The sequence below is a fragment of the Mauremys mutica genome, chromosome 23 (genome assembly GCF_020497125.1).
Source record: "Mauremys mutica isolate MM-2020 ecotype Southern chromosome 23, ASM2049712v1, whole genome shotgun sequence".
Classification (NCBI taxonomy): domain Eukaryota; kingdom Metazoa; phylum Chordata; order Testudines; family Geoemydidae; genus Mauremys; species Mauremys mutica.
In genome coordinates this window covers 6,574,254-6,696,149 of record NC_059094.1, presented here as the reverse complement: position 1 = coordinate 6,696,149, position 121,896 = coordinate 6,574,254, and the positions used below count along the sequence as shown (strand labels likewise).

The 121,896-nt window shown below is 53.3% G+C and overlaps 1 long non-coding RNA gene across 2 annotated transcripts; it reads right to left on the bottom strand.

The window, feature by feature from the left end:
- Positions 1 to 9,150: 9,150 nt before the first annotated feature.
- Positions 9,151 to 71,426, bottom strand: LOC123355469. 2 transcript variants are annotated; one of them, XR_006575108.1, is made up of 4 exons: positions 71,278 to 71,426; positions 15,924 to 16,125; positions 13,748 to 13,899; positions 9,151 to 12,840 (listed from the first exon to the last, which is right to left on the bottom strand). It is a non-coding gene; the product is annotated as an uncharacterized LOC123355469 (long non-coding RNA). The 2 variants fall into 2 exon arrangements; XR_006575109.1 differs by lacking the exon at positions 71,278 to 71,426 and adding an exon at positions 28,215 to 29,710.
- Positions 71,427 to 121,896: the final 50,470 nt, after the last annotated feature.

Genomic DNA, 121,896 nt, shown 5'->3' with positions numbered 1-121,896 from the left:
ACCAGGACGTCCTGCCGCCCGCCCAGCCACAGGCCTGGGGGCCGGAGGAACAGCACAGGACCATGGCAGCCTGCCCTGGGAGCACGGGAGAGGAGAGGTGCTGAGAGCTGGCCTGGAGCCCTCCGCTCTCCCCCGTCTCTCCTGGCGCTGCCCTCTCCGTTCGGTGGGGCTGGGCGCTGCACGTCTATGCTGAGGATCCTGGTGGGTTGCCGCTGCACACTGGGGTGTTTCCTGGGGCAGGAGCTGGCTGGTGGCTGTAGCAGGCCCGGTGGGTGCTGCATGTGTATTTGCCCAGGCCCAGAGGGGTCTGGGAGTCTTGGCCCCCAACCTCGGTGCAAATAGGACCTAGGGGCGTCCTTCCGAAACGTGGATCTCAGACCCTACGAGCCAGTGGGAGCTGTGGGTGCTCAGGCTCCTGCTTTCCCGGGGGCTAGTCGCAGGGCCCCATGTTTGAAAGGGCTGGGCTCACTGCCACGGGGTAGTGCCAGGCTTGGGCCAGGCGGACCCATGGCGAGCCAGTCAGCGCGCTCCCTCAGCCCTGCCCAGAGCACTCTGGGACACGCCCTGCAGCCTTTACCCTGCGGGCTTTGCTCGGGTCGCAGAGCCGCCCCGACCCGCTGAGTAACTGATCCGTCCCCGGGCGTGGCAGAGCTGCTGCTGCGGGTGTTGTTAGGAAACTGACCCACCCATCCCCCCAGGGGCCGGCCAGCAGGGCCCAGCGCTCGGGAAAGGCAGAGCAGGAGCTGTTTAAAATATCAGCTCACGTGTGTCACCAGCTCACAGGAAAATCCATCCCCAACCTCTCCTCTCCTCTCCTCTCCACTGGGCTCTTGTTCCAGTGCGATCAGGTGATAGAGCAGGGCCAGAGGGAGCCTGCCCCGCCCCGCACAGATCCGCGGGTGGGACGGAGCGAGGCGTGGGAGTGGGGCCGTGGAGTAGGTCTGCCCTGCAGTCAGGGGTGCGGCTGCAGCACGTCTGGACACATCCGAGCTGGCTTTGGTCTAACTCCAGAACCAGAGAGCAGCACGGACCATCCACGCCTGCCTGGGACTCAACGGGCTCGCCCTGCGGCCACGCCTGCACTGCTACGGCCATGGAGCTAGCGAGAGCAGAGCCAGCTCGGGGACGTCTGGCCACACCTCTGATTGCAGGGCAGACTCACCCGCTGGTTATAACATTTGCACCAATAGAGGTGGGTGCAATACCTGCACTCACGTGCCCCTCACGTGCTAGATAAGCTGCCAGCTCGGCATTCATGTCTGGGGGTGGGGGGTAGCCTTCGGGGGAAAGCCTTGGCCAGCTGGGTACCGTGGTGGCCAGGTGTCGGACGCTGCCCCATCTCACTCCCATTTGCGCTCTGACCCCAGGGCACGCTAACCTGTCACTGTGTTGCAAGCAGCTGAGAGAATTGCTGGTCCCAGCACCCAGTGCCAAGAGATAAGGGCAGGAGGCCGATCCCGGTGCAGAGCTGGGAGAGAGTCCAGCACGTCCCTTGCGTCTGCGCCCAGCCTGCAGGTCTCTGGGATCCAGGTCGTGCTGCCCAGAGCCAGGCCTGTGAGACTTCAGCTGCAGGTCCCAGTGTCGCCGCCCCCTGGAGCTGCCCTGGTGCCAGGGTGACCCCCCCACCAGGAGCAGAGCAGTGCCCTACTTGTTGCCACCCCATGTTCAGCCGGAAGGTTTGGATAAAAGTGTCAGACACACAGGGCCCGATTCTCCCCTGGGGGACTCCAGAGACTCCTGATTTACTCCACCGGGGGGCGCTGGAAACCGCAGCCAGTGTAATTACCACGGGCCCCACCACTGCCCACAGCCCCATCTAGTGCTCCTTCCCCCCACCCACCCTGAGCCCAGCCCAGCTTATGGAGCCGTCAGGCTAGAAGCAGAGTTTGGCGTCTAAGAACAGAACAGTGACCCTCCCGCCCTCGCCCTTAGTCAAGCGCCCGGCGTAGGCAGCTTGTGGCACTTCACATGGCTTTGCAGAGGGGCCAGGGTTGTAAGTGTCCAGTTTTTGCCCGGAAGGCCCAGTCGAAAAGGGACCCGGGTGGCTCCGGTCAGCACTGCCGACCAGGCTGTTAAAAGTCCAGTCGGCAGCGCAGCGAGGCTAAGGCTCCCTACCTGTTGTGTCTCTCCACGGCTCCCAGAAGCAGCGGCATGTCCCCCTTTCAGCTCCTATGCGTAGGGGCAGCCAGAGGGCTCCGCGTGTTGCCCCCATCCCAAGCACTGGCTTCACAGCTCCCATTGGCTGGGAACCACAGCCAATGGGAGCTGCGGGGGCAGCGCCTGCAGACAGAGCAGCGCGCAGAGCCACTTGGCCATGCCTTCGCATAGGAGCCGAAGGGGGGGACATGCCGCTGCTTCCAGGTGCTGTTTGAGATAAGTGCTGCCCGGAGCCTGCACCCCTGACCCCTCCCACACCCCAACCCCCTGCCCCAATCCTGATTCCCAACCCCCTGCCCCAGCCCTGATCCCCCTCCCACACTTGGAAACTCTCAGTCCCAGCCTGGAGCACTATCCTACATCCCAAACCCCTCAGCCCTGACCCCACACCAGAGCCTGCACCCCCAGCCAGAGTCCCCACCCCCAGCCCAGAGCCCCCTCCCGCACTCCAAACCCTTCAGCCCCAGCTCAGAGACACCTCTCGCACCCCAAATCCCTCATCCCCGGCCCCACACCAGACTTTGGGGCTGTTCATGACAGCTGTTCAACAGCTGCCCAGGAGCTGAAGATGTTCATTGAAGGCAAATGCTATACCCATCTGGAAAGACAAGAATTAGGTAACACTTAGATTTGTTCTGTGTTTGTACAGCTCCTAGCACCGCAATGGGGTTCTGGCACATGGCTGGAGCTTTTAGGAGCTATCACACTACAAATATACTGCAGCGATGGATGCTATAGAAAACCCTTAGGTAGTGAGATAGGCAGAAGTTACTACGCCCTCTAGTGGCTAGATCACATACAGAGGTTTGTGGGTCTCCTGCCTGATGTTTTAGCAGAAGCGCGTGTTTGACCCAGAGGCCCCACGTTCAGTCCTCCTGGGTGACTCCTCCAGCAGTGGCATTACACAGATCGTTAATTACCATAAATAGCCAGGACTGGGGTTTAGCTCCCCTCTGCACCCCCCTGGACTGAGGCGGGACGAAAGACAGCCCGCGTTACAGCACAGCTGTTCTGTGCAGCTCTTCCAGCTACGGCCCCAGCCAAACGCTGCTTCACTTGCAAGGACTAATAAGCTCACAGCACAGGGCTGTGTGGCTGCATCTTCACCTGTGGCATGTGAGTGAAGGGCAGGAAACAAAGTCCTCTCATACAGCCGGAGCCTGCTGCCCACGGGCATTACAAGCACAGAGCCAAGCTAAGGCCCCGTCCTGCAATCAGATCTGACCTCACCAATGGGGCAACTGCAGTGCAGAGCAAATGAGCAGATTTGCACTGGACCCAGCAGCCCTGTCAGATCTCAGCATTAGCCCACATCCAGGAACACCAGGCCCTGATAAATCCTGGGAGTTGAACAATAATCATCCGATCAGACTCCTGCACAAGGGGGTGGCTTTACAGTTTTAACACTAGAGCACCACCTGTTGGGCAAAAGATATCACTGCAGCCCTAGCTTCTTGTATAAGAGCAGGAGCCATCCTTAAAAAATTAAAACTCTGGGTCCTTTAAAATCATAATAAATCACCCACATTTAAAGATCCATGCGCAATTTGTTCCAAGTTGCAATTCTGTAGCAAATGTGATGGGCGCTAGCTTCCCCAGTTCCTTTGTCCAAGAGCCCTTTGACCGTCCCTGTGTGACAGCTGCAGATCACAAGGCAGGAGTTCAAGTCCCCCAGCGACCCGCGTGTTTAGGGGCAGGAAAGGGCCACCTCAGTGTTTCTCCAACTAGTGTTTCCCTCCAGGTCAATTGTGGGATGAGTTGGTGGGCAGGTGCTCAGCCCAGCTCCTAACAGACAGGTGACCGTGTCACACAATAGGCTCACCTCGGCTGGCACTAACTGGCCCCTTCAGCAGAGATGCCAAGGGCTGGATGGGCCATGGAGACCGAACCGCCCTCTCACCTCGAAAGGTGGCTCCCATAGAGCAGGGTCTGCTGGCAGGGGCCGTGGGCGAAGCTTGCCCCGCTGCCCAGAGCGAGACGGCCGCCCTCCAAGGCTGTCACACTTTCATGGCATAGTTTTCATTGGACCTAAATTAATTGTAAAGTTTAAATGACAGCCCCACCCCCACCCCCTGCCATGAAGAGAATCTGCTTCACTTATGGCAAGCGAGGCTGAGGCTGGGCCTGGTGCTTCATAAAGGCCGGTCTGTAACACTGGCGCATCAGCAGCCTTCTCCAAGGGGCTACCTTGTCGTTACTCGGCGCGCTGCCTCAGGTGCCAGGACTCATTTCCAGGAGTGCTGGGTCCTGTCTGCAGGGCACACGTGGCTGGGCCTGTTCCACCAGCGCCGTGCATGCCAACGGCAAAGAACAACCCGAGGGACTGCACGGCGCCTGGCCGGGGTGCTCTCTGAATCAGCGACCGAGGAGACAACGCCGGGTTTGGGTCTGGAGAAGTGGTCAGGCTCTGTAAAACTGGGCTGGGACCACGTCCCTCGGGTGCCTCATCACTGCCGGTCCCAAGCAATGAGGAATGACGGACGGGTAGCACCGGGTCAGGGGTCATTCATGCTATTCTGGGGGGGCTGCGGGGAGGTGGGGGCGGAGAGGTTGCTGGGCTCTCATCTCACCAGCCCTAATGACTCCTGGCAGCAGCTTGCATTGCCCCACCCCCACCCTCAACCAGGACAGGAAATAAGGGCCCAATGCCGAGCCCCAAATTGCCACTGAACCCCGCAGGCGCCTAAGCTCACTTGGCCCCTAAGTTTTCAGGGTAAAAGTGTCTGTTTCGGCCTCTGGCCATGTGCACAGCTCCCTCGCGCCAGGTGTCTGGACGCCCACCTGAGCCCCAGAGCAATCCATGAACTGTGGGGCGGGGGGCAGATCGGGGCTCACCCATCTAACTAGGGTTGCCAGGTGTCCAGTTTTCGACCAGAACGCCTGGTCAAAAAGGGACCCTGGCAGCTCCGTTAAAAGTCCAGTTGGCAGCGCAGCGGGATTGAGGCAGGCGCCCTGCCTGCCATGGCTCTGTGCAGCTCCCGGAAACAGCAGCATGTCCCTCTCCTGCTCCTATGCGTAGGGGCAGCCAGGGGGCTCCGCACACTGTCCCTGCCTCAAGCGCCAGCTCTGCATCCCCCATTGGCTGGGAACCATGGCCAATGGGAACTGCGGGGGCAGCACCTGCAGACAGGGCAGCACACAGAGCCGTCTGGCCGTGCCTCTGCATAGGAGCCAGAGGGGGGACATGCCGCTGCTTCCAGGAGATGCTTGAGGTAAGTGCCACTCAGTTCCTGCACCCCGACCCCCTCCTGCATCCCACCCCTCGCCCCAGCCCTCATCCCCTTCCTGCCCTCCGAACCCCTTGATCCCAGCCCAGAACACCCTTCTGCACCCCAAACCCCTCATCCCCAGACCCACCCCAGAGCCCACACCCATAGCCGGAGCCCTCACCACCCTGTGCCCCAGCCCTCATCCTCAACCCACCCGCCAAACCCCTCAGTCCCAGCCCAGAGCACCGTCCTACACCCCAAACCCCTCATCCCCAGCCCCAACCCAGAGCCTGCATCCTCAGCCAGAGACCTCACACCCCTCTGCACTGCAACTCCCTGCCCCAACCCAAAGCCCCCTCCTACACTGCAAATCCCTCATCCCTGGCCCCACACCAGAGCATGCACCCCCAGTTGGAGCCTTCAGCCCCCCCCCCCCCCGGACCCCAACCTCCTGCCCCAGCCCAGTGAAAATGAGCGAGTAAGTGAGAGTGGGGAGCGCAACCGACAGAGGGAGGGGGGACGGAGTGAGCAGAGGGCGGGGCATTGGAGAAGGGGTGGGGCAGGGGGCAGGGCAAGGGTGTTCGTTTTTGTGGAAGTAGAAAGTTGGCACCCCTATAAGTCACGTGCAGGCCTGACCCAGAAGGTGTGCTCGGAGGCCACCACCAGATTGGGTCTGTGATGGGGTGTACTGGGCCCTACCAGAGACCACCACAGATAAGGAGCAGCAAAGGTGGGTCCTCCAGGCCTGCCTAGAAAGGCTGCAGGGAAGCAGCCAATCAGAGCCCAGCAGGCTCAGTTAAAAGGAGCTGCAGGGACTGAGCAGGGGACCAGAGGAGCAGGGCAGGTGCTCCTTGCTGGAGTTTAAGGGGGAGCCGGAAGAGGGTTTTGGTGACATTGTCATTCCATGAGGAAGGAGAGGAGAACTTCAGCCCTAAAGGAAGGGGGAAGAGGAAGGGGCTACGGGGGAAGCAGACCAGGGTATAGCAGCAGCAACTATTACAGAAAGCAGGGCCGGCTCCAGGCACCAGCCGACCAAGCATGTGCTTGGGGCAGCACCTTGGGGTGGGGCAGCGCTTGGGGGGGCGGGGACTTGGGCAGCGTGGTGCTCGGGGGACTTGGGCAGCGCAGCCCTCGAGAGGGCGGGGGGCTTTGGCAGCGTGACGCTTAGGGGGGCATGGACTCGGGTGGTGCGGCGTGTCCCCCGGGCGATTTAAAATGGCCGCGGGGCCCCCACCCACCAACTGCAGCACAGCGGAGCTTATTGGCTTCTGCCTGCTCATTCCATGTGGCTGCCGGCCCCTCCCTGCAGCCCCTGGGCGGGGTGGGTTGGGTCTGTGTCCTCGAGCACTGCTCCTGCCCCAAGTGCCCCTGCGGCCAATAGGAAGCTGCGGGGGCAGTGCCTGGGGGTAGCAGTGCGTGGACACCCCCCAGCCTGCCCTGCCTAGGAGCCCCAGGTAAGTGCCGCAACCCCCCCTCGCTCCCAGAGCCTGCACCCCCACCCCTTTTCCACACACCCCCTCCTGCCCCTAACTCCCTCCCAGAGCCTGCACCCCCTCCCTCCACACCACCTCCCATCCTCAAACGACCTCCCAGAGCCTGCACCCCCACCCCAGCCCAGAGCCTGCACCCAAACTCCTTCCCAGGTCCTGCACCCCTCAACCCCTCCTCCTGCACCCCCTGCCCCAGCCCGGAGCCTGCACTCGGCATCCAAACTCCCTCCCAGAGCCTGCACTCCATTCCCCTGCCCCAGCCCAGGGCCTGCACCCCAGACCTTCTCCCCCCACCCAAACTCCCTCAAAGAGCCTTAGGCAGGTGGGGGTGGAGTTTGTGGGGGTGAGCTCTGGGCATTCTGGGCACCACCAAAATTTCTACAAACCTGTCGCCCCTGCTTATTGAGTCTCCAGGGAGAAAGCCCGGGGGCCACTGCGCTACACCAGGGCAGACACGGACTTAAAGGTAGCCCAGAGCCAGGGCTGAAGACATTACTGAGGGCACAGGGACTGGCCCACTTGGACTGGAAGTTACTAGATCGCAGGCCCTGGTTCTCATGGGAGACTTTAATCACCCCGATATCCGCTGGGAGAACAATACAGCAGTGCACAGACAATCCAGGAAGTTTTTGGAAAGTGTAGGGGACAATTTCCTGGTGCAAGTGCTGGAGGAACCAACTAAGGGCAGAGCTCTTCTTGACCTGCTGCTCACAAACCGGGAAGAATTAGTAGGGGAAGCAAAAGTGGATGGGAACCTGGGAGGCAGTGACCATGAGATGGTCGAGTTCAGGATCCTGACACAAGGAAGAAAGGAGAGCAGCAGAATATGGTCCCCGGACTTCAGAAAAGCAGACTTTGACTCCCTCAGGGAACTGATGGGCAGGATCCCCTGGGAAAATAACATGAGGGGGAAAGGCATCCAGGAGAGCTGGCTGTATTTTAAAGAATCCTTATTGAGGTTGCAGGAAAAAACCATCCCGATGTGCAGAAAGAATAGTAAATATGGCAGGCGACCAGCTTGGCTTAACAGTGAAATCCTTGCTGATCTTAAACGCAAAAAAGAAGCTTACAAGAAGTGGAAGATTGGACAAATGACCAGGGAGGAGTATAAAAATATTGCTCAGGCATGCAGGAGTGAAATCAGGAAGGCCAAATCACACTAGAAGTTGCAGCTAGCAACAGATGTTAAGAGTAACAAGAAGGGTTTCTTCAGGTATGTTAGCAACAAGAAGAAAGTCAAGGATGGATCTAGGCTGTTCTCAGTGGTACCAGATGACAGAACAGAGTAATGGTCTCAAGTTGCAGTGGGGGAGGTCTAGGTTGGATATTAGGAAAAACTATTTCACTAGGAGGGTGGTGAAGCACTGGAATGGGTTGCTTAGGGAGGTGGTGGAATCTCCTTCCTTAGAGGTTTTTACGGTCCAGCTTGACAAAGCCCTGGCTGGGATGATTTCGTTGGGGATTGGTCCTTCTTTGAGCAGGGGGCTGGACTAGATACCTCCTGAGGTCTCTTCCAACCCTGATATTCTATGACCTTTGACCTCGGAAGGGGTTCGTTCCTGCATTTGACTGTGACTTAGCTGGAGGGCTGAGCCACCAAAGACCCACCTGATGCAGTTCACAGCCGACAGGGGGCGCTCACAAGAGGTGTGTCCCCCACCACAGGGTCCCATTCGGAATCTGAGCCCTGAGCCCTCACCCAGATGATGGCCAGACCCCTTGCCGTGTACTCTGGTCAGAACCCCACTGATTCAGGGGAAAACCAGAGAAGGCTGCCCCTCCTTCAAGCCTCTGTGACGTCACTGTCTCACCCCTGTATCTTGACCGAATTGGCACTCGGTGGGCCTGGTGCTAATGGAAACCAGGCTTTTGGGGGTTTCAGATTGTCACCAAAATGCAGAGAAATGCCATTGAGTTCAGTGTACGTCCTCACCCCACACTCTGCATGGCCAATTGTGCGAACTCCGGCTATTTTTGATAGCCATATACATGTCCAATCCCTTTTTGAATGGCTCTCCCCTAATGAGCTACCTGCTTCTCTCGCTAATATCACTTCCTTACCCCCACCCCGATGATCATCTGCTAGCCCTGGAGATCTTCACCCCACAATCCTCCCAGCTTGCAACACCTTCCCCTACACAAACATACACACCCTGCATGCAGTTCAGCTCCCTATGTCCCTCTGTTTGCAAACCAGAGAGAGATTTCATTTGGGAAGCCCCGCTCTCTCCTGGACGGCCCTCCCACCGTGGCTACACTCCCTCTGACCAAAGAAACCACACGCTGCACGGGGGTTCACAGGAAAATACTCACAATTTATTACCCACACAAGTCCCCAGGTGGGAGCAGCTCGGGACTCTCCCAGAGACGCACGCTGCTCCCTTAAAAAAAGAACTCCCGTGTTCACTGCACTCGCCGCCCCATCTCAATTCCTGACAGCAACCAAGTCAAAACCAATGAGATCTGAGGGTTTGGGCGCTGGGGGCATGTGCCCATCTGAAATTTCCCTTTGGAAATCCCAGTCCTCAGACCTTCCTCCCAGCCCCAATCCCTGGTCGCAAGTGTCCACCACAAACTAGTCTCCACATTCACTCTGTTCCCAGCTGTGCTCAGATGCTCCAGGAAGCAGCATGTACACACTATACACATCCGACACACACCCACACATACACATTACACAGACATTAAATCCAGGAAACCTCTTGTTTATGTGTTAGGAATGATGCTAAATCCAGTATCCTTTTACAAGCATTATTTAGCCGTGGGGGGCCAGAGTCTGGTCTCATTTCCACTGGTGTAAAATTGGAATAACTCCATTCACTGCAATGGATTTACTCTAGATTTATCCTGGTAGTCACTGAGATCAGAATCTAGGCCTGAGCCTTCCAGCAATATCTTGGCAGATGGACGTTTTGCAAATTCAGCATAGGATCAGTGCTTAGAAAAATCATATTGGTCCTGAAACCATTTGTATTGGTCCCATCAACAAAGCACGTTTGTAACGGTCATTCCAGTGTGATTTTAGCAGCTGGTATTTCAAGTTAGAGGTTGACGCTTTATCCCCTTGGAAATCTGAGATTCCCAAGCTTCCACTCCAGAGGCCAGGCAGCATCAGTTTCTGTCTCAAGTAGTTCTTGAGATGGCAGCTACCAAAACACATTGGAATTCAAGTGTGCGGAAAGGGGAGTGGGAAGCAAGGTGGTAATCGGAGTGATGAGATTTTAAAAGAGCTGATAAAATGGCCTTTGATGATTAGCAATTAGTGCTTTATACCCCTGGAAAGCTGAGAATACCAGCTTTTTTAATGGCAGGAAGTGTCTGTTTTGTCCCCTAGGTAGTTTGTGAGAAATGAATTTCTTAAGTCTCTGTCAAGCCTTTCGGAGTTGTTCTGTGTATCAATGGAGCTGTAATGTTTTGGTTTTTGTTTTTTAAATGCCCAACACTGGGTGTAGCAAGTATCTTGGACCAGTGATATATTCATTCCCATCTGTAACCAGGGTCGGGTTGTATTTTTGGGTGCATGTGATCTTTTTGTGTAGGACTTTGAGATCCTCCAATGGAAGGTGCTGGAGAATGGCAAAGGGCCGGTATTACTGTGCAGCACAAAGTCCTTCCAGGTTTATTAGAAGCATCTTGTTCCTCGCGACACCGATGTGCTTCTGCATCCCAGCTGTATTGTGATGACCCCAGTCCTGCCTGGGCACAGAGCTCTACCCTGATTCCACAGCTGGGAGACCAGAGCCCCTGCACGGCTCAGTCCTCTCCCAGCAGGAACTTCCCAGTGCCAAGGCAGGAGATACCATGCTGGAGACCTGGCCTTAGAGTGACAGATGAGGAAGGAGTGTCCTGCACATCAGTTTGCTGGGTCTGGTAGCCCAGGAGGTTCAATAAGAAACCTGGGCAGCAGTTCTGCATTCTCAGAGACTGGGGTCAGCCTCAGACTCCTTGGCCTTTGCACTGGCAGAAGGTGAAAGGCCAGCAAAGGCGATGCTCCCAGCCCCCAGGGAAAGGACAACAATCCAAAAGGGCATCTCTCGTCCCCTGAGCACCCAAACCAGAGATCATGGCTGGAGGCAACCGTGGAGGGGCTGGCAGCACAGGCACAGGGTGCCCACTTAAAGGAGGAGTTAGGGAGCCCAGGGACACAAGTGGGAGGGGAAAGCCTGAATCTAAACTAATTCCTTCGAGGGAATCATTGCAGAGCCCTCCCATGCCTATGGCTATTCTCCTGGCTCCTGTGTGCCCAAGGCCGGACGCGAGGCCAGTGGCAGTGAGTCCTCATGGATGCATAGTGCTTGTCTCCCTCCAGCGAGCCAGGTGGCCACAGGCAGTGCTGGGGCGAAAGCCAGCATGAGCCCTCCTGCAGCCTGGGGCACGGCCCATTGCACACCCGATCTTCAGGACTGGGAGTGTCTCCGCTGTGTCTGCACAGTGCCCAGCCCAGTGGGGCCTGGGCCCATGACAGGGGCTTCTAGGCACCACTGCAATACAAACAACAGGAACAGTAAGAGAGAGGCCATGTGGAGCAGGACACCAGGGCTCTCTGTCCCAGAGCTCCCCTCTGGAGGGGACCATTGCAAGAGGGCAGGAGGGAGCCCTCTATCAATCCAGAACCCTGCCCCATGTGGCCACGGCAGCACTCACTGAAGTGCCACAGTATATCTGAGCCAAACCACTAGGTTTCCTCCTCTCGGGGGCAGGGAGGATCCAGGCACGGTGGGGGGGTCCCTCTATGCCTGTAGTGAAAAGCAAACATTAAATCCCCCCTAAAACCTGAGTAGCGCCTTGTACCGCCTGCAGATCATTCCCTGCCATCCTGGCCGCTAAGGGATGGGAATTTGGGCCTGTGTAACGCACCAATCTCCCTGCAGAGGGCAGTGTGCTGCCAGTTAGACAACGCCTGTGGTTAGGCAGCAAAATCCTAGGCCTGAGGTTCTCTGCTGTGGTGTAGGGCGGCCCCCTCTGGGGTTTGCTGTGAAACCCACTGACGCCCCTTCTCAGTTCTTCGTCCCGAGGGCTGGATGCTCCTGATTAGCTCAGGCGGCAGCCATGGCTGGGGGCTCCTGAAGGCCAGTGGTGGGGGAGGTAGCTGTGCACAGTATGCCCACAACTGGGGCAGGGGTGCTGCTGGGGGGGGGTGGTCCAGGCAAGCCCGGGGGGCTAAGCTCCGTGGATTGGCGTCACTTACGCCCCGGTTTGGGCTGCTGGCTGCTTTGAGACTTTGGTGAAACTGCCAAACGTCCTCCCCTTTGGTTGGCGAGCTCCTAAAGGGAGCCAGGGCTCCAGGTACCTTTATCCCGCAAGTCGCAGGGGTCACACTGGGTCCCGGCATAAGCAGGACCCAGCCTGGGAAGGGATTCGCTTCTGTTTGCCAGACAAGGGCTTCACCTTTGGGTGCCAGAGAGGAGAATATGCTACGGCCCCCACTGCGCCATTTGCCCCAGACTTGTCAGAAGGCCTGAATAAGGATACTGGATCACCTATCACAAAAGAAAAGACAAGGAAATTGTGCCCCAGAACATCACAGTGAACAAACGTACTCAGCTAAGAACAACCCTTGGTTGCTCGTCACGATCCTAGCACGGAGACATCGCGGGCGGCTGTTCGGGTGTGAAGATGAGGAAATACCCCCAAACAAACACCCTTGGTTCCTAAGTCGTGTCCTTAAATGCCACCAAAGAAACGTTTCCCCGCAGGGGTTTTCCCCAGCTTTGCCAAACGCGTGGTTGCTTATTCCCCCTTGGAGGTTCCTCTACGCCCCCGCTCCAAGGAACACAAGATGTTCTTGCTGCATAGCACCAAGGAAAACCCAGCAAACTCCAGGCCCCACCAGTCAAGCGGGGTTGATGCTCAACAGTCTCTCCTTTCCCTGCTGGTCAGAAGTGCATCCCAGGGGAGGTGTTAAGACGTATCCTTCAGCTCTGGGCTTTGGGGCTGCTGCGGGGGCACCTCTGTGGAGGGGGACTGCATTTCTTGGGATCTGTCTGTGGAGAGAGCAAGGGAGGCAAGTGCAGTGAAAAGCCCTGGAAAGCACAATTCTCAGTCCACAAACGGGTACAGCACCGTCCTCCCCGCTCCCTGCAGCCCCCAGCCAGCCCCACTCCCAGCCCCAGCGAGACCCATTCCCTCCAGCCCCCAGCCAGCCCCACTACTGCCAGCCAGTGCCACTCCCCCAGCACTTCTGCCCACAGACAGCCCCATTCCCTCCAGATCTCCTGTCCCTGGGTGGCCCCCCAGCCCATAGACAGCCCCAGCACTCCTGCGGTATCCTTGTCCCGGGCCAGCCCCCGGGTTGCTCAGCCCTTGCCCAGAAGGGACTAGCTCCTTGGCTTATTCAGAGACTGCCAAGGATGCCCAACGTGTTGTTCAAGGCAGCCATGTCGTAGTGACCACAGCCGCGAAGGAACTAGCTTTCAGGCAAGGCTCCCCTGGCGCTGGAGCAGGGCGAGGCGTGCTAGGCAAAGGCTGGCTGTGTGCTCTGGCAGGGCACCCGCGTGCCATGGCGCTGCTCAGCGTGTCAGCTCTTTAGGACAGGGAGCATGTGTCCGTTCTGCATCTGTACAGCGCCTAGCGCCATGTGGCCTGGTCTGTGACTAGGGCTCCCAAGCACTATGGTACCACAAGCGATAAATAACGATACTCACACTAGAGAGATGCCTATCACAATAATAACACATAACAATCCCCATTGTTCCAGATGGGGAATTAGAGGTGCTGAGAGGAAGTGACGAGTCAGGTCCCTGCTGTGACCACTAGTCCATGCTCCTAGGCAGTGTGACCCTTCTGCAGGGCACATCTCCCCTCTGTCTCCAGTGGCCACAGGACCAGATTCCCTGGGGGACACAGGGCAGGGCCCATCAGGCAGGGCCAGACCTGCTGTCTGGTACATACCTGAGCTTAGAGACATTTCAGCTAATTTCAGAGGCAGGTCGGAGGGGCTGACGCCGGCCGGCGAGCCCAGGATGTCAGGGAGGGCGTTCCTGCGGCCAGTCCTCCCAGAGGATGCAAAGTCCAGCACAGGCTCCACCTCAGTCATGCTTCCCCTAGAAGGCACACCCAGGTCAGGCTAGACTCTCCTGCTTCCCCATCCCACCCCAGGGGCCTGAGTGCGGAGCTCAGACCCTTTGGATCAGAGCACATGGGGGGAGAAGGACTCAAACCAAGATGGAGGCAGAGAAATCCTCTGTCTTCGCCACACCCCCATGCCTAGGGTGGCCACCTGGCTGGGTTTGGTATGGCCTAGCTGGTTGCCAAGGAAAAGCTGTAACGTGCCGGCTTTTGTCCCTCCCAGTGAGATGTGCACACAGCACTTTGTAACTGCCACGCACGTCACGTCTGCGAGTGCGGCCGGACTAGACCCTGTGCCCATTGGCCCCATTCTGTGCTACACTGAACCTGGGTTGTGAGCCTCTTGGGGGCAGGGAACATACGGTTACTTTAATCTGCACCACCACGGCCTCGGCTTCTGTAGAAATCCTGTGCATCGGGGTGGGGTTTTAAACACCCGGGTCCTCTCGGGGCTGCTGCGAGGGGGGAGGAGCAGGGTGGGGCAGGCAGGGGCTCCTGGGAGGGGACAGTACGGGGCGTCCTTCAGCTGGCAATTCCCCCAGCACCAGGCCTTGGCCCATTGTCTGTGACACTCACTCGCTGGCCTGGGAATGACTCCGGGAAGCGGGAGCTGGAGGGCAGGGGCAGTGGGAGGCAGTGACAGCAGCCATGGGGGCTGGCATCAGGGGAGCTCCAGAGGCAGGAGCCGGGGTATCTATACCTTGAACTAAAGAGCCTGGCTCTGTAGCTGGGGCGACAACAGGTTCACCTCCTCCATGACTCAGTACAGGAGGGGGACCGGCCTGGACGGTGGGTAACCTGGGCTTCTCATCTCTCCTGGTGGGGTACAGACTTGGGTTTCTCCCTACACCATTTCCTGTCCTCAGGCACTTCACGGGACTTTGGTGCTAGTAGGGCTGCCACCCGGCTGGTTTTTCTTGTGATTTGCCCGTTTCCCGTCACAACAAAGTAACATGCCAGTGTTTTTGCTGGGTGATCTTAGCTACCGGCCACACACGACCACAGGTGCTGGAACTAGGGGTGCTGGAGGTGCTGCCACACTCCCTGGCCTGAAGTGGTTTCCAGGGTTTCCAGTTTGGTTCAATGGCTCTCAGCACGTGCCAGCCCTGCTACGCACGGCATGGCTGGGAGTGTGCTGCAGCCGTCCCACTGGCACCCAGGTCCTGCTCTGCTGCCTGCAGCAGCCATCAGCTGTTCAGGAACCCGAGCCCTAGTCCTGCCCCAAATCCCCCCAAGTCTCATGTAGCCCCTCCCCATGGTTCCCCCCAGACCTGGGACCTGGCCCCACCCACAGACCAACCCTGCTCCCCTGGGTCCCGGACCTGCCTCCCCTGGGATGTGGCCCCTCCCTCCTGGGCCTGGCCCCACCCACAGAGCGGCTGTTTTTTCTGTGCCTCGGAGGTGACAGCCCTAGGACTCGGGGGGTGTGTGGGTGCTCTGGGGGCAGGGAGCAGTCCAAGCTTCCCCCATGTGCCCTGCCCAAGTGTCTCACCCTGGTAGGGGAAGAGGGCAGTTCAGTCTCCTTGGCCCAGCCACTCCGCGGCCTCTCTGCTCAGCTGCCCAACAAGGGGCCCAGCGAGTGCCCGTGGGAGCTGGTTTCTCTGACGGGGCCTCCTGCCCACAAGGAACTGGGCCGGCCCAGCTTGGCCTGGGACTTAGCTGTTTGGGTTTGGTGGGGCTGAAGGTTCTCGTGGGGCACGCAGGGCCGCCAGGTGGGGAGTGGCCGGGGCAGGGTTTACCAGGGCTCCTGGGCACCATGTGTGCACGCAGTCAGCTGCAGAGCAACCTTGTCTGCGCTGTTGAAAAGGGCAATGGGAACAGGCTTCGTCTCCCCTCTGGTTCTGCACCCTGCAGGTTTCCCTTGTGGGGAATCACAGCCTCTGGCTGACCGTCTCCAGGGACCTGCCCTCGCCAGCAGCCCTGGCTCTGTCCTAGCACATTGTAAGTGGGTGACACTCAGCCAAGCCCAGAGGGAACAGGAGCAGAGGTGCAGCCTTACCTGCAGCCTTCCAAAAGGGGCTGGCTCTGGCTCTCCGAGTTCCCAGGGGCTCCACTTGCCTGGGGTAGGCTCCCTGGGGTGGGGTCTCCCCCTCCAGACGTCCTCCAGCCTGGGGAGCGATTTCACCAAGAGAATCGGGGGCTCAGACTGGGGCTCGGTCCCAGCGTGACTGGCCTTTGCCCACAGAGCGACGCAGCACGGCCTGTGCAAAGAGACAGCGAACCCCTCAGAGCCGTCCTGGGGATGCCCACATGCAGCCCAGCGGCCGCTCCCAGACAGAGCTGCCCCAATGTCCTCCACAATGAACTCCCCCGGCTCCCGCAGCCTGGCCTCTCTCCACCACGCTCCACATTCAGGGGGCGAGAGAAGACTATTTCCTAGCAGCGAACAGAGAATCCCTTTCTGTCTTGTCCCACTGCCCCTCTCCTCTCCCACTCAGGAGCAGGGCTCTCTGGGAGAGGCACGGGAGGCTGCGAACACTCTGTGTCGGGGAGAGACAGGTGCTGGCTTGGGCCGAGTACTGGCAGTCAGAACGGGTTCAGACAAGGTGGACCTCCTATCGCCCCCTGCTGGGGAGAGGGGCTGCATCTTCGTTGCTCTGCTCCTTGAGTGGTCACCGACGCCAGCGCAAAGTGCGTGTAAAAGGCTGCCAGCTGGGAACGGTGCTGTTTTTGCACAGTGTAAATGACACACAAGGTGCAGGGTGATGGAGACGCCAGGCCTGAGTGGGGTGTGCGGGATGCCAAGCACCCCACTTCACATGCCATATAAGAGCCTAGTAGTGATCCCTGCAATTTAAACTCTACTCCCCCCGCCCAGCCCTTTGGCAAGCATGAAGTGGGCTCTGCCCAAATGGGCACTGGGTGCTAGCCACAGTGGGTTGATTTCTGTTCCCCGCAGGGGCGGTGCTGAGGGGGGACCCTGCAGCCACCCCTCCCAGCGCACAGTTCAAACGTTAGGCATTATTAAGGGTGGCTTGGTACGGCATCACCACCCTCACGTCTGTGCTGCTGCGGGCGGTGGAGCTGCCTTCAGAGCCGGGTGGCTGGAGATGGGCGGCTGCGGGCTCGGTTCCCAGCTCTGAAGGCAGCGCTGCCGCCAGCAGCAGCACATCAGTAAGGGAGGCAGGTCGAGCACAGGAAGGGGTGGGAATAACAACAAACAAGGGAGGAAGCATGCAGGGAGCGAGATGGCGGGGGGGGAGTGTGCATAAGGAAGGGGATCACAGATGGGGCAGGGGGACTCACTGATGGGGAGGGGGGGAGCATGCATGGGAGAGGAGGATCACAGATGGGGAGGTGGGGCTTGGTTGGGGCGGGGGTCACAGAACAAGGGAAGAGGAACATGCATGGGGAAGGGATCTCAGTGGGGGGGCGGACGCATTGGGGAGGGGGGATCCCCGAGGGGAGCATGGCTAGAGGAAGGGGGCGTGGATGAGGGGCACAGAGCCCCGAACAGAGGAACTGTAGGTGCGGGAGGAGTCCCAGACCGTGCGAGGAGGGGACTGACACACGGTGGAGCTGTAATGTGCAGCCTGGTGTGGGGCACTGCACGCCGTGGGGGTGGCACAGGGACGGGGACCCGCAGCCAAGTTGGGAGCACAGGGGGTGCTGCTGCTGTGAGCGAGGCAGGCAGGCCCCAGAGGACCCTGCAAAGGGTCTGGCTGTCCGAGGGCTGCTAGCGGTGGGCTCGCCAGGCACTGAGCTGAGCTAGGCTGCGGGGTGGCGGGCAATGTGAGGGGTGCGGGGGTGACCTCAAGCCGCAGGCCGGAGCCCAGGTGGCTCCAGGGCCCTTCCCACAAAGAGGCAGTGAGGGGTCAGAGCCCTCCTGCCTGTGGGGGCAGGCGAGCCTCAGTGCTCCTGTATGTGCCCACAAGATGTATAGTGCAGCCCCCACCCAATTTTCTCTCTAGCCCACCTCAGCCCCCCGCCGGGAAGAGTCTGGCACCACCCCTGGTTCCCCATCCCCTAAATCCATTCAGAACCGCAGCAACCCAGACACTGATCACGGCACAGTTTTACCGCGACAGCCTCATGCATGGGCACAGGCTGGGCCAGCGAGCCCCGAACTCACAGTGCCCCAGCACCCTGGGTGTTAAATGAAATCCAGAGGGAGGCTCCTCCTGGGAGCGCGTTGAGGCCAGGAGCGTTGTTTCCGTATGTGGGTGTGGTGTCTAGCACAACGGGCCCTGATCCCTACCGGGGGCATCTCGACACCCCACCAGGCAAATAACAACGTGGGGCTCAAAACTCCCCAAGACAAAGCTAATCGCAGGGAGCTGCACCACCCACCAGCTAACTGCCTCCCTTCACAGCCTCCCGCCATGGCCTCAGCAGTAGCTCAGCTAACCTAACAGGGGGCGGGTCCACAGGCAGCATCTAGACCCTATTCCTGCAATATGCTGAGCGCATGAGACACTAACCACAGGATCAGGCCTTTGCAGGATCAGGCCCTTACTGAACTAGTAACTTCAAAACCCTGGGAGAACCAGAGAGTGACAGCAAGGGCCAGCGAGGGATGGGACAGACGGAGAACTCGAGGCAGCTGGAAGGACAGAAAAAACGACGGCTAATGCCCCGGGAGGAAGGGTGGTGCAGATACGAGTGTGCGGCTCCTATTGCAATCATGGGCATAAATGCAGCGGCTTTGGAACCCCTAGGAAGGCAGGGGTGCGGGGGGTGGGTGGGACAGACAGACAGACGCGCCCGGCCTCGCTGGAGGCAGAGCTTTTCGATCAATTGCCCGTCACTCTAATGTGCCAAAACTTCCCCTTCAGCGCCTGGGAGACAGTCAAAGAGCATGAGGCTGCTAATTCACTGAGTGCTTTCTGGGCAGCGGGCGCTGGCCGCTGCTCCCCCGGCCGGGGATGGAAATATCACCATGGGCGTTTCTGCACGACAGCATTAATCTGCCCAGCTGCAAGCGCCCCGAGCAATACGGCGCAGCAGGACAGGCCTTTCTGTCGTAGGCCCAGTGTCTAGGGAAAGGAGAGACGGGTCTGAGTTATTCCGGCTCCCCGCACCAGTAATGGTAACAGTGCTAATCAGAGCCAGCCCGACGCACTGCTCTGCCAGCTCTTGCCTTGCCCGCCCCTTTCTCCAGGCAGGCGCCTGAGGGTACGTCTACACTGCGGCTGGCCCGGGCTGATTCAGGCTCACAGGTCTTCAGGCTCAGGCTGCAGTCCGAGCGCTGGGGCCCTCCCCACTCAGGGTCCTAGAGCCAAGGCTCCAGCCCAAGCACGTCTACCCCACAATTAACCAGCCCCTTGGCCGGAGTCAGCTGGCCCGGGCCAGCCGTGAGTGTCTAATCTCAGTGTCGATCAGGGGTTGGCAACCTCTGGCACGTGGCTCGCTAGGGGAAGCAACCTGGCGGGCCGGACCAGTTTGTTTACGGCCAATCGCGGCTCCCAGTGGTTGCGGTTCACAGTCCCAGGCCAATGGGGGCGGCGGGAAGCAGCGCGGGCAAGGGATGTGCTGGCTGCGGCTTCCTGCCTCCCCCGTTGGCCTGGGTGAGCGAACCGTGGCCAGTGGGAGCTGCGATCGGCCGAACCTGCCGACGCGGCAGATAAACAAACTGGCCTGGCCCACCAGGGTGCTTACCCTGGCGAGCCACGTGCTAGAGGTTGCCGATCCCCAGTGTAGATGTACCCAGAGAGTCACGCAGTTTAATCCCCGAAGGGCACCAGATCGTCCAGCCGTACCTCCTGTATATCACCGGCCACCACCACACTGTACCCAACAACCGAAACCAGACCAAAGCGCCTTTCCTCTCCTGTTCTGATTGCAGGCCATGCCGCTGTCTGGCTCCCGCCTGGAACGCAGGTCATGACCCAGCCAGTGGGCATGCTGACGGGACAGCAAGGCAGGGCCATGTCGCCTGGTGGCTACCAGAGAGTGCAGGGAGCCAGCCTTCACCCAGACCCCAAATTGTAAAGTCAGAGGCTCTTGAGCACAGACGACTACTTGGGAGAGTGGGGGGAGATTTCTCAATGTGACCTGGACCATTCAGAGCTGGTGGTGCATAAGAAAGGTATCCAGGCCCCTCCAGCACCTCCCATCTGAAGGTCTCAAAGCACCACGTAAACATTCCTGAATGAGAGTCTCCCAGCACCGCCACAAGGTGAGGCAGGGCTCCTCTCCCCGTGTTACAGCAGCGGAGTCTGAGGGCAAGATCCACTCACCTGCCTGTCCAGGTACATCTGTAGGAAATAACACAGCCCCAGGCCTGTACGGGATAGCAGCAGCCCACACGGGCCAAACCCACTCTCAGTTTCACAGCATTGGACCCTTTGTGTGGTTGCTGCTCGGAAGCTGGCTCTGATCGGGTATTGGGTGCCGGACCCTGACAATGGAGGGGAGTCTGCAACCACCTCATGCCAAGCACCTTTGCTTTCCTCCAAATCCCTCCTCTTAGCAGCCCCTGTAGCAGCAGGGAGATTGCGACAGGGCAGAGGATGAGGCTGACGGCAAACAATGTTCAAACTTTCCATCTCCGTGCTATGAAGTGCTATATTTAGAACTACCGCTAGACTCACATGGGGCCAAATGTTTCTCTGAGGCTAGGTCGACACTACGAGCTAGGCATGTGCCTCCCAGCTCACGCAGACACGCGCGTGAGCAGCCATGCTAAAAATAGCAGACCAGCGACAGCAGCAGTGGCATGGACTAGCTGGCCCAAGTACATACCCATGGGGTGCAGGCAGCTTCGTACTCCCAGCAGCTTGCAGCTGTGCAGCTGTCTGTGCTACTGCAGAACCTTCCCCACGTCCTCGGGTCCTGCTACCGGACCTTGGGACACAACACGGCTGCCAGCGGGCGAGTCACAGCCCCAATCCATGGGGACGAAAGCTGTGAACACCAACTTGGGTCCCTGAAGCGCTGCCTCTGGACACGCACGGAGGGCAGCTCTGCTGAGTGAGAAGGGGCCAGTGCAGCTCACTGTTCCTTCTCCGTTGTCTTTAAAAACCATTGCAAGGAGGTGGTTTGTTTGGGGCATCCAAGAGACTGTTGGAAAGTGTCTTTCCTGGTACCATCAGTCCCCCAAGTTCCCAAATCATACGCCAGGCCCCACAAGCATGAGATTGGATTACAAAGTAATTGTGGGGTTCTTTTTCTTTGCTGTCTGGTTTTGGAGCTTTGAGGACACACTCACATCATGTTTTCAAGCTTTTCTCCACCAACGTGGGGGCTAGAAACTTCCTTTTTTAAAAAACAAAAGTTGAGCTTCTTGTATAATCACATGACTCCAGGAGCTGGGGCTTTAAGAAATAAACCAGATATCATAAGACTTGTGATAGCATCAGGTGAATTGGCAACACTACTTCCCGTGCCCCAGCAGAACTTATGGGACACGGCACAACAGCCTAATATAAATGGACTGTCTTTAATTCCCCAGTCTCTGCAAGGCTCTTGTGGCATTTCCCTCAAGGTACCTAGGTGTCTCCAGGGGAACATGGCCAACTCCATCCCTCCATCCCGGTCGTCGGTGACATTAACTGATAACTGCTCTGTCCTGAAGAGTGCGGGGACATCTCTGCATGCATGAGTGCAGGAACAAAGATTCATGCAATATCCTGCTGGCCCCACATCCAGCCCCCAAGGTGCCTCCTTCTCCAGTGCCCATGCAATGAGCCCGTGGGGGCAAGGAACTGGAACCGACCCCACGGGCTCCTTTGCAGACTGTCTGGAGAGGATGCTCACTTCATTAGGATAAGGGGCACCATCAGCGCCATGCTGGTAATTACCCAGCGGAAGCATGAAAGAAAACGAGCCCTCTTAGAGCAGAACAGATGGTGAAATGGATAAAGGTGGCAGACTCGTTAATTTCCCATCCCCAGCCCTGCTGCCCCAGCTGCTGCTGGCACCGGGATGCCCAGCGACGCGGAAGGTTTGTAGTCAGGGTGATCCTAGTTCCACACTTCCACGGGCAGTGAAAGTGCTGCAGCCCCTGCTGTTATTGTAGGGTTCCTTGTGAGCGCTGGCCTGGGCACACTGCTTTGCTACACAGGCAGTGGGCTGCCTGCTGCTTTGTGACTGCAGGGCCGTCCGTGGGCCCTGGGCTCAGACCACTGGCTGGCTGGGTCGCTCAGCAGCTTTGTGCCGCTAACGCTGAGCTGAAATTGTGCAATGAATCAGTCGACTGTCCCCGCCCAGAGCCAGGCTCACTCCTCTACTGTGGGGCCTGGGGAGGTGGGACGAGGAAGTGGATGAGCAGCGGCTGACCAGGGGCATTGGTAGTTGGACTCAGGGCATAGGAGGGGACAAGGCTGTTATCTGAGGGGATGCTGGCAGGGTGTGTGAATGAGCAGCTCCGACAATGGCCTGTTTGCTGTCTGTCACTGGGTGCCTTCCACTCTTCTAGGACAAGAAGAAATCGGCTGGGTTTGCACCAAGGGAGATTTCGATTGGAGGTTAGGAAAAATGATCTAACTTTGAGGCTAGTTCAGCAGAGGAGCGTGTGTGTGTGTGTGTGTGTGCACGCGCGCCCCCCAGCACAATGGGGACCCACGTCTGGGCAGGGCAGGGCAGGCCGGCTGGCCCCCCCAGACGCATCGCTCACTCCAGACAGGCTGCCCGCAGTGCTCCCGAAGCACCCTGCCAGCCTGCTGTCACTGTGCCATCAGATGAGGAGTGGAGCAGAGAAGCAGCAGAGCCATGGACTCGCTCACCTGGACCTGGTCGGGATGGGGCTGTGCACTGGGGCTTGGGCCTGCTCGACCTAGGTACATTGCTCAGGGCTGTGAAAAATGTAGACCAGCCCTGAGCCCCAGCGCACAGCCCCATCCCGTCCAGGTTCCTCAAAGTGGAGACACAGTTGGGCTGGCAGAAGAATTCTTCTGTGGACCTGGCTACTGCCTCTCGAGGGGGTGGATTTACTTCAGCGACAGGGAAAACCCCTTCTCTGTAGTAAGTGTCTACACCACAGCGGAATAGCCTCAGTGGAGCACCTGGAGTGTAGACAAACCCTCGGTCTCTTCCCAGAACTGCCTTTACACAGTCAACACGGCCGAAGAAACTCCCCAGGCCACAGCATTTGGGAAACGAAACCTTCTGCTTTACAAGCGGACGTAAGCCTCTCAGTTTCCCCAGGGCCGCCCAGAGGTTTCAGGGGGCCTGGGGTCTTCGGCGGCGGGGGGCCTCCGCTTTGGCGGTAATTCGGCGGCGGCGGGTGCTTCCGCTCCAGGACCCGCCGCCGAAGTGCCCTGAAGACCTGCTGCAGGGGCCCTTTTCTCTACATAGAACCTGCTCAGGACTGGTTATTGCTCCGTTTCTGGTATAAAATGACTTGATCCTAACTGAAGACTGGCACCACATGACACTCATAGACAGACACAATAGCCAGGAGACACTTGGATGCCATTCTTCTCCATTACTCCTAGCTGTACTGGCAGAGTCAGGTAACTCAGTGTGCAGACAGGGACAATCCTGTGGTTAAGGTGCTGAACTGGGACTCAGCAATGCTGAGTTCAGGTCCTGGTGCTGCCACTGACTCCTTCCTCACCCTTGTGTGACCTTGGCCAAGTCACTTAATCTCGGCCTCAGTTCCCTATGGGGATAATAATTCTGCCTTGTCTATTTAGACTGTAAACTCTGTGGGGCAGGGATTGGCACTCGCTAGGTGTATTACAGACCTAGTGCAGTGGGCCCTCTAGCTGTTACTGTCATGAACATAACCACTTGGGGGTGGCAGTCGGCTTTGATGCAGCCTCTGTAACTTGCTAGCTCAAACTATGGCCCTTTGTGAAATGTATCTCTGTTTCCCAAGACATCTTCTCTGCTACTGGGGGCAAGGTATGGGTTCTGCATGCCCACAGCAGGTGATGCCAAAACCGCCTGCTTTTATTGTAGAGAAACAATGGCAATGAAAAGCCCCAGCCGTTTCAAACACCAGACTCCGACCTTGAAAACCTGAGCGTGTCTTCCCAGGCACATCCCTTGCCCTTCCGAAGGCAGGAAGCCAGTCCCCATGCACACAGTCCCCTCCATACAGCCTGGTCACTCCCTACTGACCCTCGTCCCTGCAGCATCACCCTTGGGTAGCACACTCTCTCGGCTTGCTTTATTTTTTCTTTCTTGTAGCTGTCTCTTTAAATGCAGCAGAGATAAGCAGCTGCTGTCCCAGCATGACCATATTTCAGCAGGGGGCTGCAGGCTGCATCTGCCTCCCTGCCAGCTGGCAACCTTTGTTCCCTTTTCCTTATCACTGGGGAGATGACACAGCCTCAGATTTCCCTTTTAATTTACACCCTTGTTTTCCAAAGGAAATTACATTACAGACAACGACAGTGTACAGGCAGTGTACCAGCATCACACCAACATAGCATGGACCTCCAACCGCCCAGCTGGGCTGCACTATAGGGAGACTAACAGTCCTTGCTTGGGAGACCTTCATGCTCTGCTTCTAGGACGCACGGAATAAAATAAACGTCACGCTGAGGCCTGGCGCTGCCAGAGCTCAGTGGCCCAACCCTCTGTCACTCCGCACCTCCTGTTGCCATTACAAAGGGCTGCCACCCTTCCGCTGAGGCAGCATTTCACACGCTTCACCCTGCCAGGCACAGGGCAATGGAGAATCGGGCCCACATGATCCAAGTTCTGTCCCGGAACCCCGGGACCAGATTCTGATCCAGTATGGCCAACTCCCGCACTTTGATCACGACTCTAGTGATTGGGAGCGGGGAGAGTTAACCTGTCTCATGAAAACATAATGAAAGGCCCCAACTCATAATTCTTCCCTTATTCAAAATGGCCTCCATCTCCCATTAGCAGCACGATGGCCACCATTTCCCCACAGTCTAGCCCCATCGGAAGTGTGCCTGCCCTTAGCAAAGATGGCTGCTGCCTCCTGCTGGTTTCAGTGAGATTGACACCATGCCCACAGATCAAATGGCTGCCACTCAATGGGTCAGGGGCTGGTGGGATCCAGGGACCGTGGGGAGCAGGAGAGACGCTGTGAAAAGGGGATGGGGAAAGTGAGGGGTATTAAGAGGCAGATTTAGGGGATGCAGGTAATAGGGGGAGGGGACCGGGGAGAGGCCAAGAGGGGTGCAAGCAGGAGCGGCGCCAGGGTTTCTGGTGCCCTAGGCAGAATTCAGGGGGCGGCATTTTGTGCGCGCCCCATGGGGCGCGCGGGAGCTTCCAGTTCCGCTCCCATCGCGCCGCTGAAGAAGAACCCTCCGCTGAAATGCCGCAGGTGACAGCAGCAGTCATTGAGCTACACGTTGACAGAAGGGCCTTCTTCGGCGGCGCGACGGGAGCGGAACCGGAAGTTCCCGTGCGCCCCATGGGGAGCGCACAAAATGCCGCCCCCCGAATCCTGGCGCCCTAGGCGACCGCCTAGGGTCGCCTAATGGAAGCGCCGGCCCTGGGTGCAAGAGATGGGGGGGCAAGGAGGAGCCTGAGGGGGGTTCAGAGGGATGGGGGGAGGCTGGAGGGTGCAGAGGGATGTGGGGGGCAGGGGGTGGGGACAAGAGGGAGGCTTAGGGAATGTGGGGGGACAAGGAGAGGCTTGGGGTATGAGGGGGTGCATGGGAGCAGGAGGGAGGCAGATGGGGTGTGAGGGGCATGGGGAGGCTCTGGGGGTTGGGAGAGGTCAAGAGCGGGGCAAGAGGTTGGGGGTACAGGGGGATCTGGGGTGGCAGGGGGAAAGCTGAGGGGGGTGGGAGCTTGTGCCAGTGAGGCCAGGTGTTTGTGGGGTGACAGAGGGAAGGCCAAGAGGGGGCAGAGAGATGTGGGGGGTATAGCAGGACGCTGAGGATGTGGTGGGATACGGGGACAGGGAAGGCTGAGGGGGTGCAAATGACAGTGATGGGTGGGGATCAGATGGCAGCTCCCCCAGCTTAGGGTGCTGGTGAGGAAGGGACAGGGGGAAGGCAGTGTACCAGCATCACACCAACTCTTCGAGCTGATCTTGGGTCACAGGATTTTGATGCCTGCAGGAGGAGCTGTCGTGATCTCCTCTGATCTTGTGCTTTTCAGGGCTGGGCAGAGCTCTGTGTGAGAGCCCCTAGGACCTGCCACTGGACCAGGCCTTCACGTGTGGCCCCAGAGCAGAGAGCGGGCCTGGGGCAGAAGAAGGTGAGGGAGGGGACTTGAGGAAGTGGTGCTGTGGGACCAGAGCAGAGGAATGGGGAGTCAGGGAAGTGGTGTCATTATGTCCCAGGCCAGGGAAAAGCCAAGAAGCGAAGGAATAGCTGGCAGTTCCCCTCTCTCAGGGATGAAGACAAGGTCCGTGGCGTCTCCACCAGACCAGCCAGGGAGAGACATGCATTTCTGTGCGCTTTAAAGGTTGCCCTTTCAACCTGAACGTCTCTCCCGAACATTGGCACAGAGATAGAGAGAGGATTGATAAAGTCAAACGACAGACTGGAAAAAAAAATTAAAAAAAAGCCCTCATTTTTTTGGGGCCAATCTCATCATTTTGGGGGGTCTGCCTCCTGATTTTTGATCTCTTGAGGTTGGCAATACTGCTGATCTCACACCAGTTTTACTGCAGTGTTGCTAACTGTTTTAGTGCAGATAGTCCTGATCTAAATGGGTGTACATGGGAGCAAAATCTGGCCCTCTTTGGTTGGCAGATTCTAAATTTGGCCGAGGGAACCCTGTAGGGTTTGCGAGGTCAGTTTTGCAGTGAAACTGCATCATGCAGCCGGAGGTGACCCAAGCCAGTCCTTTCCTTCCCTGTCTACTTAGAGTTCAGCAAATATTATTTGAAGGTGATTTTCCATCCCTTACCCAGCAAATCCCTCTGCGTCAGCTGCTGGAGCCTGGGCTGGGGAAACAGTCGCTTGCGATCAGATCAGAAGCAAAGTGGGAACTGCTGTCACTTTGAACAGTGTACACAGAGCAGGTTGCCAGGGAGGGAGGGAGCCCGGCTGGCTGAGCCAGAGTTACTCATAGAGGAGAAAAGAGAAGGTCAGTGACCGGTGATCCCATTTAAATAACAATACTTGGCTGCAGAGATCTCGAAGTAACTTGCAAACAGCAGTGGATTAAGCCTTGAGACTCCCTTTGAGGCTGGTAAGTGAATAACCCCAAAAGAAGGGGAATGAGACCCAGAGAGGGGGATTTGACTGGCCCAAGGGTATAAAGGCAGCTAGTGGTAGAACTAGGAGTCCTGGCTCACAGTCCCTTGTTTAATCACTAGCCTATTTTGGCTAGAAACTTACTTTACTTGGCCAAAGAGCTACCGGTCTGGGCTGCTGCTGCTCAGCTAATGCCAACAATCATATAATGAATCCATAAATAATCAAACACGGCAAAGAGGGCGGCGATTTTCTAGTCACAAAACAAACGAGAGAGCAGGAGGAGGAACTGCCTGCTGCTATTCCTTGGTGAGTGCGGGGCCTTTAAAGCTATTGCCATGAGACCCTTTTGTCCTAGCCCTTCTCTGCTCAGAGGTGTTACATAGCAAGACAGACAGTGCCTGGAAGCAGGCAGTAACTTTCCCTGCTCTTTATGCCAGGCACACCCAGCGGCCTGGGGGAGGTGCCAAGGGTTACCAGGAGAAATCTCTCGCCTCTTCTTGCTTTGCAGATATAAGAGCCAGGTGGCACTTCCCAGATAGGGTCTCAGCCACACAGAGCCAGCTGTCTGGGCAGGGGTGCAGGAGAACTGGGATGGATGGAGGTGCCACTGATGTGATACAGAATGTTTAACCCCAGTTGCTTGGCTTTTGCTGTGGCCTCTGGACAATGACCCCCCCGGCAGCCCTACAGGGCATACTACCTACAGCTCTTCCGGCTGGTGAACATGGCAGCTGTTTAACATCCGGCAGCCACGCCACATATCACTTTGGGGCCCATTCCTGTGAGGTGCTGAGTCCTCTCAACTCCCCCGGAGCTCAGCACCCCAGGCTCTAGGAGAGGGAGTGGGGAAGTATTCCCTCTCGGGGGAATTCTGGCAGGGGGGAACGAAATTTCCCAGAATTTGTTAGCACCGAGTGAAGATATCAAATACAGAGCCTCTCGGCTGGCACCAGAAGGAATCCAAACAAAAGGCCCCTCCCTGCCTATTCAGCCTGGCACATGCCTGACGCCCTGCAATTAAGAAACAGCAAGAAAACAAACAGTCACTGCTACTTGGGCTGGAAACAATGAGATCCAGCCAGTCTGGGGGGATTAGAGTTAGGGTGGGAGGTGCAGAGAGAAATTTAGGCCAGGCACAAGCGCAGGGAGCATGTCCCCATTATCAAGGTGACTGAATACAGAGCTGGCACCCTTCCCTACCCTGTGCTAACGTAATGCTCCCAAAACACAGCCCTGGGCCGAGCAGACGGAAATAACCAACTCACCCAGACGTTCCTGCTTTCAGGCAGAGCTGCCCATGTGCTTTGATGTTACTTTTTAAGCAATTACATCAAAGGTTCTGAAGTCCTTGAATGCTGCATCTGCCGTCTGGTCAGACAGAAGTATACCCGTGGGAAGCGAGCAGAGGTTCTGTCCTGGCAGGAATAAAAGTGAGCTCAGGCGTGCGAGAGAGAAGAGAGAAGGGAGGAGTCAATGATTAACCCAGGGGTTGAATCACTGCCTGGAGCAACGTGTCAGTGTCACACCTTCTTTGGAGGAACTAAAACCACTCTGCCTTGGCCTTTCAGCAGGTGCAGTATCCAGCCACCCCCCACCAAGAAGTTGTCTGACAAGCAGCCTCTAGCAGGGCGGAAAGCAGATGTGCCACACATGGATCTGAATGTCTTTCTGCTTTCCAGATGGTGTCAGTGCGCCCTTTGTTGATGGGGAAACTGAGGCACGGCAAGGCAAAGGCCCCTCAGTGGGACTCTTGTGTGTGCAAGGAGCACAGGATCAGGTCCTCAGTGACTCACCCCAATGCGGACAGGAATAGATCCAGGAGCCTGGGATAAGCTAAAACTGTCGGTGGTTAGACTACATGACCCTTGTGGTCCCTCCTGGCCCCATGATTCTATGAAAGCAGAACTGTGCCAGTGCACACAGTCAAACTGGAGAGGGCACAGTGTATGTGTGCCATGGGGCATATTGCTTACATATGTGTGTGTGAATGTATGTGCGGTACACGTGTGTCCATAGTGCATGTGTGTGAGTGTGTGGAGGTGCGCTGATGTGCATCTAAGTGCATGTGTGTGCCCAGCTGTTCACACTGGTGCTTGCCTGCCAGGTGCCAGCTCCCTTACACTAGCAGCTAGTTAATTGCTCTGGTCACCGGCTTTGCTCCACAGTGGCCGTTTAAGTTCCTTAGGCCATGTCTTCACGGCGCACCTTACAGCAGCGTCGCTGTGCCACTGCAGCTGTGCCGTTGTAAGGTGGCCGCTCTCTCCCGGTGGCAAAATTAAACCACTTCCAAAGGCTCCTGCTGACGAAGCGCTGTCCACACTGCGCTTTTCATTGCTAAAACTTATGTTGTTCAGGGGGGTGTTTTTTCACATCCCTGAGCAACAAAAGCGTTAGTGACGAAAGTGCCAGTGTAGACAAAGCCTTAGGTTTTACCTTGCACTAAACCACTACACGGCCTTGGGGAAGTATCTGTTTTATGGCCTAGACAATAAATCCAGCCACAATCAACAAATGCCAGCCCAGGAAAGAGGCTCCTCATGTGCCTCTGGCCTGTATAATCCTGTCCTAGGAGTCGCCCAGCCAGGTCCAATCTCCGTGATGCTCAAACCTCCTGGTGTGACAGCACAATGGAGAGTGCAGCACAGACCTTGGGGCCCTAGGCAACCCCCAGTGTGTTTCCATAGCAACCGTTCAGGAGCAGGGCCTGGTGGCTGCTAGCGCCAAATCTGGTCCTCACACACTTGGCTTTGCACACAGATGTGCCTCTCCCTCCCCGCTGCACGGCAATGCAGAGTCCCCTGCTTAGTAGCCAAATGGCCCCTTTTGTGTGGCAAGGTGGTTGAGTGGTTAAAGCAATGGACGGCTAATCCAGTGTATTATGCACACATGGGTGCACGCTCTAGCTTCCTCGGCCTTTCTTGGGCTGGCTCAGTTGCCTGGAGGCTGCTCTGTGCCCAGGGAAGCCTTTCAGGCTGCCTCTCATTCCGTAATCCGGCCCCACCTGCTGGTGCACAGCCAGAGCTAGGAAAGGCCCAGTTCCCTGTTAAAGGGAGGAGTGTTTGAGAACCTGTCAATAGAAGGTTCAAAGCTGGCTTTCACCGTGCTTGTTGTGATACATGTTGGCTGGCTGGGGCAGGCCAGGGTTGGACCGGGCTGGTTTGCAGTGTCTCAGTGAGCCAGTGCTTTCCTCTGGGAGCAGACAGCTTGTGCGCTGCAGTTTAAACCTTCATTAAAAATATTAAGTCTCTGTTTGCTTCCAGTTGCACAGAAATTCTGCAGAATTGGAACTTGGCATAATGCAATTCAGTGGCGCTTGCTTGAGTTTGCAGACAGCCTGAACCAATAGCTCCACCGAAAGTGTGAACTTCCCCCATTCATCTCAATGGGGCAGTGACTGTGAAGCCTAATTATGTAAATGTAAATGTTTCACTGCTGATTAAAGCATACCAGGGAGGGGAGAGGTGAACCTAACATTACGGTAATCCACACAATCTACTGAGTGGCATCCCATTTTGGAGTGACAAGTTGGCAGAGCTCAAGGATGTTGGCAGAGCCTGGATTTGGGTGGAGCTTGAGAGAGTACCACCCCTTTTGTTTTTTCGTCTGACCCCCAAGACAGTGTTAAACCCAAACACTCCTACCCATCCCCTGGCTGAAACATACTTCTGGTTGGTTTACAAACCCAACCCCCTCCTTGGCATAGACCGGGTCACCAGACACCATCTACCACCAGCCCTACCTCACCCCAGATCTGGATTTGGTGTGCTGGCTAACCCACAGTGGGAAAGGATCCAGCAAGCTTCTTCTAGTCCCTGATGTCAAGTATCAGAGGGTAGCCATGTTAGTCTGTATCCACAAAAACAACGAGGAGTCCGGAGGCACCTTAAAGACTAATAGATAATATGTATTCCCTGATGGGAATTTGTCTCCATTGCAAAACCACCTTACAACTTGTAGGACAGACAGAGGTACTCATATTAAACTCAGCACTGGAATAGCGAGGGGAGGGCGAGGTGTGGGTCAGGATTGAGGGGCATGGTCAGAGCTGTGTGTGGGGAGCCCAGGACTGGAATAGCAGGAAGGCTGCAGGTCGGGATTGAGATGTATTGGCAGAGCTGGAGTGGGGGCTCAGAGCTGGAATTCCCGGGGTGTTGTGGGGCAGGGTTGAAGGGCTCTGGCAGATCTGTGGGCAAAGGGGCGCCGGGAGAGCTGTGGGTCAGGATGGAGGGGGAGCTGATGAGGGTCTGGGGAGCTGTGGGTCAGGACTGAGGGGCACTGGCACAGCTGTGGGGGGCCCATGGAGGGCTGAGGGTCTGGATTACAGGGCACTTGGCTCTAGGACAGAGTATTGGGCTCTGGCAGAGCTGAAGGGGAGGGGTAGGCAGGGCTCTGGGTCAGGAGCGAGGGCGCTGGCAGACCTGGGTGAGGGCCCAGGGGTCTGGGCGTCAGGCAGGGTGACCAGGTGCCCGGTTTTGGAACGGAACGCCCGGTCCAAAAGGGATCCTGCCAGCTCCAGTCAGCACCGCTGACCAGGCCGTCGCATGGTGCTGCAGTGGGGCTGGCAGGCTCCCCGCTAGCTGCTGTGCCACGGACCACGGCTCCCGGGTTGGGAAGCAGCCAGCATGCTACTAGCCCAAGGGACTGCTGGGCGGGGGAGGGGGGGTGCTGCCCCGCCCCCACCCTCAGGCACAGCTCCCATTGGCTGGGTCAGGGCAGGGGAGGAACTAGCGCCACTGGAGCGCTCAGCTGGTGGCTGTTAGGGGTCGCCTGGCACAGGCCTCTCCCGCTGGCTTGAGCTGTGCCACGTGCTCTGCGGCGAACCATGGTCGGTCGCCCCACCACTGGCACCCAGGAGTTGGAGGTGTGTGTATCCCTATCTCCGAGTGCTGGGAATGGGGCTGCACCCCCATCCCCCTCACTGCATCCCTCCCCCATCCCATCCCACCCTGCCCCCCACACCTACCCATCCCAGCCCTGTACCCCTTACAGCGCTCTCCACCCATCCTCTCCACCTCCCAGAGCCGCCACCCCATGTCCCTCACCCCTGCACCCCATTCACCTCCATACACTGCTGCACTCCCATTATGTCCCTATACACCCTGTGCATCCTCATCCACCTCTCTCCTTCACTGCCCCCTCTCACCCCACCCTGCTCTCGTCCTTGGCCTCTTTCCCTCCCCATCCTCTCTCCTCCACCCCCATCTTTTCCCCTCCAGCCCACCCTCCTCCCTTCCTGGCTAGGTGATTTAGGCAGCCCCTGGAAAAGTGCATGAAAAAGTGTCTCTGTGTGCATGCATGCACTGTATGTGTGGAAGAGACCGTGTGTCTTTGTGCAGGGAGGTGCGTGTATTGCCACATGTGTATACCTGGCTGAATAAAATTTGCAGCCTAACTCTGACTTTTATTCCTTTTGCTGGCTTGCGCACAAAAAAAATGGCTGACATAAAATGTATTATTTCTCAAAAGGTGAATGTTGTTGACTAGTAATTGCAGAAGAGCTGATGGATCAGACATTTCTCCCCACCTTTGTCTAGCTACATTATAAACTCTTTGTTGCAGACTCTCTTTTTATGTGTATGTCCAGCACCTACCACCCTGGAGCCCTGGTCTTAGTTGGTGTCTCTAGGCACAAAACAGTTGTAATATTAAAAAGTGTGGGAGTCTGTGTGTTAGTGCAGGCTAGATATGTGCACATGAATACACGTGTTGGAAAATCATAGTGCTAATGAAGCCTTTCCGTATTAGGCCTGAGTAAACCAAAGTTATGTTATGCTTGTCCAAACTGTGTTGGAAAGCTTACAGAACTCATTAGACTGAAGGCCGTGTATCTACCTAAGTCAGCTATTTCGCTTATCAGTTTTGTTTGGCTCCCCAAGTATATGTTGGCTCCCCAAGATTATGCAGCTGTGTTCCCATGTATGTCTTCAAGATATTTAGTACAAAGGGTCAACAGATGTACCTTGTGTCCCCTTCAGAATGACAAATGTATCCTCAACAGCTGTATGTCTCTTGTAGCCCCCACAAAATGATATATGTATCCTGCGTACCCAATTATCCCCTAACAGATACATGTACAGGTTCTACAGGTCAACCAAATGACGTAGACAAACGTAGGCTAAGTTGTTTGTTACTGATTATAAAAAGGCCCGTTCGGGCTTGTGGGGTGTGTCTCTCTCTTTGGCACGAGCCGAGATGAGAGCACCCGCTCAGCTGACCGATCAATAAAGATAATGGTACTCGTCTCTCTGATCCTCCGTTCCTCCTTGGTGTAATTAGGTAATCTCCGGGGGGAAAACGAGCCCTTTTGGCTAACACACGTGTGTATCTGCATGTAGGGGTGGGAGTCAGTTTCTACAGATTTAATTGTATAGGTACCTGGACAGGTGCATTTCTGTGGTTGTGCGCTATGAATTTGTATTTGGGGCTTCAGGAGTGGGCCTTTAATGGGCCCATTGCAGCTGTGATAATGTGTGGTCCTAATAGGGTGACCAGATGTCCCCATTTTACAGGGACAGTCCCGATTTTGGGGGCTTTTTCTTATATAGGTACCTATTACCCCCCCACCCCCGTTCCGATTTTTCACACTTGCTGTCTGGTCATCCTAGGTCCTAATTCCACACATAAAATTACAATAACTTTAGTGAATAAAAAACATGGAGATGGTTATGAAAAATGGGAAGAGGGGAGGGAAAGAATCATAAAAACCTTTGTGAAATTTCCTTTTTTTTAATTACCCTTTTTGACTACTTTGCTGCCAGCTCTAGCGTCCTGTAACAAATAACACTTGATCTTAGCATAATACATCTATCCAAACAATACATATGCCTGTCTGGGCCTTGCAGTGAAAATGAGTACATGAGCGAGGGTGGGGGATAGCAAGTGACGGAGGGAGGGGGAATGGAGTGAGTGGGCGTGGGGCTTTTGGAAGGGGCGGGGCGGGGGCAGGGCCTCAGAGAAGGTGCAGGGAAGTGGATGGGGCAAGGGGGTTCGGTTTTCTGGAATTAGAAAGTTGGCAACCCTAGTGAGGGCCCGGGGGGGCTGTGGGTCGGGACGGAGGGGGAGCCGGGGAGGGCCCAGGGGGGCTGTGGGTCGGGACAGAGGGGGAGCCGGGGAGGGCCCAGGGGGGCTGTGGGTCGGGAAGGAGGGGGAGCCGGGGAGGGCCCAGGGGGGCTGTGGGTCGGGACGGAGGGAGAGCCGGGGAGGGCCCAGGGGGGCTGTGGGGCGGGCGGGAGGGGGAGCCGGGGAGGGGGACAGAGGGGGAGCCGGGGAGGGCCCGGCGGGGGCTGTGGGTCGGGACGGAGGGGGAGCCGGGGAGGGGGACAGAGGGGGAGCCGGGGAGGGCCCGGCGGGGGCTGTGGGTCGGGACGGAGGGGGAGCCGGGGAGGGCCCAGGGGGGCTGTGGGTCGGGACGGAGGGGGAGCCGGGGAGGGCCCGGGGGGGCTGTGGGTCAGGACGGAGGGGGAGCCGGGGAGGGCCCAGGGGGGCTGTGGGTCAGGACGGAGGGGGAGCCGGGGAGGGGGACAGAGGGGGAGCCGGGGAGGGCCCGGGGGGGCTGTGGGTCAGGACGGAGGGGGAGCCGGCGAGGGCCCGGTGGGGCTGTGGGTCGGGATGGAGGGGGAGCCGGCGAGGGCCCGGTGGGGCTGTGGGTCGGGACGGAGGGGGAGCCGGGGAGGGCCCGGCGGGGGCTGTGGGTCGGGACGGAGGGGGAGCCGGGGAGGGCCCGGGGGGGCTGTGGGTCAGGACGGAGGGGGAGCCGGCGAGGGCCCGGTGGGGCTGTGGGTCGGGATGGAGGGGGAGCCGGCGAGGGCCCAGGGGGGCTGTGGGTCAGGACGGAGTGGAAGCCGGGGAGGGGGACAGAGGGGGAGCCGGGGAGGGCCCGGGGGGGCTGTGGGTCGGGACGGAGGGGGACCCGGGGAGGGCCTGGGTGTGCAGACGTGCTGCAGAGCAGTGGCTGGGGAACCTGCCGCGCTGCTCTTGGCTTTGGTTAGTGCTTCTCCTCCATCCAACGCAACCTTGGCTCCGCACCATTCGGGAGGAGCAGGACTGGCCCAGACCCTGCTCTGGCTCCTGCCGCCTGGCCTCTCCCGGTGATCGATCGCTGTCTCGCTGACTGTGAGGGATGACAGCAGGAGCTTTGATAAATGAGCTAAAAGGTCGTCTGGATTCACCGGCGCTTTGACAAGTGCCTCTGGCTCCGCTGCTGGGGGCTATTTTGTACCTTCTAGCAGCAAAACCCTTTGGTGAATCACAGCAAGGGCCCGGGCGCTGTCTCAGGGCAGTGGGGCAGGAGGGGGGGGGACTATTTTTCCTTTCCAAAGATGCAGAAGCTTGTTAAAGGGGAAGCGAAGCAGCAGAAATGTGATCACTCATTCCTGGATTTTCTGTTTACTGCCTTGCTCAAGGCACCAATTGCCTCCGCTCAGCACTGGCTATGGGCTCACCCCCCTGCACAGCAGTCAGCCATGGCACAAGGTGCTGGGCAAGGGAGACCCAGGCTTAATGTTGGCTAGCTGACTGTTGTTGCTAAACAAACCAGCAGGGGGAGCCAAAACAATGTGTTTGTGTAGGTCCTACATAAACTGTGCTAGTTGCTTGTTTTGTTTCTTTTAAATTTCTACACTGATGGGTGGAAAAGGTTTTATTTCTGTTTATCAACTTGAATAAAGAAGGCACTTCCCTCCAGATGAGAATAATTTCAAGGTTGGTCAGATTTGGAGCCTAATCTGTGTTTGAGAGATCTTTCCCAACAGGACCTTGCCTCCGGCAGTGACCAATGCCTGGGGGTACGGTGGAAGCTGAAAACTCTTAGTAGTGGACTTGACCAATTATACAGGGCAGCAGCCAGGAAGTTGGGCTTGCAGCAGAGTCAGTCTCCAGGCAACCTAACGAGCAAAGCTGGCCTGTAGTAGGCTGCCTAATTGGTTACACCCCCTGACTAGTTGGAAAAGTCAGCAAACCAGCTCTGAAACTCAGCACCAGCAGCAATTCAGTGGTTACTCAAAGCATTTGCCCCCAGCTACCCTGAGATAGCTTCTGTGCCTGCTTGTTCCAGCACTGCCTTGCCTTGCCTTGCTCCATGTAACCCAGTTCTGATTTTGGCTCTGGCCTCTGACTCCTGCTCCAGCTACGAGGTATGACTGCCCACATCCCAGTCACGTGACAGTAGCAAATGGAAGGTTAGTTCCTTTCCTGACCCCTGGAAGGCATCCGCTGGTACCTTGAAGCAGGAAGTCACCCTCAGCTCTCACAATCTTTGCACAGAGTAGGGTGACCAGACAGCAAGTGTGAAAAATCGGGACGGGGGTGGGGGGTAATAGGAGCCTATATAAGAAAAAGCCCCAAATATCAGGACTGTCCCTATAAAATCGGGACATCTGGTCATCCTGGCACAGAGGGTCAGAAAGTCATCAGGCCCCTGCTGTTGTCTTACTCCCTCTGCAACAGGAAGTTCCATCAGTTTGTGGGCTACTTTGATTTCTTGTTTGTCTGTTTAAAATGTGCTGCCTTTTAAAACTGTGAGTGCTTCTGTTCTCGTACTGTCTGGTGGGGAAATTGCAGTGGGTAGAGCTGGTCAAAATTTTCTTGACAGAATAGTTTTGCATTCGAAAATGCAGTCTCATCAGAATGGAAACATTTTGTAGGAATGTGTCTAATTTCAACAACATTTTCAATAGGAAAAACTGAACTGATAATGTCAATGTTTCATTTCGATAAGGTAAAAACACTTTCTTTTGACTCTCATTTCAAGTCATTTTGACTCATATTATAGTAAATATTAATTTAAATATATTATTTATATTTGTTTCTTAGTGTTGAAACATAAGTTTTTACTTTGTTGAACCTAAATGTTTGGATGGTTCTAAATAAAAAATTTTCAGAATTTTTGTTCCACAGGAACTTTCAAAGTTTTGGCTTCTTGCTCCAATCGGTAATGAAAACAAATTCTGAAATATCAGAATTTCCTGTCGAATGGAAAGTCCATTCCCTGCCCAGCTGTGTCACTGGATGATGTGGAGTCAATCCGGAATTAGAGATCCAGCCCTTGCCCATAGGGCCTGTGCTGTGTGCTCGCAAAGCCCTGGGCTTTCCCAACGGGTGTATCCCCAGAATGGCTGTTCATTAGTTGCTTCCAAGTAAATTCCCCTTATTGTCGTGGTGCCCGGTGGGGTATATTATTCGGATGACACAAAGCCTGCTCAGTCTATAAGCAGAGCTAATAAAGCTCAGTCCCTGGGGGCAGAAGATTCTTCTTTAATCACCACGTCAATAGAGCAGGACATTACCTCCTTCAGGCTCTGGGTCGAGCACAAGGCTTATACAATCGACTCTTTTCATTCGCAGGATGTAATTGATGTTATCATGCTCCTTGCCTCCATCAAAATGTCCTGGAGCTAACATGTGTCCTTCCGAGTCCTTGTGAACACACTGGATCAAATCCCAAGCTGCTTCCGCTGCTGCCTCCTATGAGAGTGCTTCCGGGAGCTCGATTATCCCTTTGACTACTGGGATCAGGAGGGTGTGATTCAGAGATGAGGACATTTTTCTCCCTTCCATAATAATTGGGCTTCCTTTATTCCCATCGTCTCTATGGCAGGGATAAAGACAGAACAGCCCAGCCAATGAGGGAGCTGGGCTGGTTAGGGAGGAGAACGACACCTGCCCCATCCTCTTGGCTGTCCCGGCAGCTCCAAATCTGTCTCCCCAGCCAAGACGCGTGCAGTGCGGAAACAACCCATCCGGCTCGCTGGATGAGGTCAACACATTCTCGCGTCACAGGTAGGCGATGGCTCTTTGTGTCCAGCCGGGCAGGTAGGAATGAGAACCTGGGGTGAGTCCTCAGGCGTCAAGTCAGGAGGGAGCCAGAATAACACCACATTCAAGGGGTCTATGGCTGGAGTTTCAAGGTGTTGAGCTCCCACAGCTCGACAGAAGCTTCATGGGAGCCGTCGGTGCCCAGCACATTTGGAAATCAGGCTGGAGGTGGTTGGGGGGTTCCCCTGCTGGCCTGGGGTAGGAAGTGGATCCTTGTGGCTGCAGTGAATCTCACCCTCAGTTCCCCACCCACAAGACGGGGGTGAAAAGATTCACCTTGCTGACGGAGCTGCTGTGAGGGTCAGGCTCATGGCTGTGGGATGCAGTGGGGCCCAAGGAAAGTGAACGAATACAGGGGCGGACAGACCGAGCCTGCTAGTGCTGCAGGACGCGTCCACACCTGCTGCAGAATTTCCCCATCCCCGCAGAGGAACGGGCTGCTCTCTAAGCCGAGGCCTAGCTGTCAGCATCTCCTTCTAAGGCATCCGACCCTGGGGATGGATCGCCAAGGCAGGGTCTGGCTCCCCTGCCATTAAAGGTGTGGCTGCCGCGCCCAAGCTAGTTTGGATTTAGCTGGCTCAAGTAACAATAGCAGGGAGTCTGGGATGCCGCCCATGTTGCCGCAGGTTCACTGTTCTTCTTAGTTGAGCTAGATCAAAGCTAGCTTGGGTCGGTCGACACATGCTGCAGTGACACTTGTGACTTCAGCGTCACCATCCCCTCTGCCTGCTCTCCCTTTTGCAGCATGCCCTGTCCCTGGGGCCCACGAACATCTCCCAGGTGCTGCACTTTCATTGTGGAGGTTCCCGGCGGTTAATCCCTGGCCTTGATAACTGATCAGCCACTAAGAAAGCGCCTGGTGGATCCCAACAGTTTGCAGTCTAATCCAGAACAGGTCAAGGAGACAGGGGGCTGCTTAATGAGAGCTAATTGTGTTGCATAAATCTGAATAAATACAGCCTGCAGCAAAGCCGATGCACTGGGTGGCTATTGGCGACCCTGGGATTGGGGCCAGCCAGCCGGGCTTCCACTCCTACAAGGCAGCTGGTTCCTTTCTGGGCTTTCTAAGCAGGGTTCATTTCCTGTAGGCTTAGAGCGGCCTCTGCTTCACCGGGCTCCCAGGGTCACAGGGAAGGGTTTCCTGAGAAAATCCTTCTAATGAGGATATTTGAGGGTGTGATAAAAATAGAGCTAGTGAAATGGCGTCTATGGAGTCCATATGAGAGGGACAGAGCTGTCTAGTACCCAGGCCTGTGGGGGCCAGGAACCCCATAGCTCTCACCTGCCCTGACTTCTGCCACACATAGGGCTTCTGGTTTTCAGGGTTTATTAATTTCATTGGGGAGGTATTTTTTATCAATTTTGAAGTTCTATGTAGATGTCCAAACATTGGGATTTTCCGGGGCTTTCTCTCTGATCCAGTATGAGAAGATTTTTATCAAGTACTTCCCAAAATTCTTTTCTAAATAAGAACGACTTTAATTATTATATGTATAAAAATGGGGTACACCAGGGGTCAGCAGCCTTTCACAAGCGGTGTGCCGAGTCTTCATTTATTCACTCTGATTTAAGGTTTCACGTGCCGGTAATACATTTTAATGTTTTTAGAAGGTCTCTTTCTAGAAGTCTATAATATATAACTAAACTATTGTTGTATGTAAAGTTAATAAGGTTTCAAAATGTTTAAGAAGCTTCATTTAAAATTAAATTAAAATGCAGAGCCCCCCGGACCGGTGGCCAGGACCCGGGCAGTGTGAGTGCCGCTGAAAATCAGCTCATGTGCCGCCTTCGGCACCTGTGCCATAGGTTGCCTACCCCTGGTGTACACGTTGTTTGAAGCTTTGTATCCTTGTTACTGAACCGCTGGTTTAGTGTTCTGTGTGTTTGTTCCTTCGTGGGCTTTAACATGGTGTTGTTTCAAACAGCCCTAATGTTTACGCACCCCAGCAGGGTCTACATGGACCAATTAATGTGGAACACTTTAGTGCGCTTTGGAAACCACACCCCCGTAGTCTGCATCACTGCTCTGCGGAGCTAAGCCCTTCGATATGAGCCAAGGAGCAGAGGCATTGCCTGCATAAACAAACTGCTCTGGGAAAGGGGTGAAGTCAACACAAACACAACACAACACAAACTGAGTCACCCCCTCCAGTGTTTTTTTCTGATGTTTAGTGGAGAAACACTAACTGTTTGGGGTTTTTTTGGGGGGGGGTGACAAAGTGGGAATTTTCCCTTGTTATGTTGTACGTGAGTCTTACTGTTGACCCTATGTGAGCTTTACCATTTTGCATGAATACGGTGTGCCTCAGTTTCCCTGTGTGCTGCACCAGTATCTTGGTGGTGGGAATAGGGGTGTGTGACTTTGGCTGAGACCTCTGGGGCAGGTGTGCTATGGCCGGTGCCCTTCGTAACCTGAAACCCAGGAGGGGGATGCGAGAGGAGGAGGAAGAGCAACAGGGGTGTTGGAGGCAGGGGCGGCTCTAGACAATTCGCCGCCCCAAGCAGGGCGGCACGCCACGGGGGGCGCTCTGCAAGTGGCCGGGAGGGCGGCAGACGGCTCCGGTGGACCTCCCGCAGGCGTCCCTGCCGCCCTCCCGGCGATCGGCAGAGCGCCCCCCGCGGCGTGCCGCCCCAAGCACGCGCTTGGTGTGCTGGGGCCTGGAGCCGCCCCTGGTTGGAGGTTGGGGGCTGGGAGCTGGCAGTCTGCAGTGTGGGGCTGGACGAGGGGGAGTGCAGGGTGTCTAGCCCAGCACTCTTCAAGGTGGACTTGGCTGAAAGTCACTGATTTCTGTGCTAACAAGTTCTGTTCTACGCCGTGTTCCTGCCGAATAACAAACCTTCTGTTTTACTGACTGGCTGAAAGTCGCGTCTGACTGTGGAGGTGGGGGGCAGGGCCCTCTGGCTTCCCCAGGAGCCCCGCCCGGGCGGACTCGCTGTGGGAAGCGCACGGAGGGGCAGAAGATGCTGGATGCTCTGAGGTCAGACCCAGGAAGGTCAAAGCGGTGTAAGTTTCTTGCCCTGGAGACAGTCTGCTCAGAGAGAGGAGGCTCCCCCACGAGTCCTGACTGCCTTCATATGGAACATAAGAACATAAGAACGGCCGTACCGGGTCAGACCAAAGGTCCATCTAGCCCAGTATCTGTCTACCGACAGTGGCCAATGCCAGGTGCCCCTGAGGGAGTGAACCTAACAGGCAACGATCAAGTGATCTCTCTCCTGCCATCCATCTCCATCCTCTGACGAACAGAGGCTAGGGACACCATTCTTACCCATCCTGGCTAATAGCCATTTATGGACTTAGCCACCATGAATTTATCCAGTCCCCTTTTAAACATTGTTATAGTCCTAGCCTTCACAACCTCCTCAGGTAAGGAGTTCCACAAGTTGACTGTGCGCTGCGTGAAGAAGAACTTCCTTTTATTTGTTTTAAACCTGCTGCCTATTAATTTCATTTGGTGACCCCTAGTTCTTGTATTATGGGAATAAGTAAATAACTTTTCCTTATCCACTTTCTCAACATCACTCATGATTTTATATACCTCTATCATGTCCCCCCTTAGTCTTCTCTTTTCCAAACTGAAGAGTCCTAGCCTCTTTAATCTTTCCTCATATGGGACCCTCTCTAAACCCCTAATCATTTTAGTTGCTCTTTTCTGAACCTTTTCTAGTGCTAGAATATCTTTTTTGAGGTGAGGAGACCACATCTGTACACAGTATTCGAGATGTGGGCGTACCATGGATTTATATAATGGCAATAATATATTCTCAGTCTTATTCTCTATACCCTTTTTAATGATTCCTAACATCCTGTTTGCTTTTTTGACTGCCTCTGCACACTGCGTGGACATCTTCAGAGAACTATCCACGATAACTCCAAGATCTTTTTCCTGACTCGTTGTAGCTAAATTAGCCCCCATCATGTTATATGTATAGTTGGGGTTATTTTTTCCAATGTGCATTACTTTACATTTATCCACATTAAATTTCATTTGCCATTTTGTTGCCCAATCACTTAGTTTTGTGAGATCTTTTTGAAGTTCTTCACAATCTGCTTTGGTCTTAACTATCTTGAGTAGTTTAGTATCATCTGCAAACTTTGCCACCTCACTGTTTACCCCTTTCTCCAGATCATTTATGAATAAATTGAATAGGATTGGTCCTAGGACTGACCCTTGGGGAACACCACTAGTTACCCCTCTCCATTCTGAGAATTTACCATTAATTCCTACCCTTTGTTCCCTGTCCATTAACCAGTTCTCAATCCATGAAAGGACCTTTCCTTTTATCCCATGACAGCTTAATTTACGTAAGAGCCTTTGGTGAGGGACCTTGTCAAAGGCTTTCTGGAAATCTAAATACACTATGTCCACCGGATCCCCCTTGTCCACATGTTTGTTGACCACTTCAAAGAACTCTAATAGATTAGTAAGACACGATTTCCCTTTACAGAAACCATGTTGACTATTGCTCAAGAGTTTATGTTTTTCTATGTGTCTGACAATTTTATTCTTTACTATTGTTTCAACTAATTTGCCCGGTACCGACGTTAGACTTACCGGTCTGTAATTGCCGGGATCACCCCTAGAGCCCTTTTTAAATATTGGCGTTACATTAGCTAACTTCCAGTCATTGGGTACCGAAGCCGATTTAAAGGACAGGTTACAAACCTTAGTTAATAGTTCCGCAACTTCACATTTGAGTTCTTTCAGAACTCTTGGGTGAATGCCATCTGGTCCCGGTGACTTGTTAATGTTGAGTTTATCAATTAATTCCAAAACCTCCTCTAGTGACACTTCAATCTGTGACAGTTCCTCAGATTTGTCACCTACAAAAGCCAGCTCAGGTTTGGTACAGGGAGTGTACCATGGATATTTGATTAGTTAAAACATGAAATCAGAAGCTCTCTGTATAGACCAGAACCGATGACACTGTGGTTCTTTCCCTGGCTCTGCCACGGGTGTGCTGTCATGGTCAAGTTGCTTAGACTAAAACATTCCTAGAGTGGTCTCTAGTTCTGGGGATCTAAGCTCAGATCCCCTGGGTTGGATTTTCAGAAGTGCTGAAGCCAATGGGAGCTGCAGCCGCTCAGCACCTCTGGGAATCAGGCCCATGCTGTCTGAGACCAGGCTCCCGAAACCTTACACACCCCAACACTTCTGAGGACACCTGCTGTGTCTCAAACACCATGAAATGGGGAACAATAGTCACACTTCCCCCATCCTAGGGGCCATAAATAATCACCTGCAGATCCCTGCGCATCATAAACACAAGGCAGTAAATCTAGTGATGTCACAGGAACACCCGGCACTGTGACCCTTGCACCACAGAGTCTGGCTTGCCAGAGTTTGGTTTCCTTAATACACAATTGCAAATAATTAAATAACTAGCTAAGGTCTGGGGCTGGATGGTGCTTGCCACTCCCCCTGGCCCATCTCTGCTGGGCAGGGCAGAAATGCAAGTCTAGTGAGAACCCTGTTTGCTGGCCTGGGGCCTGATTCTGAGGTCAGTGCAGAGTAAGCGCCCTGCAGTCAATGTTAGCTCACGGTGAGACTGAGAGTAGGCCCCCATGTGTGGTTTGCCATGTATTCCACAGCGTCCCCTGCAGGGGGAGGCAATTCATGCCGCTGTGCCTGCTTTTCTTTGAGAATTTAGACGAGTGAAAAGTATTTGAGTGGCAGCCCTGTCAGTCACTCAGCTCATACAGCACAACTAGACTGATCGGCTGCACTTCTGGGCTGTGGCTGGATTTGCATGGGAGTGCATTTGTGACAGTCTCTGCTATTATGGTCACCCCTTTCACAAGACTGCACTGCATTAAGCTGAGCTGCTCTGAATCTTTCCCAGTGAACCGTGAGAAACCTTGTCTGGCCTTCTGGGCACGGGGGGCGGGAATTGTGGGAAGGCACTGGAGGACTATCAGCACTCAAGTTGTTTAGGCTGCGTCCTCACCCCAAAGTGGGCAGGTTATCAGCCTGATGTAAGTGGCACCTGAATTCTAACTCACCGCCTGCTGCCTCAGCTAGGGAAGGGAAGGGGGCACGGAGGAGAAAGGAGAGTGGAGAGCGACATCTCAGTTTCCAGCCACAAGGGATTAAGCAAAGTTTTCTAAAGAGCTAGAACCAAATTGTTTCAAAGCTGTCCGAGGTCCCTCTTCTCTGACACATTACCTGCTCTTTAACTGCCCGGTCAGCCACGCTGCTATCCCCCGAGGCAGTCTGTCCTTCCAGCTCAGCGTTAGACAAGGGCTTGTAAAAGACTGGCCAGAACACCCAGGGCCTTGGCTGGGCTCCTCTTAGTGCAGAGTAGTTACAATCCAAACAAATACATGCAGGAAGTGCTGGTATTATGATGCCAATAGGTAACCAAGCTCTGCTGCTCCTGCTCCCCTTAGGTCGGCAGCATATTCCCTGCTGATTCTCATTCCTGGCTCTCTAGTCTCAAGGGGCCAAATTCAACCCAGCTGTAACTTCACTGACATCGCTGGAGTTACCCCAGGGACGGGATTGGCCTAGGGTTCCTCGGTAGAAGCGCCTTTGTTTCCTGGCTCCAAACAGACATGGTCGCGGCCCAGGAAACTGGGCAAAGGTTTAAACGCAGCTCCTGTGAGAAAAGGCCCCAGCAGAAAATCCATTTCAACCCCAGCCTTTTATATCCCTTACAGCTGATTTCCCAGCCCAAACCCCTTGCTTCATGGCGCAGCCCAATACTGCTCACTCCTAGGAGGTGTGAAGGCTTCGCTATTGGAAGCTGTCACAGCTTGTCTTGTTATTCAAACCTCCTCCAGCAAACCCTCCTGTATGTTCGCTGTCTCCCAAAGCCAGAAAACACAGCCACGGCTGAGGATCCACCAGGGCTGAGCCTCTCAGCGAGCGAGGGTTGTGGTACAGAAGGTAGATGCAGGTAACAGACACAGTGACTCTCTGTGTTGTAGCAGTGTCAGTCCCAAGATGTTAGACAGACAAGATGGGTGAGGTGAGATCTGTTATTGGGGAACTAGGACTAGAAACTCAATCCCTCAGCTTCAAACACACGCACCTGCTAGCCGAGGGCGAGCTCCCTTAGCTAGCTATGGCCACAGGGGATGGATGGCCACTAAAGACCAACGACATTCCCTTAAATGCACAAAGAGCCTTCCTAAGCAGCTCTGACTCCTGTCGGCTTCATAGGAAGCTGGAGACTCCCAGCAGCTCCCAGGAGGGGCTCAGCAGCTGGCAGGATGAGGCCTGGTATCGGTAATGACATGGTGGGACCCCACGGCCCATTCTGAGAGTCTCCAATGTTATCAAGGCTCAATGGGCCAAGACTAGAGGTGACAGTGTCAGACTCACTCCCAGGATTCCTAATGTTATTTTAACTCTCTTTCACTCTCTCATATTTCATTTTCCTTGGTTATTCCAGTCAGAGCCCATCTGGCTTTCTTAGCAAGCTGCTCACTTCACTCCAAGGTGCCTCTGTTCTAATCAGAGCACGGGGCCGTGCCAGAATCTCGCTATCGGATTTTAAATTGGAGCGAAGAGGCTTTAGACTCGGTTTGTGATGGCTGGGATTTCACCTGCCCTGTGAACAGAAAGCCCACAAGCCAGGGCTATCGGAATGCAATAAGAAACTCTGCAGTGACACCCCCATAAGCACCAACCCACTGTGTGAGCTCACGGAGGGAGAGGAATAGTTTTGGGTGGACCCAGGGGACAGAACAAGGAGCCAAGGGATGAGAGTAAAGGAAAATTAGGAGCATTTCCTAACAGGGAGAATCTGGGAGGCTGTGGATGGTAAAAGCAGGGATGCTTCTGAGACAGATGTGGGACTTGTATTAATTTACAGGGCTTATCTTGGCTAAAGATGTTACCATAACCCAGTCACTATCCAACACCACACAGTGTTAAACAAGGGTCGCATTTTGGTACATAGAGACCTCAGTCTGCATAGCACCATGGCAAAAACACCATTCACATTTTTTAACCTTTAATTAATTTTTTTTTTTAAAGGAAAAATCAGTGAAAGCCTTTGAAATGGCAAGTATTAGAAAAGGCGCCATTTTAACAGCAGCCCTTGTTCCCTTTCCCTGTAGCTGGAGAGAGTTTTTAGGAGGAAAATCCCCCTGGTTTGACAGTCTCGCATGGTGACAACTGGCCTTTTGGGGGAAGGAGATGGGCTGGAGCTGCTGCTGTTACAGCCCAAACCCGTTTCATGCCAGCTGGTGTCTGGGACTCAGCTGGAGCTGGTTGAGCTGGTGATGTCACCTGGGTCCCTCTCTTTGGTCTAATCTTTGGCCTGGACATGGTGAGGGCGGCATCCCATGCTGGTGAAGCTCACTCCAGTAGCTAATTTTTCTCCCCAAAGTCTTCCTTTAAGGCCGCACCCAGGGACTGGTGGATTGAACAGCCCATCCCCTTGGTATCTTTGCCGTGAATTAAGCCTAGTTTCTGACACACCAATTTTGGTTCACTGCTTTCTGGTCCCACACGGTTCTTGTTTACCAGGCATGAGCCGAACACAGCCCTCGATCCCAACTAAGCCCTGCTTTAGCCCTGCTGTGCCACCGACCGGGAGCTGCCTGAGGTAAGCGCCGCTTAGCTGGAGCCCGCACCCCCTGCCCCAGGTCAGAACCTCCTCCTGCACCCAACTTCCTCCCAGAGCCCACACCCCCTCCCACACCCCGCACCCCCTGCCCCAGGTCAGAACCTCCTCCTGCACCCAACTTCCTCCCAGAGCCCACACCCCCTCCCACACCCTGCACCCCCTACCCCAGCCCTGAGCCCCCTCCCAGAGCCTGCACCCCCACCTGCACCCCAACCTCCTGCCTCAAGTCAGAACCCCCTCCTGCACCCAACTTCCTCCCAGAGCCCACACCCCCTCCCACACCCTGCACCCCCTACCCCAGCCCTGAGCCCCCTCCCAGAGCCTGCACCCCCACCTGCACCCCAACCTCCTGCCTCAAGTCAGAACCCCCTCCTGCACCCAACTTCCTCCCAGAGCTCTCACCCCCTCCTGCACCCCCTACCCCAGCCTTGAGCCCCCTCCCAGAGCCTGCACCCCCACCTGCACCCCAACCTCCTGCCCCAGGTCAGAACCTCCTCCTGCACCCAACTTCCTCCCAGAGCTCTCACCCACTCCTGCACCCCCTACCCCAGCCTTGACCCCTCTCCCAGAGCCTGCACCCCCACCTGCACCCCAACCTCCTGTCTCAGGTCAGAACCCCCTCCCAGAGCCTGTACCCACTCCTGCACCCCCTACCCCAGCCTTGAGCCCCCTCCCAGAGCCTGCACCCCCACCTGCACCCCAACCTCCTGCCCCAGGTCAGACCCCCCTCCCAGAGCCTGCACCCACTCCTGCACCCCCTACCCCAGCCTTGAGCCCCCTCCCAGAGCCTGCACCCCCACCTGCACCCCAACCTCCTGCCTCAGGTCAGAACCCCCTCCCAGAGCCTGCACCCACTCCTGCACCCCCTACCCCAGCCTTGAGCCCCCTCCCAGAGCCTGCACCCCCACCTGCACCCCAACCTCCTGCCTCAAGTCAGAACCCCTCCCACAGCCCACACCCCCTACCCCAGCCCTGAGCCCTCTCCCAGAGTCTGCACCCCCACCTGCACCCCAACCTCCTGCCTCAGGTCAGAACCCCCTCCTGCACCCAACTTCCTCCCAGAGCCCACACCCCCTCCCACACCCTGCACCCCCTACCCCAGCCTTGAGCCCCCCCCCAGAGCCTGCACCCCCACCTGCACCCCAACCTCCTGCCCCAGGTCAGAACCCCCTCCCAGAGTCCTCACTCCCTCCTGCACCCCCTACCCCAGCCTTGAGCCCTCTCCCAGAGCCTGCACCCCCACCTGCACCCCAACCTCCTGTCTCAGGTCAGAACCCCCTCCCACACCCCGCACCCCCTACCCCAGCCCTGAGCCCTCTTCCGCACACAAACTCCCTCCTAGAGCCCACATCCGACACCCCGTCCCACACTCCAACCCCCTGCCCTGAGACCCCCTCCCACACGCCAAACTCCTCAGCCCCAGCCCCACTGCAGAGCCCGCACCCCCAGCTGGAGCCCTCACCCCCTCCTGCATCCCAACCCCCTGCCCCAGCCCAGTGAAAGTCAGTGAGGGTGGGGGAGAGCAAGCGATGGAGGGAGGGGGGCTGGAGTGGGTCGGGGCAGGGCCTCAGAGAAGGGGCAGACCTTGGGGAAGAGGGTGGGGCAAAGGTGTTCGGTTTTGTGCAATTAGAAAGTTGGCAACCCTAGGACATCTGCAGATTTGCAGGGCTGTACAGGTAGCTCTGCGAACAGCTGGTTTCCTCTTTTCAGTCCTTTCTCTCATGTTATGCTTTATTCCCTCTATTAAGAGTAAACAGCAGGGTGGTGTGAGGAGGCCGACTGGGCACTGCCCACCACTGGTCACCAGTCCCGAAGGGAAGAACCACCGGAGCCAAACCCAGTCGGACCTGCTGGCTAAGCACAGTAGATCTGCAAGGGCCTGGTCTCGGAGTGGGGGAACTGTGTGATCCCACCCCCAGGAGAGGTAAAGACACCAGGCCTGACACCTGAGGCGTGCACTGGGAGAGGCCAGCCCTGCAACCATGACAGCCCTGTTGCTGGAGCCACTTAAAACGCTGAACAAAGCAGTGGAAAGTCCCCGCTGGGAACATTTCTACACGGTGGGGGGCATGAGCTGATCTCTCATCGGGCTTTGCCAGCGTCTGTGATGGGGAACACAGTGCAGAACTGCTCCATTTGTTCATGCAGGGTGTGCTCTGAAACCAGGAAATGGCTTCCCGGAAACACCGTCCCATTCCTTGCACGGCATGAGAGACGGGGGAACTGAGACAGAGACTTCAGTCTAATCTGGCGTTTGCACCAGAGCTGCTCCCCCACTAACTCCAGGCTGTGACTGAGAACGTGTGAGTGGCTGGGTGTCCCTGCGTCCTAGAGACTCATCTGCCCTCTCGTCTCTGACCTGTCTCAATGTACTAGCTCCTTGGGAACCTCCGAGATGGCTCGTGTGGCTGGACACACACAGTCAGCGTAGAACCCAGTACCAGCCGTACAGCCCGGCTAAGGGGCGGAGACAAAACAAGACACACCCACTGTTAGGAGTCCTGGTGTGCAGGGGGGTCACGCTTGGTCAAAGATTGTAGTGTGAAGAGTTCCTTAGATAAGGCCTCATATAGCAATTTCCACCCCCAAGGCATTTAGTCTGTGTACTGGCTCATGTCATTCGGCTCTGGGGTGACAAGGATGAGTCAGCACTATAAAGTGAACCTGTCTTCGCCTCAGCTGGGACGTGAGGGAAAACACTGGACTTGCCTCCTTTTAAAAAAAATCGGTTTGTTTTTTTACATTACAAATGCAGGTCTCTCTAGCCTGGTTTCCCCAGAAGACACGATGGCAGACAGGAGAACTGCCTGAACTGCCAACCCCACATGATCAAAAAACAATAAATCAGTCCCCACAAAATCCCGCGATTGGCTTAAAGATGATGCAGCTTTTAAAACCAGTAACATCGGGGTTCTTTTTATTGATCTTCTAGTGTCATAGCCTTGGGGGGGGGGGGGTCATGTTTTCAGGTTTACTCTGCAACCATGAGTATGGGAAATTTATTTTTTTGTAAATGAAAGCTGAGATTCTCCCATCATCGTGCCACTCCAGGAGGCTGGGCTTTAGGAAAATCTCTGAATGTTGCGAAAGTCACAGTAAAATCATGGACATAGGCCACACTGACTGGAGCTTTAGTGTTCTACCTGCCCTCTTAACCAGGAACTCGATGCCATTCAATAGAATTCTCCCTACGGGGCACCTTCATGTTCCAGGACTAGGGGATTTATGGCAGCAGATTGCATCTGCTTCACCTTTTTTTTTTTTTTAAATATGGAGCTATACCTATCTCATAGAACTGGAAGGGACCTTGAAAGGTCACTGAGTCCAGTCTAGTCCCCTTCCTTCACAGCAGGACCAAGTATCTTCCCTTACAGAATCTTGCCCCAGATCCCTAAATGGCCCCCTCAAAGATTGAGTTCACAACTCTGGGTTTAGCAGGCCAATGCTCAAACCACTGAGCTCTCCCTCCCCACTTTAAACACACACTTAAGTCTCTTTGGGACTTACCCAGGACTTTGCAGTTTTAAGTGAGTAAAACTAGATTAATTAAGAGGGGAGATTTCATTCAGCCTGAGATTCTTGTTTGTTTTTTTGTCAGCACCCATTAAATGCCCGAGAAACACTTTGGAGAAAGGCTCTTTCTGTTAAAAATTCTACACCCAGGACCCTCTGCAGGAGATGAGCCCAGTGAATTCCCCAACATAACCAAGGAAAACTAGATGTGAAGCTCTTGCTATCACTGAGAGGCAACAAGCAGAATTAAAAATAAAAGGGCTCAAGGAGTTTATCTAAAGAGCTGTCACTACAAAGGCGAAGAAGGACGAGGGTCACTGAATAGGATGGCGACAGCTGCCCCCATATTGGAATGGAGACACAGCTCAGTCAATGCCAGAAAAATAAGCAGGGAGGTCACACAAACAAGAACACCCAGTGGAGTTAATTTAATCCCAGACAAACAACCACCCAACAAACCAGCCAGCCCCTGGAGACTCACAGATAATTAACCACAAGCCAGGAGTCTGAGGAGCTGAATAATCACCCGAGAAGAAGGCACCTGGGGCTTGGGGAGAGACTCTGGTGTGTTTACTGCTGGGCCTAATGCTCTTGAATGTCTTGGTTTGGAAGGCTCAAGATCTGCAAACCCAGAGCTGGACCAGCCTTTCTGGTCTCTTGCATCTATTTGCAGAACCTGTTTGGTTCTTTCTCGGTGCCATGAAAACAAAGGATATGAAGGTCTAGTTTTCTAAAATAGTCAATGCCAGCAGCCTGCACTCATGAGTAACAGACAGCCCAGTGCTTCTGAGCTACCCTACAATAACAAGCCAGCATGAGCAGTCCAGTCTTTCTTAACAGCCGTACAACCCCAAATGCGTGAGCAGTCCGGTCCTTCTGTGCAATACTACAACAACAACCCACTACACCCAGTCCTGTAGCATAAGCAACCTACCAACTGTTTTGAGCAAATGTGTGTCCAGGAAGAGCCCCCTAGTGACAAACCCAGCGCATGCTTTCAGGAAGATGGAAAGAGAAAATAACCAGCTTCCTGGGGGGCTTGCTAGGAACAGGGCAGAAAAAAATGGAAGCAAATGTGCTGTCTCATCTCAGGCGTTCTCTGACTTCCCAGCGGGGGCGAGTGGGAAGGGACGCGGCGCTGGGGAAAAAGCCAAGCTTCTTGTTTATATACAAATCTATTGGAGAACAAGCAAACGCTGTAAGAAAAATGATCAGTGACAACATGCGAACTAACCGGGTTTGTGCTTCAGGCTCAGGCTGTCGGCAAATCCCTCCTGCAAACCATGCTTGGTCTGAAACCAGCTGCCAGCACATGCACTGCAGGGAAAGACCAGGAGGCAAATGCTTCTCTCATGAGGGAGGGGGAGAGCCCCATTCTTGCCCACCCTGCTCTGTGGACCTTCATGACATACTGCAAAATTCAGCTGGTTCCCTGGGCTTTTGCAGCAGGGGAGGAGGGGTGCTGGGAACCCAGGGCAGTGTGAGGGAGAGAGTTTTACTGGGGGTGGGGTATTGTCAGCTGTTGGAGGGATTAAGCTGCTAAATATCTGTGTGTGCGGGGGGGGAGGGGGTGTCATTTACATCCGGGGTGCACAGGGTTTCAGATTGGCGCCCTTTTTTATTCTTCTTTATAGTGGGAAACAAAGAAAGAAGCATCTGATTCAGAACCCACCTCTGAGGGCAGGGCCACTGGGAATAAAGGGTTAAAATGTTCCCATGGGTGTCCAGCACCTGAGCTCATCACCAAACTTTACTCGCCTTTAACACTTCAATAAATTGGATCCTTATTTTCCAGACAGGTTAGGGGATGCCAGTGCACACTAAATTTGCACACACAGCTACCATGCTTGTGCATGTTGTCAGGGGCGGCTGTAGGCATTTTGCCACCCCAAGCAGGGCAGGCAGGCTGCCTTCGCAGGCAAGCCGCCGAAGGCAGCCTGCCTGCCGCCCTCGCAGCACCGGCAGAGCGCCCCCCGCGGCTTGCCGCCCCAAGCACGCGCTTGGCGTGCTGGTGCCTGAAGCCGCCCCTGCATGTTGTCCATACAAATACATCTAATTCACGACATGCATGCACGAGTGACCAGCACCGCGCATGCAAAGAAGACGCACGGTGGCTCAGGGAACAGTGTGACTGGAAAGCACTATCACTACGTGAACACATAACACAAAGGAATCACTCCCTAGGAGTGAAATTTACCAGGCCTAGGCACCACATAAGACCCACTTCAGCCCATCGGGTTGGTACATAGGCAGGGGTGAAAGTAACTTACAGGACTTACCGATACTGCTGGACTCCTGAGGGGCAGGTCCTCTCAAGATTTAAAGGCCCTGGGGCACTGGCTATGGCCTTTAAATCAACCCGGGGCTCCCAGCTGCAGAGGTGGCTGGGAGCCCTGAGCCCTTTAAATCCCAGCCCCAGCCCGGCCGCGAGAGCCGCGGGCAGGATTCAAAGGGCTCTGGGCTGCCTGCTGCGGTGGGGAGCCCAGAGCCCTTTAAATCCCCGCTGCAGAAGCCAGTGCGGTCCAGCAAGGTGTACTCAGGGGCGGCTCCAGGCCCCAGCACGCCAAGCGCGTGCTTGGGGCGGCAAGCCGCGGAGGGCGCTCTGCCGGTGCTGCAAGGGCGGCAGGCAGGCTGCCTCCGGCGGCTTGTCTGCAGAGGGTCCGCTGGTCCCGCGGCTCCGGTGGACCTCCCACAGGCATGCCTGAGGAGGGGCCGCTGGTCCCGCGGCTTCGGTGGACCTCCCGGTGGCACGCCTGCGGGAGGTCCGCCGGAGCCTCGGGGCCAGCGGACCCTCCGCAGGCAGCCTGCCTGCCATGCTTGGGGCGGCAAAATCCCTAGAGCCGCCCCTGGGTGTACTGGCTCTTGCCGGTACGCCGGACCAGGCTGGACCAACTTACTTTCACCTCTGTACACAGGGCTCGTGTTACCTCTCTGAATCTCACCCTAAGTGAAGAAGGAGCGAAGGGCCTGATCCCGATCCTGGATGCCCACTGGGGCCCAATCCTCCCACCAAAGGGTACAAGTAACACTTACTGACCTCAGTAGGACTCACCTGTATCCTGCAATGAGATGCTAGAGCCCTGAGAGCTTTGGGGGAACCAGGGAGGAAATGGTGGGAAACCCACTGTTTCCTGGAGGCCTGTCCTGTTCCTTCCTACCAGACCTGTCCATCGTCCCAGAAAGGAACGTTCGCCCAGGAACAGGAAGGCACCATTTAGGGAACTAGCCTTTAGCTGTGGAAGCTGTTGCCAATAGGTCACTGGCTCAAAGCCCAGCCCCAATCAGTAGATGCTGGAAGTTGTTGCTCTCTGAGGCCTGGTGGCTTGTGAGAGAGGAGCTGGTGGAGGTCACCAGTGTTAGCAGCACCTCGGGCGTCCATCTGAGCAGAGAGGACATGGGCTGGAAGGGCCATGGTGACTTGAGCGCAGTCTCCTGACCAAGGTCAAGGGGTGCTGATGTGGGAGTGCGTCCTAATGCTACCCAGAGCACCCTTGTTCTGCAGATAGCTAAAGGGAGTCACTGACTCGGGTTGTCAATCCAGCCCCTTCCACTGGCTAGGAACTCACTGAAGGTCAGTTTACCCTGCAACTGGGAGGTGAGACGGCAGCACGTGTAGACACCCGGAGCCAGCTTTAACCTAGCTAGAGTAACAATGGCAGTGACGCTGTGGCCAACATGGGTGGCTCAGTGCCTGGGGTGGGGGAGAAACACCCCTTTCTCCAAGCCTCTCCATGCTCTGCAGGGGTTGCAAGGACAAAATGGTTTCTTCTTCCCTCGTCTCCCTACAGCAATTCCTGCATGAGCTTCCCCTCATGCATGGGAACACAGCTGTGAGCGTGTCCATGTGTGGCTGTGCGGGAAGACTCAGTTGGTGTAAATCAGCACAGCTCCATTGAGGATCTGGCTCAGTGTATGTGAATGTTTGTGCACGCCAGTGCATGCTTGTGAGGCTGGTTTTGCATGTGGTACATGGTGTGTGCATGCAGTTGTGAGCGCTGTGTACATAGCTGTGTGCCAGACTTTGCATGTGTCTGATCTGTGAGCATGTGTCAGGACTGCAGAGCTGTAGGCTTCTATACTGCATGCAGCTGTGCAGACGTGTGTGCCTGTACCCTGTGTGGCGGTGTGCACAGTAACTGGACTAAATGCATGTGTCCGAGCAGTATGTGTGCACTGGTGTGTGTACACGGCTCTGTAGGTCTGCACTCTGTGGGCAGTGCATGCGTGTGCGTGTGTGACCAAGAGACATCACTGGTGAGTAATCACAGTCTTGATAAAAGCTGCCTTAAAAACACCATGGGTGGCTCAAGCCTGGCGCTGGACGGGCAGCTGCAGAGCCTGCTGCTCTTGTTGTCGGCTTCGTTTACATTAGAACTGGCCTTAACGCTTGATGGGAACTGACTCTCATTCAGTCAGAGCGACTGACATTCCCCAGGCCTCGATTTAACGTTTCAGCGCAGAGTAATTGTGTTTCCTCCTTACCGTGAAGCCAGCCCTGGTGAAAGGTGCCGGGCCGGCAGCCCAGGCGTCTCGCTGATCGGGTTACGTTCCAGTAACAAGGTCGCAGCGGGGAGCTAAGTGGCTCTTCCTGGCTTGGCTGGCGAGACACCGTTTCCTCACTGGCTCTCTCGGGCCACGTCTGTGCTGGCGCTGGGGGTGTGATTCCCAGCTCGTGTAGAGGTACCGCTAAAAACAACAGGCTAGCGGCGGGAGCACAGCCCAACTACATACCTGTAACCTGCCCCAGCCCCCGAGTGTGTACAAGAGCCGCTAGCCCAAGCCACCGCCCCAGCTCCCAGTGTGGACACAGTCTAAGGTATGAGCACTTCCACTGCAGCCTGGTACTACAGGGGAATAAGAACCGTGCATCAGGGTCAGCCCCAGGTGAGGAATAATTCCTAAAATCCCCCTGACTATTAACGCTCCGTAGGGATGTGCCTTTCGCCAGTACTGCTTCTCTTCCAAGCACCTTAGCGACCATCCCATGCAATTAATTAACCTTTGCCACCTCCCGGCCAGATAAGTATCACTACCGTGATAGAGAGGAGGAAACTGAGTCGCAGACAGGTCATGTGACTTGTCCACAAGTACGGACCTGCGCAGAGCTGAGCGAGAAACTGACTTTTCAGGTTGCTGGAAGTTCGAAAAAAATCAGGAAAGTTTTTTTCCAGTTTCGGGTCGAACCAGAACCAGCAGTTTCCAGGTTTTTTGACAAATCAAAAAAGCCAGAAAAACTGTTCGTTTGGCCCGAAATGTTTCGTTTGGGGGCATTTTAAACCATTATTTAAAATAAAAGGACAGGAAAGGCTAGATTCTCACAGCCCCAGGAGGCGGGGCTGCTGCTGCCTTGACACCCAGTAGCCCAGCTGTTAGGGCACTCACCCCGGTGTGGGAGAGGCAAGTTTCAGTTGCAGCTCTGGAACAGGGACTTAAATCCAAGGCTCCTACATCCCCCATGACTGCCCTAAACCCCAGGCTATTGGCTATGCTGGGGTGGGTGGGGGCTCGCTCAGGCTTTCCTGGTGAAGCTGTTCCACTGTGTATAAAATACGTGAGTAGTCCTTGGGCCAGAAGGTGAGCGTGAGAATGACTCTGGCCTGGTGGTTAGGGCTCTCGCTGGAGGAGCAGAAAGCTGGGTTTACATTATCAGGGTTTTCTCTGCACCAATGAGGGTTAGAAATGGCCTCCTTTTTTAAATGAAAGCTGAGAGTCTCATGTAATCAGTTGCTAATCTCGACCAGTGGTTCTCAACCAGGGGGACATGGACCCCTAGGGGTACGCAGGGGTCTTCTAGCGGGTACATCAACTCATCTAGAGATTTGCCTAGTTTTACACCAGGCTCCATAAAAAGCACCAGCAGAGTCAGTACAAACTCAAATTTCATGCAGACAATGACTTGTTTATACTGCTCCATATACTATACACTGAAATGTAAGTGCGATATTTATATTCCAATTGATTTATTTGATAATTATATGGTAAAAATGCAAAAGTCAGCAATTGTTCTGTAATAGTGCAGCTGGGACACTTGTATTTTTATGTCTGATTTTGTAAGCAAGTCGTTTTTAAATGAGGTGAAACTTGGGGGTACGCAAGACAAATCAGCCTCCTGAAAGGGGTGCAGCAGTCTGGACTGAATGTAACAGCTCCCCTTTGTCGGAGAAGCATCACACAGCCTATCTCACTCGCACAAGGGATACAATTGGGAGGGGGGCGGTTAAAGGTTTGTATTCAAACTTCAGTCCAACACAGTCAGAATGAAGCCGCTTAAAATGGGAGACTCTAATGAGCTCAATCTGCAGCCCACGTTCCCTGAAGCCCAACGAGAGAGAGAGCGATTTCTGCTGATCTGTGGGCTGCACATTGAGGCTAGTCAGATAAATGAACAATGTGATGTTGTCCTGAGAGTCACCGGCTGTGTGAGGATAGCAGAGTTCAGCCCCAGAGTTTTCAGTGCCTACGTGTAAGCCAGCCAATTTCAAACTTCTGCCACTCCAGACAGGATTTGGGTTTGTTTTTATAAACTGTCGCTTGTGCTTGCAGTGGTCAAAACACAATCAGACCAAGTTCTGCTCCAGGGCAGTTGTTTTCAATCTTTTTTCATTTGCAGATTCCTAAAAATTTTTGACTAGAGGTGTGGACCCCTTTGGAAACCTTAGATATAGTCTGTGGACCCCCAGGGATCCATGGACCACAGGGAGTTCTACGGTAACAACGACCTTTCACAGACCCCTAGCCAGTCTGCAGACTCCCGGGGGCCCACGCACCACAGACTGAAATGCACTGCTTCAGGGGAACGACACACTGGCTTATGCATTCGCTGACCTCTACCTCTTCCAGCTTCTCCGAGAATTTCAAGGACAAACGGAAAAAGTGCTAGAATGAGTTTGGACTTGCTCTTTAATGAGGCAATCTCTCTATCTACCAAAGTACAGATACCAGGTGCATCACCCTAGCAACAGACAACCGTTCCCGGTGTTGCTGTCTGGGATCAAACTGGTGACCTTGAGAGGAAAAGGCGCTGCCCTCCATTTTCATAATAGTTACAAACCAAAAACGACTTTAAAAGAACATGATGGCTGCAAAGTCAATTAAGCCTCCTTGTGCCTATCTGTAACCCACCCACCTCCTGGGTGTTATGTTCTGGCACCAAGACACTTAAAGAGAGAGAGAAAATGAGTCTGCTTGACAGCCTTAGCTAAGAGCCAGATGGCTTTTAGTTCATGCAGTAGAGGCTCATGCATTAAGCTCCAGAGGTCCCTGGTTCAATCTGTCGGCATTACATATGCATTATAATACACACCTTAGTTACATGGGCACAGAGCTTTTCTCATTTTCTCACTCAGTGCACAGGGAGGACAACAGCTAGTTAATATTTTGCTTTATCCTAATTGGTCAGTGTGTGGCCCAGGCCTCATTTCCTGCACACTATTCAAACCCTGCTCTGAATAGACTCATTAAGCTCCTTGTGGGCTTTTCTGTGGGGCTGAGCAAGGGTAGTATCCCCATTTTACAGATGGGCAGCTGAGACTCAGAGATTGAGCTATGCCCAGATTGAGATAGCTAAGCCTGGTTTTTTTCGCAGTCCTTAGCCTTCTATAGCTGTTTATAAAGCACAGCTCTGACTGACCTTAGCTGCAGCTGTGGGTGCTCAACACTGCTGCAAACCAGATCCCAGGCTTGCAAGTCAGGCACCCAGAAAATGAAGAGCAGTAACTTCCCCAGCAACCCATGGGAACTCTGTGGCCGAGCCAGAGATAGAATCCAGGGCAGCCTTCAACTGCCTTAACCGTGACAGCATCCTTTCGCCCCATGCCACCAACCATTCCTATGCCACGCGTGCTCACGGAGCAACTGACCCCAGTAGTAGTTTGTCATCCTCTAAGCAGACCAGCCACTAGAGGGCGATGATACACATTCTTTGCCAGTGGGTTTCACAGAGATCTGCTGACAGCCGAGGAATGGCGAGACTCGGGAGTCTTGAGTTCCATTTCAGGCTCAAGAGAGGAATGTGTCTAGCGGTCACAGACTCTTTTGCCTCTGTTCCTCCCAATCTGAAACCCCAAGAAACCTTCTGCCCCACTCCCTCCAAGCTGTCCCTATACCCGCTGTCTCTCCCCCCCTTCCCTGGCTCCTTGTCCAAGTCTCCTCTGAACCCGACTCATCCCTCCCCAGTCTCCTTGCCCAGCCAATCCCAGTCTCCCCTCCAGCTCCTGTCTCTCCACCCTTGTCCCGAGCTATTCCCTCCCCCAATCTCTAGCTCTTGTCCCATCTGCGTTTGTGTCAAGCTGTTTCCTCCTCCAGGCTTCCTGGGTGCCAAGACAGAGGGCATCACGAGCCCAGGAGAGACAGTCGCCCTGCTCTCCGTTTCTGTGCCTGTCCCCACACTGGCCTGGAGCAGCCAGAAGCAGCAACTGCAAAGAAAATCCTTTTCAGCCCCTGCAGCCCTGGCCTGGTGCAGCTGGGATCTTCAGAGAATTCAGCAGCCAGACTCTAACAAGCAGGGCCATCCCTAGCTATTCTGGGGCCCTACGCAGCCCCCCCATGGAGGGGGGGGAGGCCTCCACATCGGGACGTCTGGTCACCCTAGGGACGTCTGCTGCAGTCCTCAGGGGAGTGGGGGCGAGGCTGGGGCAGAGCAGGGGTGGGACGAGGCGGGGTTGGGGCAGGGTGGAGGCGGAGCAGGGGTGGGGGCCATGCGCAAGAGGCGGGGCGGGGGCTGGAGCAGCACACAGCTGTGCAGGGCACCAGGAAATCTGGTGCCCCAAATTCCCTGGTGCCCGACGCAGCTGCGTACTTTGCATTTGGGTAAGGACGGCCTTGCTAACAAGTCTCTACTGAGCATGTGCAAACTGATTTTTTCAAAGGTTTATAACATGGCCAAATTTGGGTCGTTTTTCACAGGAACAGCGAAAGGCACGTCCCTGACACCAGGTGACCTTTCCCGCCTGCCCCCAACCACCACCCCCGTCCCAATGCCAAGCCCCTACTACAGCCTCTCAACGAAGTGGTTGGAAGAATTTTAACATGGGCCAAACAACGTATTTGTCCCTAAGCTCATTCTTGGAAGTTGCTAAGCTATTTTTGCTGAAAATTTCCAACAAAACTCAACCAGAGGCAGGGGGAATTTCAGCCTGAATGAGTAAAGTTTGGCAAAGTTATACGCAACTGAAAACAGGGCCTCATAATGGGCACACAGACACATGCGACTCTCACTTACAGACGGGGCAATGGAAGACTGTGCTTTATGTGAGCTGCCCAAGGGCAGCGTCTCCTGACATCGGGAGCGCCTCACACTAAAGCACTGACTTCACAGGGAGGTTCAAGCATGAGCGTAACCTCGCAGCACTGACAACACTCCCAGCATGCACGGGGCTCAGAGTGAAACCTGAGCAGAGGCTCCTCTTTGGAACAACCAAAGTCCTCGGCCTGTTCCTGACTCTCCTTCCAGAGACGAGTAACTCCCACTGAAGTCAACGGGTGTCACCAACCTGGGTGTACTGCCCTGGCCCATCCCCACCAGTGTCCCGACGGACCTGCTGCAGGACATTGCTAATTGCCATGGAAGCTACTGAGGGCTCAGTGCTTTGGGAAATCGGTGAACTAGAAACTTGACTTATTATGGGAAGGTTCATGGAGTCCAAGCCCAGGAAGAACCATTGTGATCCTCTAACCTGACTCCAGTACAACACAGGCCAGAGAACTGCCCCAGAATAATTCCCAGAGTGGATCTTTTAGAAAAACATCCAGTCTTGGTTTAACAATTGTCACTGATGGAGAATCCACCATGACCCTTGGTCTTGGCCTAACTATGCTAGAGAAACCGTGCCACAAAGCGCTGCTAAATGTCCAAAGGAAATAAACTGGAAATCTAGAGAGGGAACAGATTTTCTGCTAACATCTCTCAGTTTTCGTTACTGCAGGTAACCACACCAGGTACGGCATTTCCAGAGACGATGGGATTGCCACGAAGACAAGATTCCCTTCGGAATGATACAATCTAGGCTGAATATCAGGAAAACCACCCTGGCAGTGAGATCTTGGTGGGTGTGACGTCATCTCAAGAAAAGGAGCCACAGCCGCATCGCTTGGGACATTTAAACATGGACTGGACACAGTCCCAGCAAACGCTCCATATTGACAACTCTGCAATTGCCAGCTGCTCGTATTGCTCCATGTTAGCCATTCCAGCAATACTCCTGCCTGCCAGCCTGCATGCTAATTGGATCCACCACTGCCATCACCGTCTGGGAGCACTGAGAGAAGTCACCAGCAGCAGTCGGGGAATTACAGTTTATTGTGAGGAAATGAGAGATTATTAAGCCCTGCAAGGCAAAATGACTCTGCTGGATTGGGCGCACAAAAAGTTCTGTGCGGGTGTTGCAAGGTGGTGATGAGGGAGAGGTAACGGCCACACCTGAGCGCTTCCTGAGCGAAGGCAGCCTGGGCAGCTGTCCCTGGACGCTCCGCACAGGGCACTCCATGCTGAACCCATCATATGAACGCATCATATTTAGAGCAAAGAACAAGATGATAACCCCTCACCCATATACACATGCAAACACACACACATGCAAACACACACGCATACACACACACACATGCAAACACACACACACATACACACATGGGCATTCACAGCCAAACTCTTGGGTCTATACACACACAAAGTTTTACACACACAGCTAAAAAACTCAGATGTTCACATCTATTAATATGCATACACCCCTACTGCACAAACACATAGATACACCAGACCCTCGCTAGAACACGCGTCTATATAGCACGAATTCACATATAACGTGGTCACGGCCATGGATCCCAAATTGAATTACTTTAATTGCAATTCATTTTAACACGGTCCCTCCTATAATGAGGTCCCCACGTTAACGCAGTACCACGCATGGATCCCAAATCCTGCATTCTAGCAAGGGTCCGGTATATATTAACACACACACAAATATACACACCCCAAACCTCAACATGTCCATGTGCAAAGTGTGTCTGCATAGTAACACATGCACACCCATGCAAAACAAAGAGGTGTACAAACACGAGCAACGTTTAAACTAGCACACATGAAAACACATGCTTGCGCAATGCAACATAACACTCCCCACACAAAAACGAGCACACACAAATACAGATATGCACACACACACGTGCTTGTGCACACAGGCAGACACACATGTATGCTGGCACTCCCACAAGGACATGCCCACACCCATGAATGCCACACTGCATATGTGCATGCACAAACGTTAGAATGTAAACTCTGTGTAGGCCTACAATCTATGATTCTATGATACATAACATCCAAGGTGTGATGGGAGCTCAGGTAGCCCATACCTGCGCTAGCTTTACCCATGCTAGCATGGCTAAGAAAAGCAGTGCAGCAGGCTTCAGCAATGCAAGTAGGCCCCCGGGGGGCTTGTACAATCCATGTTGAAGCCTGCACTGCTGCATCTGCACAGCTATTTTTAGCCGTACAAGGGTAGGTAAAGCTAACGCGGGTATGTCTGCCCGTACTGCAGTCACACCTGAGTGCACTTCATACCCTACAAGACAACAGGTACATCCTCAGCAGGTCTCGGCCCTGAAAGCAATGGAACTGTGCTGATTTACACCCACTGAGGAGCTGGTCGGGCCAGGGAGGCCCAGAAGACGGCGGTGTCAATTTAGATCAAATTTTGCAATCTCTAATAACCTCCCCCATTCGAGGACACAGGCCGTCTTTCCAAACTCCTCTCCTTCCCCAGCGGAAAAGATTACATAGTTCCCAGTGCTCTGATGACAAGACGTGTGTGTGCTGTGTGTGGGGGGGTGGGATTTATGTTTAATAATTCCTGTGGGGCAACTGGTGTCTCCTTCTCATCCTTCCTTGCCAGCCACGGCTTGAAAATGGCTCCCTCGGTTCTTGCTGGGTTGTTAACCTCTGCTGGGGAGGGGCCCCCAGATCTCAGCGGACGAGCAAAGGCTAAGGTTGGGATTTTTCAGAGTTGGGTCCCTCCTTTAGCCCTTTTAAAAAATCCCAGCCCAGTGCAACTCCCCCAATCATTCAGCAACAAAGGCTCAAGGGCGGGCACGGGAATTCCTGCCCCCGTCCCCGCTGCAATCTGACTGGTGCTGGGCCCGAGCCAATCATTTAGGGCCAGTTCCTCAGCTGGTGTAAATTGGTGTAGGTCTACTGACTTCAAAGGTGCTTCGCTGATTTACACCAGCTGAGGGTTTGACTTTCTTGGGTCAGGAAGCAGCAGAGAAACAGCCATAGGGACTGGGAGCAAATGTTGAATCTCATCCTTTCTGAGCTACACAGGCCTTGCCTGAGGCATCGTCCCTAGCAAAAATAGGCCCCTGGGAGATTTTTGGCGGGGGGCGGAGGGCAACTGCATTTGCATGCAGTCCCAGAGGGCCCCCTACTTCTAGCCAGCCCACCCTGCTCCCCCAGGGCCAAATCCCTCTTGGCATCTCTTCTCCACGGCCGGGCTCTTGCTATAACGAGGCACGGAAAGCTGGGGCAGCCTAACAACCCTTGTGATCTGTGGGGCGACTTCCAGCCCCCCACTGCCTCAGGGCATGGAACACGTCTATGTGCCAGGCAGGAACCCCTTCCCGAGTTAAACAGTGGGCGTGTGCACGCGTGTGCTTTCACGTGTCGCTTCCCTTCTACTGCCCCGAGGGAGATCATGGAGCCCCAGGAAATCCCATGTGTCCTAATAGCCACACGTGGCCTGCGTTCTCTCCAGCTGTCATGTTCATTAGGTTTTCCACCCATCCGGGCTTTCCAGAATGGTCCCTTTTCTGAAGTAGCTGGGGAGGGGGGGGGTGTACCTCAGAGGTGGCATTTATCCATAAGCCACAGTCCCCAAACAGGCGTCAGCATCTGGCCCCCTCCCCCATAGGACGTGCACTCACAGGCCAGCCTGTAAGAGCTGAGCAAACTGACACCAAGTGTCCTGTTCATGTGCCACCATCTCCGACAGCCTCTGCAGTGTCTGGGCCGCCCACTGGCCCACTGACGCTGAGGGGGATGGATGGATGTACGAGAGGAGATGGGAGCTTTATAAAAGTTCTCCCCTCTGTAGAATAGAAACTCACATTTCTATAGCACTGTCCAGTCCTGAAGGAGCCCAAAGCACTTTCTAAATAGTATGCTGTAGAGACAGAAAATCGCTTCTCCTGTCTCTGAAATGCAGACACTTCTGGGGTGGAACACAGCGATTGTTTAACAGTGCAGAATAACATTACATGTAGGGAATGAATATATCCAGAGAGCCATGGCTGCCCATCTGCAGTGCCCCACATAGGGGTGTGACCCTGAACACACCTGTTTAGGGTCCCAAGTTCTCCCAACCTGTCCCAAGTTCTCCCACTAGCATAGGGTAGATGAGATGTCAGACTCAGCCCCTTTGCTCTCTCCCCTCACAGCTGGACCCCTCCCTCTCTCTTCCCCTTCACTTCTCCTCTCTCTGTCCTGCTTGCTGATCGCCTAAGAGAGCTACACAATCGCAGTATCAGTAGCCGTGTTAGTCTGTATCAGCAAAAGAATGAGGAGTACTGTAATCAATTAGTCTCATTACAGTTGGTATGGCAACACCCATTTTTTCATGTTCTCTGTGTATATATATATCTATATATATATCTTCCTACTGTATTTTCCAGTGCATGCATCTGATGAAGTGGGCTTTAGCCCACGAAAGCTTATGCCCAAATAAATGTGTTAGTTTCTAAGGTGACACAAGGACTCCTCGTTCTTTTTACAATCACAGTAATGAGCCCCGAGGCCCAAAGTCAGCGGAGGGTAACCAGCTACAGCTCCTCCTGGCCTCGATGGCTGGCAGCAGGGATGAGTTCACCCCTTGTCTGGACTGAGAATCACTGTTACATGCTTCTTGGGTCATTTTTGTTTGCTGTCAACTTTCATTACTGCCCTTGGATCCTTTCCCTAGATAATGGGGTGTGTGTGTGTGGGGGGGGGAGACAGACACAGATACACAGAGATGTGAGACCCCTCCACACACTCAGTCAGTGTGACACACACACAGGTGAAATCTAGATTTGCTCTGATAGCCCCTGAAGGTAAATAGAAACTCTTCCTATGAAGTGTCTCAGTTGCAAGGCAGCTGATCTAATAGCAGATAATTATGGTGGTTTAGCCCTAAATAACACAGCTCCTACTGTAACTTTTATTAGCTGCTTTGATGTCTGCACAAACGATTCTTTTATGTAATACACGTGTCACCCACATTTTCATGTTCTAAATCTGCTTCGGTCTCGACTGGCTGCAGGCTCCCTTCCTGCCAAAGCGGCTCTTCGGCAGCTGGAGAAGGCTGAGTGCCCTTGGGTGTGGCTCACGGCTGGAGACTGCCGCTTTCCTCTAGCCTGCAGGGCTCAGTCCTTGCCTGAGCCCTGGAGAGCTAGGAAATATTTGGGGGGAAACCCAGAAGCTGGTGCCACAGTCACAGACTTGGCACGGTTCAGACCCCGCTGGCTGCCGTATGCAAGACTGAGGAGTACACATCCCGCAGTGCTGAGTGGGGAATGCCACGCTGGCACAAGGGCTCCACAAATCCTGAACACGGCATCTGGGTGTCAAACTCCTCCAGCCGGCGCCTCCTAACGCCTCAGGGCTTCTCGGCCCCGGTCGCAGAGGAAGTCTATGGCAGAGTCATGAGAAGACTCAAAGCCATGAGACCCCCTTCCCTTCCAGTCACACAGGGCTCTAGTGCCCGCACTCCCCACCTCCAGTTCCTCCTACTAGGCCGCACTGCCCAGCTTTGATCTTGATGCCTCTTTGAGCTGGTTGCCACAGTCCTTTTAGCTCAGATGCTGGTTTTGTGGCCTGATTTTATTCTCAACAGATTCCGCTCCCTGAGACTCCGCTGGCTGCTGCACCATCCCCGTCGGGGACAGCGCTGTGTAGTGGATACAGAGCGCGGCCAGTGGATTATATCTCCAGCCAAGCCCTCCTCTCCTGCGAGAGGGCTGTGGTTTGCTCCCGATGCCCTGGGGACCGAGGGACGATGCCTGGCGTCCCCACCACCAGCCTGGCCCTGACTCTCCGTCTCAGCTCAGGGCTGCTGCCAAGGCCGACCTGGCTCCCAAGCCCCAGGAGGGGAGCTCGGGAACCGAACGCAGCAGCTACCAAATGGACTCAACTGTAGGCTGCATGGGCCTGGATCACTCTGAGGATCCGTGAAGGGGAGGTTCCAGGTCCAGGGATCTGCCAGTCCCACCAGGCCCTGGCTTTACTGCCCCAGTCATTGTCCAGGGTCACCCCCCACCCCACCCCCCGCTAGCTGCACAGGCCAGACTCCTTAAACAGCTGGCACGAGGCCCCCTCCACAGGCTGCCCACCCCTCACTCCAACACACTGTAACCGCGGCCTCCTGCAGCCCCCCAGGCTCTGGGCACCAGGGATCACTCCTGCGTCTCCTCCAACAGCGCAGTGCAGCCCGTTAGCAGTAAACAGGCTGGGGGTCGCTCCCCTCGGCTGGGACTCAAAGCCAGGCTCCTACGGGCCAACGCGCAGCACAACACCTGGATTTACTGCCAGGCTTCCCTGCACTAGCTGCCACTTCCTCACCGCCCAGCGAGGCCGGCCGGGGCCCGGGAGGGCCAGATCCACAAAGGTCCTGAGGGATTTGAAACCAAGGGGAGTTAGCGGCCTAAATACCTTTGTGGATCGGCCCTGTAAAGCACCTAGCACACTTCTGCAGGGCCCAGAAGCCCTAATTAATCAGCATTAGGGGGTGACCTACTGCAAACACTGCCAAGCCCCATGCCGTGCTGTGCCCTGTGTGTATGATCCACCCCCTGGGTTTGCCACACCCTTCCTCCCCGGTCCAGGCTTCTGAGCAGGGGATCCGTTATGCTGAGGTATCAGCCAGAAATGTGCTACTGACAGAGATGGGGGGCTGGATGTATTCTGTTGTCAGGGGGCTGGGAAAGACATTGCTCCTGGAAAGAACAAAGGTCAAAAGGAGGCAGGTTCCTAGTGTGACCAGATGTCCCGATTTTATAGGGAAAGTCCCGATATTTGGGGCATTTTGTTATATTACCTCCCACCTCCTGTCCTGATTTTTCACACTTGCTATCTGGTCACCCTAGAGGTTCCCTGCCTAGGCCTGCAGTGGAGCTGGAGTCATCTATAGCAGAGGTTCTCAACCCGTTTCTTTCTGAGGCCCCCTAACATGCTATAAAAAGTCCACGGCCCACCTGTGCCACAAGAACTGGGTTTCTGCATATAACAGCCGGGGCCGGCGTTAGGGGGCAGCAAGCCGGGGCCCCACACCACAGCTGCTCCCGTGACACTACATTGCTCAGGCTTTGACTTCAGCCCCGGGTGGTGGGGCTCAGGGCCCCGGGCTTCAGCTGCATGTGGTAAGGCTTCAGCTTTCTGCCCTGGGCCCCAGCAAGTCTAATGCTGGCCCTGCTTAGTGCCCCCCCGCCCGAAACCTGCTCAGGGCCCCCCATGGGGCCCCAGACCCCTGGTTGAGAGCCACTGATCTATAGGGCAGGGAGCTGGCTTTTGGGCTGCAACTCAGGCAAGCGGTGACCTGTTCTGAGTGCACGGATTTTGCAATAAATGCAGAGAGCTGCCTACAGAGGTAGCAGGCCCTCCACCCATCTGCAAGAGACAGGCCGCCCACGGGAGCCTCTCCTGGCTGGTCCAGGAGCAGCACCATGAGCTCTGGAGAGGGCTCTGGCTGGCTGTCCTTGGCAAGCAGTTACTGCGCGCAGCATGAAGCCGTGAGGGTGACACACAGAGGCGCCACTGATGAATTCCTCTCAGCCGCGTGTCTCCTGCGCTTGAGTCTGGTGATCTGAGACGAGAGGCAGGACCAGGGTGCACCAGGAGAGGCGTCTCCCGTTAGCGCACAGGCCTGGGCATCAGGGTCTGCCCCCGACTCAGCCCCCGACTCCCTGTGGGACCTTGGGCAAGTCACTTAACCTCTCACCTCTGGCTCCGCCTCCCAGAGACACGCCTCCTCCCAATACCCACTCCTCTCCAGCCCCACCCCCCAAAGAACCAGCCTCCCGGTTCCTCCCACGTAGAACCAACCCCTTCCCATCCAATAAGCAACACATCCTTCCCAGGCCTCCCCTCACAGCCACTCCCCTCCTCTTCCACCTCTGCTACTCCCACCCAGTAACCAATCCCCTCTCTCGCCTGGTGCCGGCCGCCTCAGAACCTCCGTTCGGAGTCACAAACACCCGCCAGGAAATCAAAACCCCAGACCTCAGAGGGGAAGCGACTCAATTTGCCTCTGTGGCTGAACAGATGCAAACACCCAGCTAATTCCCTTGGGGAAGGGAGCCAGTGGATGGCTCCCTGGGCCACGCGCCTGCAGCTGGTGTCTCAGGGACTCCCCTGGGAGTCTCTCCTCAGAGGCGGAGCTGCTGCTGTTTGTCATCACTCCCCCTCTTGGGCCCTTTGCACTCTGCCGATTCTCTCCTGTGCGATGTGACCAGAAAGGAGGGTGGAAATTTTCCAAGGTCTTACGCGTGTGTCTCACTCCCCACGGGAGGGAATGACCCGCCTGCCCAGGCCTGTCTGAGCCTCCAGCTGTTTCCGCCCCCTCAAAGGCTGTGAGCATCTCCGGGATTCCCTGACACATGAGCCATCCCCTCCAGGCAGATATTACAGAGCCTCCCCTGCTATTTGGCAAGGCTCCGCCAGCCCAACAGAACACCCAGAGAAGAGAATAAAGCCATGATTGCAGCTCCCTGGCTCAGAGGCAGCACTTGCGCATTCTGGGACCCAGGCCATTGATTAAACAAAGCCAGGACCCAAAGAAGGAGCCCGCGGCACCTGTCAGGGGACCAAGGCAGGCTAGAACAAGGTGCTCCAGGAGGCGCTGGGCTTTAGAGGGCAGAGCAGGGGAATCAGGACGCTTGGATCCTAGCTTGGAGCTGCTCCGAAGCAGCTAGTATTTTTTACGAGTTTGGTCCTGGCAGGAGAATTTCAGCAGCAATTGAACATCAAGCGTACGGCAGCAAACTGGGTGTGTCCCGTCACGGCCTCCCATCCTCTTCTCGATTATTTCCACACGCCCCTGCGCCCGCCCAGGCCGTTTGCTGGTGGGACCCGGGCACTGGGTGACTCATCAGTTCCGAACGGCTCTTCCCGGGCATACTGGCTGCGGTCACACAGCGGGTCCAGATCCTGGGCTCCTCTCCTGGAGCGATCAGAGCCCTCGCCCGCCCACAAAAATCACCCTGCTGTCCTTTTCAGGGGCACCCGCTCTGTCCCTCTCCAGCTAATGTCCCAGCCGCAGCCCAGACAGAGTCACAGGGCCCAATTCCAAGAGAGCGTAAGTGGGTCCGAGTTAGCAGCGTTTTACATGCTCGTGGGAGATCTGAAATTAAGGGCCAAACTGCCCGGTGACACTGGCGTAACTGACAGCAGCCTCTGGCCCATGGGGGCTTGTGGAAGCTGCCAGCCAAGGAGGAAATGCACCGGAACAGCTGAGCTTTGAATTCCATCCCCAGTGGACGGGTCTTAGTTAGGAACAGCCCTGAGCACCGCGACAAGACTCCTGGAGGCCCACCCCTTATCTCATTCGGTGGCTGCCCTGGCACATAGCAGGAGGCTGTGAAGTTAAAGGCAGGGGCTTGAGGAAAACAGTTCAGACTGCTGCTGCCACCTCACATCCTCCTCAGCCTCCCATCTCCTGCTCCTGCCCCCCGAGTCCCACCAGGCTTCTCCGCACCCTCCTGATCCCTCTGCCGCACGCACCTTTCGCCATCTGCCTCCAGGGACATCGGCAAGTGCGAGACCAAGTTAGCAGCAGAGCAAGACCGTAGGGCTGCATGGGCCACTTGCATTTAAGGGCAGCTCTGGCTCCCAGCTTATCAGCCGGACTCGCTGGGTGGAGGTTGGGGGGAGACGGGGCTTTTATGGCTGCAGAAATAGCCCTGGCCATACGTGAGTCTTCCTGCTGGGTGGGGTAATGACCCCATCTCTTCCTCTGCATCACTCCCATCATTTATACCAAGCCCTCCTGGGTTTCATCGCCCCTTCCTGACCTAAACTGCTGTTCAACAGCTGCCACACTCCACCCCAGCGATAGCTGCATTTCAGCGGCTGGTGGAAGAGATTCCTGCATATCACCGTGTCCTTCAGCTCCAAAGCGTGGGCCAGAACGTGGCCTTTGGAAAATCCAGCAGGGGACGGGGAAATCATGGAACTTTTCGACTGGCAGGCAAGGGAGGAGCTGAGCCTAAGAGCACTCCCCACTCCACCCCCAGCTCTCTGAAAGGCCCTTCCTTACGTTTGGAGCTCGGTGGCTGGGGGGTGGGGGTGGTGGTGCAGGGCAGAGCCGTGGGGCATGGCCATTCTCCGTCTAATATCACACAAACCCCCAGAAACCTCCGGGCGTGTCCATATGTAAGGTCAGGCTGGCCCCATGGGTATTACACCAAGCACTTCCCCCTCTGCGCTGGAGGGTTCGGGGCAGCCCAGGGGAGCCGCACTAGCAGGGGAAGGCAGGTCCTGGGAAGCAATGCAGGGGCTCTGTGCCCCTAGACCCACACTAGGTTCACACGGTCACACCCCCTGCCCACTCCTGGGGGATGAGAGGGGACAAGGCACCCACCTCCCCCAAGGGGAGCCCCCCACACTGGATCTCTTTGCTTTGCCCTCCTGTCTGGAAGATTTCCAAGTGGCCGGAGGGCACGGGCTGGGCCTGGGTGCCAGGGGCTTGGAGCCAGGGTATTCCAGGGCAAACCCGATACAATCCAGTGGCAAGGGCCGCAGAGAGGCCGTTGCCCTGGTGAACCGTGAGCGTTTGGAAAGGGATCGATCATTTCTGTGTAGCCTCATCCCCCACACACAGCTCCCAGCGCGCCGGTGAGGAAAGGCAAGAAGCCAGGCACGCTCGTGCCATTTACCAACGGGCAGGGCGTAGCTACAGGAACCACATACCCCGGTGCTGCTTTGTAGCAGGAGATCTGGGGGTGCCCAGAAAGCCCCCTGAATTCAAGCTCTCATCACAACACACAGCTCAGCGCTGCTGGAGCCATTTCTGTTCCCACAGCTGTTGAAATCTGTTTTCCTTCTGGAGGCCTGGGACAGAAAGGCTAGGGGTGGACCTGGGGTGAGGACACTGGGGCTGGGAGTCATGGGGGCAATAGAGGTATGGGGGTGATGGGGAGCTAGTGGGCATGGTGACCTGCAGTGGGGGTAAGGTGAGGGGGACCTAGTGTGGAAGTCTTGGACCCTTGGGTGATGGGGAACAAGGATGGGGTGAATATGGGAATTTGGGGTGGGGGTCATGGGGCCTTGGGTGATAGGGGTGTGGGTTTGGGGGTGATGGGGACCAGGGTTGGGAATCATGGGGCTTTTGGGGACAGGGGTGTGGTTTTCGGGGTGATGGGGAACTAGGATAGGAGGGATATGAGGTTCATGGGCGGGAAATATCAGGCCTTGGGTGACAGGGTGAGATTTCTGGAGTAATGAGGAACTAGGACTGGGCGGGGGGTATAGGGACCATGGGTGGGAGTTGTAGGTACCTTGGGTGATAGAGATGGGGGGTTGGGGTGACAGGGATCTGGAGTGAATGTTTAGTGTTTGGGGGGTTAGTTGCTTATTTGTAATTCTTTTTAACCATAGACAGTATATTTGTGTGTCGAAAGGAATCACTCAGCCTGTTCTCAGCTCCCTGACACCAGATCCCCCAGTTTAACTCATCCTCACGTCCTGACCTGCTGTTAAAGGCAAGACTTGCTAGGACTCATTACAACTGCAAGCTGTGACCACACTTCTGGAGCCGCCTCTCAAGCCAGGTGTAATAATCACAAAAACAGCAGCACAGACATGAGAAACCAGGGATTATTCAGCTACCCAAACAGAAAACTCCCGGCCATTACGCTGGCATGCCCTGGGTCTGTCCAACACTCGCCGCTGCTGATTAGAGATTACAAGAAATACCAGCCATTTCTCTGGAGCAGTTTTTCATTTGTGACCCCTTACTCCCTGACAATTATTAATTACCTCTCCCTGGGTCCGGGGTATTTGTAACCCCTGGGGGAACGTAGTGTCTGGGCATCACTCCTACATACTCACAAAGATGGAAGCATCATCAGCCCTCTGGGATTTTAACCCACTGGAAAGTTTGATTTCCCTGCATTCCAAACACATGTCCTACCCCCAACCCCGCCACCTTCCATCTGGAGTCAGCCATGTCCTGACATCTGTCTCCCTCTGTTCCTTCATCCTCCTTTCCCCAAGCCGGCAGCATGCTGCCTACAAGCCCCTATGGTGCAAAGACCTCCCTTCCCTGTGTGGGAAATTGACCGGGGCACCCTCTGACAGCCGGGAACAATGCCTATCCCACCCCTCAATACTCCTCCCCTTCCTCATTCTCCCTTAATCCCAGCAGCTCCCCAGCCAGGGCAGACCAGAGCCCCAACACTTACCCAACGCAGTGGGCAGAAATGGAGGGGCTGCTCCTGCTGCTGAACCATAAGGGGGTGAAATGCAGACGCCAGCTGCTGCCCAGGGAGCTGCAGGAAACCCAAGGAAAGTCCCTGGTCCAGCACAGCCACTAAGACATCTCCTTGTGTGGCTGGACTGCACTCACAATGCATTGGGGTACCAGCAGCCTGCTAGCTGCCTGCCTGAGAGACATACCATTCATTCTGCAGGGGGAGAGTCCCTACAATGAACCGCGCTCTCCATCCCTGTGCCAAACACAGGGGCACCTCTCCTCTAGCCCAGCCTGTCTGAGGGTCAGAGATCAGGGCTACCATTTCCAGACAAGTCCCCTGTGAAGAAGCCCCTGAGCCCCTCTTAGGGATCCCCCCAATTCCCCCCTTGACTGCCTCCTCAGTCAGTGCTGCTGAGCGGTGCCAAAGATGTGGATTAGCATTTCTGGCAGTGCTGTGCATGCAACGGGAGCCACCGCCTTTCTCTGGGTTGTGGGTTGTTGGGTTTGTTTTTCCCCTGATCAACAAATAATTTTTTGTTTTTTTGACATTTCTATTGAGACGCCCGTTTCTGCCACTGCTACGGCCGGTGGGGGGGGGGGGGGAGTTCCCCCCGCCAGCCGAACAGTTCTCAAAGGAAAGGAAATTCCACCGAGCATCCATGACATTCTGAGGCTGGGCACCGGGCGCCAGGCTCCAGGGATAGCGACCCGCATGCAGGGATGGCATGAAAATAAAAGGGTTGGCTGAAGCCCAGGGAAGCCAGGAAATTCGCATTTCCCGGGACCGAAAAGCAGCGCGTTTGGGCCCCAACTTTAAAAATTGTCAATAAAAAAAAGAAAGATTTAAAAACTAAGCCAAAATGTTCAGAAGTGGGTTCCTACTTGTTTAACAGGGAGAGCCTTGGAACAAGCTGCCATGGGGAGTGGTGGTTCCTCCAGCTCTTGAAATCTTCCCATCAAGACCAAATACCTTTCTGGGAGATACGCTTTAGCCAAACAACTACTGGGCTCATTACAGGAGTAAGCGGGTGACATTCCCTGGCCTGGGTTATACAGGAGAGCAGGCTAGATAATGTAACGGTCTTTTCTGGCCGGTATGAATCCATGAAGCCCCCACTTAGACCTCGGCTATTATCTGTGATTTGTGTCACAGCAACATGTCGCGGAACCAAAAGAAACCAAGGCCTTGTTGAAACAGATTCTTTACACACATCATACGGGACAGTCCCTGCCCCCAAGGAATGTACAGTCTACAGCACCGACTCCCAGGAGGAAAGTTAAGCACACGTGTGTAAGAGTCTGGCCTAAGCAGACAAGACAGAGAAAGGGTGGGAGGCAGCATTGTTATCCCTTGCCAGAGATGGTGAGCTCAGGCGTGGGAAGCTTAAGCACCTTCCCCAAGGTCACACAGGGAGGCTGTGGCAGAGCCAATTGAATCCCAGTCTCCTGAGTCCCAGTCCGGTGCCTTCACCTGAAGTCCACCCTCTTATCACGCCAATAACGGCTCATTGTACTGAACTGGAAGAACCCAGGCCACCGACTCTGTCAACAGCCAGGCCCACACTGGAGGCAAGGCAGAGTGGGGTGGGCAAGGCTCCCCCCACTCTCGCCTCTCTGAAGGAATCCTGAGAAATGCAGCCCTCAGGTGCCACCTGGCTCTGCAGGCCTGCACCTCTGGGGGTGTTGGGAAGGGGATGGGGCACAATGGTCTCTTCCATGACAACTGTGGGTGGAGGTGGGGGCATTTCGTCGCTGCAGGGAGAATGCTGCTGATCTATTTTTACATCATGGTGCTGGCTGTGTAGGGGGAGCCAGGACCCTCCAGCTTGGAAGCTGGACAGGGAACATCCTGTGTAGGAGGGGAAGGATTGTTCTTAAACTTATGAGATTTCAGTTTGTTTCGACTTTGCCAGCAGAACAGGCCGTGTGCGTGTGTAAATGAGAACTGGTGCTGTGAGTGTGTGTGTGTGTCTGTGTGTGTCATAAACAGTTAGTTAAGGGTTAAGGTTTTTGTCTACCTGTAAAGGGTTAACAAGCAGTACCTGTGGACACCTGACCAGAGGACCAATGAGGGACAAGATTATTTTCAAATCTGTGTGGAGGGAAGTTTTTTTTTTTCCCCGTTCTTTGTTTTCTTAGAGAGTCTCTCTTGGGAATTAAGAGAGTCCAGACATCTTAATCAAGTCCTCTCAGGTTTCTGCAATAAATTCTTCTATTCAAGCTAGTGAGTATTAGCAAGGAACTAGTATTCTTATACTTTTATTTCTGTATTTTCAATTCTGTGTTTTGCTATAGAATTTCTTTAAGTCTGTACTGTGATTGCTTTTACTGAGAAAGAAGGGAGGGGGAATTCCCTCCAGAGATTGATAAGTTTAGACCCTGTATATGGTTCCATCTTGGTTACAGAGACAGTGACTTTCTTTTTTATTCTTTAATAAATTCTTTTCTATTAAGGACTTGGTTGGTCTTTCCTTGGGTGGATTCTCAGGGAAAGAGGAGGGGGAGGTATCCCTCTGTAGTTAGATCCCCGTGTCTCTCCTAGGAAAAGGGAGGGGGGAGGAAGCAGGGGGGAATGGTTTATTTCTCCTGGGTATAAGAACTCCATGGATTTGGGGCTCTTGGGATCGCCTAGGATTTTGGGGAAGGATTGTGTCCCAATCCACGTAACTGATTGGGTGGTGGCAGTTTTTACCAGATCTAAACTAGGATTTTAGTTTAGAGGGAAACCAAGGCAGGTCCCCACATTGGAACCCAACAGCTCCAAGTGGGGGTGAGACCTATGCCAGTGTGAGAGAGAGAGAGGGCGTTACCACTCTCCGCTCTAATGTCAAATGGGGTTATTAGTGACATGGGTGAGGAACTTGCCTCTGTGTTGTTTATTAAAATGATTTTTATCCTGGCACTCCCCCCAAGGGACATCAAGTTAGCTCCAGCTAGGCCCAACACCACCAGTTCATACAGACAAGACGGTAGAAAACCTAAGAGCCAACTGTGTGTATCTTGTGGTCCCTGCCAATGGCTGTCCCACATACAAGTCTACCACTGCTACTAGCTAGGGAAGTTGCTCCTTTAGCGCAGGCGGTAGCAGCGCCTGCTTTTCGGAGTGGGGACCCCCAATCTCCCAGCGTAGTGTTATGAACAGAGATGTTTCCATGACAGTTGGCTACAAAAGACCAATCCCAGCAGTTTTCTAATTGAACTGAAACCTTCCTCTTCTGGGCTGCTAGTGGGTGAGACGCAGAAAGTGACACGGACGACAGACACAAATGAAGCTGCCTAAGCTGGTCCACTCTGATTCTCTAGGCTGCGGGACATGAAAAACCGCAGCGCTCATCGCTTGGGGCACAAGGCACTGCTGATTTTTAAAAATTCTTTCTATTTGAATGAAGGTTAGAACTTGCTAGCGCCACCTTCTGGTGAAAATGCAGCACCAACTTTCTTGCTAATTCCTGTCTTCTGCTGGAAGAAGTTAGCAGTTGCTGTTGGGCTAATTGCTTCTTCTGCATTGTGCCTTGAACATGAAACCCTTCCTCCCTCCTTAGGATGACCACCCGTCCTGAACTGGGCGGGACAGTCCTGAAATGCAGGGTTCAAGTGCCGGTCCCAGGCTGAATGACGCCAAGACAGCAGCCTGACCATGGTTCCTGACCATGGTTCCCAGGTCAGGTTCTGCTGCAGTGCAGGGGGTGCAGTTCCAGAGCATGGAGCTCTGGTAGTGCCCACGCTGTACCCGCTACTGGGCCTGGGCTGCTCCGTTTCCCGAGTTCTTCCAAGCTGGGCAGGAGACAAGGGCACGTCCTGGTCCCTGGTAGTTCGGCTGTCATCAACACTCTGCCTCCTCCGGGGTCAGACATCGGCGGCCCAGGTTGGCCTGTGTGGGTTCGGAGCTTGGTTCCACGGAGATTTTGGGCACTGACACAGCTGATAGTCAAGGCGCAGGGCGAGGTCAGTGAAGGCGCCTAGCAGGGTGGGGTTTTCGATGTGGGCTAGCTCGTCTTTTACCTCATCACGGAGCCCCAGTGGAATTGGTACAGTCGGGCTGCCTCATTCCACTCAACATCAGCTACAAGCTGTCAGAGGTGGGCGGTGTAGGAGGTGGCCAGCCCTTGCCCCGGGGAAGCCTCCGGAGGGCAGCCTCTGCAGAGCAAATGCGATACGGGTCATCAAAGATGCCCACGAAGGCTCGTAGGAAGGCGTCCCAGCCAGAAAGCACTGGCCTGTTCTGCTCCAACAGGGGAGCAGCCCAATCGAGCGCTTCGCCAGAGGGCATTCTCTGCCTTTGGGTCTCTCTTTGCCATCCTTTGGCTCTTCCGAGCTGGGCCATAGACAGGGGCATGTTCTGAGGTAGAGAATCAAAGGCTGGCGAATGGGCCTGCAGCGTGTTTTCACCTGCTGGTCCGCAGGAGGGCATTTATCCTCTCTGCTCATTCAGCCGTGAGGAGAGGACCATTCTGACACCGTTCTGCGGAGGGACGTATTTCATTGCTATTCTTAGCTCCTCGTTCCATACTGTCTCACTGCCCCTGCCCCTATTCCCTGCGGATCAGCAGGGGGGGAAGCGACGTCCGCCGTGTGTATTTATAACGCACAGTGCCTAAGCTGTTCTGAGACGGATGAGGTATGATGGTTATTATCCCCCTTGCTCCACGCGACTGAAGGGAGATATCACAACAGCCATCCGGCGCTGCTCAGGGGCAACCCGTACGCAGACCAGGGAAGTAACAGGTTGGATGGAGATGCTGCAGACGGAGGGGGCAGGGAGGAGACCCCACCCCTCACAAGAGAACTGCGCAGAGGAAGGAGGGCCTGCTGGCACTGCTCTGAATCAGGCCAGCTCTGCAGAAGGCAAGGGAGTTACACAAGTGTCAGCAAGAGGAGAGTCGGTCCCTAGGGCGCAGATTCTCCGTGGTGCCAAGTTTCCACTTGGGCCAGAAGTGGTGGGGAGGGGCGCATCATGGAAACTGTTACAGCCCCTGATCCCCGGGGCGGATCTGCCTCCAGGCTAGGACAGCCTGGGAGCTGTTCTAATCTACTCCAAGGGATGCTACGCCAGCTGGGGATAGCTGGAGCGCAGCTTGAGCTGGATCTAGGGTGCGGAGTGGTGCAGGTGTGGAATTCACCCATTCTGCCCATGCTGGCCAGATTGGGCTGCTTCCACCACCAGTGCAAAGGGGCCAGAACACACTGGAGAGTCCTGGATTTACCTGTCTGGGTATGGGGTTTACCTGTGGAGCTGTATGATGGGGCTGTTTGCTAAACTGCTGAAAATTGCATGTAAGATACTTAAGGATCATAATTACTTTGTAATCCTGTAGTGGGAGGGGTAAACTGACGCTCAGAAAGGTTCTAGGACTTCCCGAAGTTCACACAGTGAGTTGGTGGCTCAGACGGGTATCTCCTGTCTAACCACTACACAACATTCCTTCCCCACAATAAGTGTGGAATTGTAGAGGCTAATTCTGCAGCCTTTGCTCATGTAGAGTCACACTTATTCACAGTAGCAGTCCCAGTGTCTATAAGGGCTGCAAAAATCAGGACTTTTAAAGCCAGCCTCGGAATGTGTCTCGATAAGCATCTTGTTTTCCAGTGGTGCACAGGGGCCGCATGGGTTTTATTTAGTTCTATTTTTAGTTAATCCCAGTAATGCAAAGAGGAACTCTGCAATCCAGAATGGCTGTGGCCTTTTTTATCTACATAGCACAAAAGGTCTGCAGTGGTTCTCCCTCAGCTATATTATGTCATTCTTTTACTGCACGGTCTTCTGTACATCACTATACATATTTGTTGAGTCCTCTGGAATTTCCCCAGTATTCCAAAATTTGTTAAATAGCAATGGCTCAGTTAGCTCCTCAGCCAAGTTTTTTAAAACTCTTGGGTGCAAATTATCCAATTGTGTAGCTATAAAAATATGTAACCTTAGCAGTTGTTATTTAGCACCCTCCCTAGTCATTGTTGGAATGAAACATATGCCATGATTATTGTTAGAGACAAGGTGGGTGATGTAATATCTTGTCTTGTACTAACTTCTGCTGGTGGAAGAGACAAGCTTTCAAGCTACACAGAGCCCTTCTTCAGGTCTTCTTGCTTGCATTACCATAGCACTTCAGAGCCTCAGCCGTGGGCCAGGACCCCTTTGTGCTAGGGCTGTGCAATCACAGAACAAAAAGACAAGAGCTCACAATCTAAGTAATTATCACCAGGACTGGCTCCAGGCACCAGCTGAGCAAGCAGCTGCTTGGGGCAGCCAACAGTGAGGGGCGGCACGTCCGGGTCTTCGGCGGCAATTCGGCAGCGGGTCCCTCAGTCCCTCTCAGAGCAAAGGACCAGCCGCCAAATTGCCACCGAAGACTGAAGCGGCAGCAGTAGAGCTGCAGATCGCAATCGCTTATTTTTTTTAATTTTTTTAATTATTTTTTTTTGCTGCTTGGGGCGGCAAAACCCTGGAGCCGGCCCTGATTATCGCTGTAAAATGGGAATACATCATCCAGCGTCTTTCCAAGCACAGAACAGAAACAGTTTTGCAACACTTCTGCCTTTGGCTCATCATCTACAATCTTACCATCACTTCTACCCAATGAGGGACTACAAACATTGTTTGAAAAATGGCAAGAAGATGTTGACATTCAGATAACACCTCTCTCGCTCTCGCTCTCTCTCTCTGTGTCCCTGTAGGGGCAGGACGAGTCAGGTGCACTGATGGCGGATGCGTGGAATGCGTGGGGAGCACTTCCCCTGCCTTTGCCTGTGACCTACCTGTTCTGAGGCTAACCACAGGCCTTTGCTCTCTGGGGCTATCAGTGTGGCTCCTTCCACCAACACGAAATTCACTGTAAATTGCTTTGTGAGCAAATCACAGACGTCGGGCTCAGTTTGCTCATTGTTTAAAATGCACCATCCCCCTCTGATCTGAAAAGCAAACAACCGGAAACCCAGCACCATTGCCAGCTCCTTGGGGCAGGAGCCTCTTTCTGTTCTGTTTGTGTGTCCAGCGACCAGGAGTAGAGCTCCTTGGTGCTATGCTAGTATCATTATTATTAATAATAATTGATGCAAATTGCCTATTTCTAGAAGCACTTCCAGTTGGCTGGGAAATGATCAGGGCAAGATCCCTTTGTGTTCTAGTGCAAGTTAGTGGCCACCGCACCGCTTATATTTAGTCACTGCCAGGGCCTAACCTGCCTGGAGACTAGCCCTCGCTTTAAAGCTTATTTTGCCCTGAGGAAAAGGGATCAGCGTCTAAGGGAAATGGGGTCAGGAGAGTCTTATATCTGATTGAAACAAGATCACCACTTTTCTTCTTCGAATGCTGCTAAGCCGCTTTATCACATTTGTGCAAGAAGATTGTTGAAAATATACAGCTTGATCCTCTGCAGCCAGGTCTGCTGGGCTCAGCTGTCTGCTGCACCTTGGTCTCAAGGAGACATTGCTCCTCCACCCAGCTTCGTCTCTGCATTCAGGCTGATTTTGGTGCTGCATGGAGGACCAGTGGCCAAACTCTGCAAGCCCCATATGCTGTGGTTTTCCCCTGCAGGGGGCCAGGAAGCAGATGGGCCATTGGAGGTGCGTTCTAGAGTCACCTGCGAACTGCTGGACCACCTCACAGGTGAGGGCATTGTGTGCCGTCAGCTGCCGCTGTAGGTCTAGAACCCAAAGATTGTTAGTGGGAAAAGGATTCAGTCGTCCCAAACGCCCACATTTCCCCTGCACAAATTGGGGCTTGGGTTGGGGGAGGGAGTGAGATTTAGTCCCAAGTACGATGCAGTGCAGGCTTCCCTCTCTGTCCAAGCACGTGGTGGATCGTGGCTGATGTATCTCCAGCAAGTATTTGAAGGCTGTCAGTGCAAAGGAGGGAGAGGAGCCGTTGCGGGTGGGCCTCGGCGTGTAGAATTGGGAGCCACGGCATAAGATTAAGGAAAGGAAAGTTTAGTGTGAAAATAGGCAGGTCCAGTGGCTAGGGTGCAAGACTGGGTCCTCAGAGGCCACCGTTCAGTTCCCAGCTGGGCCGTAGGCTTCCTGTGTGATCTTGGGCAAGTCCCTTAGCGTCTCCGTGCCGCCGGTCCCCATCCGTACGACGGGAATAATAGCCCTGCCCTGCCTCCCAGGGGGCTGTGAGGCTAAATGCAGATCCTACAGTAAAGGGGGCCATATCGACACCTTTGATAAGTAAGAGAATTACATAACTATCAGGAGAGCCATCCTGACAGTGAGACCTCTGAGGCCGCAGAATTGCCTCCCAAGGGAAATGGTGGGAACCTCATTGCATGTGGCATTTAAAACTGGACTGGGCACAACACTCGCAAACGTATCACAGGGCCTGATCTGGCATTAGGTGGGGACGGAGTGTCGCACGGAAAGCTGGTGCACCTTCCCTGGCAGGACAGGCCAAGGTCTGAATGATCTTCTCTGCCCCTTCTTTACTGGATACTTGAGGTCAAGTTAGAGGGATGTGACCATTCAGGCATCTGAATCCAAGGTGTCTGCATGGTCCTTCTCGCTGAAAATTCAGGCCACATCAATTATGCAGTGGCCTTTTCCTCCTTGAGGCTTCCGTGGGTTGGAGAGATTCTGCTCCCCACTTGCAGACACACTGAGGCACGCGGGAGCCTTCTGAGGTGGAAATGAAGCAGTTGCATGTGGCTCCTTCTGCTCTTTACATAAAGGGACCCGGCTGGTTTCCAGTGATGGCCAAACAGCCACATGCTTCTTCGTGCTGAGTGCAGCTGGTTGGCGATTTTCAGGCGGAGTGATTTTTTTGACAGAAAATGCAGTTTCTGAAAAATCAAAATTTCCCTGGAAAAAATTAGATTTTGCCCAAATGTCTCAGTTTTCTGCCAAGAAAAACCAAAACAAAATATTTGGTTGGTACAATGCCAAGCAGTCTCGCCTCTGACCAAGTGGCGTGATTCATAAGGGAGTCTCGTGGTTGCAGGTGCATCATGGGAGATGTAGTCCAGTTAGGGAGGGAATAGGAGCATCTGCCATAGGAGGAATAGAGGCGTCTGTCTCCTGAACTACACCTCCCATGAGGCAATCTTCCATAATAGGGAAATACACTTTAATGTTGAATAGACCTGAAATGGAAAATCTCACCTTTTCTGAATTGAAATTTTTCAGAACTTTTCAGTCTATGACAGGTCATCTATGCTGCTAAGGGCTAAATCCTTCTGCCTTTGCTCAGTGTGGGTTTTGGCTAGAAATTACTCACAACAAACAAATTATTTATAGAATTTAGCTCTTTCTTCTGTTTATAAATTGCCCATTAAGGGGTTCCAAATTCCACACATTTGCATCTTTGAAATTATTAATTGACCATAGTTTTTTCCCCAAAAGTATCTAGGTGACTTAGGAGCACAAGCACCATTGAAGTCACACATCCCCACAGTTCAGTGGGACTTGCGCTCCTGACTCCCTTAGGGTTTTGTAAAATCCCACCCAAAACTTCTTATGCAAATGTATTTCAGTCCCCAGGCATGGGCGGCGAGTTATATACCCACATGGTGCTCAGGCACCAGCAATATTGAGAGCCCAGGGGCCCAGCTCCACCAATGTTTGGGGCCGGGTCTCCCCACCGGCCCCACCTGCGACCCCCCCGCACCTCCCCCACGTGTCCCCTGGCCCCCCCTTGCTGGCCCCATGCATGTCCCTGGGCCCTGGAGGGAGCAGAGCATCCCTGCCTCTTCCGTGCAGATCCATGCTGCTGCAGGGTCCTAGTCCCCCCCATATCGACTGCCATATCGTCCTCCTCTCTGGCCCCTGTCCCGGAGCAGCCTGCCTGCACCCCAAACTCATCCCAAGCCCTGTCCCACCCCAGAGCCCACACCCCCAGCCAGAACTTTCACCCCCCCACTGCACCCTCAACCCTCTACCCTAGCCCTGAGCCCCTCCAGCACCCCAAACGCCTTATCACCAGTCCCAGACAGAGCCCTCACCCCCCACACTCCTACTCTCGCCCTGAGCCCCTCCCACACCCCAAACCCCTCATTCCCAGCCCCAGACAGAGCCCTCATTCCCCTGCACCTTAACCGTCTGCCCCAACCCTGAGCCCCCTCCTGCATCATGAACCCTCATCCCAAGCCCCACCGACACAGCCCTCACCCCACACCCCAACCCTCTCATCCCCAGCCCCAGACAGAGCCCTCACCTCCTACACCCCTACCCTCACCCTGAGCCCCTCCCACACCCCAAACCCATCATCCCCAGCCCCACCCCCAAACCCAGCCCCAGCCCTGCATCCTCTCCCTCCCCCAAACTCCCTCCCAGAGCCTGCACCCCCTCCCTCCACACCCCTCCCATCCCCACACTCCCTCCAGCACCTGCACCCTGCACCCCTCCTGCACCCCAGACCTCCTCCCCCACCCAAACTCCCTCCCAGAGCCTTGGGCAGGTGGGGGGCAGAGTTTCGGGGGGGCGGAGTTTGGGCGGGGCAGCTTTTGGGCACCACCAAAATTTCTATAAACCTGCCGCCCCTGTCCCCAGGATGCTCCCAAATGGTTCTCTCTGAGTTCTGTTTAGCGCATTCAGCATTCCCCACTTGACCTGCTTTCAGTGGACATAAGTCACATGGCATATTTCTGCTCCCTGACTGGGCAAGTGTAACAATTCAAATCAATGCATCAATGATTCTGAAATTAATTTTCCATTCATACTCTCCAATTATCACTGCAAACTTGCTCCTTCCTGCCAGCAGACTGGTTTGCAAATTGCAAGAAATGAACAGCAAAAGAGTCCCAGACCCAGGGGAATTGAATTCATTTCAAAATGTCCAAGGAGGGGTTTGGAATACACACACACACACACACACACACGCTCTCTCTCTCTCTCTCTCTCTCTATGTCTCTCTCTCTCATTTTGCTGGGGATGAGGAAGGGCTGCAAGATTTGGCCTTCAGTCTGAAGACTTTTTTTTTTTAAAAAGCAATTGTGAGTTAACTGAGTGCAACTAAAGCATCTGAAAAATGTCTCAATGGGCAAAAACAAAATGTCTGTCATTCACGCTCTGATAACTCCCAGGCAGCTGGGTGGCTTTTTCTGAAGCTTCCCAAAGCCCATCACTTCCGAGGTGAGCTCAGGGGCACAAAGTTTCAACTCAGCCCTAAGCCCACGTCCCGAGACAAATAGAAACAGCTGCAGACAGCGGTTGGCAGTGGAAGCACAGTCACTGCTTTACCGCAGTGAAGTAGGGGGCAAAATCCTGCTCCCTGTTCCGGGGCCCTGGGCCGGGTGGGACCCCACAGACAGGCAGGCGTCATTGTGCACGTTAACTTCCACTCCTCCGGGCCGTACAGGGTGCCTCTGGCGACATTTGCCATATCGGTGCCTGTGAATCTATCTACGGCAGAGAGCCTGGCAGTGCCGCAGTTCTGCCGCATGGCACGGGCAGGCTACACCAGGGCTGTGCTCAGGGTGCTGCAGTCCCTGCATGCTAGAGCCCATTGAAATCGGCTGGCCCAGGGCCTGGGGCACTCGCCTGGGACTCAGAGGCGCGAGGTTCAATTCCATGCCATGCTCAGACTTCCGGTGTGGCTTTGGGTAAGTCAATTAGTTTCTCTCGGTCTCACTTCCCATCGGTGCTGGGGGCATAAAGGCATTAAAGCTTGTCACATATGACGGTGATGAAGGCAGAGTAAATATCTGCAATAGATCGATTGCTGCTCCCTGGCTTTCTGTCCCGCTGGGGTGGAAAGGACAACACAGATTCCCTGGCTGCCCGCAACCCTGCGACCTGCCTACAAGTGGTGGCTTGGGTGGGCAAATAGCCGGGCCCTTTTGGGCTGGCGGGGAGGGGTTGGCTCTGCCCCTCCTGCCCGTGGGGTTGGCATGGTGGCAGCTGCATGCTCTGCTCCTGGTGGCCACCATCCCACGCTGCAGGCGGTGTGTTTGCTGCTGCAGGGCGAGCGTGCTGAGCTGAGCGGTTGCAGCACCTCTCGCTCTGCAGCCAATGGGGACAGGGCAGGCGGCCGCCAATACACTGGCCCCATGAGCAGGAGGCAGCGGTTGGGAGCAAAAAAGACTCGACCTGCTTGGGCCGGGTCAGATCTGCCAAGTTCAGCTCCATGTCAGGCTTTAAAATTAGGCCTGAGCAGACTTCGCCCGCAGCCCCTCTCAGAGGAGAGGAGCCAGGGGCTGGCTGCACTGATGGGTCATGGCTGGCAGGCAGGGAGGGTTTCCAAAGTCTGCTGGTGAGTGCCCTGTCCAGGGACGAGCCCTGCTCTTAGGAAAGTGCTGAGGAGGCAGCATTGGCCAGTGAGCTGGGACTCAGAATATCGGGGTCCATTTCTGGCTCTGTCACTGGCATCCTGGATGACCTAGGGCAGAGAGTCACTGCCCCGCCCCGTGCCTCAGTTTCCCACCTGTATAATGTTTTTAATGTCTATCCCTGCTTTGCGATTCACAGAGGTATCCAGAGACCTTCTCTCCGAGCCAGGTTCCCGCTCCGCTCAGCCCGTTCCCATCTCAGAGGGATTTGCTCAGAGCTCTTGGCGTTTGGGTTGGTTTGTTTTGATCCCTGGCTGCCTTAGCTGTGCCACCGGCTCCCGCACAGCTCGCTAACCCCTTTTACAGGGAGCTAAATATAGCCAGGCAGCTAAGCAGCAGCTGCTCAGCAGGGCCCGGGGCGAGAAACGCCACAGCCTCCACTGGGGGAACGCTGGAGCCTCTGGTTGGTGACAGGAGACGGAGTCACCGTCCCCTGCTGAGCACGGCCTAGCCACTTTGTCCCCTTTCGGGCACAAGGTCTTCTCCGTCGGGCCTGTTAATCACAGTGACACCTCCTCTCTCGCCTTCCTCACCTCCGGCTCCTATTTCCCGCCTTGCCCCTGCACTGCACCCCAGTGCAATCGGTCGCCGCGAGCGTCCCTTCTCCTCTCGTGCCTCCTGGACTCTCCTTCCTCTGCGTCCTTGCCTCCTCTGGCCCGGCCCGTCGCAGGTCCAATCCCCATCTCCCCAGAGCCCCCTTGCTGTCAGAAGTGCCCTTCGCAGGCAGGCTCCAATTCAGCTCACAGCCCTGGTCTCTCCTTATCCGGGGCTCTCTGGGCACCCCTGCAATCTTACCCCCATCCATGCAGAACCGTCTTCTGCGCCATCGGGAGCATCCTCGCTGCCTCATCAGCTCTCCCTCTATTGTGAAATAGACTCTGCACACAGCCCCCATCTCTTGCTCCGGCACGTCCCAGTGGCTCTGCCGCCATTGCTAGGATGCGCTTGTTCTTTTAACCCTGACTGCTGTTTACTTCTGGGAAGTGTTTGGAGTAGGGAGTTCATTAGCAGCTACAATTCCACAGACACAAACGTGGCTTGATAATTAGCTAGACGCTGTACTTAATAATAAAGCTGTGTGGCTAAGGAGAGCCGAGTGGGTGAATCACACTTGTGCAATACACAGCAGATCTGGGGACGGAGCAAAGTGGCTCTTGCATAGAAGGCAATTGGGATTTGACCCCTTTATGGGGCTTTGGGAGTTGCTTGTGCTGCTCAATATGAATATGAGCAGATGGGATCTGAAGGGACTCTAGGGGGATCATATTGAGGTTTTATTGAGGGGTGGAGGTGGGGGGCGGAGGGGTCTTATGAAACACACGAGCCCCTTCCCTTTGGAGTTTGGCTCCTCTCCTGTTTCACTAGCAGCGTGAAGTCGTTCAAGAGACCCCAGTCTAGTTGTCTCGACACTCCTGCTCTTGGTTTTGTTCTTAATGAATGTTGCAAAGTGCTAGCTGGGGCAGAGGGAGAAATCGAACTGGATTCCCATTTGTGCAAAAGGAATAATAAGTAAGTGATAAGGCTGAAAAATTCACAGGCTAGAAAACTGCTGGTGCCCAAATATCTTTCCACGAGCCTGATTCCTTAAACACACCCAGGAAAGTTCCCCTGGTCCTCTAGGAACCAGTCCATATTTGTTAGAAAGATGCAACCTGACTCCAGCGGCTACTGGCCAGAGCTGGGTAGATACTGTGTTGCTGGCAGGCCATGTGCCCGCTCTTGCCATGGTCCTCATGTCTCAGTGCCAGGGGACACTAACCGAAACATGGCTGGATCGGCTGCATCACTTGTGGGTTAATAAGGGATTGGAATGATGAGAAAGTGTTTAGTGTTGGGACTGTATTGGATGCTGCCTGCACTAATCTCACTTGCAATACCTGCGTGCCATATGGCCGGGTGCTATCTGAGTGGTTGTACTGGGAGCCTCTGTGGCCGTATGAATCGCCATGCGATTGGTGTGAAAAGCTGCTGTTCTCCAGGGCCTGTTACACCTCGCCCAAAAGAGTAGACCTGCCGTTTCCAGGCAGGCTCTGGTTGGATCTTACAACTGGGAACTCCCTACCCCTGGATTGAGAAACCAGCAACACGAGGACTAAAGACTCTTATTGTTGATCTGCTCCCCACGCTGTGACGGTGAGTCATGCCAGTGGACGCCTCCCATCAGCTGAGTTTGGCAGCTCATAGCCCATGGCAGGACGGGGGTTAAAAACCCCAAACAAAGGAACTAGGATGCAGTGCTGGCTGGACGCTGGGAGGACAGGGTGTTTCTAGGTATAAGCAAGTGATCCCCAGTTGCTTAGCCTGGGTTAGTCCTAAAGGACAAAGAGAGCTTGCTGAGTATGGAAACCTATATTACTTTTTGAAACCTAAGAGTGCAACTGATTCGTGTGTCTCTATTCGCTTGCTTTCACCTTGTAAATATCGCTCTAATTTCCTCTGCCTGTTTCATCAATCTTCATATCGTTACTAGGGGATTGGCTCCAAGCATTGTCCTTGGTGTGAGACCTAAGGCACAATTGACCTGTCCTGGGGTAAACGACTGGTCCTTTGGGGTTAGGAGTAGGGCTGCCAACAGCCCCTTATTACAAGGGATGTCCCTTCTTTTTTCATCTCTGTACGAGAAGATCAGGAGTTGCTGAATGCTGCAAAAAGCAGCAAGAAATAACCCTGGCGAAGGCAGGTGAGTGCTGCGTAGTGTTCTTATTTAAGAATGAAGCTGATAATAATATGGGGAGGCAGGATGGGGTGAGGGTGCTAAGAAAACAGCCCCTTATTTTTTAAATACGATGTTGACAACCTTAATTAGAAGTGACCTGGATATTGCTAAAGCAGCAGAGAGTCCTGTGGCACCTTATAGACTAACAGACGTATTGGAGCATGAGCTGTCGTGGGTGAATCCCCACTTGGTCGGATTTTGCTGTGATTCTTGGTGTAAGGGGTCATCTGTCACAGAGCAGCACTCACGTGGGGGCCCAGACAGACTGGAGTACCCACGAGCACTGTCTGTGACTCTGGGTTAAGATGATAAAGTGCCTGAAAAGTTTGGTGAAATCATAGTTTAGAATTCACAGCCAGCCAGGGCTTTGTGCCCTGGTTTTTAACCGTCTTCCCTGAGGTTGGTACTCACACTCTTGGGCCACCATTGGGAGCATAGGCACTGACTCCATGGGCCTGGAGCACCCACGGGAAAAAATTAGCACCCACCAGCAGCCAGCTCCCCCACCCCAGAGCTTCCCGCCCACTGGCGGCCTCACCGATCAACTCCGCCCCTTCCTCCTATCGCCTCCCACCCGCTGCGGATCAGCTGTTCCACGGCATGCAGGAGGCACGGGAGGAGAGCGGGGGGGGGAGCAGGGACAGGGCGCGCTCGGGGGAGGGGGCAGAACTGGGCAGGAAGAGGCGGATGGAGCAGAGGTGGGAAGAGGTGGGGCAGGGGAGGGAGCTTGGGGGAAGGGGTGGACTGTAACCTCTATGGGGGCAGGGACGGTCTGTCACGATGTGTTTGTGCAGCACCTGGCACGACAGGGCCCTGGTCTCACCTGGATGCTACTGAATGATGAGCAGTTTATCTGTGTCCATGCTCCTGCTGTGTTTGCTGTTGCTGAATATTCTAGCTGCTGGCAGGAAGAGTGCGTTTTAAACAAATAGTGGAGACTATTCATCGAAAGTCCATCTTGAATTCACATGCCCGGGTCTCTGCTCTAGGAAACTGATTCTAAGAGCTAGGATCATTCAGGGAGCAGAGTGTAAGCAAAGCATTCAGTGAAAACCAACCAACCCAGCTTGAGTCTCAAATACAGAATTGGGGTGATCATTGTCCTCCCCTGCTGGGGGTGGTGTAATTGACAGAGATTGATACTCATAAAAAAAAATCCAAATTACACACACCCGACAGCCAGAGAATCATCTATCTGCTGAAGCTGCTCAGTGAACAGTTCTGAATGACAAGGAAATTGGAGAAAATTGTATGACTCTCAGGGACAATTCATCAACAGAGAAAGAAGTAAAATTGAGAATAAATTATCTGCTTGTCTCCCCTGACAATGTGCCCAGTCCATCCCTGGCGTAATGCTATTGACTCCAGTGTAAATTCAGATGCAGGAGCTGTGACGCTGTATGGAATATGGGTGACCATTTAACTTATTATTGACCCCAATATTACAAAATTGCAATGAACCTTACAAGATGCGCTGTGTAAGGTATTAGTGGAAAAGTTAGGATTTGTTAAGTATGATAATCCTGTGTATATGTAGGTATCCTCTCCATATTGTGAGTTATAAATATGTGTGATATATCTGCAACTCAAACCTGTGCTGTGTTTCTGGGTGACACCCCCAGACAGATTGGCATCAGCACTATCCAGCCTGCTTCATGGCCCATCAAGGGCAATCAGCTGTACAAGGAATCTATGGAGAAAAGCCAGGGGCTACACCTGTGAGTCAGCAGGACGTGTAGGGACAAGGACGTGCCTATGGACAGGGGACTCCAAGCGCTTTTCCATGCCTATGTGCTGTGAGCTTGTGTTTGGGACAAAGGATGTACAAGACACATGGCAAAGGATATAAAAAGGCAGCTGCATCTTCTCCATTTTGTCTTCAATCCTGTTCCTCACCTCTGGAGTCACTTCTCTACACACTGAAGCTTTGAACAAAGGACTCACAGACCCATCCAAGCTTTGGATGTCTTCCAGAGGGACTTTACAGGCCAGCAAACTCACCAATGCCGCTAAGAACCTGATATATGGAATTCTGAAGTCATATATATGGATCTGATTTCTTTGACCATTTAACAGTTGTCTTTCTTTTCTTTTATAATAACCCTTTAGTTTTAGATACTAAAGAATCGGCTGGCAGTGTGCTATTTTGGGTGAGACCCAAACTATTTAGAACACCTCACCGGACATCGGCAATACCAGAAGAGACGAGCTGGAGTGCAACCGAGAAGCAAAGTTGGGAAAGTAGCTGAAATACCTCTCTGATGGATTGTATTTACTGAGGGACAACCCAGCCTAAATTCTCAATTGCTAAGGGACAAGCTACACTTATTGCTATATCAAAACTGTATCATTACATTGATTAACCTACATTTGGGATATTACAGATTATGTATTATATGCAGTTTAATAGCCAAGGGAGAACAAATAGAAGAAATTGAACGACACGTCTATTTGGGCCAAGAAATTAACATGCACCACGATCAGGAAGGCGAACTCTCACGAAGAAAGAAATCTGGTTGGCGTGCATTCAATTCTATCAAGGATGTCTTCTCAGGAAAAATCAAAAGGCAACATGCGCCAACCTCTTCAACTCAACAGTACTTCCAGCCATGCTGTACAGCAGCAAAACATGGGTGCTGACAAAGATAGAGGAGAAACAACTCTTTGTCATGGAAAGGACAACGGAAAGAAGAATTCTGGGGATTTCAATCCCTGACTGAGTCCCCAATGAAGTGACCAGAGAGCAGAGTGGAGCACAGGACGTCATTGTTGAAAGCAGGTACAGTAAAATTCAATTGGCCGGGCATATAGTTAGACTCACTGACAATCGATGGACTACAGCTGTCACTGAGTGGGACCCACGAGAACTGAAACAAACACTCGGCCGACCTCCAAAGAGATGGGAAGATTTTCTCATGAAAAGGCCTGGCCACACATGGAGAAGGAAGGCCAGGCTAAGGGAAGAATGGAAGATGTGTTGTGATCGGTGCAATCTAGATGAGGGCTGAAGGACCAAGGTGATCAAGGTGATGTAGTTTACGACTTTTAAACCAAATTTTGTACTTTTGGATTATTTAAACACCATACCCAGATGTAGAGACACTCTTTCCTTAAACCTGTATATTAGATAATTTTAACATTAACTTTAATAAAAAAATGTGATCTGGTAATGTGGCTGCCCTTTGGGGATCAGAAGAACATTTTGTACAGCGAATAGAGTTTTAAATAACTTCTCACTTTACGGGACCTGTGTGGTGATTGAGAGCCAGAGAACTGGAATGTAAGAAAAGGGGCTGGGTGATTTCTTTTTTCCAGCTCCTTGATAACCAATGTGGGGGATCAGGAGCACAGTCTGTGACTGGTTGGTGAATCTAACTGCAGTGTTAAGCACTAGTTTGGGGGGAATCTGCTCTTCTTTTTTCAGCCTGCCCTGACCTTGGTGTTTTCAGTGTGGGCTGCCCTAGGCACCTCAGGTCACAGGAGCTCAAGACAAAACTTCTTTCAGGAGAAAAGGAGAATCTGAAGGCAACAGGTCCCATATCCTCCATTCCCAGGGGGCATCTCATTATCTTCAGGAGCCAGTTCGCTCTGCTCCACTTTTGCTGACTTCCTTTGTCAGTCCCAGGTGGTGCCTGCTCAGCCCCATAAAAGTGACAGTTGTGTCATCCCAGGATCTGCCAAGAGGGAGCAGGGCTGACAGCTCCTGTCTCGCCTGCTCCTGCGGCTGGTACTGGGGAATTCTCGAAGTGCAACACTTCCATTATTCATGGCTCTAAAAAAAGCACCATGTTCCCTCTTGCAGTGTGCTGGGCCCCGGCATCACGAGTCGTGTTTCAAGTGTGTCGCTAGGTCATTGTCTCCCCCCACATTCCCTCCCCACTTCCTCTCTCTGGCCTAGGAGATTCCTCTGCCTTGGATAAGAAATGAAATCCATGACTTCCAAGCAAAGCCAGAGGGAAGTTCAAACACACACACACAATTCTTCCATTCTGTAGTTGGACAAGCAGCTGGTGTGACACTGCAGAAATGCCTCCCACAGGTTCCAGTCCACCGCCAGTCACTGCAGCTGGTGATGATAACGAGAGACAAACAGTAGCCTGGCCTGAATTGGCAGGGAAATATTAAGGCAGCCGGGAGCCACCATAGGCAACCTGGCTGCCAGTGAATTGGTCAGTTTCAACCTTATGCTAAAGCTGGTTTAAAGGGCAGAGTAGGGTTTGGGATTCCCTGTGTGTCGTCACATAGTAACCCCTTGCGGCTGCAGCAGGGAGCTGCAAAAACTATTCCCCCTGGCCACTGGTGAGAAGAAATCGTGTCTTAGCCCATTTTGTGACAAATGAAATGTTCAACATTTGCCCCTGGGACTTCTCGTGAGAACACAAAGGGGGGATCCCCTATCTATCTATCTATCTATCTATCTATCTATCTATCTATCTATCTATCTATCGATCGAAATGACAGGGTCTGTAAAGATCTGTTTACTTGCAGGCCATGCTCAGTCACTAGATGTCGCTGTGAGCCGTAAAGAGGTGCAGATCGGAGGGCTGGTGGAGTTCCCTGGTAAACAAGGAAGACAAAGCTGGAACTCGAGAAGTGTGAAACACTGGTTGTTTGTAGCTGTAGTTGAAGTGGTTTTCTTTAATAAACATGTCCTGTTTAGGGAGAGCTGTGATTCCAGATATCAGCCCAGGGCCTAGCTGCAGAAATCCATTTCTTATTTGTACTCATTTTTAATCCTGGCCCTTCCACATAATCCGAGGCCATCATAATACACGGATATTCTTCCTTGGGCCTATAAAACACCTACCATTTATTACAGGGCCGCTCAGTAGACACTAATTTCCAGACTCAAAGGCGTCCTCAGGCCAGAAGGAAGGCAGAGCAGATCGCCTTTTAAAAGAGCCCTTAAGCCGGGAATCTCAGGAATGTCACATTTGTGTTTCCCACACCAGCCTGGATTCTCTCCCTTACCTCTACTCACCTTCCCCTCATGGGCTGGAGACCCTCAGCAGCTGCAGCACGGAAGCTAAGCCGCACTGTTGAGTATGAGAATGACAGTAACGTGGTCTGCATGCTCACCCTTCTAGCCCATATTAAGTACAGTGGGATCTCCACCAAGCATTGGGAGGCCAGATTCCTGTGTCCTTGGGATCTGAGACCACTGCAGAAAAGAGCCCCTGGTGGGAAACTAATTGATGGTGACCTGCTAGTGACCTGCCCTGCAGTCTGAGAGATGTGGAGGCCCAGACAGAGCGGGGAGAGAAGCCCGCGATGCACAACAGCAAAGCAGGGAGTCCATGGAGCAGCACGGCACAGACAGGAGCATGAGCCACAAGCCCAGCAGAGAAGCTGGAGGAAAGATTTGCAAGATCCAGGGATTTGCCTCTGGTGTATCAGCAAATCTATTAATCTCCACCTGCATTTCCCCTGAAACAACACTCCACTCTGGAATGTGCCGAGATGCTCCGCTGTCCTGTAACAAGGCTGCAGGATTGTCTGTCTTGAACTAATGCTTGGGTGCTGGCAGGTGCATTCCTTGGAGGTCTCCTTCTCATGGGTGTGGGGGACAACAGACAGGCACCTTTTCAGGACAATGGCACCTTGCTGGGGGGGTTATTTTAGCAGTAACAGTTTGTAGCAAATGTATATTGGGCAGCCCATTGTCTGGACAGCACATGGGACAGTACAGAGTTTGCTGAGACCCCTGCGTACTAACCTGCACAGACCTGAAAGAAAGCCCTCTAGAATCGACGGGAAGACTCAATAGAATCATAGAATCTCAGGGTTGGAAGGGACCTCAGGAGGTCATCTAGTCCAACCCCCTGCTCAAAGCAGGACCAAACCCAATGTGAAAGTAGAATGAATTATATTGTAAAAATAAGAATGGATTAAAGAAATGTTGTATGTACCTTTAAGCAGAAATAAGAAATGTTGAAATACAGGTGCCAGGAAAAGAAACATTAGGCATAAACAATGGTGCTAATGGCGAAACATTAACAGAAGATGGATAATAGTTAGTAAGGAAATAAGATATGCATGCCTAGCCCAGGTAAACTTATCTGATTCTGCTTCCTATCCGTCCTCCTGTGGAGTGTTTGAGTCTGGGTGCCGTCTCCGTCCAGGGATCGGCCAACCAAGGGGTTCCTGTCCCTGCGGTCTGAGTGAGTGGAATCTGTACAATTGCAGCCGCACCACACTTTGGGTAAATCCCTGGGTGTGAAAGCAAGGGCAATTGAGGCAGTAGCCTGTGGGCTCCTTTTGTGTGTTGAACCGGGCATTGCTCTCACAAACCTGAATTTCCTTCTTGTGCGATTGGTGTGTGAAGTCCTCCTGTATGGGTAACCAGATGTCTAAGTCGGGACAGTTCCCTAAACGAACGCCGGCTCATTTTATGTATTTAGGATGGGTCCAGACTCCTGTAAGAAGGGTCAGGACTCCTGTAAATTTCTGGAAAAATGGTCTAGGCTAACTCAGGGGGATCCCAAAACTCAGTGGCCACTGTTAAAATCTTGGAACAAAGACCGAGTGGACGTCTTAAAGGACAAACTCGGCCAACCTAAAACTAAATTGGCTAAAGGGAGAGGTTAATTGTTTCATTCAGTGGTGGGAAGAGGCAAATCGTAGCTGGACAAAATCAAAAACTCGCCTCTCTCAAATATTCAAATAATAAGTTGAAAGCTTTATTAAAAGCCTCCTCTCCCACCACCAGACCGAGCGCTCCCCTTTACCCCGTTCTCAAAAACCCACCCTGGATCGATCCAACCCCCTTAATACTCCCATCTCATTGTAAAAAGGACAAAAAGCCCCTTGTTCTGTTCCCCTTTGTTGTCTGCCTCAAAAACTGATTCTTTAGTGTTCCACTACCAATTCAGCAAAGAAGGTGGGCTCCTCAACTAGCCCCCACCCTTCCTGGTCCCTTTCCTTGAACATTTATTTCAAAATTGTGAAGTGACCACAATATCACTCACAAACGGTTCATTTGGAGGGGGGGGGGAGAAAAAAAAAAGAGCAGGATCAGGCCCAGAAAAGCAGGCAAGCAACAGATAAAGAAACTGAAAAACAGGTTGGAAGCCCTAAGGGCATAGTGTAAGGAGTAAGAAAAGCAGTAAGTGCAGGCATGAACCCCTGGAACAATACTTAAAATGGTGAAATCTGAGGTGATAAAGGTGTTATTTTGGGAGATAAACAAGTGATTTATGGAAAGAGAGTGAAAAGTTAACTCTACAAAGGCTGGAGAGAATTAAGCAGTTAAACTTTGTGAAAATGTTAAAAAGGACCATGTTAAAGAGAGAATTCTTGGTTTCTTTGCAGCCATTCTGAAGGGAAAATGGGCCCTTTTCCAAAAGAGTGCCTGTAAATAATCCAAATATATATAGAGCTATGTAAAAAAAAAAAAAAGTGTAAAGGAATGTTAAGGAAAAGAAAATGTGTATGTATCTATTTGTCTGTGAAAATATGTAAAGTTCTAAAAATCTAAACCAGCACATCTGGTTTGTAAAACTCCTGTTTTGTAGGTGTAAGATAAATTGGTTTTGTTTTTGTTTTTAATGCCATTAAAAATTCATTTGACTCTTAATTCAAAGTTGCAAAACTGACAGACCTTTTTGCAAGACACAGGTAATTAGTGTTGTTTGGCTTTGGGATTTAGCATTTAACCCTTGGTTAAAAAATTTTTTTAAATAAAAACGAAGTCATGGCTGCAATAGGGCAGTCAAAATCAGGAGAATAGGGAGAGATTCTGGAGTCTTTTTGTTTGATTGGTTGTTGGTGTTTTTTTTTTTGTAACAATAGCAGATAAGAGCTGTAGTGAAAGAAAAAAAAATTTAACAGTGCCCCTCTGAAGCAACAGCAGAGGTGAGGTGCATAAAACAAAAAGAAGCAATGTTAAAAATACTGAGCCTTAAAATGGCTCTGTGTAATCAGACTGTCACTTTTGATAAGGGTACATGAAAACTCTGTAAGAAAAAAAAAGAAACAGTTACATTATATGTAAAAATTGATATGGCTAATGTTTAAAAAAAAAAGTTGTAGTATAGAAGGAATGTCCTTTTTCCCTAGGACATGTGCAGTGTATATTGTAAAAAGGGGTAAAAGAAATACAAATGAAATATGCTACTGAATTAAAATCCTATTAGGGCTCCAAAAAGAGCCGCAATAGACTGTTTTCTTTTTCACATCTGTGTGTGTTTTGTAAGCAGGAGTTGAAAGTGGAAAGAAATCAAAACTCTGGTGGAAGTTGATTGTGTCCCTTTTAAGACACAGTCTCTGAGCTCTGCTGATGGCTTTGAATCCAAAAGCCAAGCCTGTGTTGAAGCAAATTACCTAACTGATAAAGGAAGGTGAAAACTGCCAGCACAAAAGAAATTGCCTAAATAAAAGACATGGTATATAACAAGATCCCTTTAAGAGATTTGACGCTAAATGTTATTGTTAATATTAAACATTGAAATAAATTTAATGTTAGTAAGTACCCCGGTAACAACATATAGTGTGTATGATTTTTGGAAAAATCCTTTAAGGTAATATGGTAATGATGCTTCTCAGCTATTACCTGTGAATAAACTTAAAGCTTAACACAGCAGGAAAAACATTACAAACTTGGTCTGCTATATAAGAAGAAAAACTTGAGGTACACCACCTCATGAATTTAATAACTAATCAGTGACATAATTTCCCCATAACCCTTAAAGTAAAATCCATTAAAACCTGGCCTGCCTATATTAAAAAAAAAAAAAACACAGGAAAATATGGGGGTAATTCCTCTGTTTTGCCTGCAATCAGCAAGGGTATTTGTAAAAGAAAGGAATCTTTTAAGCAACAATCAATGCCACCCTGAAAGGGGTAGAAAAATGTTATTTTTGTCTTTCAGAAAATCAGAAAAAGCTAATACCAGCTACAGAACAACCTATTACAAAAACAAATAAAAGTTTAAAAAAAAACATACTGCAATAGCTATGGAATGTACTAAAATGCAGATATTTAGAACATAAGATGTTTTGGGTAATATCAGAGAATATTAAGGTTTTAATACATCTGTTAAAGCAAAGAAACAGATAATTGTTTAATACCTATCAATATAACTGGATGCAGTATGACTCCAGTACGGTAAGACAAAATTTGTTAAGTGAAGAAATTGTTGTTAAAATTGCACACCCCAACAGGCTCTGGAAGCAAAGATATGGACAGTTAACCCACTCCACAGATTGCACCTGGGATCCTTCTGGCTACCTCAAACCTCAAGCCAGTGGGCTGGGGAGGAAGGGAAACTATTGGACACTAGAGGTTGTACCAAGTGAGCTCCTCAAAAGTGGGTATGCTTATCCATGCCTGTTGCTCCAAAGCCCTGTAGTAAAGACATCTCACTAGGATCCTCTATGTGGGATAAAATTAATAATTAGACCAAAGTATTGTATAACGGGCAATGTGTGTGTTAATTCTTGGAAAGAAGTGTTTTAAAAGGATAGAAGTGTTAGCAACCCATCAGTAGACAAATGTACATGTAATGTAAGTACTGTGTTTACAAATAATCACATTTACTATTTGCCACAACCAAAAAGTCTCAGCTTACTGTAAGCACTGATTTAGCTGAGTTCTCTATCAGTCTTGGCATTGAATGGCAAACAGTTACCAATTATCTGTTTAAAAAGGTAAAAAGGTAACATAGTTCCTAAAAACAAACAAAACAATGTGGGAAACAGAACCATTCATATTATCTGGATGGTCTCCCACAACTACTGGCATACTAATGTTACTACCCCTAATTGTTTTTGGTTTTAAATTGTATGTGTTTAATTGAAATGTTTAAAATATGTTGATGGATAAAACAAATGTATGCAAAGCTAGAGCCACGGCCCAAATCACCTCCCAGTGTTTTACTACATAAGAAGTGACACTGGCGATTGATAATCTTAGTGTCAAAAGGGGGGTATGTAGGAGCTGGACTTTATAATGTATAATTTGATTTCATCCTGCTAGCCACCCTTTTTGAATAGCAGAAAGAAATGACCCTCTGGAACTGTAAGATTCTGTTTTCCCATATGCATTACAAATTGGGCCCTCTCTAACTCTTTGTTTTAAGATTTAGGTAGTAAGAGACAGGATTCTCTATTGTGTCTATGTTAAGTAAATTAGAGAAACATTGAAGGCCTGGGTCTCAATGTAAATTGTCTTGGTTATTAATTGTAAAACTTAGCAAGGTTTAATTTGCAATGCCTTTTTGCTCGATATAAAATACTACTGTTTGTATTCTCAATCTGTTTGTGTGAATGAGGAATGAATGCATCAGGAAAAGATAAGGTGTGAAGGCCATTGTTATAGCCAGAGTCAAGGAAAGAAGCAAAAAGACTTAGAGTATCAAAGAATCATCAGGCACTGCTTACTACCCAGACGGCTGTTAAACTGTCTGGAATCCGCAGCATGAATACATGCTTTGCCGTGTAAGAATGCACCACCCCCAGCGAACCAATCATCACCTCAGGACCATGCAGAGTCAATTTTGACTCCAGAAGATGACGTAGAGGAACAGCCTGCAATACCTTACAATCTATGTTCTCGTAAGGGTTGCCAGAAGCAGACGACTACCTAAAGCAAGGCCCAAGAAAAAGCAGTAGTGAGCCTAGCGCCTGCTGCCTGGTGGACATAAAACTGTGACTACAGTTCCCTCAGTTGAGGTTGTCAGAACCAGAAGGGCCCTGCCTCCAACATGCACCTCTGGTGGTGCCTGTTCCTTGGCTGTTGGTGTCTGAAGGTCTGGGGAGTCCACAATGACAATTCTTTTATCCAACAGCAAGTGTGGATAGCTCAGACCCTTAATATTTCTAAATGCTGGGTCTGCAGCCACATCCCAGCCCACTCTCAAACTGATGTTCCTGTCCTGGCTATCCCACTCAATTCCCCAGACCTCACTGGAGGACCTTGTCCGTTTAACACAATATGGAACAGTAATGACACCTGGGAAGAGACTATTGGCAGTTCCTTTAACCCACTTGGGGGAGTAATACACCAGGCAAAAAGGCTCCTGAGGTTAAAAGAAGTAGTTAAAATAATGGCAAATAAAACTGAAGAAAGTTTAAGAGCCCTGGCCAAAGAAACAGGGGCGATCCAACAGGTGGTCCTCCAAAACCGTCAGGCATTGTACATAGTGCTGGCGGCCAAAGGAGGGACCTGTGCTCTCATTGGAAAACAATGTTGTGTGTTTATACCTGACGATACCAATGAGGTAATAGATCACGCTAGCCACTTAGAACAAATCGCATATCTTCCCCATGAAGAGCCAAGTTCTTTATGGAAGTGGCTAAGTATTCTCTGGCATAGGAAACTGGTTGTTTCAGGGAGCCCTGACTATCCTGTTTGGAATCCTAATAATTTTTGTATGTTTTCAGTTAGTCTCCTGTTGTACCCAAAATTGTGTAAGGCATGCCACTCAGGTGACTGCCCCAGAACAGAGAGCTAATATGATGATTTTGAATATTGCTGATGAACAAAGAAATAAAGAACGGTTAATATGTGGAACCCAGTAAAATTTTGGTCATGGCGTGAGCTTGACCAAAAGGAGGGATTGTGAAAGTAGAATGAATTATATTGTAAAAATAAGAATGGATTAAAGAAATGTTGTATGTACCTTTAAGCAGAAATAAGAAATGTTGAAATACAGGTGCCAGGAAAAGAAACATTAGGCATAAACAATGGTGCTAATGGCGAAACATTAACAGAAGATGGATAATAGTTAGTAAGGAAATAAGATATGCATGCCTAGCCCAGGTAAACTTATCTGATTCTGCTTCCTTTGTTATCTTGTTAAGTTCTCACCCTTTTATCTGTATAAATAAGATAGTTTGTGTCTTGCATGGTGCTCACATTATCTGGGTGTTATTAGCAGAGCGCTGTGCTAATAAAACAGAGTGGTCTGACAAACTGTGAGTCCTGAGTCTAACTTTGACACCAACTAAATCATCCCAGCCAGGGCTTTGTCAAGCCTGACCTTAAAAACGTCTAAGGAAGGAGATTCCACCACTTCCCTAGGTAACCCATTCCAGTGCTTCACCACCCTACTAGTGAAAAAGTTTTTCTTAATATCCAACCTAAACCTCCCCCTCTGCAACTTGAGACCATTACTCCTTGTTCTGTCATCTTCTACCACTGAGAACAGTCTAGATCCATCCTCTTTGGAACCCCCTTTCAGGTAGTTGAAAGCAACTATCAAATCTCCCCTCATTCTTCTCTTCTGCAGGCTAAACAATCTCAGTTCCCTCAGCCTCTCCTCATAAGTCATGTGTTCCAGCCCCCTAATCATTTTTGTTGCCCTCCGCTGGACTCTCTCCAATTTATCCACATCCTTCTTGTAGTGTGGGGCCCAAAACTGGACACAGTACTCCAGATGAGGCCTCACCAGTGCTGAATAGAGGGGAATGATCTATTGACTCCAATTGACTTTGGATCAGGGCCTGTGTTAGCTCAGCTGGGGGAAGAAGTGAAGGGGAAAAAATTCATGTCCGCAGCACATGACTTCCAAGCAAATTAAGCACACGAGGCCACAGTCTACTATGGGTTACACTGGTGTAAATCAGCAATCGCTCCACTGACCTCCATGGAGTTACTCCTGATTTGTACCAGTGTACCTGGTAGTGTAATTGGCCCGGCAGTGTTTTACCTACATTACACTGCTAGTTGCCTATCATGCCCTCTTGGTTGGTAACAGGAGAATAACTGGTGGTAAAGGAGCCTCCAGCCCCACCGGGCAGGACAGGTGCCTTCTCTGAGTTCCAGTTCTGTGTCCACAGAGATTAGAGAAGAGACGGGATGGGAGAATTTCTGTTCTTCCTCTCGCCTCTCTCGAACCCACTGCCGGAGTCCCCCCCCTCCACGGCATCTGCTGCAGTAGGAATCAGACCGTGTGTAATTCCGTACCTGCCTTGGGGGGCTATGGGGTTAGTGCAGTTGGGGATGGCATCAGGTTGGCCAGTGAACAATGGCCAGGCTCAGATTGCTGCTACATCTCTCCTGGCTGAGGATGCTGGAAACAAGTGATCTCCTGTTACTAAATCTGGGACAATACCAGATTAGCCATGGGCATGGCCAGAAGGGTTTCTGCTGAGGCTGAGTGTTATTAGGGGATAAAGCTACAGGACAGTAATTAATGAGTAATAATAAGCAATAATCAGCTTCCTATTTTGAAAACCAACCTTAAGCCAGTCAAACCCCTTTTCTTCGGGACACCACCCAGTGCAGACAAACAGGTAGAAACAAGATATGGTAGCTGAATCTCTTGGGAGATGAATGGATCTGCTGATACACCAGAGGGAAATCCCTGGGTCACGCAGATCTTGCCTCCAGCTTCTCTGCTGGGCTTGTGGCTCATGCTCCTGTCCGTGCCGTGCTGCTCCATGGACTCCCTGCTTTGCAGCTGTGCATCACAGGCTTCTCTCCCCGCTCTGTCTGGGCCGGCTCTCAGGCTGCAGGGCACCGTACATTGTTCGGACAGTGCATGCCACAGGCATAGACCCAGTGCTGGGTGATTGTAAAGGTGGCATTTTATGAGCCGTGTATTTAACGTCAGCCCAGAAGAACATGCTTCACGCGCCCTGCATAGAGGCTCCGTGAGGGCTGTGTATTACTGACCCTCCAGCTGTGCATGGGTGCATGAAGCCAAGCCGGCAAAGCACTGTCCTTGAGGGACATTTTCCTAGTGTACTGAATGGAGTAACTAAATCATTGTGTCTTGCTGTGTGTAAAAAGGCCTGTGTTAGCGGGCTGGCTCCTGAAACACACTCATAAAAGGTTATTGCTTCTTTCTCACAAAGGCGTGTAATGCCCTGGGTTTATTCTGTGCTGGCAAAGCTGTGTGATTCTGAAACAAGGATGTTTTCAGCTGGACTGAGGCCACGAGCCCATTCGTGGCAGACCTGCCATGTGCCATCCACAAGGGTGACTGGGCTTTGGGACAACACTTCTACAGATTCTAGGGTGGGGGGCAGGGTTAAGTGTGTGTGTGTGTGGGGGGGTTGTTGTTAACCCTTTTGCAACTGCCCCCTGGTTGTGCTGCTGTTGCTCCGTTAATGTTCCATTGAAAGTGGTTAAATACCAGGGTGTGCCCGGGATTTTCAGCAGCCCAGCGGGGGAACTCTGGCTGCAGGTGCCTGGAACATCCAGCAGGTACAAACTGCCTGGGTGTAGCTGGGAACCTTTAGGGACGGTGGAGCATTAGACCTGCCTGTACTCGGCCCATCTGGCAGCTACGTGTGTGTGCCTGGGTCACTTGGCAGACAGCAGGTGAGCACTGCCTGCCTGTACCTGGGACTCCCACCCTCCCACAAGGGGTAGTTTGTATTTTGCCTGCCCTTCCCTGGACCCTTTCTCGGGTGCCACCTACCTGTGCGTGCCCAGCTCCATCCGTCACATGTGCGTCTGATCAGGATGGGTCTGGAATATTCCGCGGTACTCAAAGGGTTAACATGACACTTGCTAGGGGAAAGGAACAAGAGGCTTAAAAGTTGTGTCCCCAGCTCCCAGGCTCCTGCCCTGCTCTCACTGGGGGGTTTGCCTGGGCCAACACCTGGCACCAGAGCCCGGCTGGGAAGGGAGAAATACCTGGGCTGCACTCCCCCTGCTGGACACTCACCAAACTGCTAGTGAAGGCAGGGGGCTGGACTCGATGACCTTTCGAGGTCCCTTCCAGTTCTAGGAGATTGGTATATCTCCAATTATTATTATTAAAACGGCTGCAAGGAGAGCCCGTGCCTTTAGCCTCCTGGGGCTGGGCAGAATGTAGGCCCTTTTCCTGGCCCTGGGATCTGGGCAGTGGCGGATTAGCCACTGGGCCAACGGGGCCCGTGCCCAGAGGCCCCGGCCAATTGGGGGACCCCAGAAAAATGGGTGCCCCTGTGCCCTGACCCCGTTCCCTGGCAGGAGCGCCCGGCGGGGATCCTGTGTCCCACCTCTGTGACAGGGAAGATGATGATTTTGGGTTGGGAGGTCTGTACAATGACTATTGTTTTGTCTATTGACTCTGCTCTGTCAGGTCATACAACCCATTTTTGGCTGCTTTTCTGAGACAGTGGGGAAAAAAACACTTTAAAGAACTGCTGTGAGGCAACATTACCCAGGAATTCACCCAGTAGCCCCTTATATCGAGGGTGACTGTGCAAGTCACAAATACTAAACTGGTTTTGTTTAAAAGAAAGTTTTATTTTTGTAATGGGCATTATAGAAAATGGTTTTATAAACAATAAACTCTTGCTTTTCTCTATTTGTCGCTTTTTTTCCTGTCCTTCTGTTCCCCAGTATTAACCCTGACATTTACCCAGAAAGCTGTGAAGTTAATTTTTGCCCTGATTTTCACCCATTTTTTTGAATTAAACATTGATAAATTCCCAGGAAATTAAAAAAATAAAAAGCAAAAATGAAGGGCCTTTAATATATACAGTAGATGTGAGCTAACTAGCAAAGCTGAACATTTATAAGTGTCACTTCGATACTATTTGTGCAACCTCTTCCCATGACCTTGTTATCTTATGCCACTTGAAAGAGCCGTCGATGAAACACTTCTGACTTAACGTGCCAGCATTCTTGTACTGAACACTGCGGGGTTGGAAACATAACGTTTGATCTCCTGTGTGACACCGGGCTGTTTCCAGATTGTGTTGCAATCTTCTGTGTGCAAAGCATGTCTTTTTAATCTGCTTAATAATTCAATTTTGGTCAATATCACCCCAATGTTTGACAAAACTCCTCTGCAGAACGTGAGACGTTGCCCACAGTGGTTTTGGCTACATGCAGGTCATGTTAGGATTTACTGATCTTTGTAGAGATGCAGCTCGGTACTATGTATTTCCTTGGCATCTTTCAGACTGGCTATATTGGCCTCATTACATTGGTTGGTTATTGTTAGAGGCTTTCCCTTCACCTCCTCCCCTGGTTCTTGTCACGCAGACAGAAAGCAGAAGACCAGAAGTCCAAAGTGCAGCAATGAGATGTCTATGGGGCTTAGTTTCAATCAAGCACATCCAGAGCTCTACAGGCCGGCAGAGAACGTTTCCCGGTGTTCCCAGCTCTGACACCGCAGAGCTGTTACCCCCGTCCCCCTTCCCGGCTCCGACGCCGCAGAGCCTTTACCCCCGTCCCCCTTCCCGTCTCCGACGCCGCAGAGCCGTTACCCCCGTCCCCCTTCCCGGCTCCGACGCCGCAGAGCCGTTACCCCCGTCCCCCTTCCCGGCTCCGACGCCGCAGAGCCGTTACCCCCGTCCCCCTTCCCGTCTCCGACGCCGCAGAGCCATTACCCCCGTCCCCCTTCCCGTCTCCGACGCCGCAGAGCCGTTACCCCCGTCCCCCTTCCCGGCTCCGACGCCGCAGAGCCGTTACCCCCGTCCCCCTTCCCGGCTCCGACGCCGCAGAGCCGTTACCCCCGTCCCCCTTCCCGGCTCCGACGCCGCAGAGCCGTTACCCCCGTCCCCCGTCCCGTCTCCGACGCCGCGGAGCCTTTACCCCCGTCCCCCTTCCCGTCTCCGACGCCGCGGAGCCGTTACCCCCGTCCCCCTTCCCAGCTCCGACGCCGCGGAGCCGTTACCCCCGTCCCCCTTCCCAGCTCCGACGCCGCGGAGCCGTTACCCTTGTCCCCCTTCCCGGCTCCGACGCCGCGGAGCCGTTACCCCCGTCCCCCTTCCCGGCTCCGACGCCGCGGAGCCGTTACCCCCGTCCCCCTTCCCGGCTCCGACGCCGCGGAGCCGTTACCCCCGTCCCCGTTCCCGGCTCCGACGCCGCGGAGCCGTTACCCCCGTCCCCCTTCCCGGCTCTGATGCCGCAGAGCCGTTACCCCCATCCCCCTTCCCGGCTCCGACGCCGCAGAGCCTTTACCCATGTCCCCGTTCCCTATTCCTCCCTCCTTCTCCTTAGGAGGGCCAAATAAGCCTGCAGTGCACGCCCCAGGTCACACCCCTTACAGCTTATGGTCAGGTTCCATTCTGGAGTGTCGTGAGTCTGGGGTCTTCGTTCCAGCTCATTTGTATCCCATGGGAGGGGTAAGGAGCGAGGTTTGTTCTGGCCCAGGCCAGGCTCGTATATTACACTTTACGATACCCTGGAACACTTCTAGCTCCGTTCCTTATTTATTTCTTCTTGTACTAAAAGCCCCGTCTGGTTGTAAAAAAGGCAACACAGAGTGTCTTTGTTCATTGTTCTTTACACATAGTAGTAAAAATATCAAAGTATTAAAAATCAAGTCCCAAATTCTATTTCAGGCCAACAAACGAGCCTCTATACTAAGAGTTATGTCCTGGAGAGTCTCTGATCCAACAGTCTGCAGTGCCACTGTGTTACCTGCACCACGGCTCATGTATTTTTTTCCTGTGTGTGGCCTGGCCAGCAATGCTGAGCATGCTGGGAGTAGTTTCTGTGCTACACGATATACCGTAATATTTCAACTCCCGATGAAGCAGGGGAGCGAAACAGGCCAAAGATCGTGCCACTTTGTTTCCACACTGTAACCAAAACATTGTAAACAGCATCGTATCCTACATCCTTTTACCTCCGCCAGCACAGTTGCACTGATTCCCAGAGAAGGTTCTGGTTACAGACAGGCTGTATTTTCAATAGTTTCCCAGATACAGGTAAGAGACAAATTAGAACTCGTTTTCTGCAGGCAAGAGGCAAGGTCTTTTTGCCTCCTTGTTTCACATCACATTCCATCACCCTCTGCTCCACATGAATTTTTTAACAGCTGCCATGTTCATGCTGATACACAGACATCCCGTTATGAGATTGCTAGAGAAGCATTTGAAAATAGAGAGAACTCACCCCTGGGTCAGCAGCCACTGCTATCCAATATTAACATTAGCTTTGGGGTGATAGTTTTAGAAAGAACTTTGTTCTTCATTTCATGTAAGTGGATCAGAATCGAGATCAGAGGGGTGAAAACTGAGGCCAAGACAGAGTTACCTTCTGCGAACATCAAGTCACACAACATCCTGCAAGTAGCGATGCAAGGAGCCGGCCGAAGTCAGAGGTGCTGTGTACGGTGATGGAAGCTAGACTACACGTACAGACTCCCTGAGCCTACATTTTCAGAAGTGGCTGTTGATTTGGGATATCTCCACTTTTTAGTGTCCACCTTGGGCCTGATTTTCAGAGCTGCCGAAGCACCTTTATCTCTAGGGCTGCAGGTGCTCAGCGCCTCTGAAAATCAGGCCCCAAATGTCTCAAGCGAGACCCCAAACTCAGGGCTTATTTCTGAAAACCCGAGTCCCTTGTAACTACTTCGCCCCCTTGCCAGCGCAGCAGTGAGCACAAGGGGATTCAAACGGAGGGAGGTGAAATGGAGGGAGGTGGCAGTTAAATCAGAGCTGTTCTGCTCGCACTCAGGCTCTCCTGTTAGTTGCTGGTTTTGCTGCACACCTCTCTTCTAGCCCCCCCGTGTGAGTTACACCAGGTTACACTCTGACTCGGTGGGCCCATGCCCGGGGCCCCTGGCAGAATGGGCCCCCCACACCCCGACAGGAGCGCTGGGCGGGCAGGGCAGTGCCGGGAGCCTGGCTGTGGGCTTGGGGCCGGAGGAGCTCTTACTCCCCGCTGCGGCCCTGTGGGGGGAACAGAGCGTCTCTGGTCTTGGGGCCGCAGTGGGGGGGGAGACGTAAAGCAGCAAATGGGGTTGTGGGGCCTCAGTGGGGCGGAATGGGGCAGACCGTGGGTGGAACGGGGCGGGGCTGTGGGGGGAAGGGGCAGAACAGGGGGCAGGACTGCAGGTGAAAGGAGTGGGGAGGGGCCCCCCATTTGCTGTGGCCCATGGGCCCACAAAACCTTAACCTGCCTCTGGATCTAGACACCCTTGGGACCACCCCCAATCCGGTGACCTAGACCCTGAAATTAGCATCGTCTCCCGCAAGCCTCCCCGGAGCCCTGTCGAAGGGGTGAGCTGCCCTGCTTACACCGTAGCTCTTGAGGGGCACACAACAGCGAGAACCAACCGGCACACGGGCAGATTTCACACGGACCCCAAACCCCTGGGCTCCTCACAGAACGAGGGCTCCAGTGACCTCCACAAAGTAACGAACACACCTACATGCGTTCCCCTGCCTGGGAGAGCTGCCTGGGCTTTCTCGCTCTGCAAACACCAGCCCCTGCAGATAGGCAGGAGAAAACTGGTTCCCTAGACTGGAGCTAATCCATTGGGTCATGGTGGTTCCCCCTGAAGAGGTGGCAATTAAATTCTAACAGCCCACCATTATCACTGGTCCGGGAGGGACGTGCCATGGCCCCTGCCAGCATGTGATGCGTGCCACACTCACCGACGCAGCTCACAGTACAGACACTCTCATAACAGGCGCATAGCATCCGCCAGAATTCATGAGGATCCAGACAGACTCTTCAGCTCGTCCCACCTGGGTCCTTCAGAGAAATATTTATAGAAATGGATAGAAATACTCACTGTTTAGTCTGGAAACCCCAACGCTGATATTTCCCACTCCAGAGGCTTGGTTCTGTTCCAGGAAAGAACTCGCCCTAGCATCCCCCGTTCCTGCATTTAAGAATTTGGCTTCCAGGCTCCCAGACTCACACGATGCAGAGTGAGAAGTGGGAGGGGCCTATCGAGAAGGCACTGGACTGGGGCTCAGGAGATACAGGGTCAATAACTCAGATACAGGTTCAAGCCATTGAGAACATGAGGCTCTTTATAGTCTCAAGCAAGCTCAAGCTATAGCAGCTCATGCTTGTAGCTCTGGAGGTCCCCAGTTCAATCCCTAGTGCCAGCCAAGACAGCGGCCGTCACACACACATCCCTGACTGTGGAAGCAGTTTCTGCGTCTTCTCTCATTAGCTGGGCACAATGGCTTTTATAGAGACTCCAGTGCCCTGTCCCTTCATGCGAAAACCTCCTTCGGTTCCCCTGGACCTGGCAGCTCCTTTCCCTGCAGAGCCCATCGCTTGGTTTTCTAGCTTGACCTGCGGGGCTGGCTGCCAAGCAGTGGGACACACGCCTTCCCGTTGATCGTTGGCCTAGTGCGCAGAGAGACCAATCCACAGCCTCCCTGCTTCATAGAGTGACGAGGTCCATTCATCAGATGGCCCTGGCTCATACCTCTGAGAGCGGTGCACCGAGCGGCCAACCCCCCACCCCTGTGCAGAAGAGGGAAGGTCATCCTCTGTCTGCAGCATGCTCCCAATGGAGGCTTCTCCAGGGATCCCTGCAGGGGGAATGGGTGCAGACTAGGCCTGGCTAGGGGGAAGAACATGTGTCGCACAGAGAGAGAAAGACATTGTCTCCCTCGGAACTGACAAGATCACGTGGGTCCAGGTCATACTGATCTTATCCCCACGCGCCTTGTGCAGCAAACGCCAAGGGGAGCCCCTGGCAGCACAGTGGCCTGGCGATCACGCTGCCATGGGGCCGGGACAGTGAGGACCAGAGTCAGTGCAGGGATCCAGGGCACCAGACCCGTGCATGACTGGGGCAGGCCCATGGCCAGTTGCAGGACAGGGAGACGTGAGTCGGGGGAAATATCCTTCCTGGCTCTTGCAGGTGATCAGTTTATGCCCTGAAGCTGCCTGGCCCTGGCTCCCCTCTCTGAGCCTGCGAAAGGATTTCAAGACGGGAAGGAAGGCGTTCCTCTGGGCCTGGCCATTACTCCGTTCCATTCTCGGTGCGTCACCTGCTGTTGTTTGCTTCCCGCCGCAGTTCAGGGCTGTGTGCGGAAGGCTGCAGGCAGCTGTGTGTATTTACTGATGAGTACAGGAGCACTGCGGGGGACTCCATACACTCAATAAATCCAGGGGAAAATGAACCTTAAGTGGTTTGCAACATGCTCCCTCTCTGCAGTGTGAGATGGAGGGGAGGCCTGCGGGACGCCAGACACAAGCAACAATTGAGCCTTGGAGAGACAAAAGCATACAGCAGTGCCAGCTGGCACGTGAGGGCTGCAGGCCATGTCTGCCCCGGGCTGAAATCCTCTCGCAGCAGCCAGTGCCAGCCCGTACTGTAAGAAGCCCCGATCAGCTCGAGAAGGTTGTTTATTACAGACTCCTGGGCGAAAGGGACGGCTCAGTGCCGTCGCCTTAAGGACCCTGAGAGCATTTGGGCTGCCAGGGAGTGAAGCTGATGATGGGCTGGTGGTGGGGTCTTGGGAGATAAGGGGTCGAGTCTCTGCTCTGCCACAGACTTCCTGTGTGGCCTTGGGTGAGTCTCTCTGTGTCTCAGTTTCCCCTCTGTCCAATGGGGCCAGTAGCTCCACTCTACCTTGCAGGGGTGTTGTCAGGGTAAGTGCATCAACGAGTGGGAGCTGACCAGATATTGTGGTGATGGAGGCTGTAGAAGCACCTCAGATCATTGGTCCTGCAGCAGCCAGGGTAGCAACAAGCTTCTTGGGCCCAGGTGGCTGAATGGAATCATAGGCCCCGGGACAAAGCCCCCAATGCCAGCACATACGTGATGACAACAGCTCCTTCGAGCATGGCGTTCGGGGAGGAGCTGCGAGACCCGTGCCCTGCTGGCTGGGCTGGGCTGCTGTAGGTGCCAGCCTGTAGATGGGACGTTACACTCCGGCTCTGGGAGCTGGTGCTCATGAGAGGAGAGGAAGGACGGGCTGGTGGCTGAGTACAGGCAGGTGTAGGTGGTACATTGTGCTAGGAGCTGTACGGGCAGGGGTAGAGCGAGAGACAGGCCCTGCCCTAAGGAGCTTACGATCACACAAACAAGAGAGACGCAAGGTGGACGAGGAAACAGAGATGCCAGAGGTGGAATGATTCACCCAGGTCTCCCCAGCTGGGACCCCGCCCCCATTTCCTACTCCCAGCCGAGCGCTCTTTCGCTGCCTCTCAAGCTGGATTTAATTCCCTGCTCCGACACAGATCTCCTTGCTGGGTCTCAGCTTTCCAGCTACAGCAGAGGAGGTTGACACTGTCCTTTCCATAGGGGATGTTAATGCCCGTTTTTGCTGATTTGCTGTACATTCATTGGCTACCCCACTCCTCTTCACTTCCTGTCCTAAGCAGGTGCCAAGGTCTGCCCCACAGCTCAGGAGAGTTGCCACCTCTGTTAGATTTCCAGGAATCCTCCGGGTTTTAAGTCAATGACCCCATGTCCCAGAGACATGGCTCCTGCGTCAGGTGTCCCTTTGGGGGCCTGTGAGCTGCCCCCACTTGGGAGCATGTTTTGACGCAGCACCACACGGCACCTGCTGGTGCAGGAAAGGCCTCACTGATTATCCCAGCCGATCTTGGGAGGGGCAAGCCTGTCCCACAGGACAAACACCCTGAGAGGCCAGCCCCAGCGATGGGTCAATCTGTGGCTGCGTCAATGGCACACATAGGCTGCGTCAATGTGGATGGGTCAATCTGTGGCAAACTCCGGACCCAGAGTTTGGAAGACGTCCCCCCCACTTACTAACTTTATAGTGCAGGGGTGGCCAAATTTACCCTGCAGTCCCAGCTGTTTGCCGCTGCCTCGCCACGTGGTGCTACTACCACTGGGAGCTGCAGGAAGGGGCTGCTAAGGGTAAGGGGGCGGTGCCTGGGGGTGTGTGACTCAAGCTGTTTGGGGAAGCAAACCTTGGCTCTGGCAGAACTCCTAGCCCCATGACCCCACCGCAGGGCAGAAGCCCCGCGGCCCCCCCCAATCTGGTAGGTAGAGAATGGGGGTGGGGTTGTGGGGCTCCGTGAGCCGCACTTTAATTGTAAAAGAACCACATGCAGCTCGCAAGCCGCAGTTTGGCCACCCCTGTTATAACACATCATTGGCATACTCGGTCCCCATCCCCCAATATCCATCCTTAATTAGACCCATTAATTAGGCCTTTCTCCAGCCTCACAGCACCCCTGGGAGGCAGCCAAGCATTATTATCAGCATTTGACAGATGGGAAACTGAGGCACAGGGAGGGTAAGTGACTCGGCAAGGTCAGATAAGTTGGGCCATGGCAGAGCCAGGAGGAGAATCCAGGTCTCCCAAGCCCCTGTTCTGTGCTTTACCCACAAGACCTTAGGGAAGAGACAGAATCAGGCTTTGCATGTGTGGTTTCCACTATGGGTGTTAATTCTGGTGCCAGCCTGCCCCACTGAGCTGAACTTACAGAGGCTCTCGAGCAGCTCCTGCAATGGCTGGCAGGGCAGCGGATTGTTGTGTAGTCACAAGAGGTATAGTAACCGCATCACATACACCAGGAGATTAGGGTTTGTCATTGAATACAACGCTGGGTAGATGCAGTAGTGGGGACACTTGTCATCAAAATCAAGCTCCAAGACCCTCTCCGAAAGGGCACAGCCAAGGACAGAGAGGTGATCCTGCTTCACAGGGCACAAGAGAGCTAGGCAGGAAGCAGTGAATTCCTGGGAAATTCCACAATTTCAAGGGTTTTTTTCAGTCTGACGTCCAATTTTTAAAAATCTGGAAAAAATATCATTCGAGGTCAATTCAAATGTTTTGTTTTGATTCTGATACTGGAAAAATGTATATTATAATCTGTAATTTAATATAAAATAAATTCTAAATAAAAAGTCATTTTGATACAAAAACTGGATTCCCCTTTGAAAATACAGAATGGACATTAAACGCTTGTTTTCGATTTATTTTTCAAAATGAAATTCCCTCGAAACTGTCACGTTCCACCACAAGGTTTTGATTTGGATTAGGTGGCATTTCCTGATGGAAAAACATTGCGTCTGAACATTTTTGACCAGCTCTAGTTCATGTTATGTTTTTGACATGCACATGGAGTAGTAGGATATAAAATATAGAGTATGAGGGGCGGGGTAGCCATGTTAGTCTGTATCCACAAAAACGATGAGAAGTCCGGTGGCACCTTAAAGATTAACAGATTTATTTGGGCATAAGCTTTCGTGGGTAAAAAAACCCACTTCTTCAGATGTATCTTATAAAATACAGAGTATTCCTGCTGGAAGCTTGCAGTGTAACATGACTTTATTTCTTAAAATCCAGAACCATAACACACAAGAACCCAAACCAGAGAGAGACAAAGCAGGCTGCTCCCTAAGGCAGCTCTTCAGAACTCATCCACCTTGCTGTAAGCTGGTTGTCTGCAAACTGACTACTGTTGGCACGCTTCCCTACAGAGCCTCCTAGACTGCAAGCAGGACCAGGAAACCCCTGAGGATTTTAAATGATAGCTTACAATTTTTAATACAGTTTTCCATACACCACAGTGCACAGCTCTCACCTTGCAAGGAAGGATCAGTCCTGCAAATCTCTGAATGCCCCTCACGGCCACGGAAGTCCTGGGCTCAGGGCTGGTGGCAGGATCAACCCCTAAGCGGTGCTTGGCTTTAAGAAGTTAAATTACAGACATGAAGGTAAATTCATTCTTAAACCCTCAGCTAGAAGCAGTTCCACTAACCAGATTCACCCAAGCAACCAATGGTTCTTCTGGTGCTATGGAAAATGATAGATTTGGTGCATGAATTGAAGTAAAGGCCTCCACTCCCTAAATGTTGTTCCTTCACTTCCCTGTCCACTTCATACGCAGCACAACCAAAACAAACTATAGCTCGTTTCTTTTCAATGCTACAACAAAATCTATAGCTCAGTGGAGCCTCTTCTCCCCGACTCACAGCCCCGTTGTGCTGGTGGCCTCCAGGGGGCCGTACGAGGTGCACGTTGGCACAGAATTTGCCCCAATAGCCACACATTAAAATCCAAGCAGCGGCAGGATGTGGCTAGGCACTGTGGCACCGGCCTGAGCGCTGGGAGGGGATTTCCGCACATTGACCTTTTCCCTAGTGGAGCCCCCTGCTCTGAATGTGGAGCTCCGGCCCCAACACCTCCAGAGCCCTGGAGTCACTCGTCCCTCCCCACCCCTGGCAACACGCCAGCAGCGACCGCGCCTTTCTCCCACTCGGTGACTCAGCCACTGAGTGTGAAGAGAAGTTCCCTAAACTCCCCTGGCTGCGTCTCGCTCTGTCACGTCTCTTTAGCTGCCTCCCCAGTTAAATCCTCTGCGATTTGCTAAGCAGCAACCTGCTTGTAGTTGCAAGGCGCGGGCTGCCAGCTAATTGCTCACCTTCCCTTCCGCTTAATGTCACCCTGGCAAGCATGCAGGCTGCCTGTGGGGATTGGCCCTGCCTAGGAGAGGCCCCGTGCTGAGGGCTCTCCAGTCTGCTGTGGGAACCACAGGGGGCTGCCCGGGGAAGCTGATCCTTCCCCTGGCACGCTGGTAACGACAAGGAGCTCTCTGGAGAGGTCTGTAGTCACCAGCTGCTTTGCCTGTGTGCCCTGTGGGTCTCCAGTCCTGGGGAGGCACCGGGCAGGTGGAGGATGCTGCTTTGATTGCGCTCACGCTGCTGGAGCAATAATCCAGATCAAAGGGACGCGGGACAAACAGCCTCCTGCTTCGCACCGGGCCGTGGCTTCGAGGTGCAGAGCACCGGGGCTAGAGGCACCAGGCCCTGCAGAGCAGGGGAGCGCAGCAGGCTGAGAGCGTTGCCTAGCAGCGCCTACGAGGGGAGCCGGTAGCTTAGAGCCCCTTCACATGCCCAATCCCCACCCAGACCGCCCCATGACAGCGGGCAATGAATGCGCCGGGGCTGGAGGTTTCTTCCCACTCAGTGCCCAGCGTTTCACCTTGCCCCCGTGCTCAACCCGCTCCCCCAGTGCTGGAGCACACGCTGGTGGCTATGGAGCGAAGCCACAGGCATTAACCCAGAATGCTGGTTTCTACCTGCTCTCTTGTGCCTGGGGCAAATATCCCCATAGGAAACAGACACATCCCAGAGAGGCAGCTCCAGAGAGGCCGGCTGGCTGGGCCCTCAAACCCCGAGAGGCCAGTGGGCACTGGGGGGTGCGTGGGCGATGCAGAGGGATTGGCAGTGTCCCGGAGGGTGAGCAGCTGGTGAGGGTGGAGCAAGGGGACAGAATGAAGCAAGAGGCCAATAGGGCTGGATTAGCCTTTTGTGGGCCTGGCACCAAACATGGGGGCAATGGAGCATGGTGCGGGGGGGTCAGTCCCTGGACTCAGGGGCCGGCCAGAGCAGGGCATGGCAGAGGCGGCCCTGCTTCGCCCAGCCCAGTTGCCAGGCGCACAATGGCCCACCCGGCGCTGTGCTGCCAGCGTGTCCCTTCCCCTCACGGGTGGGCCCATGTCACACCACACATCCCCCGCCCAGCACTGGAACACCCCCCCCCCCCCGATTCCCTATCGCCAGAGCCTCCCGGACCCACTATACCCAGCGCCCCCTCCCCCGACCCAGCCACAAATGCACAGCGCCCTGCACACCACCCATGCCCTGCGCCTCCCCGCCCACAGCCCCACCACAACTGTCCAGCACCCCCCCAGAGCCCCCACTCCCTAGTGCCCCAACACACACAGATCCTCCCCACCCCATCACAGCCCAGCAGCACCCCCCCCCCACCCAGGCCTTCCAGAGACCCAATCCCTCATGTCCTGCTTCCTGGCCATACTCACCAGCCCTGCTGGGACGCATCTGTGTCTGCCGGGCTGAGCTGCCAGTGCAGCCAGGGCTGGTCCCGGGGTGGGGAATCGCTCTGGCCCCTCGGGAGTGGCGCGATCAGCCAGGCCAGGACCTGCCCCAGCCAGGCTCCCTCAGGACCCACTTGCCTGGAAGGGCCCAGCCAAGCCCCTCACACTGTCCCCTGCCCCCCAACTAGCCGAGACTGGCCAGGCTTCTGCATCAGTCCCAGGCAGCTCAGCTCCGGGGAGACAGGCAGGGCCCCACAGGTGGGGGGGAAACAGAGACTGCCCAGAGCCAGAGGTGCACTGGGGTCCAGCCAGGAGGCAGAGAGAAGCCGGCGGATGGGGCCAGGGGACGGAGAGGACCCCTTGGTTGGCGGACAGGCAGGCAGGCCGGCCGAGAGGAGCAAGTGGTGGGCGGGGTGGGGGGGAGCCAGCGGGCTCTCAGGGCTCAGTGCAAGCAGAGCAGGCCGGAGCCCCTTCTGAGCATGGGCCCGGCTCCATGACGCCATTGTAAACCCGGCACTGGTGGAAACGCGTCTGAGGAGTGAGACGAGCTCAGCTGTGAAACCGTCTCCCAGTCGCTTGAGAGGTTAAAACTTGACTGGACAAAAGGCTGGAGAACGTGCTGCAGGGAACCGTCCTGCCTTGGCTGGGCATGGCCCAGAAGGCTGGTCCATTCCCAGCATCTGTGACTCTGCAAGACTGGAGATGTCACTGAGAATCCAGCTTGCACTAAGAGCTCTGTCCCATCGTAACATCCTTGGGGTGGGGTGGGGGAGTGTCTGTGCATTGCTGCCCTCTTCTGGATGCAATAAGATCTGCTGCAGGACAGCTGCACTCGCCAGTGGCTGGGTCGGAAGGAATGCCCACTAGCCTATGACTTAGGAGACCCAGGTTCGGTTCCCTGTTCTGCCACAGATTTCCTGTGTGACCTTAGGCCAGGCTATACTACAGACTCTATGGGTATAATTACATCGCTCAGGGGTGTGAAAAATCCACACCCCGAGCGACGCAGTTATACCGACCTCCCCCGCATAGACAGCGCTATGTTGCGGGGAGAAGCTCTCCCGTCAGCGTAAGACCATCTTCACTTAAGTGCTACAGCGGCACAGTGTGCAGACCGGCTTTTAGTCTCTCTGTGCCTCTGTTCCCCAATCTCTCCTGACAGGGAGCTTTGTGGAGATGAATACATTCAGGAATGGGAGGTAATCAGGCCATATATGGACCTTAGATAGATTTCCACAGAAGATACAAACCCTGATTCTACTGCCCATGATGATCTGTGGTTTTAGGGCTTGGGCTCTAGCTCCCATGCCGGATGACTGGTTAAGATCTGGTGTCTGTGGTTTGCAGCCAACTAGCGCAACTCTCTGCTCTGGACATCTCACGAGAGGCTGCAGAGTGCACAAAGGCCCCTTACCCCATTTTCTGAGCTTGTGTAACAATTTCCATCCCTTGCCCCGCCTGAGAGCTCACAATTCTCCTCCCTCCAGCTGCCCCAGGAGGGCAGCATCCTTGTGGCTAGGTCAGGACCCAGACCAGCTCTGCTTTCCAATGGATAACAATCGTGATGTTAAAACGTCATGAACAGCAGGGTCTCTCTGTGTCCCTTCAGACACCCACCACGAGAACGGGCTGGAAACTAGGGAGATTTTTCCAGTGGAAAATTTGTACTTGTTGTCAAAAAAACATACATTGAAATGTTGGGGTTTGGTTTCCCGATGAAAATTCACACATTTTCAAGAAAGCAGAAAATATTCTGCAAAAATCTTTTGGCAGAAACCCAGTTCCCCACAGAAAAAAAGTTGGGATTGAAAATGTTCAGCGCTCATAATCCTCTTTCAAAGGTCTGCCCAGGAGATGGGAACAAAGAGCCACTGAGACGTGGGCCACACTGTGACAAAGTCTGAGATCCCCTTGTCGATATGCTCCAGACCCACTCCTGGCTACAGCTGGCTGAATGCTGCAGAAACATCAAGTTTGTGAGGGGGTTCCCCATCCTGCTGCAGGCTAGGAGGCTCTGTACCTAAGTGTGCAATTTGGGCCTTGTGAAGTCAGTCAGTTTGCAGAGCCAGCCTACAGCCAGGTGGGGTCAGTGGTGCCTCTTTGCCGTAGGGAGCAGCCTGCTTTGTCTCTCTCTGTATTTGGTTCTTGTGTGCTCAGGATTCTGGATAAAGTTGTGTTACGTTGCAACCGTCCAGAAAGATAAAAACATAAAATACTCTAACTTCACTGTGTGTATGCCATGAACGTAACACCCCTGTTAGTCACTGTTTGTGAGTGGGTGTTTGGGGAACAATCGCTCTTTGGGTGAACCCCAGGATTCACAGATGAACAAGCGTGTTTGTGCATAGAGTGTTACTGTTTATTTGCCATCTGTTCATTATTCTCCTGCTTCAGAAGCTTCTGTCACCAAATCACTGAGCAGTAACAGTACCACATGACTTAGATGACTGTTCACACACCATGAACAGCAAATAGGCAAAGTGACCTATTGATAAACACACACAACCTGCTACTTGTTTGCATAAGCAAGTCAGTGAGTCCTTAGGAATAATTAATCTGTTTGCAAAGATCATGGTTTGCTCATGAATGATTCACAATTGGAGAAAAAGGCTAAATTCATGGGGTAATTTATTAGCAATGAATAATTCAGCTGCCTCTAATCCCTGCTACTGCAGGATGATTCCCTGTGATGCATTTCCTAGAGCCTGTTGAGGTCAAGGAGAATTTTTCTTTTGCCTTCAGTGGGCCTGTACCCACTGGGATCAGACTTCTTGTACTTTGCCTAATTTTAGCAATGAGACTGCTGACCCTCCCTTGGGGAGATGATGCTGACAGGATGGTTTTCTCCCTATTTCCCAGGAGGAGATAAACACATGGGTCACAGAGCCAAGATCCTCGCAAGAGAGGGAAGGGTGCAGGTTCCTACACAGCCACAGATAGTAGAATGCATTTCTCACCACTGATGCCATCGGGTGCCTGGGACCGAGGCTTTTAAGCTAACATGGTGTCTTTCATTTGGGCTTAGGTCAAATCTCGAGTAGGAAGGCTGGTTTGAAAGAGCATGACTTTCCGGAGCTGTTCTTGCTAGACAGGATTCTCCATTGCCTAACCAGCCAGCTGCTGAGTTCTTTCTTCCTTGCATCATTACCTGTGCTCCCCTCTGATTGAAAGCCCACATGTTGCTGCGGCTGCTACATATTTATGCTCTTACGCTGTTAGCTAAATTTAGGGCTCCAAAGTGGGCTAATGCATCACATTTCATCTCATCCCCTGAATTATAAATGCTCGGGTGACGGTATAAACACCAATCTTAGATCTCCAGGCTGGATGCTCCTGACTCCAGATGGAAACTGCAGGGAAGGCCATGAGATAGGATAGATGGCCCCACGGGTTGCACCTGTTTGCCCTGCTCTGCCTGGACCTGCTGTCTCCCTTCCTTTCCTGCTCTCAGGCCGCCGACGCTCAAGCAATTGCCACCTGCTCTCATTGGCCTGTCACTTTCTCTCACACAGCCTCAGCACGGAGCGGGTTCAGCACTCAGGTTACTCTGAATAATTCATTCCTTCAGCCGGACTGCACAAGTATTCACAGCACAAATGGATGAAGGCTGGCGGGAAATTTAGCACAGATGCAACATTTTCTGCAAGTGTCTCTGTTATATAATGTGCTCCCTCTCTTGCTCTCACGTAAAGCTTTGACTCATCACCACGTGAAAAGTCCAGGATGCTGCAGCCCCCCATCAAAGCCTCTGAAGGTTATGGCATCCTGTTGCTAACGGAACTGGCTTGGTGCACTGCAGCTTTAAATTTCTGGGACTCTGCTGCATATTCTGTTCCGATGCAGCCTGTTACAGAGGGGACACACACACCCTGCTCATTTACTTGCTTTTCCCTTAATCTAAATGCCCTTCACACTGAGGAGAAAGAAACACAACAAAGGCTAGTTAGCACTCTGACCCTGTGGGGAAAGCGTGGTGCATTGTGAGAGCAGCATGGAACACTGCACCATCCAGGGCGGTGGTGTGGGCACCGGACTTCACTGTTCTGTTGCTTTGATGACACTTCACCCTTTTCTTGGCTTCTCTCCACCGCTGCCCCTTCTCTATTGCACCAAACACAAGGTACTTGGCTTCTCTTTCAAAGCCCGCCATGGCCTATCCCCACCCTACCTATCATCTCTCAGTCACTGTTGAGATGTCAACTCCTGCCTCCGATCAGCCCATGACGCCAGCCCCAGCACCTTTGCGCTTTCTCCCAGGCTGCCCAAAAACATCCTCAAAGCCATCACATTGTCCTCCTTCAAATCCCACCCCAAAATCCTAAATGTTTTATCCTTAGATTATAAACTCTTTGAGGCAGGTACCTGTGACACAGCCAAGCCCAGGCAGGTATATTATCAGTGTCTGACCATCTTCTCCATTTTTCACCCAAAGGGGTCATGTGTGGTCCCTGCCGAAAGCTAAAAATGAGTTGATCATTATGGTAATGGCAAGATATTTGTCCGGGAAATAGCTTATGAGATATGTCAAATGTAGAATATTAGGTTTCAAAACTGTTGAAGTGAAACCTGTCCTCAGAGGCAAGGTGGATCTCGGGGCTAACTAAGTTAATGCTGAGAACTATGGACATCCCTGGAGCCAGCCCCGTGTTTGCTGTCTGGACCAAGTACCAGCTTGGGGATTTACAAAGACAAAAGAAGCTCAAGAAACACCTCTAAGTAGGGGACCCCTAGGGTAAGAGATGGATTGACTCTGCCAGCCGGGTTGTCTCAGGAAAGGTGGGTCCAGTCTTTCTGAAGTGGACAAGTGCTGTAAGAATTAACCATTGGGTGGGAATCGTAGAGCCATAGGGTTAGAAGGGACCACATGGGTCATGTAATCTAACCCCCTGCCATGATGCAGGATTTCTAAGAAGGAGAAACACCTTATTAGACAGGAAAGTAACTTGTTAATTAGTATAGGATCTACATTGTGTTTTAGGTTTTTCTTTTACTTGCAACCTTGTGCTCCCAAACCTTTATACTTGCTTTTATTTGAATCTGTGTCTAAGCTCTGTAAAAAAATAGACTGTCCAAGTGCCTTGTGCTAAGGAGAGGGTTCAACTGAGGTGAAACCGTGAATGAGGGTGCACTGTTTCCATGGAGGCAGTGGATCGGTGTACATTGCAGGTGTACGGAAGGTAAAGGGACGGGGCACTCGAGTGTAACAAACTGGGATGTGTCATCCCCTAATATAATGACCCACCACCATGACAACTTTCTCTGGGTTATTTCCAGGGGCGGCTCTAGGTATTTTGCCGCCCCAAGCACAGCAGGCAGGCTGCCTTCGGTGGCTTGCCTGTGGAAGGTCCCCGGTCCCGCGGATTCGGCGGCTTGCCTGTGGGAGGTCCCTGGTCCCGCGGCTTCGGTGTACCCGCCGCCGAATCAACCGGACCGTGGACCTCCCGCAGGCAAGCTGCTAAAGACTGCCTGACTGCCGCCCTCACAGGGACCGGCAGGGTGCCCCCCGCAGCTTGCCGCCCCAGGCACGCGCTTGGAGCGCTGGTGCCTGGAGCTGCCGCTGGTTATTTCCATCTCTATGCCTGATCTGGCCAGCGTAGGTAAGTATCCCAGCTGGGTTGTTGGGCGGGCAGACTTGTTGGAGGCAGAGTTCACAGCCATGAGATAGGAGCCAAGAGTTGGCTGGGTCAGGATACCGGGAGGTCAGAAGCAGGAGACAAACTGGAGATCGGGAACCACAAGTCGGATGCCAGGAGTCAAGCTGGGTTGGGAAGCCAGAAAACCAAGCTGGGGCAGCAGAAGCAGGAGCAGGACGCACACCACACGCAGTCCAGAGCAGGGTGGAGCCATTGGTTCGGACAGCCTCCTGGGCCTGCGGCTGGCTAAGTAGGGCCAATGAGCCAATCAGCTGCTCCGGCACTCTGCCAATCAGACCTCAGGGGCGGAGACTCATGCTAGGGCTGGGCTTTGTGGGTCCCAGGGAGGCTCTGGCCAGCAGGCTGCTGCATGGAGGGTTCAGGCGGCCCTACTCCATGAACCTAGCAGGCCTGGGTCTGCGACTATTGATTTCTAACAGCAGGGAAATCTCTCTTCTCTCCCATCCTATTTCTAACATGGGCATTCGTGGTCTTGTCCATCCAGGAGATACGCAAAAGCAGAGTTCCCCAAACTATGGGTCACATCCCCCTGGGGGGCACGAAGCAATGTGCGGGGGATGCAGCTGGGACTGGGGTCAGGGGTGCAGGAGGGAGCGTTACCCAGCTCTGTTCTTTGCCCAGGCCCCGGCTGCTGGTCCCATGCTCAGGGCTCCCAGATGCTGGCCCCACACCTGCCCACAGCTGTTGTCCCAGCCTTGGCCTCCTGACCCCTGTCCACATCCTCCCCTCCTGGAGCCACAGCTCTGCTCCCACCCCCAGCCGGGGGGGGACATGGACGGGGGCAAGGGTGGGCAGAAGGTAAAAAGTTTGGGGACCACTGTGAAACAGTCTTCGCCAGAGCCACATGACAAAGGCTTCAGTTGCCTGCTTGTCAGCAGCTCCCACCATGCAAATAACTAATAACAAGGACTGTGAGCCAGGAAGTCCTGAGCTCTAATCATGTCTCTGCCACTGACTTACTCTGTGGTCTTGGGTGAGTCTTCATATTGCAGCTGTGTCCTCACCCAGCCACGCCCCACATGCTACCCAGCACCATTGGCAGCTGTAACAGGCTACATCTCTGTGGCAAAAAGAGGGTTTTTTTACCTCAAGCTAGCTAACCGGACGTCAAAGCCTAGTGGAGGCAAAGCACAGGTAGTTTATACCTCGATGAAGCTAGTTGAGGTCATCCATGTGGCCGACTCCTGGGGTTGACTTGCACTAGCAACGTCGGGGTAAAAACAACAGACCCTTGTCTACACTAGGCTTTTACACTGAGTCAGTGATCTAAGTGTAAAAACACACCTTTCTGTGCTGAGAAGACAAAGCCCCAGTCCCCTGCAGCCTGTGATCAGGCTCATGAACACTCACGATTCAGCTGGCCCCTGCACGGATGCTTGGGAGAGGAGTATCAGGTTAAAAAAGACTCTGTGCATCCTCCACTCATTTGCGTGCCCAGAACTGGGTCCCTCCAAAACCATGTAGAACTTGTTCTGGTTCTGTTACTCGACATACAGGCTGCAGGGCTCCTGAAGCTTGGCAGACCAATGATTTCAGGTGGATTCCATGTGGGAGGGCAGCTGTCCCATGGGGTTTGATGAGAACCGCGCAAGCTGTGGGCAGCTGAAAGCAGGTAGGTGAAATGGATGCTCCAAGATGCAATCAGAGCCCAGACAAGGCAGAAACTAAAGAATGCAATGGACCTGATTCCCAACAAGGGCTCAGAGTTGCCATGACAACTGGGAAACCCGGGGAGCCCGTCCATTACAATATCAGGTTGCAGGGCCTTGGACTTGCCTATGTCATGAAAAAGGATCTCTGAGGAGGAGTCACTGTGGGAAGGCAAAGGCAAGAAAGTTAAAAGTTATGGGTCTGGAAAACTGGCACCGTGTTTACGCTGAGGGTATGTCTACATTTAAAACACTGCAGCTATGCCCTTGTAGCGCTTCAGTGTAGACACTACCTGTGTTGGCGGGAGGGATCCTCCCATTGGCGTAGGGAATCCACCTCCCTGAGAGGCGACAGCTAGTCGACATGGGGACTTAGTGCTCTCTATACGGGGACTTCGGTCAGTTTAACTGGCCACTCAGACATGTGGATTTTTCACACCCCTGAGTGATGCAGTGAAGCCAGCCTAATTTTCTAGCAGAGCGGGCCTCAGGGTTTGTCCTGTTTTCCTTTGCAAGGCCTTTCTTCTTTTTCAGATGCAGTTCTGAAGCACCTCTGTGGAGCTCAGCTACTCCACCCAAGTCCTTTAACTGGGTCTTTAATGACACCCATCCAGAAAATTAGGTCAGTATAACTATCAGGCAGGGGTGTGAAAAATCCACACCCCTGAGCAGTGTCATTAAGGCAACCTAAGTCCCTGTGTTGACAGGGCTAGATCGAAGGAAGAATTTTTCTGTCAACCGAGCTACTGCCTCTCAGGGAGGAGGATTACCCACGCCAATGGGAAAACCCCTCCCGCTGACAGTAGTGTCTACACTGAAGTGCTCAGCGGGGCAGCTGCAGTGTTTTAGGTGTAGACAAGCCCTCAGACTTTGTGCAAGGCTCTTTCCAAACCCTTCACATTTAAACCTCTTGTGAAGCTCCATATTTGATTTTCATTTCAACAATGCAATTTGTCATCCCTTTTGTTCTAACAGCGTCTTCTACAACTGGTGAGGCTGTGGGGAAATGACTCAGATTGGACCATTTTTTTGGCAATTTCCCCTCCAGTCAGTAAATTGTATCCAGGCTGATGAATTGCACACCGTACTCATCTTACAATGCCCGAGAGATACCAATGTTGAAAACAATAATGGAACATTTCGCTCACTTCACACATAATGGACATTGTCCATTAGCAGCGCACACTACACCCTCTTAAATTTGATGTAGTCAACAATGTGGATCAGACTTGTACTGAATCATAGAATCACAGAATATCAGGGTTGGAAGGGACCTTAGGAGATCATCTACTCCAACCCCCTGCTCAAAGCAGGACCAATTCCCAACTAAATCATCCCAGCCAGGGCTTTGTCAAGCCTGACCTTAAAAACCTCTAAGGAAGGAGATTCCAACACCTCCCTAGGGAACCCATTCCAGTGCTTCACCACCCTCCTAGTGAAAAAGTTTTTCCTAATATCCAACCTAAACCTCCCCCACTGCAACTTGAGACCATTACTCCTTGTTCTGACATCAGGTACCACTGAGAACAGTCTAGATCCATCCTCTTTGGAACCCCCTTTCAGGTAGTTGAAAGCAGCCATCAAATCCCCTCATTTTTCTCTTCTGCAGACTAAATAATCCCAGTTCCCTCAGCCTCTCCTCATAAATCATATGCTCCAGTCCCCTAATCATTTTTGTTGCCCTCCACTAGACTCTTTCCAATTTTTCCACATCCTTCTTGTAGTGTGGGGCCCAAAACTGGACACAGTACTCCAGATGAGGCCTCCCCAATGCGGAATAGAGGGGAATGATCATGTCCCTTGATCTGCTGGCAATGCCCCTACTTATACAGCCCAAAATGCCGTTAGCCTTCTTGGCAACAAGGACACACTGTTAACTCATATCCAGCTTCTCATTCACTGTAACCCCTAGGTCCTTTTCTGCAG